Below are 143,627 nucleotides of genomic sequence, written 5' to 3'. Positions count from 1 at the left end.
AATTTCTCTGATTAGCTGGATTAAATGGGACCTCTTCCCGCAGAAATTTTCTTGGTCGTGAGAAAAACAGAAAGCTTACGCTTTTCTTCGCAAAATCAATGATAAATAAGCTAAAAACGTTTTGGAATCACGTCTTACTTAGAGATAAAAATTAACTCAACATTTTTAGTTAAATTGTTGTATAACTGTAAGTAGAAGAAAAAAATTAGGAACTTAATCTTAAGAACTTAGTTGGATCAGTTAATCAGGGCGGTGGAGGTGTTTTAGTGTGAGGGTGCATATCAGCATCAGGGCTTGGTAGTTTGTAATTTTTTGATGAAATAATGAATCATGCTGTTCCGTTAAATATTTAAAAAAACAATTTTGAACTCTTAGCCAAAAATTTGGTTATTGGAAATAACTTTGTTTTTTATCAAGATAACGATAAGAAGCACACGGTTTTCAACGCTTGCGTCTAGTGCCTCGAAAATTGTCCTAAAGTTTAGAAAATACCCCCTCAATCTCCAGATTTTAACTTAATGCAACGTATTTAGAGATATCTGGAGGCTAGATTACGAAAATAGGGCTTTAAAACGAAAATAGAGCTAGAAACAGTAAGACTCGAAGTGTGGTAGAACACTTACTCAGAAATTACGCTAAAAAAAGAAAGAAAAAGAATGAAATCTATTCCTAGACGTTTAAAAGGTGTTATGAATAATGTATGATATTCTACTAATTAATAACTTAATCAAAAGTTAGATTATTCAATAATATATAGACATTTTATAAAGTGTACGAAGACTTTTGTGAGATAAAATTTCCGGCACTTTTCGGTTTTTGATTTTTAAAAAAATAAGTTTTAATATTTTTTGAAATCTTTTCATGCAGTTTTGTTAAAAATTGATCATAGATATTATAATTAAATACATATTCCGAAATATTAATTCTAAATAATGGATTGGGGCCTATTTCGTTGAAAGTCGTAGGTGTACGAAGACTTTTGGGAGCCACTGTATGCCTAGGAACGTACAGACACCCGAAATATCCATTTTGACTATCTCCGAGTTAATTACAACGAGACGTCTGTATGTACGTATGTATGTGCGTATGTGTGTATGTATGTCGCATAACTCAAGAACGGAATTTCCTAAAAAGTTGAAATTTGGTACTTAGATTCCTGGTGAGGTCTAGTTGTGCACTTTCCTTTTTGGTTGCATTCGAATGCTCCAAAGGGGGTCTTTTGCCCCTTTTGGGGGGAAATCATTGTTAGTTTCGATGTAAGCTCAAGTGGTGTTATAATTTGGCGGACACTTGGCAATATATCGCCAGGCTTTTGGTCGCCAAGTTTTGTCGCCAACCTTGGCGACAAATTTGGCAATTTAAAAAAAAAAAATTTTTTTTTTAAATCTGGTTTCAATTTGGCCACTGTTGGTGATATTTAGAGAGTAAACTATTGAATCATATTAAAACTGCCAATAATGAGAAAATGACATTAAATTGGAGTAAAAGGAAGTCATGTGATGCACACATCAGCTCGTTTGTAAAAAGAAATAAAAAGGGAACATGTACCCGCTTTTAAAAAGCGCTAAAAAAATGTTCGAAAAGAGTTCCAAGACTTACAGAGTACATTCCAGACAGTTGCTCCTTGTTACTTTTCACTACACAGTATCCTCACAGCAGAACGGCGATGATATTTCATCGCCATTTGAGTGTAATAGTCGAAACATGAGGTGACGAAACGCAAATGGAGCTGTTACGTCATCCCCGAAAGTACATCCATTTAAACGTTCACGGAACGAGCATTTAGTTCTAGTTGGAATAAAATATTCATCGCCCGGCATTCCGTGTCAGGAATTCCGGGTAATCAACTCAAAATGATGTGCATTCCGACCGCGTAGCAATAATGGCGGCCAGTAAATCTGTTTAAATGCTGTTTCTGGCTGGATAATTGGAAGTCTGCGAGCCCTGACGTTTAGAGCGAGGATTCTTAAGGATTGGGACATTGCTTAGAAAAGATGGCTTACTCTGCGAAGAGTTTAATTACGTTTTCGATGAAGCTGTTGCAGCTGAAATGAGGATAAAAGAAGTTTTATCATTATTGAAGAGTCTTCTGGATTTAAAACTGGGAAGTGGTTTAAAATTCTTCTAATGTTGGCTGCTTAAAGTTATTTTGTAACATTAACCATAAAACCTTAATGAACGAGCTGACGTGTGCATCACATGACTTCCTTTTACTCCAATTTAATGTCATTTTCTCATTAATGGCAGTTTTAATGTGATTCAATAGTTTACTCTCTAAATATCATTAACAGTGGCCAAATTGAAACCAGATTTTAAAAAAAAAGCCAAATTTGTCGCCAAGTTGGCGACATAACTTGGCGACCAAAAGACTGGCGATATATCGCCAAGTGTCCGACAAATTATAACACCAATTGAGAGCTTACATCGAAATTAACAATGATTTCCCCCCAAAAAGGGGCAAAAGACCCCCTTTGGAGCATCCGAATGCAACCAAAAAAGGAGGTGCACAACTAGACCCCACTAGGAGTCTCAGTACTAAATTTCAACTTTCTAAGACATTCCGTTCTGGAGATATGCGACATACATTCACACATACACACATAAGCACATACGTACATAGAGACGTCACGAGAAAACTCGTCGTAATTAACTCGAGGATCGTCAAAATGGATATTTCGGGTGTCTGTGCGTTCCTAGGCATATATCCACGTGTGGTCGGATTGAAAAATAAACTCAACTTTCATTCGGGGGTGAGCAAAATGGAAATTAAGGCCGATTTTTGAGTGAAAATTTTGTCGCAAATACAATACTTCCTTCTTTGTAAAAGGAAGTAAAAATAGTTCAGAGTTTATTATTAGTTTCAGTGTATAAAATAAGGGCCGAGAAGTAGCTTGAAGTGGGGTCGAGATACTTTTGAAAAAATTTCATCGAGGTAGAGGAAAAAAATAAATCACATGCCTTACAATTTTTACTCCCTTTTACAAAAAAGGAAGTATTGTATTCACGAAAATAATTTCACCCAAAAATCGACCTTAATTTCCATTTTGCTCATCCCTGAATGAATGTTGAGTTTTTTTTTTCGACTCAATTTCCGTCATTTCAGCTAAGTTATAACTTTTATAGGGTGTAGAAATTTAAAGAGAAAGAAAAAAGAATTTATCAACTAATTAAAAACAAAGTTTCAAAATCTGGATGCAATCCTTGAAGAAAAAACTTAATTAGTCAGAAATAAATTTGATTTTTTAAAAACATACTACTTTAAGTGAAAAAAAAGTCATGTTTTAATGTGTTTCTAGTTTAGTTTAAAGCATAGTCATTTGACGTTTAAAGATTTTGTTAGTTATAAGTTTGGGCAAGTTAACTATTCTTGAATTTTCTATTTAATGAGAAGGACATACAGTAAAACCTGTAAAGTTGACCACCCTTGTAAGTTGACCACCTGTCTATGTTGACCGCTTTTGTCAGGAACGGAATTCGTCCTATCTCATATAATGAAGGAAAACCTCTGTAACTTGACCACCTCTCTATCTTGACCACCTGTCTATCTTGACCACTAATGTAACGCAAATTTGGTTTGGAGTATTGTAAAAAAACCCTTTGTAAGTTGACCACTTGGTTTATTTTTTAAAACTTTCTTCAGAAAATTACTTTATTTTATTATTTATTTACTTATTTATTTATTATTATTATTTGATAGCTTCCTAAGAATGTTTTTAATGTTTTGATGACAGACTAGCATTTTACTAACTAAACAGCAGCATAAAGCTTATGCTGCTCTTTATTCTCCAAACTTGTTTTTCATTTGTTGTTCTATTTGAGATAGCTTTTTGTATTCTGTTCAATGAAAATAGTTATCAGTAGAAAAGTTCAAAATCTTTTCTTTCAGTTGCAATATGTTGTGGCAACACAGGAATTGTGCAAAAAGAGCTGACCCGGATCTATATATTTTGCCCTCCCCCCCCTGCAACAAAATATGTAGGGCCCCTCCCTAGTGGCCAGCAGTGTCTATTTGTAAAGCGCACAAGTCTTAGTGCTAGTTTTTTCCTATTTTTTCTTCAATTTCTAAGGCCGTTAGCCCCTTTAAGGACGCGGGCCCCTCGCACTGCGGGTACACAGATCTGGGCCTGCTAATGAGTAAAGTTACTTGTTTCTGGTGCAAGGGATTAAGAGATAGGACATTTTAATTTTGCCTTTGTGAACTGGCAGAGTCGAGCTTGTTACTCTTTGTGCTATACATAAAAAGGCTTCAAAAAGAAAATTAGTTGAACTTGAGATTAATAAAAAGTATGAAATATTAAAATTAATTGAAAATGGAGAAATCCAGAGAAAATTAGCTGGCATATATGGAATTTCTAAACCTACAGTGTCTAATATAGTTAAAAACAAGGAAAAAATAACAAAATTATTTGAATAGTATTTTTAATTATTGTTTCACTTTCAATAATGTTAAACACTGAAAGTCAGTTGAACAGAAAGAATAAGGGTGAATTCCTCAAAAAATGAATACATGGTGCAAGAAATGACAAAAAAAAAATTACCGCCCTTTATAAGTTGACCACCTGTCTAAGTTGACCGCCAAAGTGCTGCACCGCGAGTGGTCAACTTACACAAGTTTCACTGTACTTATAAATCAAATCAAAACACACAAATGTTTATTAACTGTGAAAAAATGAATGAACAAAAAATAAATTAATTTTAGTCATTAAAAATAAATTAATGATTTCAATACTGCCGTGGGCAGGTAAATGGCAGTATCTGCGGGAATAAGTTTTCGAGTTATTTGAAGATTTGTAGAAACGCGTTTTGGATCCAATACTAACAGTGGGGAAGCATTGGAATTAGACGAGCTTTTGGCGCATTTTTTCAGCGGAAACCAAATAAGCGAGCTTGTACACTAAAGATAACGTACAGTAGAGGACAAAAATGTAAAAAAAAAAATGCAGTTACTACCCACGGCCGAATAATAAAATGCAAAAACATTCATTCCAAAGAATATTTATTGAGGGACAACAAATGTTTTGAACGGCGTGGTTTCCTTCAGTCAAAAGTACTACTTTTAGTCATTAAAAAGGATAGAATGAGCAAAAAAAAAAAAAAAATAATAATAATAAAAATAACATGGACCCAGAAAACACTTTTATTATCCCAACAGTTTTTTTTAATGAATTTTTTAAAATGTCCGATTTTTCAAACAAGGCGACGTCTTGATGACGTCATAAATGATGCACTTTGCCGCATCTTTCTATTACGTTTCCACGTTATGATAATCAAGCAGCGAACTTAATATTGCGCTCTGCGCTTGCTATCAACCCTATCGTTGCCAATACACGTGAGTAAAGATGGGAATTAAGTATTATTCTGTGAATGGCAACACTAAATGGCATTTCATCATTTGTGATGTCATCGGCAGATGCCGTAAACAATGAAAGCGCTCCGATTTAAGTAATTTTTTAAAAATATTAAACGTATACAAATTTATCAAAAAATGGTCAGATCTTATGTTTTCAAGCATGCTCTTTCAGAATTTTTTTTTTTAATTTTGGAAACGACCCCATTATAAATAACATCAATTAAATGCATCAACTTCATGCTGCATAAGCAATTTCTTGGTAGATTCCAGTACGAGGTTACACAGTTGGTGCATAGTAGAAATAAATTGAATATTAAAGTTTTCACTCATATAAGGTTAAATAATATATGAGTGAAAACTTCAAAATGTTTTACAACTTATTATTATTATTATTATTATTTTGGAAAAAACCATGTTTAACATCTCATAAGCATTAACATCTTATACAGCAATGATAAACACTCGAATTGGCAATGAAATGTATGTCTAAAGACAAATAAATTGGCTATATTTATGCCTAAGTAGGATCACAACACATACATTAATTGCTTTTTCTGTTTACTTCCCTCTGTGTTTATCTAAAAACATGTCGGAAATAGCAAATCCTAATTTTTCGAAAGCTTCTCTACACCGCATGCCGTTTATGCGAAGAGACGGGTATCAGTAGTTTCTCTGCAATCGTAGTATCAATGTAAGGAAACGGTTTCTACGTGTAAGCTGCTTGGCTGACTATTTTCTCCTGATCATGTGAATAGTAATTCTTAAAATTTATTCACGTTTCGTAACTGCTACCATTTTAACTAATCAATTATTGTTCTAAAAAAATGATACTGTAAAAAAATATAATAAATGCTAAACATGATCTCTCGAAATCAATTTCTTGCGAATAGTTTCTTTAAAAATGGAGTTAAAATAGTCTCCAGGAACAATAAATAAATGGATAAATAGTAATAAATAAATAAGAATAAATGAAGAAATAAATAAAGTTTTTCTTTTTTTAATGTTTTGACTTAACGCAACTAAGACTTGATTTTTCGTTTAATAGTGAACTGTATGCAGAAGATAATTCCACATCGGGCCATGTGAACGCAATTCTTTTTTAAAAAATCCTGTTCAACTTTTTACCAAGGTTAAAAGAGCGCGCGTCCCATCCTTCGCATGCGCCAGAAAAAGTTTTTCCTCTCTCCTGTAAAGTTACGATTATGTGACTTGCGTCCGTCTGGCTCTGAGGTACATAATTATGAAAGCAATACTTATCGTCTCCAAAAATTAACACAAAATTTCTTGAAATATGTTTAAACAACTAATTTGAAACAAAATTTTGAAGTTTTAATTTTATACCGATGAGTGAAACTTCTTTTAACTTCCTTTTACAAAAAAGGAAGTATTGTATTCGCAAAAAGATTTTCACTCAAAAATCGATCTTAATTTCCATTTTGCTCACCCCCGAATGAATGTTGAGTTTTTTTTTTTTTTTTTCAACTCGACCACATGTGTGTAAGTGCCTAAGAACGTATAGTCACGTGAAAGATCCATTTTGACGATTCCAGAGTTAATTACAACGAGTTTTCTCGTGACGTCTGTATGTACGTATGTGCGGATGCATGTAGCATAACTCAAGAACGGTATGTCCTAGAAAGTTGAAATTTGGTACGTAGACTTGTAGTGAGATCTAATTGTGCACCTCCTCTTTTGGTTGCATTCGGGTGTTTCTAAAGGGGTCTTTTGCCCCTTTTTGGAGGAAATCATTGTTAATGTCGATGTAAACTCAAGTAGTGTTATAATTTGGAGGACACTTGGCGATATATCGCCAATCCTTTGGTCGCCAAGTTTTGTCGCCAACTTAGCGACAAATGTGGCGATTTTTTTTGGTTCCAATTTGTCCACTGTTGGTGATATTTAGAGAGTAAACTATTAAATCACATTAAAATTGCCAATAATGGGGAAATGGCATTAAACTGGAGTAAAAGAAAGTCGTGTGATGTACACATCAGCTCGTTTTTTATTGCCAGATACACTTAACATTAGACTTTATAGATTTAAGTTGAATTCTCGCATCAGAATTAGCAATGTCCCGCTTTTCGCATACACGTTGTTGTCTTTGGTAAAAATGTCAACAGCGTCTTTCGTTATACAGTAGAACTTCAATTTTTCAAATCAGTTGGGACCAGACCCCATTCGGATAGTCGAAAATTCGGATAATTGAGGGTTTCCGGAAAAGGGTCCATTTTAATGTATGTTAAAAATGCGAGAAATAAATTAGTTTCAAAGAAAACGAGCTTTTAATTAATTAAATGAAATGCAATCCTTGTGAATGTGAAGCGTACTTTCACGTAGTGATGTTCCGGATATCCGTATCCGTATCCGCGGATATCCAAGGGAAAATAAAGATCTGTATCCGTATCCGTATTCGCTACTTTTTTGACGGATCTTAAACGGATCTTTTCTATTCAAAAAATTCTGAAATATTTGAATAAAAGACTTAAATTCCGTTTAAATTAGGTACTTTCGCTATTTAAATTATAAGGTATCATTTCAGAAGCCAATTTGTACCCCCCCCCCTCCACCTCCAAAAATAAACGGGTAATAAGTTTTAAAAATGTATCTGTGCGTTTATTTTTGGCATCGTAGCTCCTAAACAGATGAACTGATTTTGATAGTTCTTTTTTTTGTTCAAAAGGTGACTTGATCGAAAGTGTTCTTAGCTTGGTCTCGTTTTTGCAGAACTTGAATGACCGGAAATATTAATAAAAACCGACTTAACGTATTTCAGAATTATAGTAGTAAAAACTTAACGTACGTAAAAAATATTGGCCCCAAATTCAAAGAACTAAGTTTTCTGCGTTTGATATTTGTTTGGAACTTCCAAGTTATGTACAGTAAAAGCAATATCGTATTGAGGTGATTTTAAAGGCAATTCAAAGCCTTTATACTCGAGATCGGTAGCTATTTCATAGTCGGATAAGGAGAAAAGCTCAATGATTTAAAATTTCTATTCGCTGTCAGTTCATATTTGTTAACAATGTGTGTTCTGACCCGCAAAATTCATCTCAATATCAGGTCGACATGTTTTTTTCTTTAATTTTAGTTTAATATTAGTTTTTGTTATTGATTTGGGGTTTCTGTTATTCTTCATTTTGGTTTTTCTCGGCATTTTTCAAAAAAAGTGAGACTAAATTCTCTATTTACTGTTTGTAAAGGTGTTCCTGGCTCTGTTATTCTGTCGGTCTGAGTAAGTTGGGTGGAATAGGTCAGCGCTGCATTTATGCTGAAATAAAATGCGAAAAATATTTCTAGCCTGTCCAGTAGCAGCATTGCACTCTTGCTCCTGTGTCCTACATGTACCGAGCAAGCTAAAAATAATTTATCACATTCTATTTAAGCATTAATGCAGCGTTGACTCGTTCCTTCCAACTCTCCCTCAATTTTAACGGAGATTTCTTTAAAGAATAAATCATAGTCTTGATTATATTTTCGCCGCAGATGACATTTTTTGAAGAAGCAGTGTTATTATTCTGACGGAAATACCTTCCGTAACAAATTAAATACTTGAATAGTTGAAATGGGTAAAAAAAAAAGAGATCCGTATCCGTATCCGCGGATCTACTTTTTTGACGATCCGGCCCATCGCTACTTTCAAGTGCTGTAAATTAGTGACCAATAATAGAATTGCCCTGAGATACAGTGACTCATCTTAGTAATTCGCTGCGCCTGCTCCAGTCAGACGGGAAAACCAACAAGGTGCATAAGCGTAATCATTATTTTGCGAATATACGATTCCATCCGTTTATTATGAAATTCTGAAAATGAATCGGATAACCAGCGATTTAGATAGTTGGCGCTTGGATAATTGGAGTTCTACCGCAGTAGAATATATAGCCATCTTTTTAAAAACAGCACCAGAATTTCAACAAAGACACCAATTTATATTTCTGTTGCAAAGATGAATCAAATGTTTTAATAAAAGTTTCACATTGTTGTACTGACATATTGCTCGTACGATGTCAATGGATTAAATTTTGGCACCGAAAGCAGGACGAGGGGTCACTGTTTTAAGCTATTCAAATCTCTGGCCCTAACCTGGAAATAAGGAAAAACTACAGTTGGCTCTCTGTTTAACGACGCTCTATTTAACGACTTTCTCTATTTTACGACGGCTTTTCACGGTCCCAGATGGTCCACTATAGTGTTAAAAGCATTCTATTTAAGGACGATTTCTACTTAAGGACGCTTTTTTGTGGTCCCTTGAAAGTCGTTAAACAGAGAGCCAACTGTACTTCAGTAGGGTTGTGGGCACTTGGAACAGCTTACCGGAAGAGGTGGTAACGAGCAAGGGGGTGGATAGCTTTAAGAGGGCCATTGATTTTCATTGAGGACTAATAAATTGACTAGGACCAGCCTAGCTGGGCCAAGAGCCTGTTGCTGGTCGCCACATGTGTATTTGTACGCTTGCAGTAAAGGGGCTTTAAATCCACAACGCATTTTGATCCTTTATCTCTGATATTCTTTAGGAAAACACTTATTAAAAGCTTTCGTTAAACCTCGTTTTATTCGTTTTTATAGGAGCCAAATTGATTTAAAAAAAAAAAATTAATTTTGACATTTTGAATTCAAACTATGTTTTTCGCAATCACGAGCGTTTATATGTAGACGTGCGTGTTTGTGTGAGTATGTGTGTGGGTGTGTATGTGTGTATAGGCGTGTGTGTTTGTGTCTGTGTTCAGGCATGAGTGTGTGTGTGTGTATGCGTGTATATGTAGGCGTGTGTGTTTGTGTCTGTGTTCAGGCATGAGTGTGTGTGTATGCGTGTATATGTAGGCGTGTGTGTTTGTGCGGGTATGTGTGTATGTTTGTGTGTGTGTAGGTGTGTGTGTGTGTGTGTGTGTGTGTGTGTGTGTGTGTTTGCATGCGTGTGTGTGTAGGATATGGACGCAACCTGGAGACGGTTTTCGCTAGAGGAGCAGCATCGGGAGGAGCCGGTCCACGCTGCAGAGGGAGGCGGGGGGGGGGGGGAATAAAATCAGCGTAATGCCAAGGAGAGTCATGTGAGAACAATAAGCAGTGTAATCGCTTAAAAAAATGCAAGCTTAGCGGAACCCTTGAAGAATCTTCACGGCATCTAAAGATTTCGCGGAACACAATCAAAGCAACGTTGAGCCAGACAATCCAACCTATCACTATCCCACTTCCAATTCCTCTCAAAGATATGACATTCCTTCAAACATCACCACGTCTTCAAGGACACTAATCCTGGAAGCCAGCCAAAGATTTTTCACTCACCCGAAGACTCATTCAAGACCTGACAAATAATGATGCGAATGTTTCAAAAGCACCGATTTATTCCCTTATATCTGCAGCATAATAGACATCTACAGCTATGTAATATATTCGTTATGCCGAGCACTTTGCGCAATCGATAGATCCCTCTTTTCTTTGAAATATGTGGCTCTCTCTACTCTCCGGAATTCGTGGAAACCTGTCTGTCTGGGGAGAAGCTTCGACGCCGGGCACAATTTCGGATTCAGAGCATTCTGTTCTTCTTCTTTGGCATTGCGTTGCGAGATTCTTGAGTGTGGATATGATTTTCACTTGACGTTCTTCGGGGTTGTTGAATCGCTTCGGGGTAATGTTGTGACATGACGCCTTGCAATTAGGCGATGAGAAATGGTACGTTTGTATCAAAATTCTCTCAATTTCGGAGCTGTGTCTGGATGGCTGATTTTTGTGCAACTGGGCTGCATTATTTCGGGGATCAAAATGTGCATTGCAAATTGCTGATGCACATGCATACATACAGCGGGGGGGGGGGGGCACCTGTTGGCCCAGGTCTGAGTCCGAAGGGGGCCCAATATTTTTAAAACTTGGCGTGAAATATAGGAATAAACAATATGGAGGGGGGCCCGGAAAAGCCAAGTTTTGTCACCAACTTGGCGACATTTTTTTTTTTTTTTTTGAGCAATCACGATTGCTTATTGCTTTCATTTGACTGTTTTTGATGTCCTATCATTTTATTTTCCCACCGCCACCCTCCGCACCATCACCGTCGACCGGCTGGCTCCTTACGATGCTGCTCCTATAGCGAAAGCCGTCTCCAGGTTGCACCCATGTCCTACACACACACGCATACATACACAACTACACACACACACGCACGCACACACACAAACACATACACACGTACACCTATACACACATACAACCTACACACACATACACCTACACACACAAACACATACACACACAAACACATACACACACGCATACATACACACACATACACACAACTACCCACACATTCATGCTTGCACACAGACACAAACACATATGCCTACATACACATACGCATGCCCCCCCCCCCCCACATAAACACATACCCCCCATACACACATTCATACACACAACTACCCACACACTTATGCCAGCACACAGACACAAACACACATACACATAACCAGTACACACAACCCCCATACACACACAAACACACATGCCTACATACACACACTCGTGATTGCGAAAAATATAATTTGAATTCAAGATGTCAAAATTCAAATTAATTTTTTTTTTTTAATTTGGTTTCAATTTGGCAACTGTTGGTATATTGAGAGAGTAAACAATTGAATCACATTAAAATTGCCAATAATGTGGAAATGACCATTAAATTGGAGTAAAAGGAAGTCATGTGATGCACACATCAGCTCGTTATTATTGTATTTATTTTCAATTTTTTTTAAAACTCGGATTGAGTTTACAGCTATAAAATCTCTTTTTTTTTTACCCTTTGGAATGTTTAAGAGACCTTTATGTGCCCACATTTTTACTGTCAGGACTTTTGTTCGGTTTTTATGGTTGCGCAGCTACGCCAGCGGGGGAGTCTTTCTACAGAAGGATATTTTGAGTTGCATCGCAACTTTGATACGTGCACGTGCAAAAATAACATTGCTAATAGATAAAAGAGGAAGGGTTTTTTTTTCACCAAAGATAAAACACAGTAGAGATGTTCAAAAATTGTACACATCATGGAGAAGTTTTACTGCCAGCACTGTAAATGTGGGAGGTCAACTGCAGTTGCTAATTTCGAAAGTAAGAGCAAAAGATGAAAACTGAAAGCAACCCTGATGCAAAGAATGTTTTTTGACACTATAAAAAAAAAATTGAAGCCATTAAAAAAAAAAAAAAAAGAAAAGAAAAGAAAAGAGCCCTGAAGGAAAACCCATTGATCGTTGAAAAGGCAAGTAAAGAATTCTTTTTCAGATGCTGGTAATTTTTTATCTTTCAACAGAACATTAGGACGGTTGAGCATCAGGCGTGGGAAATACACCCGGAATAACTTATTATAGGGGAACATGGGGCAAAGTGAACTAGAGGGGCAAAGTGAAATGTTGAAATATTTATTCTGCTTTTAACTCCACCTACCTGGTATTGTTTTAACTATATAGTACCATATGTAGTCTATTTGAGTCAGGAAAAAAGTACCGCCGAAGATTAAAGCATTTGGTAATACATGCAATTTTAAAAAATTGGTGCTCATATTGTAATATTCTGTTGTAAGTCAAAAATTATTTTTTTTACTATAGATGATAAGAGTTCTTGTTATTAACATTTTACATATTGATTGAGGCCTCCTAATATTCAATGCACTATTACTGTCTGACCACGAATTGTATGGAAAGACAAACATCCGTTTTACAGCCGGAAATGGACGAATCTATTATTTTTTACCGATGTCAGCTTTTGCAGAAGCAGAGTCTCGTTGAAATGAGCGGAATACGAGCATCAAATTTTTACTTTTCCCCATTATTCACATAGATTCGTCTTATCTGAATGTTTGAAAATTCCATGCAATCCGTGGTTGGACAGTAATTTAGTTTATACTGTTAACTTTATTTGTATTTTAAATAAATTGTACAGTTACTCAAGTACATGCGGGGCAAAGTGGATGGGCAAAGTGAAATAGTTTGCTTCATTTATTCACTCAATCATTTAATATAAATCACTTTCGTTTTCGTTTATTAAATAATTCATTTACATTCCTTCATTTAGGAATTCACTTATTTATTCATTCATTCACTTATTTTCTTATTCATTCATTCGTTTACTCACTCATTTATTATTCTTCGTATATTAGTTGATGTATTCATTTATTTATTTGTTTATTTTTTCATTATCATTTCATTTATTCATTCAACCTTGTATTTATTGATTCTTTTGAGTAAAAATATTTTTATAATCGAATAAAAAATATTTCATTAGAAAAATATTGTATTTTTCACTTTGCCCCATGAAAAAAAAGTGAAAATTTTCTACTTTTTTTTTTTTTTTTTTGAAGACTTAAATTAACTGCCAAAAAATACAAATACTGTTTGAATGCAAGTTTTATTACACAACACAATGTTCTTTCTTTAATCACTTATTCTCTTATGCATTCATTCTTTTACTCACTTATTTATTACTAGTGGTACCTGCACGGCTTTGCCCGTAATAGAAAAATTAAAAGGTCTTTTGGTTCGCCTATATATTTACAAATAATGTATGGTGAATTTTCTCGCCAATTGGCTTGTACCCACGCTACGGTTCCACATTATGATAATTTCGTATCTCGCCAATTGGTTTGTGCCCATGTTACGGTTCCACGTTATGATAATTTCGTAATTTACTCGTCCATTTTATGATAATTTCGTTCTTAAAATTGGAATAGAAAAAGAACCGCATCGAATTTTCGAAAAATCGCTTCGAGGTGCACACCCCCATGCTACAAACAAACTTTGTGCCAAATTTCATGAAAATCGGCCGAACGGTCTAGGCGCTATGCTCGTCACAGAGATCCTGACAGACAGAGATCCCGACAGAGAGACTTTCTGCTTTATTATTAGTAAAGATAAAGATTCTTCGTATATTAGTTGATTTATTCATTTAATTATTCGTTTATTGTTTCATTATCTTTTCATTTATTGATTCAACCTTGTATTTACTGATTCTTTTGATCAAAAATATGTTTTAGAATTGAATGGAAAATATTTAATTATATAGAAAAATGTTTCATTTTCTACTTTGCCCCATGAAAAAAAAAAAAAAGTGAAAAAGTTCTATTTTTTTTTTTGAAGACTCAATTTTACTGCCAAAAGTAAAAAATAATGCTTCAACGCAAATTTTATTACAAAACACAATGTTCTTTCTTTATGCACTGCATTTTTCAAAACAAATTTCAGATTTGTTCATTTTGAAAAAAAAAAAAAAAAAAACTCAGTCATCTTAGCCATTTCACTTTGCCCCACAATCTCCTACAGTTTATTATGCGTTTATCACAAACTCATATATGACGTTTCAATTAGCCGAAGGTTTGTTACAGGAAGCTGAAAAATATTCTTCCAAGGGGTTCACAAACTAAGGAAACAATACAGAATCAAAGGATTGGTCTTCCAAGAAGAGGGGGAGGGGGTCGGGCATTATAAATAGTCGACCCCCTAGTTAAATGTCTGTTTCACAAATATTCTAGCTAACACAGTACAGAAAATTCTAGACGCTCTCAAGCACTTGGTCACGGTGATTTTAGAAGTAATAGTAGTTCTTTGTAATAAACAAGAGACAACAGAAGGAGTTGAATGTCAAAAGGAACATAAATCGCCCCCCTATTTTACATTCATTGGCTTTGAAAAGGCTTTTTGTATTACCAAAGGAGAAGGACACTTTCCAGGAATTTTGAGAGTTCACCCACCTGCAGATGGTCTGATCAATGGTCACTTGAGACAATTGTTTAAATAAGCAGAAGGCAACACATAAACGTAATGCATGGGCACGGAATGCAGGGAAAAAATGCAATTAATTTCATCCATCAAATGTAGAAATTATGAATGATTTTTCAAGAGTTACGGAAAGCAATTTTTTTTTTTACCGACTTGAAAAAGGAGGCGGTTATCAGTTAATTTTTTTTTTTTTTTTTTTTTGAGCAATCACGATTGCTTATTGTTCTCATTTGACTGTTTTGAATTCCTATCATTTTATTTTCCCGCCAGCACCCTCTGCCATCACCACCGTCGCGTCGACTGGCCTCACGATGCTGCTCCTCTTGCGAAAACCGTCACCAGGTTGCGTCCATAGCCTACACACACACACGCCTACACACTCATTCCTGCGCACAGACACAAACACACACTCCTACACACACACACACACATACACACACACACACACACACTCATGCCTGCACACAGACACAAACACATATGCCTACACACACACGAACGCCTACACACACTCGCGCGTACACGCACAGCACTGCATACACAACACATACACACATACACAAGCACCCACACACATGCGCCTACACAAACACACACGCACATTCATACACACACACGTTCGTGATTGCGAAAAACATAATTTGAATTCAAGATGTCAAAAATTCAAATTAATATATATATGTATTTTTTTTTTTTTTTAACGGATAGGGGATGGCTCCACTTAGGTCCCATTATCTTGTTTGACGATATTTATTTGTTAAAGAAAAGTTATGGTTAAAAAACTGTAAATTTCCTGTAATTTCCGCATTAAATGATTAACCTTTGTTACAAAAATGCGTTGCCTTACAACAGTAATTTTAATAGTAATCACAATGAAAATTTTGAATAAAGGCTTCTTTGAAGCAAGCATAAAATGTATCATTTCTGAAATGCATTTACACTAAAAAGAGTGAAATAAAATAATTTTGGAAAAAAAAAAAAAGAGAAGAACCAACTTCAAAATTGCTCTAAAAAGTGAAAAATAATTTTATTCTTCGAACACCATCGATAATATTTTTAAACGTAATTCTTGAAGTTGGCGCAAAAACGATAGATAGAATTATAAGTAACCATAATTCAACTACAACTATAAATTTAATCGGGCCCACTTCAATACACTTCGCATACATTATGCATTGATGACATCGAGTAACGGTATAAATACTTCGTTCCCACCTTAGGATGATTTTCTTAAAAACCATGAACGAAATATGGTCACACATGATTTTACTTTTTGTTTTTGCGCACACTTCAAAAATTCCGTTTAAAAGTATTATCGATGGTGTTCAAAGAATAAAATTATTTTTCACTTTTTAGAGCAATTTTGAAGTTGGTTCTTTTTTTTTTTTTAATTATTTTTTGCTTTTAATCTTAAGATAGTAAATATTTACTTAAATTTTAGAAACAAAATAAAGATGTACTAAAATTATTCATTCCTTCAGTAGGTCGATAAAATGAGCATCAAGCGTGCTTGTGAACTAAATCCTGGGGGTTTCGCATTCGACTGACCATCTAACCGGAATTTCTGCCTAGCACCCCTGAGCCTTCGGTCAGGCAAACTGAGATGGACACAGTAGGCCTTGGCCCCCGTGTGCTATTGCGCCACTGGGTTTGATTTTTGGTTTGATATTTGCACAATGGGGTTGTTTCCATCAGTCAAAAGTACTACTTTTAGTTACTGAAGTTGATAGAATGAGCAAAAAAAAAAAATAATAATAATAATAACCTACCCAGAAAATACTTTCATTTTCTCAACAGTTATTTTTTAATTAATTTTTTTAAATGACCAATTTTTCAAGCAAATGATGAACTTTGGCACGTATCCATTGGCGCGCTGAATGCTTACGCTTGCTGTCTACCGCGTTTCCATGTTATGATAATTCAGAAGCGAATTAAATATTGCGCTCTACGCTTGCTATCAACCGTATCGTTGCCAGTACACGAGAATAAAGAAGTGAATTAAATATTGCGCTCTGCGCTAATGGTAACAGTGAATGAAAATTCATCATTTGTGATTGTTAAGCGCAGAAGCGTAAAAAATAAAATTGAGTCTGCGCACCGATTTAAAATTTTTTTTTAAAATAGTAAACTTTGTCAAATTACAAAAATGGTCAAATCCCATGTTTTTAAGCATGCTCTTTCGGAAAAAAATTACTTTTAAAATTTCAGAAACGACTTTATTGCAGGCTAATTAACTTTAAAATTATCAATAAATCAAACGTATTGCAAAAATCCTGTCCCCGACTGGTAAGAATCGTCTTAAAATTGAACTGCATTACATTTAAATCCATTTTTTTTTTCATTCTTTTTTTTGTTTTGTTATTTTGAAAATTTACTAGAAAAACAAACTTTTTGAAAGGAACAGGGGGCTGGTCTAAAGAAAAGCTGTAAGCATAAGTTTGTTAGGGGCCCCGTTGGGTGTAATTTTAAATTGGAGTATAAATCTTACTAACTTGTGCACAAAATTTGCTTTTGAATGGGCAATTCTGTCAGGGGTGCTCACCTCCCCCTAAGAGCAAAGACGCACCCCCCCCCTACAAAAGTGAAAAATATAAAATTATTTTTAATAAATGTGGAACATTAGATGAATGCAAAGAATATATCAAATTGTATAATTCAAAAATACGTATAAAAAAAAGTCTGAAAAAGAATGAAATGGAAATAGATAATTATCTTGATAAGCTTATTTCTGAAAATTTTTGGAATATTATTCAACTTCAAACGCTCAGGTACAAAGAATATGAGTTCTAGAGACCATATGAAACTTAAAAACAATTTTAATCCGAAACGATATTCGAATAAATTTGTTTAGAACATTTTCTTATTTTCACTTTGTCTGCATTCAAATCAGGGCCGGATTTAGGGGAGGGCAGGCGGGGCTACTGCCCCGGGGCCTCCACAACAAAGGGGCCCCCACAATAAAATTTTTGCAAAATGTTGAACTTTCACGGGTCGAAAATATCGGATATATACATATATATCAAAATATTTGGATATACACTATATCAAAGTATCGGATATTTTCGAAAGCATGATGATCTTTTCGAACCCTGATTAGGGGCCTACACTCCTTCATTGCCCCGGGGCCTCCACACTTGCAAATCCGGCCCTGATTTAAATAAATAGGTTTTTCTTTCTTTCTAATTTCCCAACGAGAAAATTAATTTGCCACTTCCTTGCGGGAACCCATGAGGAACGTTTCCCGGTCGCAATTAAACTGCGGATTAGCGAAGGTATCTATATCTCTTTATTTACAAACGTGTTTTCAATTCAAAAGAAAAATTCATTGAAATTGAGTCAAGAAAACACTCAGGAAATAAAATTATTTCGTGCACAATGAAAGAGTGAAATTTTTTTTAAATAACTGAGAAAATAACGAAGAGACGCAAAAGAAAGCAATGCTTTCGGTTCTCTCGGAAATGACCAATCGATGCGAATCCTTGAAAAGAAAAAAAAAGAAAAAAGAAAGCAAGGATTCAAGCAAAGCGCGCTGGGGAGCAATGGGCAGCTTCTAACCTGTGGAGAAGACGAGTGTATCAGTAGAGTAGTAAGATTCGACGCGGAAGGTTGTTGCTCCAACTAGTCGGCATTATTGTATTTTTTTTTTTTACCAGCAGTAGTTCCTCTGTCAGAAACACTTAGTCCTAGAAGACCGAAATTCATCCCCGTTTTATTATTTGTGGATTTTGATGGCTCTATTATGTGACATGGAACGCGCGGGATTTCTTGTTGTCGATGTTTGGCGCAGTTCGTACCCGCTCGGCGCTAACATGGATGCTTCGTTGATAGCAAGCAGCTGAGAGGATTCGATTCATAACGGAAGTTTCGAGGTAGGATGTATTCCGAGTTCATTTTTTCTGCTGTCGTTTAGATATCTGAAGTGTGTTTTCCGAGGATGGGACTTCGAGTGGTAGTCGATGTTGTTCGAAAATTCTGTGTTTTGGAAAGATGCAACTGCAGTATTTATCGATTACGGCTAACAGAACATCCCCTGGTTGATGAACCGGTTGATGCTGTTCTCCGAAATCTGTGATGCTAATCGCTTACTTCGACGGTGTTTTTGTTATTTTATAATCTCTTTATTTATTTTACCTGGCTTGAAATCATTTAGCCTTCAACTTTAGCATATCAGTAAGGAATCAAACAAAAGCTCATTTGAATTAATCCATTTGATTCAATTTGTTCTTAGATTTTGTTCATCCAAAATAAAATTTACGTATACTAATCTTTTTATATTGAATAGATTAAAATAATTTTCATCAGAAATTATAAACAAACCAAGTGTTGCCACTTAAGAAATTACAAATAAAATAAAATATAAATGTTAAAAATGCTGCAGGCGATAAATATTAGTTGTTTTCTATAAACATTAAAAATGGCTTTCTTCTTTGGTTAATCTCTGTGTATATATTGTCGTTTTACTATTTATAGAAAACACATAATAAACTTTAACGATAGTCTGTCTGTCTTTAAAATGTTTTTTTTAAGAATTTCATGGGATGAATGAAAATTGTTTTGTTCGGCTATTAGCTTTTAGTTAATTTCTAAGATAGTTATTTGTAATGTCATTATTATTTGTAATTTATTTGTAAGTACAGTAGACCCTCGTTTTACACTGATTTATTTTACGCAATTTAAGATTTGGCACTTTTATTTTACACGGATGAGTTTCGGTTTTACGGGGATGTGACAATGCAAAAAGATAAAAAATTCCCCTCTTTCAAAATCCCAACTCTTAAAGATTGCAGATTACGCATAATCAACTGCATTTCAGCATGCTAAAAATCGAGCTCGGGCCACTGGAGACATTTTATGCGATTGGTTCCAGAGCTCTTTCCAGAAGTAAAGTTATTAAACTCCCACAGTTCAGAACTCACTGGAAGAAGAGCTTTTAGGAGTGACAAAGGAAGCCAAAACCAACAAGGATACCGATGTTGGTGACGCATAACCAAAAACGTTCACATCAAAAATTTTGAGCCATTCTAAGACCCTGCAGTTATCTTTCAGATTTGTTAGTGAATGAAGATTCTATCATGGAAGTGATGCAAGTGGTCATGGATGTGTTAATGCTCTGCAAAGAATTAGGGAAAAATTCTTAATGACTGCCAAAAGACTATCACAGCCAGCTCCTCTTTATAAACAGAACACGAAATTAATTTGTTTTCTTTATGCATGTTGTGCATAAAAGTCGATATAAGTTCACATTAAACTCATTACACAATTAGTCATCACTAGAATGATGTATTTTGTTATCTACGGAACCAAACCCCTATTTTCACACTAGTATTAAGTCTCAATTTATTCGGCATTTCCATGGAACAAACCCCCTGCGTAAAACGAGGGTCTACTATAGTAAAAAACAAGCTTTCCTACCGAAATGATTCTCATCCACTATAATATTAAAATCTGTTCGCGTCCGTCTGTCTGTCTGTCTGAAGATCGATCTTCTCGAGAACCACTGCGAATCGGAAGTCAAACGAGATACCGATCAATTCGAAATTTTCCAAAGAAAGCAATAGGATTAATCTCATAATTGTACGACTTTGATTAGCGGAGATATTAATTAAAACGTTAATTAACATAGCGCTATTCAGGAATTTTTATTTCTTTCCTGTTGCCATTTTGCATATGGGTGAGCAAATAAAATTCTAATAATTGTGTCAAAAGAGATTTTTTTGGCTGCTGTCCAAATCTTAAAACAACGTTTCCATCTAGAATTTCATTTTTAATTAGTTTAAAATTGGTTGCTCTATTCGGACATTTATCGTCTGTCCTTTCTTATTTTTTCACATTCAACGTTCTTAACTCTTTTCAGCATAGGAAAAATGTTTCTTTAGTAATGTTTATTGATTGAAGTGTAAGTTTATCATTCACCGGCCTCATATTTGGGTACATTTAGGATGTGCGACTAATTATGTTTATTTTGTTGGACTTTTTTCCGTCACATGGGTGAGTTTTCGAATTGTAATAAATCTCTTTTTCCTTCCTGTTTCGATTTTTGCAATACAGTTTGTATCGTTAAAAGAACACGTTAAATTAAGATTGTTTGGATTTCTTTAAGTGAAACAGAGTTGAACAAAAAAGATTGTTTTTAAGGATTTTAACTAAAGCTTAATTGGAATCTGATGGCTTGATATTAAATTAATGCTTATTGGTATTTAATAAGTCTTGGTGCTTTAGTTTCACGTAATCAACAAAAAAGTGTGTGTCATTTTATGTAAAAAGCTGATTGTAATTGTACATAAATATTTCAGATATATTCTATCAGATTTAATTCAGTATAAAGTGAGCACATATTATAGTTGAAATTGCATATATTTTTATCTTTTGTGCTAATTGAAAATACTCATAACTTGTATTATTGATAAATATGATTAACGTTAAAGAGGTTTTTGCCAAAAATACGCGCTACTGGTGTTTTGCAAACCTTGCATTACGCGTATTTATTTACTCCTTAGCGCTTTAGAAACTGATATCAGAATAATACAAAAACCTCAATTGAACAGCTCTTTCATTTTTTAAGTAGCCCGTGCAACGCCGGGCACGCAGGCTAGTTATATAGTAAAATCTGAATCACTGGGCAATATTATAAAATTCTCTTATTTTATTGGCTTTTGGATAAAATTTAGACTAAAAAAGATCTCTTGAAATGCAAGTTTGTGGATCCATATTTGAGGAATTATTTTTTGAAGAAAACAAATTATTTAATTTTGGTTCATTTTGTAATGGACAAATTTGATTTTTTCCTGTATTTATTCTCAGTTAGAAGCAGGGGCGGGTACAGAAATAATTTTTGGAGGGGCCCCAGAAATTGAAAAGCTCACCCCCCCCCTCTCATTTCAATTTTTCATACCAAAGTTTTCATGACTTTATTTTCAATGTTTTTATTTTTAGAATTCCTTAAGGCCAATTAATATACTTTTAAATGCATAAACTATGAATGTGGAAGTAAAATATCTTTAACATTTCAAGCCAAATAAACACTAAATGTTATATAATTTTACCAAGATGCTGTAAAATGAGTGGCTTTATTTAGGAACATTTTCATAATGATTATTGCACAAGGACAAGGTTATTAACTAAACCAATACCTCATTTGGATTTTTTAAACTATTTTATGTTTTAACTATAAAATATTATGTAAATAAGAAAATTGTAGCTTTATAATATATAGGTTTTATTGAAGAAACCAGAAGCTACTTTGTAAATTTCAAAGCAGTTGCTGATTTGTTTTTAAAAATTTAAACACTACTTGCCGTTTCAATTAATGTTATGGTTTATTCAAGAAACTATCATGTGATTTTCTTCATTTTGCATTTTTTATAAGCTGAGAAAAATGCCTATTTCGCAGATAGCTTCCTGGATTGAAATGATTTTTCTAAGCACATCTTCGCACACATAAGAAAAAAAAAAGGATTTTTTTCGTTGAAATTTTGAAAGCAAATGCAATCTTGGAATATTATTTAGGAACATCTAAGCAGTCTTGCATAATATAGAAGAACGCGCGAACGACGTTTGCAGAAAATTTTTGGCTCTGCAGAAATTTTTTTTTAATCTGCTAATATTAGTAGTCAAAAAAAAAAAAATAATAATAATAATTTTTTTATATTTTTTTTATTTTTTTTTTTTAAAGAAAATTTTTAAAAAATCCCAGTTTATTTCTACCATAGCCTTTTAAAGCACATGTGTGAAAAAAATAATCGGATTAGAAGTTTTTTTCAGTGAAAAATAAGCAAACTATATAATTATTGTAAAAAAAATGATTTAAAGCACTTTTCGTTTTTCTCTTCATATTTAAATATACATTTAATTCTTTATTCAAGGGTGAATTGAGCAAAATAACTATTTGCAAAAAATTTTCCAGTTAGGATTTGTGTTTGCAGAGAGCTTTTCATTTTATTTACGTTTGGTGATTGATATTGGGAAGAAAAGAATGGTTAAGGCAGTTTTCTTCAATTGGTGAAAAGCAAGTGTTAACTATATGTTATTGCAAAAAAAATTTAAATTATTTTAAAGTTTTTTCCCTTGCCTTTTTCAGATTTTAATATAAATTAAGAATGAATTAGACAAAATAATTATTTGCAGAAAATTTTCCAGTTAGGATTTGTGTTTGCAGAAAGCTTTTCATTTTATCTAAGTCTGCATCTAAGGTACCTAACTGAGGATCGCTGAAACGAATGTTTCGAACATTTTTTAACCAAGGTTCAGCCTAATAAAGAATGAATTGATGAATAAACAGAACTTCATAGGGACCACTGACATAATTACATTTTTATCTTTTTTTTTCTTTTGCCTTTTTTTTAAGGAGCATTTCACGGCATTTGTGACATAGGGGTGTCCGTAACAAAACTTGTTAAAAGGTTAAAATTTTTATACATATTGCAAATGCACATTCCAAAGAACATGAATGTCATATTTTTTTCTTTAGTTAGGTACTTCATATTATCCATGTAATCGCAATCAAAACATCAAAAATATAACTTTTACCGTTACAGACCCTACATTGAATTTTTCTTCAATAGTGACTTGAACTGAATTTCAAACCAAAACTGGTGCTTGTGACAAATAAAGTAAAGGATTATCTCTAATACATATAATAATTTAAATCAATAAGTGCATTCGTTAAAACATTATAAGTTGTGAAAATGGTGATTGTAGAGTCCGTAACAATAATTAGAAGAAAGGTTTTGTTAAAATTTTTATTTATGCATTTTGTATCACTAAATTCAATATTTTCTAGTTTCACCTATGGTGTTACAATATTATAAAATAAGTTTCATGATTATTTATATTCGGTATTTTTTATTAATTTTCTAAATTTGGTTACAGATTCTACATTTGGCAACTGTTACAACATAACTCTTTCTTTACCAAAATGCTTGAACGGCGTGCTTATAAAAAAAAGAAAAAAAGTAGCCGTTAAAGGGAATTACAACTTATACTTTAAAAAAAACTTTGACTTTCAGAAGAATTTTGACTACACAAGTGTATAACAGGGGGGGGGGGTTAGGGCACATAGGTCTGGCTCTCTACTTTTCTTCTTCTTTTTGTTATCTTTACTAATAATAAAGCTGAAAGTCTGTCCGGAGGATGTCTGGATCTCTGTGACGCGCATAACGCCTAGACCGTTTGGCCGATTTTCATGAAATTTGGCACAAAGTTAGTTTGTAGCATGGAGTTGTGCACCTCGAAGCAATTTTTCGAAAATTCGATGTGGTTCTTTATCTATTCCAATTTTAAGAACAAAAATATCATAAGATGGACGAGTAAATTACAAAATTATAACGTGGAACCATAACATGGGCACAAACCAATTGGCGAGATACGAAATTATCATAACGTGGAACCGTAACATGGTTATAAGCCAATTGGCGAGAAAATTCACCACACATTACTTGTAAATATACAGGCGAACCAAAAGACCTTTTAATTTTTCTATTACGGGCAAAGCCATGTGGGTACCACTAGTCTCATCATAAAATTCAATTAGTAGATTTATTTTCTACCACGAGTTGCATTTAATATTTCTCATCATCCAAGACAAATTTCAATTCATTAACTTTTTTCACATTAATATTTTAACAGAACTTCGTGAAGTGAACCAACCTGCCACAGTCCCAGGGTCCCCATATTACAAAAATAACTTCTGTTACAATTTCAATGATAAATATTATTCAACATTTGTACCTAACAAACGTTGTTTTGTGATTAGAATCAAAAACCAAAGTTTAAAGGTCAATATAATTAAAATTGACCAACATCTACTGTTACATTTTTTCAAGAATCAGCACAATTTGTGTTTTTAGCAACTTTACTATTGCTAATACTAGAGTATTGCTTTTTTAATTGATCTAAAAGTTTTTGAGGGTTTTCTAAAAGTGAGCCAACATACTTGAGGTTCTTATTCTAAAAAAAGTTGTCCTAATTTTTTTCTTTACAACAAAAAACAAACTGTTAATACTTAAGAACTAAAAGAACTTATTTTAGGAGAGGAATTCAATTTATTGCTTCATTCTTCATGAAAACCATTTAAAAAAAATAAAGGTGCTTAGTTATGAAAGTTAATCAATCAAAAATAGCTCTATCAAAATAACAGTTTCTGAAATTTGTTCAAAATAACTACCTTATGATTTTATTATAGGAAATGTAGAATTATAGGCGGCGCTACGTTTTGTTGGTCGTAAATTTAAAAAAAAGGTATTAAAATTATCAAGGCCATTCTAACTAGCCCCATTTTCCCTTATTATCGTTTTGGATGCTGACTGATCTGGTGGTCCCGATTTTCAGTGTGACATTTGAAAAATTTCCAGTGTTATATCGTACAAAAAAAAAAAAAAAATCACTTTCACGATAAAATAAAGGAACAAAGTAAGGCATGTCAGGTGTCATTTGGTGCATTAATATTAGGGCCATTAAACGAAAAAACAAATCTTTTGTGCCATACATGACCGATACATTTAATTAATTAAATGCAATTATTTAAGCCGGAAATGAACAAAATTTTGTTACTTAAAAATATTTTTGATTCCTGAAACAAAAAATTTTGCTTTTTTTTAAATGAATTAACAGAAAATTTCACTTACCTTTAAAAGTGCAATTAAAAAAATTTTGGCTTAAAAACATCTCCCTTACATGTCCCGTCCCTTTAAGATTTATCCAGAAATTTTGATTTACCGAAAATGGTCTGGTATTGATCACTTCAGATAACCAAGGTTCTACTATAAAAGTTAAATTGCTAGCAAAATTTGATTTAAAACCTATTTTTTCTAATAACAAATTCAAGACTGAAGAAATCAACATATCACTTGATCTGTTCCATCACGTGGCCACCTTCAATCTGGTTCCCCCACCCCCAAGAGCTTGGGTGCATCTCCCCGAAATATCCTACAGACCCCCTCCCCAAATGAGAAAAATGCCCCTCAAAACACCCTCTTAAAAAACTTCAACAGTCTGCGGCATGCCCCCCCCCCCCTCCCACCATGTGGGCACCTCTCACATATATGATGAAGAAATTGCCGTAGCAGTTGATTATATCATTGAAACTATTGAACAATGTGGTAGTATTGTTGTTGTTTAGACTCTATAAACAATAATTCAAACATTACTCAACGTGACAAATATGTCGAGTCCGTAACATGTTCGTAAACGTGCAGTTCTTTAGTAAATAATTCAGTAAAAAATATTTTCTACCTTTTTTAAAATTATTTTGGTGCTTAAATAGATAAACTGAGACATAGTAGAAAACCATCATTAGGTAAGAATAGTTATTACTTTTACAGAAAATTTGAAGAGTCCGTAACATGCTATATATCTTCCTATATCTTTAGAAATTCAACACAAATCTAAACTTTTTTCAATGCTGTGACATAAATACACATGGGACTAATCATTTACAATAAGTTTAACTACTATTTGCACTATTCATGAGTATGAGGCTAAAACATCCTTATGAAGTGTAGAGTCTGTAACAGCCAAATACTGTGAAATGCCCCTTAAATTAAAAGAGTGGAAATCGCAGTTAGTGGATGCCATTAAAATCTCAAAAAATGTCTTTAAAAATGCTCTAAAAGATAAAAATGCAAAAAAGGGGGGGGGGAGAGTGTAAATGTCTCCAAAGTCCAGGCCTTATTTGAAAATATAATATTTTATGTGTTTCTAGTGAGAAACTAAAAGGCAATTGCTAAACTTACATTTCTTCATGCTGTACTGCTGTGGTGAAGATGAATGGATAATAGCACAAGAGGAGTTATAGGGAGAATGCTGAGCTGGTGGTGAATGTATTACTAATAGTTTAGTCCTCACTTTTTACTTACTCCTCAAATGGTGAGTGTGGACCTGCAGGCCAGGATCAAAGGGGAGTCATGACGGCCCATTTTAAGTAACCAAAGATAGCCTAGAGCTGTGTTTTGGGGACTTTAATTTAAAAAATTTTGACTCAAACCCTGGATTTATGCTCAAAAACGACACTCAGGTCATCTTAATCTTTAATTTCAAAGCCCGGAAACCTTACTCTTAGCATCACCAATTTTCATGATATCTAGATGATATACAGTGGCGGCAGAAATAAATTCTCAAAAGTTTTAAGAAATTTCCATGTTTTCAATTGAAGCTCTTATTAAATGCAACAGCCACAAAAGTAATCAAAATAGTGCGTGCAGCGGAGACTGCATACAGCCAGCCTTAGCAAATGCGGGGCCAAATTTTGTCGGGGCCTGAATTTAAAATATTCAGTAGCTACAGCTTATTGATCAGCTAACTCTATTCCCCCACCCCCGTCCTATTTCTTTTCTTTTTCTCTTGTTTCCTAATTTCGTCTAAAAATAAGAACATATTCAAAATGCTGCTCTTCCGAAAACACACCCCTCCATACACACGCACACCGAAAGCATTATGGAGCATCTGAAATTTCGTTTCCAGATCTTAATTTTTGCGATATTTCCAGTTTAAAGCCCCCAAATACTAAAAACATCACAGGGGTCTGGCCAGAGCATATTTGGGTCCGTTAACGGACCCTTCACAAAAATCCGATCAACCAAAACGGACCTTTCACAAAAATCCGATCAACCAAAACGGACCTTTCACAAAATCCTGATCAACCAAAACGGACCCTTCACAAAATTCTGATAAGCAAAAACGGATCTTTCACAAATTGTTTATTGAAAGAGCAAATCTCAATTAAAGTAATACAGCATATTTCCTGTATAAAAACGATAATGTTTGGAAACTTTTTTAAAGCTAAATTAGAGGAATCATCTAGTCAAAATCAGCTAATTTTTCAAGAGGAAAAAAAAATCGGCACCCTTGTGATGCTCTTGCAAGCCATAAATAATTACTACGGCCAAATAAATATAATGCCTGTTGTTGGTTTCTTTGAAAGAAATTAACAGCTGAAAGTTAGAAAGGCTTGTTTGTTTTATGCAACGTTGTTGTTGTAAACTTCTTTGAAAAAGCGTCAACACTCTCTGAATAGGCGAAGTAAGCACTTTTCTCCCGACTCATGATTTAATAATCAATAATATACATCGAAATGAACTTAGAACTGCAAAGGATAGCAGGGGGGGGGGGATGTGATCGCTTCAAATAGGGTTGCCAAGTTCAAACGGTGCCGATGCGATGGATGTTTAATTGTTTATCGCCACTTAGTGTCTGGCGGTGCGATGTTAAACTGCTCTTTTGGGAGAAAGTTATATGGGTTTGGTTTTTCGATGCTAAAAAGGGAATAAACTCTTTCATTTACCGTTTTTTTTCTTTTTCTATAGATGCCTACATTTTGAAAAATGCAATTTTTTTACATCCAATATGAAAATCATATTTTTTTTTTTTCGAGCTAACTTCGCTTGATTAGGATGCAAATAAATGAAAAGTCTCTTTATTTTTGTAACAAATCTTATTTCAAGTTTTTAAAGCGGAATTCCGTTTTCTTTTATAAGTCAATAATTAAAATGCTGAATCGATGGTTTATTTTTTATTTTATTTTATTTATTTATTTTTGTTTATTTATTTCTTTATTTATTTATTATTATTATTTTTTTGCTTCAACTGTGTCCAGATATTAATGATATGTTTATTATAGGACTCGAAAATGCAATTCTAAAATAATTTTATCAAAAATATTTATTTTTACAAACCCTTTTTATACTTTTGATGCCTTCACTTTGAGGATTGCAATCTCTTTGCATCCGCTATGGGAATCTGATTTTTCAAACTTTCGATGTTTAGTACGCTTAGTTAAGAGGTAAACAAATAAAATATTTTTTTATTTTTGTAAAAATCATGGAGTTTATAAGTTTTAAACGAAACTGTGCTCTTAAACAGTGTCTTGGGTTAATAAAAAGTTAAATGTTGAACCCCTGCCTGAATTTCTTTTTCTTGCAGTTATTTTAAATACCATGCAAATGATATTTCTAGTATAATTTGTAACTGTAAAATGGTAGATAAATATTGGATACTTGAGGGGTGCCCATCTCCCAATGAGCGATGCCTCCCCCCCCCCCGCTCCTCAAATACTAGAAAAACTCTCAAGTGTAATATTCTCAACAGAAAAGAGGGAAAAACACTCAACTTTAAGTGTCAATGATGCAGTTTCCACCATCTCAAGAGTCTAAACTTGCGTTTTTACAAATTTTTTTTTTTTAAATTATTTGATTTTTCACAAAATTAATTGATTTTTCACAAAATTATTTGATTTTTCACAAAAAACGGACCCTGTGAAAAATCCTGGACAGACCCCTGCATCAAAAATCGCTTAAAATTGTTTTTGTAGCTTGAAATTCAAAAATTACCGAGCCTAATATTACAAAATATGACCTTACAATCACATTTTTAAGGCTTGAGTTTCAGAAAATATTCGCGCAAGGGTCCCCATACCGCCTTTCTTTTCTATCATTAGCACAATTAGGTTTTTGAAACTACATTAACAAAAAGTTTAAGTGAACTGGCTCCTAAATATAAAATATTGCCAAAATTTTTAGGACCATAATTTTTAAAATTTTTCGAGGGAAGAGCTCCTTTTCTTCCCGTAAAATCTTCAAAGTTTGTCTAAAATTTTGTTTTTGAAACTTCAATTTCGAGAATTTGTCGGGGATTGATTTTGACCTATTTTTTTAAACAAAAGAATCGATCTGGGACAGTCTCTGACCCTAAAGTCAATAAATATGGCCTATAATTGTGTTTTTAAGGCTTCAATTTCTAGAAATTTCCACCGAGACCTCTAAATTTTTCCCCCTAACATCTGCAAAGAAAGCCTAAAATGGCGTTTTTAAACTACAATTTTTAAAAATTTTCCGGGGGAGGACCTCCGGACCCCCTTTCTATCAGGTCATTTTCTCCCCTTCAATGTGCCGCCCTCTTCTCAAACCACCAAAAAACTTTTTTAATGCGCTACTAGTCACGAAATGTTTTTGTCCTAGCAATTAAGTGAATCGGGAACTCTAAGTGCCAATAGTTAATACAAAAAATAATTCCATGAATTCAATGATTTGTCTGAAAATATTTTATGATTAAACGGGCCTCGCAAAACTGCATCTCCGACGTCAACTTTTGCTCTTGCGCCGCCACTGATGATATAAATTATTATTTCTAACATTGCCTCTAGTCTAACAGCTAGGCCACTGTTAATTTCATTACTCATTTAAGTTTTTGGATGTTTTTAGCAGTAAACATGTTGAAGTAGATAAAGTGATCCTGATAGGGATTCAGATAATATTATTGACTTACGGTTTAGAAATCACTAAAACTTATCTCTCATGCACCTTTTTTTTTTCAGGAAACTGATTCCAATGTGGTCTTCTGGAACTTCCATTATGCAGAGGCATGTAATCACTCACTTCCTGGAGTTTAAAGTGCTATCTGTGCCAGTCACGTAATATGGGAGCATGAAGTACCACCATAGATGTGCACACCCCCGAAACTAACCTAAACCAATGTGCAGCTTGTCTTTTCTGTGTGTCAGCGTGACTGTCGCGGGCCGGCGCGTCGGCCTCCCTTTCCCGTCTTCCGGCCGGGGAAGGCAATGAGGATGACCAGTTCGGACAAAATGGAAAAGGCGAGCTCTGGAGTTTTCACACTGACGCCGGCAACGCAACAAAGCGCCTCCACCCCCAACCCTTCCGTTCAGCCTCAGCCGACCATGACCCCCCAGCCCCAGTTCGCCGAAGTGGTGCAGCAGTTTGGTGCTCAGCACCAGATCATGGGCCCGCTGCAGCAGCAGAACCGTGCTCACTCCAGGTCCATGTCGTCTCTCCCCCCGGAGTCGTTCATGATTATCCGGAGCAGAGCACTGAACAGGCGTGTCGTCATCAACGTGGGGGGCGTTAAACATGAAGTGCTCTGGCACACATTAGAACGCCTCCCGCACACCAGGCTCGGCAAGCTCCGGGAGTGCAACACCCACGAAGCCATCATGGAACTGTGCGACGACTACAGCCTGGTCGACAACGAATATTTTTTTGACCGACATCCTCGTTCTTTTAGCGCGGTGGTCAATTTTTATCGCACCGGTAAACTTCATCTCGTGGAGGAAATGTGCGTATTGGCGTTCAGTGATGATTTGGACTATTGGGGCATAGACGAGCTCTATCTGGAGTCTTGCTGTCAACACAAATATCATCAGAAGAAGGAACACGTGTACGAAGAGATGAGAAAAGAAGCAGAATCTCTGAGACAAAGAGAAGAAGAAGACTTTGGATTCGGACGGTGTGCACCCTACAGAAAATGTCTGTGGGACCTATTAGAAAAGCCAACATCGTCATTGGCCGCCAGAGTGAGTATTTGGGGCACCTTATGTGCATATTCAGTGAATTACCGCCCATTAGCCAGGGCTAAAGCAAAAATACGTGAAATACACCGCCAGCTCAGTCATTTCCAGCCGAGGACTGCAGTTTCGTGCTTATTAGCACTCATCAGCCCGGCATAGGAAAGTGACTGAGCTGGAGATGGAAAACTAAATAATAGCTACCAGTTTGTTTTGCACTCTTGGCTTCCTTAAGAGGTTTTCCATCTCCAGCTCAGTCACTTTCCTATGCCGGGCTGATGAGTGCTAATAAGCACGAAACTGTAGTCCTCGGCTGGAAATGACTGAGCTGGCAGTGTATTTCACGTACCTTATGTGCAGTTGAGTCAAATTTGATTTTCAATTATCTTACATGCAATAAAATTATTTATTAAGTTTTCTTTGCTTTGTGACATTTTTTTTTATGAACTATTTATCAGAATTTGGAAAAGAAAACTCAAGTTATTATTTTTAAAAAATATCAGTTGTGTTTATTAGTAATTATAATGATTGTACTAGTAGTTTTAAGCATAATAATATGCTGAATTTTGTCTTTTTTTTTAAATTTTAGATTATCTTTAGTAATAATAAAATTATGGATAAATTTTTTATAATTGATTAAAGTTTTCTTTTGTGAAGAAGTGCATTGTGAATATTTAAGAGTTGTAATTAAGTTTCCAAGCTGGTTTCTATCTTATTCCTATATAAGTTCAACTACACAATTTAACATACTATATTAGTTTCTATTCACTGTGTTATTTCTGATTAACGAGACTTTTTGCTCCTTAAGGGGGGAACCAGTTTCGGATGCCAAAGTTTTAGTGTTTTTCGTGAATTTTTTAACAGGAAAGAAATGATCAGAATTTCTTTAAACTTGAATAATATTTTATTCATCTTTTGAAGTACACCTTGTAATTTTTTGAAGTCATTTCCATCAGAATTAGTGGAGTTAGAAGTTGTTGTCCATGGGCCACCAGAGCTTGCCGCTGGTGAGCATTACCGAAGCCACAATTTCGTCTGTAATCATTGCAATTTTTCTCTCTCGTAAACAACATATTTCCTAAGAATATAAACCTAATTGTGATCAAAAGTTGAAAACTGCACGTTTTTGAGGAGTTTTATTACAATGTTATGTTTTTCTACCATATGTTTCACATCTCTTGCATTAAAAAAAAATATTTTTATTAATAATATCATCAAAGAGTTAGATTCATATAGAGTGTAATTGAATAAAGATAATTCTCAGAAATTTTCAGAACGATGGGTCAATAACTCTTTGAGCTAGAGTGCCTATCAGTGGAAAAAAAATTATATCGAGAGAAACGTGCTTGAAAAAAAAATGCTGTGAGCATTTTCGAATCTCCACAGTCACTTTAAGTGCTCGTAGCTTCGGAACTAATCTGAATCTTTCACTAAAATTTTGGCAACTAATTCTTGAATAGTCTTACTAATATTTTATGACATAAAAAAAAGCGGATTTTTTGACCGTCTAAACTGGTTTCCCTCCTTAATCTCTTTAATTCTTACTGTTCTAGCAGTGTATATATGAAGCAGTGAGAAGCAAAGGGACGCAAGTGCCAAAATAAAAAATTTGGAAATAACCGGTACAAATAATAAGGGAACCTCTCCTCTGCTGTGGGGCAAGCAATGGTACTAGTAGCTCTGGTGGATGCTGCTATACAGGCTGATTTAAAAAAAAAAAAATCAATGAAAGCCCACCTAGGATCTTTATCATTTTATAAAAAACTTGAATAGGCCTAATTGCATGCATTTGCTTCTCACTGCCTCCTATGAAGTTTTCAGAAATATTTTGCACAATGTTATGTTAAAAAGCTTTGCATTTACAATAGAATGATACCTTTATAACGCCGACCTATATAACACAGTTATCTATAAACCGCACAACTCTTTAGAAGTAAACAATAGGCATTGAAGTTTAAAAAATCCCTCTGTTTTTCTTTGTAAACATAAAAATTGTTAGGCAAATCAAACTTTGAAACAGTTTTTCATCTTTCCATCTTAATTCAAAGATTTTAAATGAAAATTAGTACTCACAGTAAACAGAAAATATCAGGTCACTCTTGAAAATGCAGCTGTTATACAAACCATGAAGCTAGCAGAAGCGTCGGATAATTCACTTTCTTTTGATTGGGAAACATACAGTGAAGTACTGTTTATACGTTTTTGAAGGGACTGTATGAAAAAAGTGTACAAATGAAAAAACTTATAATAGGTGCAGGTTAATGTGTATTAACGTACAATTGATAAAAATCATAAAAGAGAAACGTGTAAACAGTGCTTCACTGCATGTATTTGTGAATGAATAACTGCAGTATTAGTGCTTTAATACTCATTGCAAATAAAACTCATTCTGAAGTGCTAATATATAGATATATTCTGAATATTAGTTTCAAAATTTGTGAAATGATCTAAATGCAAAAACTTGAGCAACCCAAAAGGTCTGGTCCCAAGGTGTGCATTATAATGGTCTTCTACTGTATTCATATTTATTTATTTCACAAATGCCAGGTACATTGGCCATTAGGCCATAAAACCGCGGGCTCTCCAATATTTCTCGACAACACAATTAAAATTAGTTAGTGCAGAGCAGTCGTCCAGGTGAGCAGCTTCCATGACTTGTCCAGAGTTGCATAAAGTGCAGGTCGGGGAATCCTTCAGTTGCATACCTGCCAACCCTTCCGGATTTCCCGGAAGTTTTACGGATTTTTATGTCCTTTTCCGTTTTTCTGGTTATGAGCAAAATCTTCCTGATTTTTCACGTTTTGTAGGAAAAATAATTATCTCGCCAATTTTGGTGCTAACGATACTTTTGTGGAACGCGGCACCGCGTTTTAGGCCAAGTAGCCAAGGAAAGGTTGCCGTAAGAGAATGGCACGAGACGAAGCGAGGCAAGATTATGACGTCACTGAGTGATACAGCGCATGACTTCATCGTTATCCAATCAAAGCAAGCGTCGCGGCGGGCAACTAGGGGCACAATTTCGGCGCCAATTATCTTCTCATTCTCTCAATTCGAGCTGTTTTTGCTTCGTTCTTTTTTTAAAATGAGTAACAAATGTTATTTCCAAACTTTTGAAGAAAGCAATAAAAGTAATATTTACTAAACGAAAGTAATTTCAATTGATATGAAATTCATAACTAATATATTCTTAAATGCAAAGAGGGTGGGTGTCCTGTTTGATTTTATTTTGCGCTAAAATCTTGTGGATAAAAATAAAAAAATCTTCAGGATTTTTTTTCTCGGAGGTTGGCAGGTATGCAGTTGAAAGCGGAACAAATAGGCATTGAGACAATCGTGTCCTGTTAAAAGTCTAAAAGCAGCCACAGCAGCAGCTCGAGGAGAATTCGGGATACAGTGGGACTGATTGCACAGTCTCTCCCAGGGTTTACCTTCAGCAGCCCGGGAAGCAACACAACGAAACGCATCCCTATGCACCCTCTTGATCTCCAATCCAGCAGAGTGTAGCGGCAAGGGTCCACGAGAGCTTTGGAGAATATTACATCCCTTCTTGGCCAAGAAGTCGGCTTTCTCATTTCCGGGCAGACCACTGTGGGATGGTACCCACTGAAAAGCCACAGTTATCTCAATACCCCTCAGGAGTTTTTTACAGCTCTGAATACGAGACCCCTTACTTTCATGGTTATTACTAGACAAAGCCTGTAAAGCAGAGGTCGAGTCTGAAAGTATTACTGCTTTTTGGAAGGGATGCAGATGTGAAGCAAGCTGTATTCATATTATCCCTCTGGTTTACTACAAAAATGTGCCGAATGATCCTAATATTTTTTGCATATTTCTGTAACTCAGCTAAACCAGAAGAATATAGCTCCTTTGTTATAATTGCAGTTTTAAATAGGTTTCTTCCAAATCCATTCAAAGTTTTGATTCTCTTTGGGGTCATTCCATGTCAAATCAACCAAAAAAAAATTATTTTCAAATTTACCATCTCAGATTTTCATGAAAATTTCAGGGATTATACTGTTTGACATTCTAAATTCAGATCTACTTTTTAAAAAAATCTATCTTTTTTGGTTAATGAGTTATTAATTTTTTAAATGTGTAAAAACTCACGTTTTTTTTACTCATCTGTTGTGCTTAAAAATGCTACAATTTTAGTTCTATGGGGTCAATACAGTTGGTTGATAGCTCATTTTAAAGAGAATTGCATGAGTTTTAATTTGACATGCAACTTGCATAGCATTTCTGAAAACAAGGTTTGAAGAAGCCATAACAGTGAAAGGAACTCAACCGTTCCACAATTACAGACCAAAAAACAAAAGCACAGTTTTCGTTAAATATTACTCCTTTTCACACTCCTAGAACTTTATTCGTTATCTCACAATATTGCTGAGCACTAAGTTTTAACCTTACAGAACAATATTTTTAGTTGCTAAATTCTCTTAATAGAGGATTTGCATTATTGAAGTAACTTTTAAATCCTGGTGAAAGCATATATAGTCGCAAACTTGACCATTTCAATAAAGAAATCATTTAACGAAAACACGTTTGAAGTAATCCTTTTTATTCAACTTGTTCTGGCAATCGTTTGGTATCAGTAGCTAAATTTAGATACCTTAACCTTTTATAATTATAGCATAACGTCTAGTTTCAAGCAGCAAACGATTTTTTTTTAAACCGAGTGTTGGCGCTAACGAAATTCACCGAAATTACAACTGGAACAAAATATTACCTAAGACAATGCTGAAGACGAGGCATATTAGTTGATTTGCTCCACATAATCCTGTTTATTGTTCCACTTAAAATCATTACTCCAGGCAATGTCTTTTTAAAAGGGGGAGGGGGTCACTCAATGTAAATTATTCTAAAAAGAAGCAAAAAACACACATCACTTACCGGGGCGCCCCAAACTTAGATTTTTGGGAGGGCAAAAATGTTCAATTTGCCGAATGGAACTCCAAATTTTGCCGAATGAGAAAATTTAGGAATGTATATCTTTGAAAGGGGACATTTGGACATTTAAAAGCTGCAAAATAACACGTACGTCCCCAAATTTGCCTAATCATTGGGCAAAATGTAAATTCAAGCAGAGATTTGACTGGGATTTTTCTATGAATGTAATGTTTCTTTTACGTCATACTACATCAGACAGTTGAAATTTCATACGAGTGGGTGGCAGAGTTCAAGAAAATCACCTTTATATTCTACATTGATAAAATAAATTGACATGCTGTGTTTTATTGTTGATTAAAAATAATGTTTTGTTATTTTTTGAGCAGTTTCAAATAAAGGGGGTAAAACGAGAGCTCTGCGTCTAGCTTCAGAAAAAAGATATACATTTACCCTCTTCAAATTATACCTGTGAAGTCAAACAATATGTTGCTACAGTAGAAGACCGTTATAACGCACACCTTGGGACCAGAGCTTTTGCGTTATACAGGTTTTTGCGTTATATAGATCGTTTCACAAATTTTGAAATTCAGAATATATCTATATATTAGCACTTCAGAATGAGTTTTATCTGCAATGAGTATTAAAGCACCAATATTACAATTAGTTATTCACAAATAAACATGTTTCACAATCAAAATCCTGCACTTCTGCTAGCTTCATGGTTTGCATAACATCTGCATTTTCAAAAGCCATCTGGTATTTTCTGTTTACTATGAGTACTCATTTTCAATTTAAAAGCTTTGAAATAAGATGGAAAGATGAAAAACTTTCAAAATTTAATTTGCCTAACAATTTTTATGTTTGCAAAGCAAAACAGAGGGATTTTTTAACCTTCAAAACCTATTGTTTACTTCTGAAAAGTAGTGCGGTTTATAGAGAATTGCGTTATACAGGTCGGCGTTATAATAGTCTTCTACTGTACTACTCTAAGTTAGATGTTAGTTTTGCAATTTGCATCCATATGTCGTCACCTCAGAGCAACAGCAAGATATCTAATCCCAGAAAAAACAGTAAGATATCTTACTGTTGCTCTGAGGTGACGATATGAGGCAGCAAGAAGCAAAGGGATGTAAGTGGACATTTTCAAGTTTTGAGTAAAACGCATTTAAATATAACATCCTAGGTAGGCTTTCATTGAAATTTTTTTCTAAATCATGCTGCTACCAGGGCTTTTAGTTCCATCTCTTGCCCCAAGACAGAGGAGAGGTTCACCTACCATGTGTACTGGTAATCTTCAAATTTTTAATGTTGCCACTTAGTGTGCCACTTTTATTTTGCCACTTACTTTGCTTCTTACTGTCTCATATGACTTACTTATTTTTAAAATATAATGTAGTGATCTATCATTGGTTAACATTTGAATAACAAAAGTTCATTAGATTTTCATCTTATGGTTAACTTTGTAAGCATTGTATCCTCATTTTTTTTTTAAATTTCATATAATAGAAGTAACAAAAATTAAGATTTTTCAAAATGTGCACCAAAAACGATCATAATTGCTTGATGTTCATTAAAAATTTAATTAATGTGTTGCCATTTTTTCCATCTATGCTCTGATATTTACCATGTAATTGTGTAATTACTTTTATGACATGCCAGCAATATAAGAATTAAATTTGAAAATTCTTGTTATGTTTAGTTAAATTATGTTATCATATTTTCCTCTATATTATCTGCCGATTATAAAACTATAAAATTATGAGGTGCAGGTTATCTTTATCTTTTTTTGCTCAATGCCAAAGTATTAAACCTCAACTTACAGCTACGATTCACAACCAGATTATTCTGACATAGAAATGACCTGGAGTGCTCTGCAATATGAGTGTTTTTCATTTTGATTGCCATGCGTTTTTCGACTACAATCATGGAGACTGCTTCTCTGCCTGTAGGGTTGTTCATTTTACGTAGCTTCAATGTTTCGTTAATGCGATTCAGGCTACTTAAAATAAACAACCTTACAAGCAAAGAAGTAGTCTCCATTTGCACGGAACCATTTGTGCTCTGAATTTAGAAGAAAAAAAATCTTTTATTTTTTAGTTTAATTTTGAATAAATAGTCAAATTAATCTAAAAAATGTAGATATCTTTGAAAAATTATTACTTCTTCACGTTTTAATTGAACTGCTAAAATCGTATGCTGAATATAAACTTTGTTTTTTGCCATTGTATTATTCGTGTATTATTCTGAGATTTTTTCAGACGAATTTTAGGACCCGCGGATAATGTCCTGGAAAATACGGTACTTTAAACTTCATTTTCAAAGTTTGAATGAATTGAAGCACTTTTCTGTATGACGTTTAATTCAATTGTGTGTGCAAATTAAGATCCTTTTTTTTTCTTCGAAAATCCTCACAAACTGCTTAAATATTTTTCTTACTTTTATAGGTTTTATACAAAGGCTAGGACCACTGAAATAAATACACTGATTGCTTTTTGGCACTCTGTTGCCTGAAGATTGCCTATATGTGATTAATGAATCAATGTGATTAATAACTAACCTAAATCCAATATGGTGTGTCCGCGCTTGTTCTGTTGTGGAAAGTCGGAGCTGGCCACCTGCCGTGCTTTTCTTTTGTACAGTGTATTTTGTTGATTTTTTCACTTGTTTTTCAGTAACTTCACTTCCTTCCTTGTCGTCATTTGGTGTTGATTGGAATGGGCAGAGAAACGACCGTATTGTCGCAGAAGCTTCAGATGTTGCTGCTTTTGCATGACTTCCCTACTCCTGCACGATCCTTAAATGGATGGCATCTTCGCTTTTGGAACTTGCATGCAATTATTGTTACCGATGGCTGTGTTATAAGATGTTTGCCTGCATCTGTGAGTTGTTGCACATATTACTTGATTTTGATGTGAAGAATAATTGCATTTTGTATTGGTGTTGTGCAGGGTGTCCAGCAAAGGACTCCCTGGTTTCTAAATTAAAAATCTCGAAAACAAATGACGATATTGGAATAAAACAAACGGTATGCTTATTATGAAACCCATAAAAATCATGTACGGGAACTTGAAAATTAGTTTTTATAAATGCCAACAGGTGGCGCTGCACACTGTTACTGCAATAGAAGTCTCCATAAAAATTTGCTGTGAAGAGGTTGGACGGTAGTTTCTAGCGTATATGTAAGCATATCTAAGGGGCTAAACTACTGCTGAACCAACTAACCTCTTCGCAGCACTATTTATATAGACTTCGACTGCAATTACAGCAGCAGCGCCACCTGTTGGCATTTTTTTAAACTAATTTCCTAGGTCCTGCATATGATTTTTATGGGTTTCACAATAAACACACCATCTATTTTATTTCAGTATCGTCCTTTGTTTCCGAAATATTTAATTTTCAAACCAAGGAGTTCTTTGCTGGACACTCTGTATGTCTAGTCACGGGCACCCATAAGATAGATCGAAGGGGGGCTCAAGCCCAGTTCTAAACAGTGGTGCTGTAAAATTTTTAAACAAGTTTTTAGGTTAAGTTGAAAACAAATTCTTTTAAATTATTTTAAGATTAATCAAGCGATAAGACTATTGACCATAGATGCCTGACCTGGCATCTTCAGACTCATATTTCTCAAAACTGAATTTCTTGGTGAAAAACCAGTTCAAAATGATAGTATGAGAAACTGTTTGAAAGGTCATTACTAGTTAAATTGTCAGGTGCCAGTTTTTTTTTTTTTTTTTGATGGTCGCAAAGTTAATGGTGGTTATGTTGAGGAGTAATAAGCTGTTCATATTTTAGTTTGGTGCGATTTACATTCATTAATAGTTTCCCTTCATTACACAGCCACGCTTAGTTTAATAAATAACCCTTTAAATACAGGTAAAGATAATTTAAAAGCACAGTATTCCAGCTACTGTAGCTTAGAATCTGGTGAAAGCAGGCGTGTTTGTGATCCAAAATTTTCGAAAATTTTGGGTTGCTGTTTTCAAAAATTTTGGGCTAACAACACATCCTAAAGCTGAAAAATTATTTAAAAAAAAAACTGTTTAAAAAGGTTTTTTTCAATGATTTGAATGATTTTGTATGCATATTTGAAGAGCTTTTATGGACATGGGGGGGGGGGGGGGGGGGGGAGCTTCCTCAGTGTTTCCTAAAATTTTACCGTCTTCAGAAAATTTTACTTGAGTCCACTTGCACCCCTGTGTGAAACTAAATTCAAATGTTTAAAAAATTCATGATGAACTGAAATCAGGAATGTAATGCAATTATTCTTGCATTTGCTATTGCCCTTTTTATTGTTTTAAATGCTGCATTTAAATTTTTTTCCCCCCTGCCATAATGTTAAGCAGTTTCTGTTTATTTGTTTATTTCCTTTATGTAAGCCACAGTGGTCCATGAAGCCATAATTTTTTAACTGTAGTAATAATTAGTAGAATATTTAATTTTTTCTGTTTTGCATTTATTTTCAGATTCCCTCCCCTGCTCAATTTGACTTGTTAATGATATGTTTTCCAGGTTGTAGCAGTTCTCTCCATTCTATTCATTGTATTATCGACAATCGGACTTACTTTAAACACCTTACCGGCACTTCAAGAAAAAGACAAAGACGGACATGTGGACGACAACCACAAGCTTGCCGTCGTCGAGGCTGTTTGTATCACATGGTTCACTCTCGAATATTTATTGCGATTCATGTCGGCCCCGAATAAGTGGAAATTCTTCAAAGGAGGTCTCAACATCATCGACCTCCTTGCCATTTTGCCATATTTCGTGGCGTTCCTCATCGAATCAAACAAGCAGACGGATCAGTTTCAGGACGTGAGGAGGGTGGTGCAGATATTTAGGATCATGCGGATTCTCCGCATTCTGAAGTTAGCAAGGCATTCCACCGGCCTTCAGAGTTTAGGCTTTACACTGCGGAACAGCTATAAAGAGCTGGGCTTGCTGATGCTGTTTCTAGCCATTGGAGTCATGATTTTTTCGAGTCTCGCATATTTTGCCGAGAAAGACGAGAAGGAGACCAAGTTTACAAGCATTCCTGAAACATTTTGGTGGGCAAGTATCACGATGACAACAGTCGGCTACGGTGATATTTACCCTACCACTCCTCTAGGAAAACTCGTTGGTAGCATCTGCTGCGTCTGCGGTGTGTTGGTCATTGCTCTGCCTATTCCAATCATCGTCAACAATTTTGCTGAATTTTATCAGAATCAGATGAGACGTGATAAAGCGATCAAGCGGAAAGAAGCCCTCGAACGTGCCAGGCGAGAAGGCAGCATTGTGTCCTTCCAGAGAGTCAATCTCCGTGACGCTTTTGCAAAAAGCATGGATTTGATAGACGTTCTCGTCGACAGTGGACACAACGAGAGTCAGGTATTTATTGCAAGTGCTGTCGAATATCTCGAGTCTTCCATGCAAAAATATCATACTGTTGTTGTAAATTTACCCGCTGATTAAGATTTATTGTTCTGTTGCCCATTAAAGGGAGTAAAAATGAGCCAGAAACGCTGGGGGGGGGGGGGTGTTGAACCGTCTTAACTCTCTTCCGGTTCCGGTTTTGAACGTAAGAGTTCCTGAATTCAGTTTTTATTCTTTGAGAATGTGATAATCATGTGATATCGAGTTCTGTAGAACTAGGGTGGCAGATTTTAGCGTAATTGCTTTCCCTATACCATCAAAGTGTTGGTGACTGTTGAATATTTATTTGAGCTTGTGATGAGATGTCTTGTCAAAGGGCTAAGAATTGAAAAGGTTTGAATTTTTTATGATTTAGCCAGTTTTAGGGCTTACGTTTTCTTGCAACTCATTATTTTTCACATACTGGATGTGTACAGTATGATTATTTAAGCTGGTGAATAATTACTTACTTAGGGGAATATATGATGGTGGAAAAGATAAGAAATTCATAAAATTTTGGTAAAATATTCATAAATTGGCAATCAAATGACATGACCTCGAGGGTCGCAAATCTGTACAAAGCTCTGGATTTAGGCAGATTTGCACTAACTATGAACTAAGGTAAAGCAGTTTTGGTGCATAAACCATAGTTTGGTTGCAACTAGAGCAAAAAATTTGCGTGTTTGGCCCAAGAAGGGCAACATTAAAATAGCACAAATAGCAATAAGAATTGCAGACACACGTCTGAGTTGCTGAGATCACCTTTTTCTGTGCAAAAATTGAGCTCATAGATGACTGTAGAATGCTTTTTCAGCCTTTTTTTTTTTTTGGCATGGAAAGGGTTTCTTGTTACTTTGAAACATGTGCCTGGAATTCTTGTTGCTATTAGCGTGGTTGTTACACTGTTTTCAAATTTCAGATCTTGTTTATTGTGTTTGTTATATATGTCTGCTACATGTCAGAAAATATGAATTCAAGTACAGTAGGTGCTGCTTAATATGATCACTTTGGGACAAATACAATTTGATAACAATAACCGAAAAGAATCCAGGAGACACAAAAGAATGATTTTTTTCCAATTAAGGTGCATTCATTTTGGCAACCTCAAATTAAAAATCACAATAACTCAACTGAATGCAGTTTTAAATTATAAGTTATTGAATTAACAGAATGGAAATATCTGAATTATAAAAAGTTAAAGCTAAATTATGCAATTTTTAAGAGCCATTGTCTGTAAGGATCAGGCAGGTTGTGATTGTTGGGATTTTTAATTTTCTTTATTTTCACATAGGTTGTTTCTTATCATGAATGCAATGTAAATCCGAAATTTGAGCTTTGTCTGACTCACCGTTTTTGAGAAAACAATTTTTTTTTGTTTAGGGGGGGCGTGGCACATTTTTGTTGGTTTTTCAAATTTGCAGATTTTAATGTGCTTGTTGCTTGAAGCACCCTTATAATGACATGGATTTTTAAATTCCATATTACTATATGGTCTTGTTAGATACTGTTACAGCTGTCAAATCGGTGACACTACGAGGGCGACGCCCACAAACTCCGTTTAAAAATGACCGAAAATGAATTTTTTTTCTATATTCAAGGCCAATTTTCTCAAAGCGCCTTCATGATGACACCAACATTTTTAGATAATTTTCTAGCCACACTTACATACATCAAAAATATGTATCAAAATTGGTGTCACTATAAGGGCGCCAGAAGATATTGGAACTTTTATTCGATAAATTTCACAAAAACACAAATATTTAAAATCTAACTACAACTGTCGCCCTCATAGCAGAGATCTGATACTAAATTAGGTTGATAACCAACATGTTTGTCTAAAATTTGCACAAAAAAAAATCGGTGTCACTCCTATTATTTTTAGAAATATAATCGTTCGAAGTAAGTACGTTATGGCGTTTTTTTTTATATTTATTCATTTAATCTTTTCACCCCCAGATGTTTTTTTTTGAACATATTTATTTTTAATTTAATACAAAAAAAGTGTATCTTTTAACATAAAAAGCTTTGGGCAGTAAGAGCGTCTTTTTCTTGAATAGAAAATGCCTGTTTTGATATAGGTACAGGCGGATGTATTGTGCACAATATGTCCAGATTATCGTACCAATACTCATCTTGTTTTTTCGGCCAAACAAATCTATTTATTCCAATTGTTCTTGACATACATTTGACCTCAATTTGCAAATTGATTTTATACGAAAGATGTATAGAGAGAAGCTCTTACAAACATCGTATATAAATGCTTCAAATTTTCAACTAATAAATACCCCTGCATTGCCACAAGTTCAATTTAATGAAATTGGATGGGCGCTATCTTTACGAGCTCAGTTCAAGTTCCCTTCAAAGCAGAAGCAGTATTTATAAAAACAATTTACGTTTGGTGGAAATACTGGGAAAAAACAACATCCCTGACAAGTTGCACACTTGATGAGAAATGCAGTTCGTAACGGGGAAAAAACTGTTCCTTGCTTCAGAGTATATTGTACTATGAACCAAATCCTATCCCTTTTTTTTCGATGGAAGAAACAAAAAAACGAATGCATTCTCAATACATCAAATGAGAATATTGAAGAAAGCGAACATTCAGAATCTAATACTGAGTTTGAGGATAACGTAGACCAAAACGGAGAAAACATTAAAAATCAAATCAACCAATTTCAGAAAGACGGTCATCTCTTATTGAAAACTGCTAATTTTGTAGCACTAAAGCATGGGAAAACATGGTATCCCAGAAAAATAGTAGAAGTTGACCATTTGCAAGTTTAGGTCAAATGCATGTCAAGAACAATTGGAATAAATAAATTTGTTTGACCGGAAAAACAAGATGAGTATTGGTACGATAATCTGGACATATTATGCACAATACATCCGCCTGTACCTATATCAAAACAGGCATTTTCTATTCAAGAAAAAGACGCTCTTACTGCCCAAAGCTTTTTATGTTAAAAGATACACTTTTTTGTATTAAATTAAAAATAAATATGTTCAAAAAAACCATCTGGGGGTGAAAAGATTAAATGAATAAATATAAAAAAAACGCCATAACGTACTTACTTCGAACGATTATATTTCTAAAAATAATAGGAGTGACACCGATTTTTTTTGTGCAAATGTTAGACAAACATGTTGGTTATCAACCTAATTTAGTATCAGATCTCTGCTATGAGGGCGACAGTTGTAGTTAGATTTTAAATATTTGTGTTTTTGTGAAATTTATCGAATAAAAGTTCCAATATCTTCTGGCGCCCTTATAGTGACACCAATTTTGATGGATATTTTTGATGTATGTAAGTGTGGCTAGAAAATTATCTAAAAATGTTGGTGTCATCATGAAGGCGCTTTGAGAAAATTGGCCTTGAATATAGAAAAAAAATTCATTTTCGGTCATTTTTAAACGGAGTTTGTGGGCGTCGCCCTCGTAGTGTCACCGATTTGACAGCTGTAACAGTATCTAACAAGACCATATAGTAATATGGAATCAAAAAATCTATGTCATTATAAGGGTGCTTCAAGCAACAAGCACATTAAAATCTGCAAGTTTGAAAAAACAGGCAAAAATGTGCCACGCCCCCTAAACTAAAAAAAATTGTTTTCTCAAAAACGGTGAGTCAGACAAAGCTCAAATTTCGGATTTACATTACATTCATGATAAGGAACAACATATGTGAAAATAAAAAAAATTAAAAATGTCAACAATCACAAATGCTTTAAACTGCCTGATTCTTACAGACAATGGCTCTTAATCATATAGTAATAGATGAAGTAAAATATGACCGTTTTCCCTAACATTCGTAAACCAGTTTCAAAGCACATTCAGCTTTTCTATCTTTTCCAGCATGGTTTCGCTTGTTGTTTAAGTTTTAATTTAACTTCTCTTTGTTTTCAATCTCGACACAGTTCTTTAATAGTTAACAAAATAATGGCAACAATGGAGGTCCTATATCAATGCCTGCAACACGTCCAGCGACTGAATTTTTTTAGGTGCAAAAGAAAGTATTCTTAGGGGGAGTCTGTGGTCACTGGGGGGGGGGGGGTAGAGATGTAAAATTTCCGGAAATTTTGAAGTGGTGGAAAAAAAAACGTTTTTTTTTCGGGGAAAAAATGGAAAAATTGACTTTTTAATGAATAAAAATAGGGTTTCTTAATAGCTCTGAGTTTCTTGGAACATATAAAGGGCAAAGCATTAAAAAATAGATGCAATCCACACATCTTCTTTTTCTGTTTGACAGAAATACACATAAAGGAAAATTTAATTAGAAAAAAAATAACCTTTTGTTTTATAACTGAGAGCTTTCTTGGTCAAACACCAGAAATAAGCCAAGTCGTCGTGCAACCAATAATATTGGGTAAGGTTGTGTCTAATCATACCAATTACATTTTCTATTTTAGATTGCCTTTGAAAGTTGAAATAATATTTGTAATTTTTTTCAAACATGATTGATATTGTTTGAAAGAAAAATGAGTAAGATTAACCTTCCTTACAAGGTAACTTTACTGTCTGAAAATGAAAGCTATTAAGTTTTAATTTTTTTCCAATCAGTCTAAGTACAAATCAAAACTAAATTGGTTTTTCTTTTTTCCAACAGAAACCCCAAACCAAAACTGCACAATGGTTTCTAAAGCTGAACCAAAACTTAAAATGGAGTTTCAGTTTATTCATACGGCCTTGCTAAGCACAGTAGTAAAAGTAGTCATACCTGCACTTTTGAACAAAACCGAGTTATTATAACCAAGTTCTTCTCTATTTCGTATTTTACTTAAATAAAATGTTTTAGGTTCATTTGATCAGAAACTTTTTTTTTAAACATTCTGAAGAAAAAGGCATCTGAAAGAAATATATGGAAGAGCCAAGCTTTAAAATACAATGTCTCAGCTTGAGCTCAGCTGCAGGTTCCACTTTTGTGCTGAGCACGGCAGTATACAGAGCGCGGCAAAAAAAAAAAAAAATTCCAACAAAGATTGCATCATTAAACGGAAGTAAAGTAATTTCATTTTAATGAGTTTTTTATTTATTTTTGTTTCTCACTTCATTAGGAAATATGTTACAATATATCTCCTAGTTCATATATTATTTTTCCGTTTTCTTACAATTTTAAGCAAAAGACCTGCTATTTTAAAGTTGTTTAACCAAGTAGAACGACAGTTTGTTTGCTTGTTGTGCCTCGGCAAATAGTATTTGATGCGTTATGCGGCTTCAAGTGACTTGGAAATGGTACTCGATGTCTGGCAAGTGTACAAAAACGAACAATGAACATTTCAGTTAATTGTCAGGTCATCCCAAATTGAGTTCAATGAAATCCTTGGGTTTCTGCTAGAGAAGTCTTAATAAGATGTGGAATTTGACCAACAAGTGCGACTAAGGACAAAAACAGTTCAAACAGAAGTTTTACGCGTTCCAAAAAGTTCATCCATTCGTATGATGACTCGAAAGATGCCAGAAACTTTTGAGACAGGCCGCAAGTCCACTCTGAAAGAGGGGGGGGGGGGGTATTTTTCACTGATTTACCGTTCAACCAGCTCATTACCCCCAGAACAACAGGATTTGATCTGTAGACACTCCAAGCACCTCAAAAAATGTTAAACATCGCCAAAATCCGAAGTCGTGTTTTGTCTGTGATGGAATCAGCACAAGCAACAAAAAATCTCTGGGGGTTTTTTTTTTTTTCTGGATGAGGGCCCATGGGTGCAAGACCTTCCGTCTCAGGATGGATTTCCATCTTGACGAAAATTCCGAGACGGAGGACAGGACGGAAAGAAATTCTGTGACTTCCCCGCAGTTTTTACTTCAAAAATAAGAAAAATGTGGTGTTAGAAAATATGCTTTAATCATTATACCGTTCTATAACCACGAATTTACATCGACATTCTCTCGATTTTACGCCACGGGCTTGTTTTGTTTGCCATGTGCTTTTCGAGGTGTATCTTTTAGACTTGTGGCGTTGAACTTTTTTTAGGTAACTCCTGTTACTACCAACTCACTGCATTGCAGACTAGAGCAAGCCCGTGCTGGCTCACCAGTACGCCGGGATGCCCATTCCCACTGGCGCCCCTGATTTTTCCAGGGAGGGGCAATTGCCCCCCCCTTTTGAATCCGCACCTGCACACACACACACACAAAAAAAAAAGCTTGATAACTGCACTAAAACTAGGTTCATATTGAAACCTTAAGCTTAAAATTCAAAGTTCATATTCCAAAACTGGCATAGTAAAATTCAGCAACATTTATAATGTAGATTTTTTGTTAAGCGCGCACGCGGGGGGGGGGGGGGGGGGGGGGGGAGAGATCAAAATATTTTCCGTCTTGAACACAACACCAAACTTGCACCCATGTGAGGGCCATTAAATGATCAAAAAGTGTACCAGAAGGACATTTTAGAAGCTGTTGTACTTCTATGAACCTAAGAGCACTTCAGCATGGCAATGTAGAGTAGACATTTCAATTTGACTCCACACCAGTTCATATGGCCAAAAAGACAAGAATGGTGCAAGGCACATTGTTTTTGACATGATATCATCTTTAGAGTGGCCGCTCTACTCACTGGACCTCAATCCCATTTATTACACTGTATGACCTATTTCAGAGTCAAAGGTCTACCCTAAATTACACATAAGTTTGGAGTCTCTAAACCAATTGCTTTATAGGGAATAGGATTGATTGCAGGACTTGCGGCTCTTGAATTAAAATTGCAATAAGCAGTTGCACCTCTGTATTACTTCAAAAGGCGGCCAGTTTGAAACCAATTAATTTATTGATTGCTAAAGGTCTTCTCATATTATTATTTTTTGTGTTTTGTTAATTTATTCATTATTAATGAAGTTACATGGAAAATTGCTTGCCCAGTAAGGTTATTGTTTTTTTTTTTTCTTTGCAGAAAGTAGTTTCTTGATCTATATGCAAATTATATTATCATACAACAACTTGCTTTATCAAAGTTAGGCTGAATTTTAACATACAAGGAGGGGATGGCATCAGAATTTAAATGTGAGAAATCTCTAATAACTTTTTGCAAAAAATTTCAATTAAAACTTCCTGAAAAGTTGAACAATTCATTTTTTTTTAAATTTTTCCAGAGTGAAAATTTAACCCTTTGGAAAAAAACGTTTTTTTTTCCATTTTTTTCGGAAATTTTCCGTTTTTTTCCCCCGACTGTTTTCATCTCTACTGGGGGGCGAACTTTCTGTAGCTTCATTCCTAGAAAAATTTTGAACTGCTATTAAAAACCACAAAATGCTACACAGAAAGTTAGTCTCTTCAGGGTTTGCCTATGGTATTTCTGTTAATTGAGGAACAAAAACTTGGAAAAATTTGAAAGTTTATGAAAAAGTGATAACAATAAACGAAGACGCTGATTACAATATCCGACTTTTTTAACGTGTGTTAATATACAAGTGTTCCGGGACTTCTTGATTCTGATAACATTAAGCAGATGATAACATTAACCGTGATCACCTTAAGCGCCGCCTACTTATTTTTAGTTTGCAAAGTACCGTAAACGCAGGTTACTTTGGCCCAGAGATTTTGGAATTTTTCTCATTCTTTTCTCACAATAATTTTATGACTATTCATTTTTCCAAGTTGTGGAAACTTGTTTTACACATCTAGAGGTCTCTTTATTTAATTTTTGAATAGTGATCAGTTTAGTAAGACAAAACAACGTTAGAAGAAGCACAAATTTGCAAATAACAGCAGACATGTGTTTCGGCGTTACAGGGAACGCCTTTTTCAATGCAAAAATAATGAGCTTATGGATGAAAAGACCTGCATGCTTATCTGCTCTTGGCTTTTGTCGGATGTCTTTTCATCCATAAGCTCATTATTTTTTGCATTGAAAAAGGCGTTCCCTGTAACGCCGAAACAAGTGTCTGCTGTTATTTGCAAATTTGTGCTTCTTCTAACATTGTTTTGTCTTACTTTACTGTTCAGCACAAAGGTATTTATTTATCTTAGTGATCAGTTTATTTCCAAGTATTTGTACCCTTTATTATTGTTTTTTACTTGGGCCAATGTTACTTTGTGCCCAAAGTGGTTTTCCCTATTTAAAATCATTGTAGAACCTACTAGAGCCGAAGAAAGACGTTTGCCCATTGGGGAAAATATTTATTTGAAAGAAAAATACATTTTACAAGAAGTTTGAGTAACACATATTTCTTTTAAGAAAAAATTATTATTATTATTTTTTTTTTAATGTGTGTGCATACCTAGTTATTGTTTCGGAAATTACCGACGGAGAACAGTCACTTTTCCTCCGTTTTGGAGGTTGAATAATTTTATTAAGATAACACAATTCGTAAAACAAAGGATCCCAAATTTTCGGTCACTTCCAAAACTTTTTGTTGCGTTCCATTATCATACCTGCCAAGCCTTCCGGATTTCCCGGAAGTTTTACGGATTTTTATGTCCTTTTCCGTTTTTACGGTTATGAGCAAAATCTTCTGGATTTTTCACGTTTTGTAGGAAAAAAAATTGTATCTCGCCAATTTTGGCGCTAACGATTCTTTTGTGCAACGCGGCACCGCATTTTAGGCCAAGTAGCCAAGGAAAGGTTGCCGTAGGAGAATGGCACGAGAAGAAGTGAGGCAAGATTATGACGTCACGGAGTGATGCAGCGCATGACTTTATCGGGATCCAATCAAAGCCAGCGTCGCGCCTGGCAACTAGGGGCACAATTTCGGCGCCGATTATCTTCTCGTTCTCTCAGTTCGAGCTGTTTTTGCTTTGTTCTTTTTTTAAAATGAAAACCAAATTTTATTTCCAAACTTTTAAAGAATGCAATAAAAGTAATATTTACTAAACAAAAGTAAGTTCAATTGATATGAAAGTCATAACTAATATATTGTTAAATGTAAAGAGGAGAGGGGTCCTGTTTGATTTTATTTTGCATTAAAATCTTGTGGATAAAAATAAAAAAATCTTCCGGATTTTTTTTCTCGGAGGTTGGCAGGTATGCATTATTTTGCTCTCAACATCCGCCCCTTCTTCTCTTCCATGAGCAGCTGTCTTTGGAAACCTGAGCTCATTCCATGCTACAATACAGAAACACCGTAAATTTTCCAACAAATTTAACAATATTTGTAAGAAGTAGATGCAACTGGGTAAACCTTTTTCTAAACCTCGTGCAACTTTTAATTCCTCTTCATCTTCCATAATGAAAGCCATGTAACTGAGCACTGATGAATTGAGCCTGCAATCTCTCTCTCTATCCATTGCCAATAATTCCAGGTTTTTTTTATTGTGTTTTTCCTGTTTTAGAGTCTTAGTTTTAGCTATTCTTTACTTTTCCAAATCTCTTTGACGGATTTTTTCAGGTTTTTATGCTGAGCCAAAGTAGGTTGCAATTAAAGGTCTAAGGACTTTTAACCTTCAAAATTTTCGACTTTCTGGAAAAAATATGTGCTATGCATATTTTAACTCCGAACAATTTGATACCTTAACAACTAAATAATGAATAAATACCTTTGTGCTGAAATTAAAATAATTAGTAATCCAACGTTATGAAGCACAAAAATTGCAAAATTGTTGCAGACACGTGTTTCAGTGTTACAAGGAACACCTTTTTCAATGGTAAGAAGTGTGAGCTTCTGGATGAAAAGTCATCCGAGAAAAGCAACACGGTGGAACAGGAGATAATATAAATATCAAAAAATAGAAATTAAACAAAACAAAAAAGATAAAATGACACCTGGAGGCATAATTTATTATATAATTTCATCAGGAAAAAACCGTTAAGTAATAAGTTTCCCAAGAAAACCCATAAACAATGCAAAAAGTCCAAAAATGAAACCACTCTGAATAAATGAGCAATAAATTTACCAGTGGGAAAAACTATGTATGGAAGCAATGTATCAAATGGAGAAGTGCAGGAAAAAACAGAGTGAAGGATAAACATATTGGAATTAGTTAAACACGAAACGAAATAAGAAAGCAAAAAATGAAAAAAAATAAAAGTAAGAAATGTACGACGTATACATAAAAATAATAGAAAAACTAAACCAATTTTAACAAAGGAGTCCACACAGAAGAAAAATGGGGAATTGCAGTAAGATCGTTAACTAAATTAGAACGGTTCCTCAGGATGTGGAAAGATTCCCAAAAATCAAGATCCAACGAATTGGGGCATTTTTGGATAATTTGATAGGAGTTTAAGTCAAAAGAGTGATTCGATTCCCAACAGTGTTGAGCAGTACTGGATTTATTCAGCTGTTGTTTTCTGGCATAGCTTTGATGTTCTTTTAACCGAAATTTCAAAGAACGGCGGGTCTGTCCGATGTATCCGAGTCCGCAATTGCAAACAATTTTATAGATCCCACAGCAATTAAGAGGATGAATAGAATCTTTAAGAGAAGAGAAAGAAAGTTTATTAATAGGAGAAAATACCACTTGGAATTGGAATCGCTTCAGAATCTTAGCAACCTGAAAAACTAATAGCAGGGAAGAAAGGCAGAACAACTAAATTCTTAGTGTTAAAAGTTCTATTAGGAACAATATTTTGAGATTTTTTGCACAATTTTTTATAAATGGAATCTACTAAGGTGGGTGGATAGTCTCTGTCAACAGCCACAGCTCTTAAATAGTTAAGTTCCGCATTAAGAAGCTCAGGTGAAGAACAAATATTCATTGCACGATAAACAAATGTGTTGAAAGCTGAATATTTTTGATTAGGAGGGTGAGACGATAATCTATGTGGGGGTAATGAAACAGCAAAAGGTTTGCGATAAACTGTAGTTTCAAAACCGGACTCAGTTCAAGAAACGAGAACATCCAGAAATGGAAGGGTATTATTCTGTTCTTTTTCACAAGAGAATTGAATATGAGGATCAATGGAATTTAAAATAGATGAAGCATCATCAATGCTTAGTTGATCGTGATTCATAAGAATAAAACAGTCATCAACATAGCGAACATAGAATTGAAACTGTAGTTTCTGAAACAACTTGACCTCAAAGTAATGCATGCAAATATCACTAAGGATGGGGCTAAGTGGGTTTCCCATTGCCAAACCATCCGACATTGTATAAAATTTACCATTAAAAACAAAGGAACATTGCTTCAGACAAGTATGAGTAAGGAAAACTAAATCCTCAATTTCCTTGGAGGTAAAATGAAATTAAGACAGCCTACTCTGAAGGCATAACAATGAACCCTCGACCGGAACGTTCGTAAATAATGAGTTCACATCAAAAGAAGCCATAAAAGAATTATTTGGAACGCAATTCTGAATTTTTTTGACAAAATCGATAGAGTTTTTTTTACAGTTATTATGACTCATAAGAGGAGAAAACACAGAGACTAAATATTTTGCAAGTTTATAAGAAGCCGTACCAATATTGGAAACAATCGGCCCGAAAGGAATGCCAGCTTTATGTACCTTTGGTAAAGCATAAAATCTAGCACAATTAGCAATAGAAGGAATAACAGAGCGTTTAACATTTAATGGAATAGACTGAACAGACTTGACAGCAGAAGAAATAGCCTTTAACTCATTTTCACTAGGATCTTTAGAAATCTCTAAGTATGGACCAGAAGAAATCAAATCATTAGTTTTGTCAACATAAGATGATTTGTCAAGAACAACAATTTGACCACCCTTGTCAGCTTTGGTAACAGCAATATCTGAATTAGAAGTTAAATTCTTTACAGTACGACTAACAGTATTAGTAAAGACGGGATTGGAAATTCTAGAATTAAAGTCCACATTAGAAGCAATAAGATGCCTAACGCAATCTTTTTGATTGGATGATAAGGCATTAAATTTAAAGGCTTTCTCAATAGGAGCAATAAGCTTAGAAAAAGAAGGTTTGCTGGCCAGAGCAAAGTTATCATTGCATTTTAGAGCATTAATTTGAGAACTGTTTAAAGGAAGGCAATAATTCTGCAATTTTTGTGCTTCATAACGTTGGATTACTAATTATTTTAATTTGATACCTTGTTTATTACCATACACAAAAAACTTTTCAAGTTATCGTAAAAATGCGTAACCTCTCCCCATAGAGATTTATGTTAACAGCAGCTCTTTAAGCCTCTTTTTCTCAGGTGCCGGTTTCTTCGGTTTTCTGGTTTTGCGCGCATGATATCTCAGAAAGTTTCTTATATATTTCCGTAAAACTTTTAATGTATGTTTATCTGGTTTATATTTATGACCTGAACCTAAATTTAGTTATTTTTTTTAAAATTACTTATTTATTTTTTTGAAATTTTATAAATTAATATCGAAAATTTACAAAATTTTGGGCAAAAATATTTTTTTTTTAAATATTATCTTTCATTTTTAGTTAGAATTTAGGTTCAGATTATAAAAATATATCAGACAAACATGCATGAAAAGTTTTACGGAAATATATAAGAAACTTTCTGAGATATCATGCGCGTAAAACGAGAAAACCGAAGAAACCGGCACCTGAGAAAAAGAGGCTTAAACAGCTGCTGTTAACATAAATCTCTGTGGGGAAAGTCTACGCATTTTTACGATAACTTGAAAAGTTTTCGGCGTATGGTAATAAATAAGGCATCAAATTGTTCAGAATTAATGTATGCATAACATATATTTTTTCCAGAAAATCAAAAATTTTGAAGGTTAAAGGTCCTTAGATCCCTTAAGAGATATGTTGTCATTGTCAATTAAAATAAAAAATTAAACAGAACCGAAAAGTACAACTATACTGCTATATAAAATATTAACTAGTGCTCATAAATAGATACTTAAAAAACTCTCAACTGATGTAGAACTGGAGAAGTTTGAGAGGTTACGAAGACACATGTGAGCACAAGGAACGCAGAACCACTAGTTTCGCTTCTTGAACAGAACAAAGGAACTACTTGGTACATATTACTGAGTGCTTGGGGATGCTCTTTAGTGGTTTTAGTCAAAATATGTTTAAAAGTTGTATCCTGAAAGTTGACAGAGAATGTTGTATCTTTTTCTCCATTTGAGCCAAAGAAGGACCTTAGGACCAGAGTAGCCCACTTTTATGGTACAATGTCTTTACGTGTAGCAAAATCTTTTTAATCTTCTTTTTGACACGCCACACCCTATTCAATGAAAATATGGGCTAAATATAAAAAATCCACTATCAATCTTCCAAATAAATTCTGAAAGAGCACAAAAATTGTGATTAGTTCAGCTTGCATTTGTAGGAGCCTTAGCATAATGTGCTAACCATCATGTGTGATCACAGTCTAAAATTTCCCTGCTAGCTTATAGTAGTTCCAAGATTTGAGGAGTTGATAACAAGTTTTAGAAAAAATGCACTTGTTATTTGATTCACAAGCTATAATTTCTCGAGATTCTTTTTTCTCTGGACGTGAAATATTAATTCACATTATTAAAGTTCTATTGTTTGATGTTAGAAAGAATTCAGTTAAAGAATAATGCTTGTCTTTTTCTTGATTAAAGTAGAAAGCACTTTCAAATAGGGCTCATCAGTTCTGTATAAAGCTAAAAATTAAGAACAAAATAGTATTGGCTGTATTATGTGGGAACTTGCAAACACAGTTTATTTGGAAACGAAAAATTTCTATTAATATAAGGTCCTTGGAATTGCCTTTAAAAAAAAAAAACAGTTTAAATAACCAAGTTGTTCTTTCATCCAGAAGTGCAAATTTTTAACTTGTTATTTTATAGTGGGATTGCGGTGCTAATAAGTTTTACTTTCAAATGAAATACAACTAAACTTAATTATTTAAAATATGTATTGAACTTAATCTCTTGTGGCTGTAGTTCATTTCAAAGTTTAACATGCACTGCAATATCGCCATAAATATTGCCGACTGGTTCTGACTTGAATGGCCAGTCGGTGGATTTTTTAGATGCAGAAAATCTTCAGCGCCCATGTCGTATGATTATGCAACATGTAAAAGATCCCTTGGGTATTCGCTTGGCTTAGAATATCCCTCTACTAAATTAAATTCCTAGTGCAACATCGCATCAAATGAGAGCCCAGGTGCATCCATGTGGTGGAAACTGGGCGTCAAAAACACTTCTGGGTCATGCATCAGCGCCTTAATGGTGACACACGAAAGACTGATGCACTGTTGGGGAAGTCTGTTTATGACCTAGACGCCTCTTGAGGTGGATCTTTTTTACAGCCCCATTGGAAAAAAAAATTGTCATAAAATCAAAAACTAAAAATTTACACTTATGTCGATATTGAACTGGATGTGTGATGTGTGGTTTAATGATATCCACCTGCTTTGCAATTTTAGTTTGTTGGTAAAAAAATTTTAGAGAAAAACCTTTTTTCTCGTAGATTGATACCACCAGCATTGGAGATGATTCGGCACGTATCCACACAGGTGCAGGATGTTACAAAAACTTTGACCACTCCTTAGATGGAAGTATAGAGAATGCTCAAAGAAAGAACTCTCAAGCGCAGTCTTTGCCTTCCGGAGTCATGATATCCAATCCAAATAACCTTCTCGATCTACAAGGCCGGGCCGATGAGAGTCGTTTGTCCAACGTCAATTTGAATCATTTGAACAGCTCAAACATACCGCCAAGTTATCAACAAGGATATATATCATCGGTTCGAGACTTTAGTTATTGTTTAGTAACTTTACTGTTTTGGTTAAACGATTTCGATTTGAATTCAGTTACACTGTTTTTACGTAAAATGTTTCAATATACTAAAAGTTTATTTTTTCAGAATTTTCTCATATTGTATTTAAAGCAGAATTGACTCTTAACCCCCCCCCTTTTTTTTTTGTAATCAGCGTAGAGATTGAAACTAGACCAACAGAGAAAATGTAATTGCCAAAAATTGAAATTTTAATGCTTAGAAGAAATTTAAATTACAAATTAAAGATTTATGCATGATTCTTTTTCTATTTTGATCATTATCTCATCACATCCCCCCCCACCCCCCATTGGTACAATATTAGCGTAAGGCATGTTGGTCGCACTAACATCAAAAACTGAAAATACCATCTAGAAGAAAGAACCCAAAAAGTTTTTTGTTTTAACACGTTTTTGCCAATTATAATATGATAGTTTATATCCATACACAGACTTATGACCAAAGCCCTCACCAAGTAAATTCTAGCTGCCCTAATGTTGACACAAAGTTGAAAATTGTCTAAACTTCCTCTAAGCTATGAAAGGTACACATGTAAAAGTATATTAGAGTTTAAGAAAAACCTTTTTGAGATAAGGTTCAAAATATTTTTTAAAAAAGGATCGTGTTTAAATCTGAAGTACTTTTTTTAAATTTTTTTTTTAAATCGGTGCAAGATTTTATAAACACCCTGTATTATTGTATTAAGTTTTAGTTGTTTATGCTTGCACTTTTGAGAACCTGAAGAAACTTTCTTCAGAAGGGGTCTTTTGATTAAATTACCATATAGAGAGATAGCTGCTTGGAAATCCCAGTGTCGGCCTTCTTGTTTGCCTGTACACTCTAGATCCGTGAAAATAGAGATCTTTCAGGTTTCAATGTGGACATCACCCCCAAGGGCCCCTTGTTCCTATCACTTGGTGACTAACCAGATGGGGGTCTCTTGGGAAATTTCAACATGGACATGCTACTTATATATGGATGGGGGACATGTATCTATGTAACATACACACACATACTGATACATTAAAAGTATGTCGTGCAACAAAATACATTACTTATGTGCATAAAATGCATATTTTCACCACTGACACTTCAATAGCATGAAACTCTTTGTAGAGTGTATACAGGTTTTTAAGAACAGGCGCCTTGTGAAGTGTAATCAATTCTTTGAATTAATAAGTGTTTTTTTTAACAACAGGGTTCGTATGCTCCTTCAAAACTCCTCCAATACTCCTTCAAAGGGCCCTTCAAACTCCTTCATTTTGGTTTCAACTCCTTCAAAACTTCTTCTTTTTAATTCAAGACTTCATAATATTCCTCTATGACAGTAACTTAAAATAAACTGATCGACATGATTGTTACAAGGGGGATTTTAATGTAGTAATTTCGTGCATTTATTTTTTTCATAGAGGTGTGATTTACAAATTGATCATTGTTAAGTCATAAAAGTTGAACGTGAAAGTTTTATTAAAAGACTAAAACATTTCTTAAGTAAAGTAAAACATGCTTAAATGGTGCTTGGCTATTTTTTCAAGTTTTATGATTATTGTTTTTTCTTTCACCACATTCTCAGCAACAAAAGTCAGGTTGTATAATTGTGATTTAAATATTTAAAACTACATAAATAGATGTACTACATTAAGTGATTATGTTAAAAAAACAATTGTTTACTGAATCCAAGTTACGATATAGTAAAAATGGTCATCCACAAGTGATGTCATGCCTTGAGGAGGAGACGGGCTCATGAAATTGTGACAGGGGGAAGAGAAAGTTTGACAAAAAGTGACACCACACAGTTATTGTAATAATATGTTTATAAAAAACATGACATGGGACAAGAGGAGGAGTTAGGTTAAGTGTGACAAGGGGGTAGGGAGTCAAATATGTTGAAAAAAGTGCGACATTTAATGACAGCCCATTAGTACTCCTTCAAAACCTCACTTTACTCCTTCAAAACTCCTTCATTTTATTTTTGAAAGTGAGTACCAACCCTGTAACATTCTTGAGTAGTTTTCAAACTTCTTTGTTCGTATGAAATTTTGTTTCTTTCCCACTATTGATTGCCCACGTAATTTTTTTCCACTTCACTCTTCTTCCCTTGTGTTTTGCATGTTAAAACATGTTTCATTTTACAGGAAATAAAAGATTTTATCGACCAAGAACCAACGGCGCATTGTGATCTGATGAGCAACATTGAGCTTAAAACCATCAACAAGTGGGACGTGAACAGCATGGAAAGCTACGACACTTACGCAACGTGCAACTCTCAGCCCTGTGCCTCCCTCGCCGATCTGTCTGCAGACGACCCTTTCTCCACGAAGCCCCCCCCAACGCCGCCAAAGAGCGCATTCAACTCGAGCAACCTGTACATAAACCCCCTCGAAGAGTCTCCGCAGAGCACTCATGTCGTTACGAAGGACGGATATACCGTGCAGCATCACTACTTCCCCCAACATTCTCCCATCGGCAAGACGTACAGCTCTTCGTCGACGGACAGTGGTAGTTGCTATGAAGAGCCGGCAGGAAGGACTCCCGAAGGCTACTCCTCTCTTCCCACTTCACCGGACCCTCGCCAGGAGGGCCACTCTTCCCTGACTCCTGCTCTCACCACGAAGAAGCCTTGGTTTTTTCAAGTCAGGAAGCCCAAGACTCGGTTCGATACTCCTGACGTGTCCCAACACAGCTTGCAATCGTCCTTAGACTCGGTCACCAGCAATTCTAGCTCTAGACAAGGCAGTGGTACTTCCGTGGTGAAATCAAGATTCGGCATCAAGCCGTCATTTTCTGTTCGTGGTGAGTAGAGCACTTTTCTGTGTACATGATATCGATTTCACATGTTACTCGGTGTGAATAATAAGGGGCACAGTTTCTATTCAGGGCTTTTATGCTTTAACAAATGGAAAATTATTTTTCAGCCGATTCATGGGCTACGTTTGGCCTATTGTTAACAAATTGGCAAAGTGGCCAACTACCAATTACTGCCAATTAATCAGTACATTCATAGTTTTAACCTTATAGGACAAAACTTAATCCTAAAATTTCAATTTTTGTCCTAAAATTTCGAGTTCTGTCCTAAAATTCCTAAAATTTTCATTATTTTTTTCCTTACTTGCTCAGAAAAAGAAAATTCAACCTAAAAATGAAACTTTTTCATGATGATATGCCTATATTTTAGTATAGAATAAACTTGGTAGATCCTAAGAAATTTTCTCTGAAAAGGAAAGAGAGAAAAACCTATGCTGCTGCTGTTGAAATTTTTTCTGGTGAAAGAGGAGGGGCCAGTACTAGGGGGAGCAGTTAACCAAAACATGCACTCATTATAAAGCTGTTTGTTTTATCTATGCTTTGTAACTCTTGCAGTCATTCCTCTTCTTCAAAAAAGATTAAAACTAAAATAGTAAAGAAAATAAAAATAGCTGTGCAGCAAATGATTCAGAAAAAGAGTTTTAGGGAAAAGAATAGAATATGATATTTATATTTTTCCCCTTGAAAAGAAATGAAAAATGTCAACCAGGGGAGGGGGGGAGTACTCCTTCCTTCTCTCAAATTGCAGTTCTGTGGTCAAGGGGAGGGAGTGAAAGGTATCATAGCTTATTGAAATAAAATAAATACAATGTGTTGAGTTAGAACCCAAATATAAACACTTGGTTCAAAAAAATATATTTAGAGCAAAATTTAAATGGGTTGTCCCCAGGTGGAAGTAAATTTATTTTTATTGTCTTGTTTTTTGGACTGAACATTACCTTTAGAGTTTCTAATCCCACGCCGAATTCAGTTCTGCAGGATTTCGGGTTTGTAAGGAGGCAATCCCGCAGGATCCCGTGGGATTAACTTGATTAAATAAATGTTAATGTCAAATAGAAAAAAATGTGCTTTTTATGAAGAACTGATTTTGTTACTTGAATTTGTCGTTTTCTCGAATCTCGTACATCAATTGTTTTACACTACTAGTCAATTCTCAATTAGCAATTACTAGTCGACCCGTGCCGAACTCCGCACTGTGCTTCGAATCGTTTCATAAGGCATTTCGCTCTTTAAAAATTTCAAAGAAAGAACATTATGAAGAAGAGCCAGTAACAGATAAAAGTAGTAAACAGATAAAAGTAAGCTCACAAGAGAAGGCATGTAATTTGAAGACATCAGTAACAAAACCTCATTGAATACAACGTTGTGATAATTTGATCATCGCTCACCTTTTTGTCGTACGTATTTTCATTGCAAACATAAACTTCATAAAAAGTGTAGCTGAGTGGCTGGTGAAAAAACACTTATTGTGCGTGTGAAAAAACAGGTTGTGGCAAATACAGTCCTGCCCATGTAAGCATCTAAAGGAAAAAAAAGAAACATTAAAGAGATATTTATTGGCACAGATTCGAACTGGCGCCATTCTGATTAACAGCACGAAACTCCAACAAACCTAGCGATTGAGCCTTCCTTTTCGAATGCTATTCATTGAAGGAATGCTTAATAAAAAAACAGCAAAGAGGCTTTTTGCCGGAAAAAAAAAGATCATGCGTCTATGTTTTGTAATTAGCCATCATGATACGATTTAAAATTATTCATAAAACATGGAATTTGAAGGAAGATCTCACATAGCAATTGAAACAAACATTCTAGAGAAGTAATAAATTAGATTGAAAATAAGTGTTTTTATTTTTGAATATTGAACAATTTCCCATAGCAGGCTGCTTTAACCATTACGGCTTAAATGCCTGCATATGTTTTTCTTTTAATCGAACACCTAAAATTCAAAACCAAAACCAGTTGAACTGAGTTCGTTTTTTAAGTGTAATTTTTCGAACGTATAGACAAAATGTCTTTTTCAGCCAAAACCAGAGGAGTAGAAAATGATTTAATACTATTGAAGTTGATAATTTTAATGTTTTATATCATATTTTAATAAATGATTAAAGGTTTACTGGGTGAATCTCGTTATTTCAATTTGGCGTTGTATTTTTTCATTTGTACAAAAGGTCAAACACTGCTATTAGAAAAATCTACATTTCAGCATACAATGAAAAAGTTTTTCTACACAAAAAGGATTCCCTTGAGGTAAATCTAATATTTTTTCTATGCTTCAATCATGCTTAGTGGTCTGGATGGAGTCAAAGCTTTACAAAAAGGAAGAACACCCTTTGATTAACAGTCGACTTATCTGAATGATAACTGTAGCCTGCACAAAAGAGTCAAAACACCAAGTAGCACTCCCATTGCATTTATTTTATTACTTGTGTTATCTGTTATAATGCGTAATATTAATCTAAATTTACCATTATGTCGCACAACCTGGGCTTGTACGAAGTTCAGATAGTTTATAGCCGAACGCTCTACCGAAAAAAACTTATCAATTTAACCGAACAACTAAGTCCAGTGCTTTTAAGCTTTATTTTTTAAAAAAAAATTCACAGGTTAATTTATTTATTTTTTTTTTTGCCGAAAGCCACGCAAAAAATTGGAAAATTGTATTAGAACTTTGCTTTAAAAAAATTTGCATAAGAACTACAGGCTGCATCAAGGTTTGGCAACAGCAAGGGGCATTTCCGAAAACTTGATTTTTAGACTGTAAGTCTATTTTTCGTCATTAGCCGGTTTGATAAGATTTAAAATGAGGGGGGGGGGATTTCTTTAAGAGATAAGAAAGATCTCGCATACTGACAGAAAAATAATCCGCAGAAATAATATATAAGAAAAGATATTGAAGAGAAGTGTTTTTATTTTTCAAAATTTTTGCAATTAGTTATTGCAGGCTGCTTGAACCATTATGGTTTAGATGGCAGCACGTGTTCATCATTTAATTGCATGGTTAAAATACAAAATAATTTGAACTAAGTACTTTTTTAAGTGTAGCTTTTCGAATGTAGTAAAAATGTGATAGGCTTTTTTTTTCTTTTTTTTCTTTTTTTTTTTTGTGAAAAGAAGAAAAATATATATTTTACCCTTCAAATTGAGGTAGTAATTTTTTTATTTGTACAAAGAGTCGAAAACTCCTTAGAAGAATCTATATTTCAGTATAGAATTTATTATTTTTTTCTAAGCATAAAACAATTCCATTGTAGTCTGAAATCCTAAACCTGATACTTATATTTTCTCTTACTTAATGCTTTAATTTTCTTACCGGAGCCAAAGCTTTAAAAAAAAAAAAAACTCAGCAAGGAGTGTTCCCATTTCATCTATTCTATTCCCTCATATTTGTTATTCATTGTTATTAAGTGTTCATGTAATGCGCAATATTTCTTTAATTTTTTGATGCAGATTGACCGGACATGGGCCTGAACACTCATTCTCCTGGATACCAATCAAACGCTCTGCCGGTCACAGTGCAAGTTAAAGTTATAAATTCAACTGAAAACCTCATTTTGGTTCTTTAAATCAGATTTTTTTGACAGAAAATTTTTTTAGGCCGTGGGTCTATTTTTCTTCAGTAGCCTGCACATTAAGCTTTAAAATAAGGTGTAAATAAAAAAAATCGATCAAGAATTGAAGAAGATCTCATGTAGAAACAAAAAACAGGCTACAAATATAATATATAAGGATCATTTAGTATGCAATACTATACAATAAGAATTTCTAATACTGTTAATAAAGTTCGTATAAAATGGAAAAGAATTATTGCTCAAAAACTGTTGGACTTGATGAAAACAGGTGCTGTTGCTCACACAGCTGTTAGTTTTACTGAAATTAAATTATTATGGACATTTAGCAGAAGATCCCCATTTACTTCATCACCTTTTGAAATAGATTTTCGATTTCTTATGCTGAATTTTTGCGCACGAACTGCAAATGGACAAAAACAATGCCTATAGGATATGTGTATTGCTTTATCCAATTTAACTTGCATTGAGAATATCTTATTCCTTCATCAATGTTGGTCATCAGTGCATTTAAATCATTACAGCAAGTGGTGAATGCTGGTTGGTTACACAATCTCAATCTCATTAGAAGTTTTTGGATAACTTCGCTTATTTTACCTCTCACTTTCAAGAGACGTTTAAAAAGTTGAACTGTTTAACTTACTGCACTATCATGCAAGTCATCTCATCCTGTGTTTCATCCAAGTTTGTGTTGCCTCTTTTTGGAGTCACACTGAATGTATACTTACAGAAGTGCTACAACATTGCATTACATCTACTCCAGCGGATTTTGCAATCTGTAATGCACTTTTTCTATTTTTTAAAGCGTTAATTTTTGGTATTTTAAATTTTGGTTATGGTTTTTGAAAATGTTCATACATTTTACACTTTTTCTCAATTGCTGAACTTATGAAACTGAGACCTTGAATGAGAATACCAATTTAATATTTAAAAAAATAAAAAACTCGATTTTTTTTTTTTTTGTGTGTGTGCTTAAATGGTAAATCCACTGTTCATCATATGAGACACAAAGATGTCCGAGGAAGGTGATTCAAATTTCAGATGATGCTTGTTAAAATATTCATTTTATGAGTGGCGAAAGTCGAAAAATGTTTACGTGGAAAGAAATTGTGGGATTGGAAATCCCACAAAAATTTGTTCTCAATCCCGTGAGTCTAATCCCGGGAGAAATCATGGAGGATCCCGTGGGATTCGGGATTGGAATGCTCATATAATTTTTTTAATTATTCACTAACTTTTTGCCTTAAAAATATAAATAGTAATTTGTTTTATTAAAATGCCACGGAAAACGAAATTCTCATCTTTGTGGTTGGAAGAAAATTGTGTCCTAAAATTTTTGAAATCACCACTCCGACCCCTGCATTTAAGACTTTGGCAACTCTTCTGTACTCATTTTTCCTAAATTAAATCTAAACGTAAAGTGACACTAAAGTTTGTGTGATTCTTCTGCTTTTAATGGTCTTTAAATCACATAATATGCTTATGTAAAGTCATTGACATGATTACTATTTTTTACCGTACAAAGCAGTGAATCAGTTGATCAAGAATGAACCAAACTTTTAACTTAGTTTTTGTTTCTTTCAGGTAAACGAAACGGCAATAAAAGTCCTTTATTGGGTGGCTCTTTAGAAAGAGGTTCTTCCATGAAAAAATTTAGTAGCCCGGACACTGCAAAAAAGCGCTCCATTCTCAAAAAAGATAGTCTATACAAAGAAGAAACCGAAAAATTAATCTCCGACAGCTACCACAAAAGCACGACTGAAAGTTCGGACACCAACGCGGGAAGTGCTTTTGTCCCGATCGGCAGCAGAACCCACGCCCCCCTGACTGCCTCCGTTTCTTGCTCCACCCCCTCTTCGAAGCCGCTCAGAGCGATCGGTCCGAAATCGAGCTCCAAGTCTCACGCACAGCCGATAAAGTTTGTGGGCCTGGACGACGACACCGAATCCCTCGCTTCGGGCAGGGGATCTCCCTCCCTGAGCATATCCTACGCTCCCGACGCCTACTACCTGAGCAGCGGCGCTCAGAGACACCCCCCTCTGAGCCCATCCACGTCGAAGCGGTCCTCGGAAACTCCCCCCCTGGCGCCGGACGGACTCCAAGACGGAGATCTCTTCGGGATGCAGGACGTGGCTCCGGTGGACGGCTCCACCACTTCGGGCTCCCCCGCACATGGTGGACACAGGATACACCGAGTGCCTTCCTACTGCGCCAACACTTCCACCTACGGACCCCCCCGATCGTCCACGCCCACGACCAGTACCGTCGCTTCGACCGGTGCTGCCCCGCCTTCCAAGAGCGAGCTTGCCAATTCGGTCGTGGGATTGCCTCTGCTGCTGGCCGCGGTGCCGATCGTCAGCCCCATCGGTTCCAATCCTTCCTCGGGAGTCCAGACCGACTTCGACGACAGGCGGCCGGGGGTGGAGTCCGAATCCCGGCGCCCTCCGCTCCTATCGCAAGCCTCACAGCAGTCTACTACGGATGAGGACTCTGTCTTTGGGCATGATCGTCAACAAAGCGTCATGAGTCGGCAATCATCGAAAGATAGTGCCACACTTTCTTGAGACACTAATACCAGTGAGTTGTTTTCTTTTACTCTACTAGGGGGCTCTGCCCCCTGCTCGCTAACGCTCACCAACCAGGGTCAGTGGCGTAGCTAGACCCGACTTTCGGGGGGGGGTTACTTCTTTTATATCTCTCTCTCTCTCTCTCTCTCTCTCTATATATATATATATATATATATATATATATATGTATATATATATATATATATATATATATATATATATATATATATATATATATATATATATATATATATACTATATATATATATATATATATATATAACTATATATATATATATATATAACTATATATATATATATATATAACTATATATATATATATATATATATATATGTATATATATATATATAACTATATATATATATATATATATATATATATATATATATATATATATATATAAATATATATATATATATATATGTATATATGTATGTATATATATATATATATATATATATATATATATATATATATATATATATATATATATGTGTGTGTGTGTGTGTGTAATCGCTTGGAATTTTTTCCTTTTCTTCTTTTTTTTTCTTTCTCTTCTCTCTTCTTTTTCTCTTTTTTTTTTTGAGACTAACTTTTCGGGGGGGGGGGGTTGTCCCCAAACCCCCCCCCCTTAGCTACGCCCCTGACCAGGGTTGGCTGGATCGGACCCAATTGGGTTGGACCCAATGGTTTTTTTTGAAAAAACCCATTTAAAAAAACCCATTATTTTACCCACTTTTGGGTTTTTTAAATTTTCTGAGAAGTTTTTTAAAGAAATTGATTAATTTAAATACTTTCACAATTTAAACTTATTTTTTAGTTGTTCTTTACCACAGGCAATGTACATAAAAAATGAATTTTGAACTTTAATAGTATTTCTTATAACTCTTGACGGCATTAAAAAAAATACTTCAAAGATTTTAAATAAATATATTAAACTTTTTCCTTTAACTGGTCAATAAATAACTCAAATTATCTTGACTTAGTCCTGTCCTGTCTGATTTTCTCAATATTTGTAGATTGTACAGAGGAAACTACTCTAGCTAAAAGGCTTTCATGTGAATTATTTTCTGCAAACCAACACGTCACAAATCTCAAATAAACAAGGTATATTTTTTAGAAATCAACAGGTTTCTCAAATGGTCAGACACAAAACAGAATAGGATGTACAGTATTTTCATTATCTTACGAAAAAGTTTAATATTTCTTACTCTGTACACAGGAATAGCAAAATAGGCAACATAAAGTTCAAAGAAATGTCTTGATTAAGCTGGAATTCACTAAAAAGGGATTTTTAAACTACTTGAGGTTCTACAATAGTTTTGCATAGCAAAATGAAATAGAATAAAGTAAAATGCAAGAAAAAAAATCATAGTAATTAAAAACGAACAACAGATTTTATCACGCGAGAAGTAACTTTGACTTAACTGTTGGTAATCATGGAAACTAAAAAATCTGAAACTTCACCATTTTTGGATTTTGTAGTCTTTTTACTTTTCTTCAAAAAACTCTGAATTTTAACTAGTTTTCCAGCTTTTTTACCCCAAGACAATTTTTGCACTTTACCCATATACTTATGCTACAATATGTTACAAGTACTCCACATTTTCCCCAAAAAAAGACAAAAAAACCCTCATTTCTTTTAAAAAACCCAGCTTTAGTTGGGTTTTTTTGGGTTTTATTTAAAAAAACCCAAAAAACCCTGGGTCCATGGGCTTTTTTAAAAAAAACCCGGGTTTTGGCCAACCCTGTCACCAACCCACGAAGAATGCTTCCCAATCTTATTTGATTCGCAAAGATTTAAATCGTTAATTAGAAAAAAACAGTTGAAAACGCATTATGAGCTCCCTTTTGGATCAAAAAGCACCCCTTCCCCAGGTTTCAAAATAGCTTGTACCAACTTGCAGAGCGATAAGGGCTAAGAGGCTCCTGAGCATTGCAAAACTGCAGTGTTGTGCTTTTGAAAAGTCGTTTTCATATTCGTGGTCTCTAGTGATATATTTCGTTCTTTAGCTCGGGCAGGGTGGCGACAGATCAGGGAGATCAGGGAAAAGTCAGGGAACTTTATCACTCAGGGAAAAATCAGGGAAATATCAGGGAATATTGAAAAAATAACAAAAATTCAGGGAAAATTGATCAAATGAAGAAAAAATTCTTTTTTTTCTTTGCAAAATGAAGTACTTTAGTTCCTTACAAATGTTTCACCAATTATTTGTTGTATTAAAATTGAATTTTGACTGAAAATCAAAATTGTTTTTTTGCCATGGTATTATTCGCTGTCACTTCAAATTACACGCAGGTTTTTTTTTTTTTTTTTTTTTCAGACTTGAAAACTCTTTTATTTTAAAACCATATACATATATATTTTGAAACTATTACTAATTGTAAGAAAAATAAATACCTTTGTGCTGAATAGTAAAGTCAGAACAAACAACGAATTCTACTTTCGTTGTTTGTTCTGACTTTATTACTAATTGTTTTTTTTTTTCATTTAAATGTTGTTTGTTACTAAAGAAATCTATGATTTTTTTTCGACAATTAATGAAATCATTTGAAATTGAGTTGTGTAAATAAGTAAATATATTTTTATTGTTTTTTAATAGTTAAAATTCTGTATCCATTCATTAAAACCTAAGTTCTTGGTTAGGGAATAGCTCAATATGACTGGTTGTTGGAAGATTTCAATTTGTTTTACATAAATATGTCTATTCTGCCCTGTGCAGGTTAAGGGTAGTAACAGCAGTTTTTTTACATTTTTGTCATTCTATGGTACGTTTTCTTTACTGTACATACTCACTTATTGGTTTACGCTGAGAAAGAGGCGCAAAAAAAAGTCTGAATTCTAACATTTTCCTATTGTTAGTACTGAATCCACCACACATTTCTTCAAATATCTCGAAAACTAATCTCTGCAGATACTACTGTTTACCTGCAGACGACAGTATTATTTACGTAAGTCTCACTACATTACTTCTATACTTTAACTATCACTTGTTGTTCTTGCAGCAACACTTATACTACTTGAAAATTCAGTTCAAGATTATTTCCATTTAAATTTTTTAGTTTTATCATGATTAGATATGTCTTCAAGAGTGGTCTTAATAATTTCTTAGAATTCTTATGTTAACTGGTTCCTGGAAGTAAAGTATTTGTTTTAGATTTCCTACAATATTTCTCTGCCGATAATTTTTAATACACTATTTTTACCAAAAAAAAGGGAAGCATCTTATCAAAATATATTTTTAATTAACAGCATAAATCGTTCTAAACACTGCATTTTATTTAATATGCAATGCTTTTCAGGTAGGGCAAAGAAAGGAAACCATTATTATAAGTAACGTAAATCAGGGAAATTTGGTGAACTTAATCAGGGAAATCAGGGAAAAGTCAGGGAACTTTTTTTTCCTGTTCCTGTCGCCACCCTGTCGGGGCTTGAATTGAGCCGAGCCTATAAGATTTTCCGTTAAAATCGAAACCCTTAAAGTTTCTGAATAAGAAAGAAGAAACAGGCAAATTGAAAAGACGTAACTATGGCAATGCCAAATAAAACATCAATAAATTTTAATGGAGATGATGTTATTCGAACTTTGTTTTTAACGGTTTGTAACTTTTTTCCTTTGGAGATGGAAACTTAGTTTTTCGACCATAGGTCGAGTGGATCTGGAGTAAAAAAAGCCGCTCTTTCCAGTGGTGTCAAAAAGAAAAGTGTGGGACAATTCCTTCGATTTTTACTGATAGATTTAATGAAGAAAGTAATGCCTAAATTTTAGCTAAGCCTAAAAAAGTAGAGATAAAAACGCAAATAACTCCCGCCGTATTTAAGTTAGAGCATTGAAACAAATTGCGTAGAACGTGGAAAATTTTACCCTTTCAAACAAAATATAATATTAATATGTGCAAGTAATTTTTCACCCCTTTAATAGGCAATGATGGGCAATTTGCGCGAAATTTGAGCTTAAAAAGTTGAGTACAAAAAAACTAATTCGAATTTTAAAAAATAAAACCCCAGGTGCACACCCCCGGGGCTCGAAGTAATTTTGTACAAAATTTCAAGGCTGTAGGTGCTATGGGGTCTCAGACTTCCTTCCAGAATTTCTTTGAAACCTTACTTTTATTTACTACTAGCTGTACCCGACGCGCGTTGTTGCTACGCCAACAAAAAAATACATCATTATACTGATTTTCATGACAATCGGTTGAACGGGGCAGAAGTTGCTACTCTGCAGTGCCACCTGGTGGCGAGTGGCTTCAATGAGCATACTATGCACCTTCTCCGTGGAAAAATACATATATATATATAGCAATTTTCATAATAATCGGTCCATGTATCAAGTGAAGTCGTGACTATACTCAAATTTTGTACTCACGCAGTTTGCAAGATCAATCCATCGCTAAAAATATCAAATAGAAAATCCCCCCATTGCATGAAAAGCCATAAAACAATAAAGAAAGAATTTATTTGTTCAAACTCAAGAAAAATGGCAACAGCTAACTTCTCAACAATGATATCTTTCACGCGAATTAATTTCTGCAGCCGATCATTTTATTCGTATTTATCCAATGGATTGTGACTTAAATTGGAATAAAAAAGGAACTATCGATCGGATTTTTTTCCAACTGGTCTATAAACATTCCCAGTACCAAAAATAACAAACGGTGAAAGTTTCAGCCAAATCTGCCGGGTAGTTTTTGAGTTCATGGATGACATACAGACAAACATTCATTTATATATATATATAGATATAGAGAAAAAGATTTCCTTAACACTTAACATATGATAACCGACCTTGGCCAGTTATGCACCTTCGCATTGAAAATGTGCATGTTATCCCTTTTGCATCTTTGACTTCATGATTTTTTCTGTTAATTACTTACAGTTAATATTTAGATTTTTTTTTTTTTGTTTGTTTATTTTGAGTTATACTTGTCATGTTCCGTTGTGTACCACCACAACCAATTATTTGACAGGCTATGGTAAAAATAGGTATGTATCTTTAATGTTAATAGAATATTGTCATATTTTTATTGTGGGAAATCTCTTGTACTAGCAGTTCTAGGGGAAATCCATGATATATTTGCGAATAGGAAGGACGTTATTAGGGAAGGTGTCTATCGAAATTGTTTTATCTGACTACGGGCCCACACTAAAATCCCATTCTCTGATACTGACCCTACCAGACTATGTTTCTATGGCAGGAATCCCTAGGACACCAAATGGGATTCCTACATTGTTAGAAATGAAGTGATTTAAATTTTAACGCAATGGGAGGTTGTTCTTGAAATTTTCATTTTTCTCCTTCAAAACTTCTTCCTTTTTATTTCAAAAAAAAAAAAGATGTATAAACCCTGATTATCCGTTGATAATTCGACGTGTAAATGGTTAAATCAGCTTGGTCTTTTCATAAGCTACCTTATTTATATGTGGGTGGCTTTATAACAAGGTTTGATTGTAATATGCATAAAATTTTACTATGTTCCAAAACTAGAGTTTCATTCATGGGCAGTTCTCAAAAGGTGGGAACAAAAAAGTTAACTTTGAGCAATTTCAAAAATTTTCAAATTTGACATCAATTTTGCTTTTATTTTATAGCATGCATACCTAGAACACAATATATGAACATGAAAAGACAGCAGGTATTTGTAAAAATTGTTAATTAGCAAATCAAATCAGCAGTCTGTAGGTAACAGATTTTGGACATTGTAGTGATGTAGGTAACGGATTTTGGACATCATCATAATGTAAGTTTCACCATTTTTGACAATTGTTAATCTGATTTTTAACTTTTCCAATGAAAATTTTATTTACTACTTTTTTTGAATTTTGAAATTTAATAATAAAGAGGATATTAATGAAGTACTTGAATGGCTATACATACTGCTCTTTACATATAATAAAGTTTTGGAATGATTTTGAAGAAGTTGATGAAAGGTAAAAAAAAAGCTTCATGGAAATAACTATACAAACTCGTAGCTTCTTTTATTAAATAACATTTGTATTTCTCTGGATTATTAACTTTCATTTCTGCAGATATTTTCCAAACTTAGAATGTACTTCTAATATAAATACAGCACAAATTCCATAAAAGAACTTAATTAAATTGTTTAAAGCACTTTTTCAAAACATGTTGTTAATTCAAAAGGCTTACTATCTCTCAAATCTTAAGATAGAATGAAAATTACCAACTGATATTTGTTAACAAATCGACTGCAGACGATTTTTTAAACTCTAAAAAAATAAAAATTAAAAAATTGCTAGCGCAGGTGATAAAGTTGCCAAAACTGGTGCAGCTGACGATAAACTACATTTGTCAAACTGGAATTCCCCTCTGGTAACCTTTAGCTTATCGTATACTGTGTTGTCGCCAATGGAGGTTTGCTTGGCGATTTTAGCGCAAAATGGCTTTCGTTACGAACATAACCAGCCATGTTTCTACTGTAATTTATGTATTGTTCAATGTGTAACGTATTAATTATGCAAAATACCAATGGATTAAAGAAGAAAACATTATAATAACCTTTTTTATTGAAGTTAGAAGACAGTGGATCATCAAAAATTATGAATAAGCGGACAGAATTATCGGCGTCAAGATCGTAACGCCATTTGGACATCTCACATGTATGTTTAAGAAAAATCATTTTTCTTCTAAGATACTGCATAAAAGCTTATGAAAACACTTTTAAACAATTAAAAATTGATTCTGAGGATCGATAAATACCTTTAAAACGAAAACATCATATACTTAGCTCTCAAATAATAGCATTGTAAAGATCGTAACTTTTGGACATACATCAAATTTCAAACTTACGTTTTTTTAAAATCGTTTACAAAGTAAATAATCTATCTTTACTTTTATTATTTGTGTAAAATATTAACAAAAAGTTATTCAGTGTAAGATTCATACCTTTAATTTTTTTTTGAAACGTATGGAAATAATTAAAAAAAAATTTTTTTTAATGGTACATTTGCTTAGTTAACGTTTTGGTATGTCCAAAATTGTGCCTTTTAGCAAAGAAAATATTTTTTAAGGGCATTTGAAGAGCATTTTTTCCATAATTTATGTCAATTCTTGTCTCTATACAGTATTATAGTTTAACTCAAAATTTTTTGAGTTAATTAAAATGAAAGTTATTTGGTGTTGAAGCTTCAAAGTTGAGGTCTGTGTTTGCTCCCACCTTTTGAGAACTGCCCTCATATATAATTTGCTGAGAATTTACCTCGTTGTCTTTTCAGTAGAGTCGGTAGTTGTCTGCAGTAATGAAGAACTGCCAATGATCCGAAATAATGCTAAAGAAATGGTACAAAATGTAGTTCTTTTTCAAATAATTAAAATTTAAAAAAATAATGTTCCATAACATAAAAAAATTACTAGACCTATACATGAAATACACTGCCAGCTCAGTCATTTCCAGCCGAGGACTGCAGTTTCGTGCTTATTAGCACTCATCAGCCCGGCATAGGAGTGACTGAGCCGGAGATGGAAAACCTCTTAAGGAAGCCAAGAGTGCCAACAAAACTGGTAGCTAGAATAAAATTAATTTTATTTAAAGCTTGGAGTTATCGTCATGTGAATATGAATGCTTGATAGACATAACTTCAAACTGCACGTTGAAATCTACTTTCCATTATACTTACGTCAAGAGTCCGATAAGTCCGACTAAAATAGAAATACCTCAGCGATTAGTTCTTTCAGAACAATATTGTTTTTGAAACAGTTATACTGAATTTTCTCATAAACTCTAAAAAGATAATTTTGCTGGAGCCTGCAAATTTTTTCTGGCTCCTAAGATTTTACAAATTTTGTCAGTCTGTGCGTAGCCCCCTTTTCGCTTCAGCTCTAAAACAAAACATACCAACCGTTGAAAAAGCAAAGCTTGTTCTTCCAATTGTCACTACTTATAGCAATGCAAATCCTAATTTTCAACCTACCAAAACTAAATTCCAAAGCTGTGTAGATGCTGATCCTAATATTCAACTCCAGCTATGAACAATTAAACTCAATGTGTTGAAATTGCTTCAGTTTCAACAACCTTACTTTGCCCCTTAATTTGATGTTCAATTTGGAATTTTAATCGCTTTGGTGCCTATTGATTTCTGTCTGTTCAACTTGGTTTTTATACTCCTGAATTTGTGAATAAAGTTAAGCATTGTAAACTACCAACCTGTTTTAAAATGGTGATAGTGATAATCCAAACTAATTATACTCGCTTGCAACTTAAGTTGACTATGACGTCATGACGCGCGAAAGAAAAAACGAGTTAACAGATAAAACGTAACACTTACTAGCAAATAAGAATACATCGCCACCTTTCTATGAGCTACTATTGACTGGCAGGTTTGATTCAAATGGATAAATGCTCCGCACTGCTTCGTCGGTAAAATTTAAAATATTTAATGATTGACAGAAATTATGACAAAAAAGGTTATGTATGCTTGGGTTTAACCCCCAAAGCAGAATACTACTAAATTTGCGACGTACGTCGCAGAACAGAAGCCTGAGCTGCAGAACAATTCTGTTCAAATGTGAGAGGAAAACTCAGACAAATTTTCTGCAGAAATTCTACAGATTTCAGTGAAATTTCTGCAGAAACTGCAGATTTTCTGCAGATATCTTTCAACTCAACATAAAATTCTGCAGAGCTCTTAAAATTAGAAGAAAATCAAAAATTCTCGAAAATACGATAATTCAGCGGAGAGCTCGCGAAAAGTGTTGAATTCAAAAAGTCATCTGCCGGAACTTTAGATTTACTTTGAACTCAAAGAAATATGCAGAATTTCTGCAAAGTTCTATCTTGAGTTGGACGATATTTGTGGAAAATTGGCAGTTTCTGGAGATTTTCGGTAGAAATTTCACATTCTAAATCTGAAATGATTCTGATTTTTCTAGCCTTTTTGTGTTTCCCCTTCTCCTTATTTTTCCCACTCGACCTTCATCCATTGCAATTTCCTCCATAAGTGTATGTTTTGGATACATGTCAACATTGAAACACGTCCATCGCCGAAAATTGCGTGTCTTATTTGAGATTTCAATCCTTTTGCATTCTGAAAATATTGGAATTGTTTAGAAAGTTTTGAAGCGTTTTACTATTTGCTACCTTAACTCGACTCATTTTATTTATTATTTTTGTAATTTACTTATTTATTAACATTATTTTAATTTCTCCTTCATGCCATGTAAAATTAACCAAAAAGAAACGTGATTTGACGCCTAGGTTCGGATTTTTATAAAATTTTGTATCTTTGCTCTTTCTATGCATTTAAAAAATAATATAAAATATTTTTGTAGACTCAATTGGTTTAGGTTCCACATAAATGTATAGCTATAGTAAAGTTTTAAAAACTGAAAAAAAAAAACCCCTCCTGTATGAAACGATTTTGATTTAGGGCTCCCGATTTGTGGAAAATGTCACCTTGGTTGCTTGTGTATACAATGCTTGAAGTACTTGCGGAACAATTTTGGTTAAATGATTTTACGTTGCAGAACATCGTCAAGTATTCTGCTTTAGAATGTTTAACTAACTAATCTGATATCTAAAGTGAAGAGCGTAATTTCCCCCGAATATCAAACAAGGCGCTAGAAACTATTTCCTTCGTTCTCAGCTCATTTCTCCATAGCCAAGTAAGCTTGCTGTCAAGTATAGTGATAAACACTAAGTTTATCCTAAGTACAATGTTATTATTTAATTATATGTATCTCATCATTTACAAACTAAAGCTATTTAATTGTAAACTTACTATGCATGTTAGCGTTGTTCGCGTTGTAATATCCTTTTCGCTTTGACAAGCGATTCTTCCCGCGTACTTCAACTTCAGATGAAAACGTAAACAATGAGTGAATCTGTTTTCGCTTCCCGGCGAATTGAATGTCAGATGACGTTACTTGTTCTCAGGCATTCTAGAAACTTTTTGCACACGTCTTTTCCGCACGTGTCGAACTTGAGATGACACGTTTTGCTAATTGGGAAAGCAGTATTTATACGCTCGTGCGATATGACTCTTTCTCTTCTTTTTCACTTCTCGCATCTACGATAGATGTTTTAGTTTGCCAACTTGCAGGTTGCAGTTGGGGGTTTTCGGCTCTTGGCTTTTCAGCCATCAAGATAGCCATTCACAGTTTTTGGAATGGATTAATAGGAAGTTAGTTTTCTGATCGGTAGTTAGATGTGATCTAATAGATTCTACTAGAACTCGCCGAACTTAGTGTTCGTGATGCATTATTGAAATGTTAGTATTAGAGATCTATGAATAGAGATCATGAAAACCTCTTCAATGGAATATTCGGTAATACTTAATAGAATTAGTAAATAGATATAATAGATCTACAAAGTTCATGATTATACTTTAATTTTGTGTATGGCTTTGAGTTATTGATTCTTCAAGTTACTTTATTATTTTCTCATTTTATCTTTTACAATTGTTAATTGTTTAATAAATCGTTGATATCTTAAAGAATGACTTTTCGTCACTTATATAAGATTCTTCATGCAGCAGAAGATAAATTTCTATTTAATAGTTCGACTACTCCAATCGCGTATTACACTTTGCTAATTTAATAGCTTTGAATTATCATTATTCTTTGCAAAACTTGGGCTATTCTCTTTCTTGCTTTATGCTGGAGAATTATAGCCCATCATATAGTAAAGACTATATTAATTAAGTTCAATTATCTACTTAAGTTCAGTTATCTATACAGTCTAATGAGACAGTGGTCCCGCACTGAACTTTCGTCCATGAAAGCAGTCGAGTTTGGGAAGCCCTGTCCCAGAGCATACTCTAGCTTTTTTTTTTTTGAATGTACTGTTATTTCTTGTCCATGTTTCTGTTTTTTAATAAATATGTCATCCCTTTTTTTTTTCAGGTAAACTTCTAATACAAAAAGAATCTCATTTCTGGATGGAAGTTTATTTTGAAGTCATTTGTTTGGTTCCTTTCAACAAGAGATCTGAAACTTTTGTATTCAATATTTATAAAGATGAGTATATAAAGAGTAATATTTTTTTCCGAAATAAATCCAAAGTTCTTCACAACGGTTCCGTACAAGCATCATATGTGTTGATATCTAGTTGTTCCTAGTATGGGACAATAAGTGTACATCAATTTGTATTTCTAATCAAAAGAATTTTTTTAACTCTATACGTTTTTGTAACTCATAAATTGAAAACACTTGCACTTTTGTATTTTTTACTAAAATGTCTATTACATGTTAATAACGTAAAATTAAGAGAATTACTTTGTACTCAAACTGTTTAAACAATACATTTTTCGATTATTTCAGAAACTCTTTATGTGTAACTCGTATTTAAAAATATTTCTTTTTGCTGTTACTTATAAATGTTTGAACATATTTTTATATTTTTTCTTCTTGTAATTGTTATGTACTTTTAAAGTTAATATATGTGATATCTATGTCAGTTTGTATTTTATTTATGTTGATATTGTATTTCCAACCCCTTAATTTCTCCATTTTTGTAAGTGTGATATTTTAAAATGGTGATATTTTATGTTCTTTTATTATGTTAACATATTTGTAATAAGGTTGCTCTCACACATATTCGTTTCTTTGTAAATGCAAATCTTGTTAACAAAATTGTTAAATTATTAAAATTATACTGTGTTTTCTAAAACACGACACTCAAATTCTGTTTTTATTGTTGGGAAAGGATATTAAAGGCCATTGTGTATTTGTTATATCTTGTAAAGAAAACATGTATTTTTCTATAATTAATCATACTGTTGTTGTATAAGTTACCTAATTTTGAATTAATGAAAAAAGAAAATTAATGAGAAAAAATCATGCGTTTTTTATTTGTAATTTTTATGATATTCTGCAACGAACACAGGCGCAGCGAGAAGAGAGTTAAGGGTTTAGACCCTCCATCTTGGTTTTAAGCCATGTTGCCAATCCTAGTGTGTTAATATGTATACAAGGACTTTTGTAAAGCAAACTCCCCTCCGGGAGTGAAAAATGGCTGCGCTAGTGGTCTGTAGCATTCTTTGATTATACGGGATGCCATTTGTATATTATGTAACTTTGAAATTTGTGATAAATATATTGTACTCGTACTATACAATTTGACGGGATGTTGTTCTGCTAACAACTCCCGTTACAAGCATCAATCTAACATATGGTGCTTACACATTTCCAATACCATTTACTTTCTATTATAAATGCAGTCAAAAGGCAAAAATAAAATCATTTCCATTATTGCACAAGAATTACATTTTTAGCAATATAAACGGCAAAATTATTTTTTCCTTTATTTTCATGATTTTTCAGTGGGATTGTTGAAATAAATCCACCATAAAACGGTTGGATTCCCATGTTTTGTTAACTCGATTTTGTGTTTCATATTTAGCTGGGATATTGATATGCATTTTCCGAAACTGGAAATATTTATATTCTTACACAGTGAATTGACCAATAGAAAGGGAATATAAATTTGTTCAACAAAATGTCTCAAAGATGCCAGATGTCCTCCCAAAAACTGTTGTTTGAACTGATACGCGACTGAGCACTTAACGCATTGAACTGCGCTAACTGTTGACTTTTAACTCTCACGTCATTCTGAAATCCTTTGCTTTTTGACTGCATTTAACTTTTCTGGTCTTTCAGGCACGTTGCTATCCATAATACAAGTTTGCCACGCAAACGGTGTCATAACAAACACGCTTTTGTTGATAAATTTCTGCAATATCAGTGTAAATATACAGGGGCGTAGCTAAGGGGGGGGTTTTGGGGACAAAACCCCCCCTGAAAAGTTAGTCTCAAAAAAAAGAGAAAAAGAAGAGAGAAGAGAAAGGAAAAAATTCCAAGCGATTACACGCACACACACACACACACACATATATATATATATATATATATATATGTATATTATATATATATATATATAATATATATATATATATATGTATATTATATATATATATTATATATATATAAAAGAAGTAACCCCCCCCCCCCCCCCGAAAGTCGGGTCTAGCTACGCCACTGTAAATATATTGCATTTTTATTGGAATGTGTTTAGTTACCTCCATTGTGAAAATGAGGGAATTAAATGCATGAATAATTGTAGATTGCTCACAACTTTGTCTTATGGTGCTCTGCTTGAAAAAAAAAAAAAAAAAAAAAACTCGCTGGAGCAAGGATGCGGACGAGAATCTCTTGCAAAAACGCTGAGTGCGCAATCATCCATCATCAGCAGGTGCATTATCGCGTAATTGCAAATATGATTTCTAAACTTCTACTTTTTGGGGGACTTCTGGCAAACTCTCAAAACATTTGGTCATGCGTATTATCGTTCTCGTCTTCGTCCTTGTCTCAATATAAAAGGTGCTTATAGTAAGAAACCCCCGCATTGTTCGGTAAAAATAGAAACCTGAGAAACTGTTGCATTGATAAATTTGCGAAGTGCGAAAGCTGGCTTCTGGTTTTAACAACTGTCACGACGGTTATATGTGTTGCATGGTTTGTGCCACGTTAGAATTAAAGGAACATCTTGTAATTTAGAACATTTCATGGACAATAATACCCTTGTTGTTGTACATAGTTGATCGTATAAGCATGGAGACACTCAGTAGAATAGAAATTATATTTAGAATCCCACTTTCTTGATGCAAAGTAATATTTACGTTGCTTTCCATGATTTTCAATAGACTTGCATCGTTTCTAGCTTTTTTTAAAGAGCTCTTGTTTGTAGCATTTTTAATGAACTTTTATTTGATGTTTTTTATCAGAGAAGATTTGATCAGTAAAAACTGGACATTATCACTAAAGACGAATCGTGAAGTTTTATAACTGACAATTTTATACACACAAAAAGATGATATGCTGGAGCTCAATACCTAAAGTATTGCAATCAAAATGTCCAGTTATTGTAGTTATCAGTGTGAATTTTGCAGTATGAGGCACGATGATTCGACTTATTTTTACGAGCAAATAATTTTGTATTTTATTGATGCAACAGTATAAAATTTTTCCATTTGTATCAATTATTAAGGGCATTACCATGGAAGTTTCTTTCCTTTTTTGCAGTAGAATAACCGAGGCTTCATTCCTCCACCAAAAAAAAGTGAATTAACAGAATTTATTTTTTCCTTGTTAAATTTTCCTGTGCAAAGACCAAGTTATGTATGTATTTTTATTTATTTGTTCACTTATTTATTTTGAGCTTATTTAAAGATTTGTTATTACTCTCATTTTTAGACATAATTTATTTTGTACGAAAGACATATCCTTTATTTATTTTTTTTTTTATACATAGAAGTCTATGTACAGAGAAGCTTGTAAAAAAATTCAGAATTCATTAAGAAATTGCAGATGTTTTGGTTATCCTTCGCTATTGAGAAAATTGAAAGTTTTCTGCAATTCTTTCATCAATGCTTTAAGAATTTCCTGTTTCCATTTGCTTTGGCAAATTTCATACTTTAAGAAATTATTTTTAATAGTGCGGTCAGAATAATATTTCTTAAATAAATTTAATGCTGCAGTGAGTGGCATGTGTTTGATAGAGTAAGTAGAAGTGTTGCTTCTTTTATATCTCTTAAAATGAGATATACTTGTTATATTTTTTTTTCAACCAATTAGGAATTGAAAGATTTTTCCACATTTTGTTATTAATGTTAATGCTTCTTAATTATTTAAAAAAAAATTTCATTAAAGTTCTGTTATCATTTATTTTATTATTTATTTATTTATTTATTATTTATTTATTATTTATTTATTTATTTATTTATTATTTATTTATTATTTATTTATTTATTTTGAAATAATGTGAGGGGCAATAATTAGCTGACAAAAGTTGCTACTTTTTTTTTCGTGTTTATTGCATGTTTTTAACTAAGTATTTGTACTGGTTATGTTATTCCGTTGAATCCATACCAAAACTAGTATTACTTGTACCCTTTTATGTTAAAACAAGCTGAAGATTTCTTTTATTCATAAGACATTTGTAGTAACATTGAACATATTTTTCCTTTTGTGGATGTTTACAAGTTTCTTATTTTGACTTGCTTGTTTTGTGTAATAGATTTCTTGCAATTTTATGATATGGTTTCTAAAAATTAAATTTTGCACATTATTTGATAATTTTTGCCTATGAATATTTTTCCTGCGTGCAATAAATTCATGTTAAATTAAAATTAGAATCAATAAAGTTATTGAATTGCAGGTGAGATTTAAAGATTAACGCAGTTAATCCTTCTTAAACTATCACTTTGCATAGAGCCCCCCCCCCCCCCCCCCGAAAAAAAAATCCCAATTAACACAGTTAATCCTTCTTAAACTATCACTTTGCATGGAGCCAAAAAAAAAAAAAAAAAACCTTTAATTCCATACTAGTGGTTAGCTATCATTTCACACATTTTTAATAAAATTACAGAATACATTAGCAGATCTAATATTTTTGACGCAAACTTTCGTACATGTTACGCAATTTCCGCCGCAAGCTTTTGCTTAACAACATGCCATTGATGAATATATAGAGCTGGTTCAAAGGTGATTTTTTAAGATCCCAATTTATTTTTATAACTAACTTAAATGAGATCATTTCTGCCCTCTTCATGGAAACGTATTCTGTACAAATTGAGTGACAGCATAGACTAATAATAAGAGTAGACCGAGCTTTCCCATTCTTGCTGATAAAGAAAATTGGTTCATAGATGTATCATGTGACTAGTGGAAGGGCTTGGCGAAGACTTTGGCAGCATGGTTGCTAGATGGCAGCATTATCTACAGTTTGGCACTCGACATGTATTTTAAGACAATGTGTTTTCATTAAAAAAAAACTTCCAGGTGCAGAGATTGAACTGTTTTTCTTTTAGTTATGCATTATTTTGACATTAGTAATAGTTTTTGATCAGTTTTCGGTAACTTTTATTTCATTTGGAGCTGTCAGCGTTGGCGTGAACGAAATGGCGTAAACGTTTTGCGTTAACGCAAAAATGTACTAATCGGTATCTTAAATTGAAACTGTAGGTAAAAATCTTACCGTTTGCTGATTCTTCTTGGTCGCTTGCATCTTTTATTGCTTAGAGAGTTATTGAAATTGACTAAAGAAAATGCAGAATGCTATCTAAACGAAAAACTCACTATATTAACAAACACAACTTAGAATAACATATATTTACAACTTAGAATAACAAATTTACAAATCGGACTCCATAAAAGATCATTCTTCCGTGTTCCATCAATTGTATTTATTTTATTTCGCGCTGGCGTTGATCGTCTGCTACGATTAACGCCCGCTGTTGCTAGGATATCCTCCAGTCACATGGTTTGGTTTATGAGCAGCAAAAGGGTTGCCATAGCTCGGTCTACTCTTATTATTAGTCTATGAGTGACAGTCCTTATTTAAGTAACTTGCATAAAGAAAGAAAAAAATGAGTTAATATTGTGGTCTCGTATCTAGTTTTTAACTATTATTTGACCAACTACTTTTTTCTATGTCTTTTTGCGTTGAGAAAAAGGTTTCTTTTAACCTCAAAACATGCTTTACATTTTTTCAGCGTCCTTGTTTATGTTTTGTCTTCTCAGCACTAAGATATTTATTTATGTTTTATTTGTGTTTGCTCTTCTAAATTCAGCTGTGCTGGAAATTGTTTTATCAAATTGATAAAAGAACAATTAAGGTAGTACAAAGAATAAAGTATTTCATAGAAGTGTGTCAGAGTTACACGAAACACCTTTTTCTATGCAGAAATTATAAACTCATGGATGAAAGAAGATCTGACACTCATTGATATGAAATGATAAATAAACAATCTTTTAATAAGCAATTTCATGCTTTGTTATGTAATAATCTTTATACAGTGAAACCTGTGTATAACAATACTGTTTATAACAATAAACTTGTGTTTAACGATATTTCCCTTGGTCCTTGCAAAATTTTAGCATAAATAATCAAACTGTCTATAACAATAACCTGTCTATAACAGTATGTTTTTAGGTCCCAACAGTATTGTTGTAGACAGGTTTTACTGTATTTTAATTTTTTTTTTATGTGAAGTGTTTATATCAGACATTCAATAGATTTCACTTGCGTATTCATATTTGCTATATTTGATGTTTTATTAAAATTAATTCTGATTTATTTATTTTTTTTTATTTATTTTTATTTATTTATTTTTTGAGATGAACTAATATTTTTTGTATTGAAATTCTTAGTACACTTTCTACCCCCCCCCCCCCCCCACCACAGCTTAAGTTTCATTCTTTGGAATATTGAATTACTAGTGTTAGTTTTAACTGCTTTTTGAAATAATAACATAAGTATTGGACAATGCTAAGAATTTCTTAACTTCAAGTGAAAAAAGTTTTGTTAACTTGAGTTTAGACATATCTACTAGCAATTTGCTCTTGGAATTTATGATATGTCATTGTCTGAGCCATGACTTCTTTTCCAGGACAATTAATTTTAAAGGCAATTTCCTTTTTTTTTTTTTAAAGATCAAATGGTATTGACATAACGAAATTGTTATTAATTCACATTCCACATCATTTGTGATTTCTTTATATTTGCATACCCTTTTAATGACAATACAGTGCAACCTCAATCCTACATTGTCCGTTTCATAAGTTATCCCGCTTCCTAAGTACAGATTTAAATCATATTCCCTCTACAAGACTCGCATAATTTTTTTTTCGGGATCTTTTTTTCAAGATAAACTTATTTTTAGACGTTTGGAGTTGTTCTTTTGGATCAGTATGGCCTATTAAGCAGTGGCGTAGCTAGACCCGACTTTCGGGGGGGGGGGGTTACTTCTTTTATATATATATATATATATATATATATATATATATATATAATATATATATATATATATATATATATATGGATGTATAATCGCTTGGAATTTTTTCCTTTTCTTCCTTTTTTTTTCTTTCTCTTCTCTTTTTTTTCTCTCTTTTTTTTTTTGAGACTAACTTTTCGGGGGGGGGGGGTTGTCCCCAAACCCCCCCCCTTAGCTACGCCCCTGCTATTAAGGCTCTTGTGCTAAAAAACCCAAAAGAACCAACCAACATTCTTTCTGTTCAGGCATATTTATTGTTTGTATTATAAAAAGTATTAAGACTTTAAAATACAATATATTTGCAAATGCAAACCAAGAAACAAAGTAGCAAAATGCTATTAATAGAGAATGTGCTAAAAATTAAATAGTACCTGAAAACAAACTTAGTAAAAATTAAAGATTTCTTCCACAAATCCATTGTAAAAGTCAATTTTGAGCTATATGCTCAGATTTTGCCCCCCCCCCTTCCGTCCTTGATTGTACATTTTCCCACTTGGTGTGTTTTTAATCACTAGTCCAACAGGATACGTAAAATCGTTGTTCCACTTTATGTTCTTTGAAAAGGTTGTGTTATGAAAAGTAAATGAGAAAATCGGTGTTGTTAAAGTGACAAAATTTCAAAATTATTACATGCATTCCTTGTAAACTCAAAACATGTAAGCTATTTTGTTGTTTAACAATGTTGATTTTACCACTTCTTTATGAATATATTTGAACGTTGTTTTATTTTGTAACGCTCAACAGTTGTGCTAAAATATTCTCATTTAGTTGCTTGCAATTGCTGCCAGGCTGCTGTATTACAGTTGTTTAGCCGGACATTCTTGCATGATGAAATATCAATTAATATGTTGTTGAATATGTAACTTAAAATGCTTGATAAACTCTATTATGTTGTTCAAAATAGCATCACAGGCCATCTCTGAACAGAAATTTTCCAGTAATCCTGCCTGGTGTAACCTTTCTTTAAAAACATTCCGATTTTGTGATTTATTCTCTTATTACTAATAAAAATTTTTACAAATCTGAATCTTGCTAATTTAAACTGTTTTGAATAACATAAAGCAAACATATGGATCGGTAACAAAATTCTTTTAAAATTCTTTTCTACTTAAAAAAGTTTTTAAAAATTTCCCTTGAAAGAAAGGTTCATGAAAAATTCTTGACATCATTTATTATTTAGGATCTCCATAAGTAGAGATCAAGTAACTCACATTGTGAATATAAAAATGTTCAAAAGTAGGAGACAACAATATTTACAAAGTATTCAATTTTGTAGTTAAAATTTATATTCATATTACTAGTAACCAAGAAGTAGTAGCTATAATTGATTTATGTATTGCTTAAGTTGTTTTTTTTTTTTCATATGATCTTACTATTCCTTTTCATATTTCCTGTTTTAATGTCGATTATGTATATTGAAATTGTAAATTATATAAGGATATGTCATTATTATTGCTTTACTTAGATTAATGATAAGTGCAAAAAATTTTAGTTGTCATGGTTTCTACAATATTTTATTTATTTATTTGTAAATATCAACTAAGACATGTGATATTTCTCCGTAAAAATATTTAATTTTTTTTTCTTAAAAACCTTCATTTCCTGCTACAATTGTTGTTTATATGCTGAACTTCTGATTTAGTATGTAAAAGATTGGTTAAAGTTTTATGCATTTTTGCTTCTCACATCACCCCCCCCCCCCCCCAGTTTATGAAATTTGAGTAAAAAAGAATAGGACTTTGAAGGTAATCCTTTCATCAGTTAATATCTTAATAATGTGTTGCCAATGAACTGTTTTATTTAATCATTTCACTAAGGACCCAGTATTTTGCTACATTGATTTATATAGACCTCTTCTTACAGAGGTATTACCCTAATAGATCCATTTACGTCGATGATGTCCAAATAAAATTGGCAAACGTAACATTTTTTTCTTATTCAGATTGTGTACTATGATGCAGGGTTACCAGGAGAAAATTCAGGAAAATAGCCTTTCTTAAAGTTAGCCAAAATAAGTCAATTTACTTTCTTTTCTATAAATCCTCAAAAATCTTCAATTGTAACAGTTTTAAAATACTTAGAAGACATGTCCTGTGTTTTTATGTGCAAGATTTATTGATTCTATTTTTAAATTCTTTAATATTTTCTAAATCTATTGCTTAAATAATTGCTTTAACATATTTTTTTAATCTTCTGTGCTGTAAATGTTAAATTTCTTAGTATTAATAATACTAGGAATGAAATATATTAAGCAAATTGTAGACCGGTTTGGCTAATGCTGTTGATTTTTTTCTACCCAAATACGGTCAATAGCCAAAATGATTAATATTAGCGAAACCTGGTAACCCTGCTTATACCATGTGCATTAGTGGTGTCAAACTGAAGTTGCCAAACGCATAATCAAAAAGGAAAGTGGTGTTTATAAACAGTTAGAGAGAAAAATTCTTTAAAATTTAATCTTTTGAATGTGGTTTGCTTGAAAATTATTTCAGTAATGTGCAAAAGTATTTACCTTTTTTCTCTATTCCTTATTTTTCATTGCTCTATATTATATTTCAATCTCTGATTTAAAATGTAAGGCTACCTTTCAAGTAAATTTTCAACAAACTATTGAAAGAGATTTATAGACCATGCAAAATTGCTGCAGAGCTCCATATACGACATGAGTTTGACTCCACTAGTATGTATGTATAATTTTTTAAAAACTTTCAAATTTATTTTAAATTGATTTGCTGCTATTTTTCGATAGGTGATTTTTGATAACAAGAATTTTCAGAATATTTTTCCTTTCGCTGGGATTGATGCTTAAAATTTTTTTTATAAATCGGTATGGTATGAATGGCTTTATGTGCTCTAGTGGTGAGGACTGTAGTCTTTCACACAGATGAACTGGGCTTGATCCAACTGATAACTTTTATGATCTAGTAGCGATTTTAAAACTAATTTGTTAAGTTACTTTTTTAGGTTACAAAAAAAAAGCAATTAATAAAATTGCTTTTATTTGCCACTGACTACCAGATATATTTCCCAATCTTGATCTTTACTGCAGCACCCTCACCACACACCTGAATGCTTTCAATAGTTATCATGTGTTCTGGAAATATTTTGGTTTTAGCAAAAGTTTTTGTATAGTCTTTCATAATTTGATAACTAGAGCCCAGATTATATGCGCAGTGAAATCCTCAAAATATGAGCTAAAAAATTCCTAAAATAGTCGGTTAAAATTCGGTATCAGTAAAAATATGAACTAAAACTTTTTTATTCATGCAAATACAAGTTTTCATCTCTGAATAACAACATGGATGGCTGATATATATCAGTCAATATATATCACGATATATATCTTATATTTATTTTGAAAATATCATGGTAGTTTGATATTTTCGATATATTTTTTTTTCAACTACAGTATCTTCAATATAAAAATTACATTATCCATAGTAACATTGTTCATTTATTATTAAAAATAACCAAAAAGTTATGTACTACATTTTTATGAGTATTAATACATTATTAATGCAGCGAAGTATTCTTTTATATTTTATGTTCATTCAATTATCAATAATGTTACAATTTTGGCCAGGAAAAAAGAAATGTCTTATGACTGTGCAGCAACAGATGCATATTTTTTATTTCTGAATCATATAACTGTAAAAGTAGCTACCAGAAGAAAACTGAGTAAAACTGCTAACGCTAAATCAACTCCGTTAAAATTGATAAAAATGTAAAATGAAGTATTAGATATAAATAATGAAAGAAACCTTAATTTTAAATCTACATATTGTAATTATAATATAACAAAATAAAGAGTCATTTGGAGGATGCACTTACTATTTTGAAGACTAAAGTTCATGTTGATTGAAAATATCCGATAGTTTTGAAAATATCATGATATTTTCGAACCCTGGCAATAAATTTAAATTTTTGGCGAAAATATACATGAACAATATGGCAAACTGAGAAAAACCCACAAATTGCCCAATTTTTTTGTCCTGTATGAAGAACTAAATAGTTATTTGAAATGTTTCTTTGATGAGAAGAAATCTATAAGTGAATGAAAATTGTAGTAATATGCATTTGTTTTAAAAACTTGAGGGTTTTTTGCAGCTATATGTATTAACGTAAAAAGAAGCAAAAATATGCAATTGCATATAATCTGGATTCTATTGATAATGAATATTGAAAGTGGCCATTATTTAGGATATTAATGGGGGTAGCAGCGGTATTCTAAGACTCCTTTTGATTACACACCTAATCTGTCCGAGTTTTATGTTCATATAACACTTTTCAAGGTTTTAAAGTCTAAGTCTGTTTTCACCACTAAAGGGACTAATTATATTTAATTATCCTGCCATCTCAAGCTTGCTTGCTTATAATCTTCGTCCATCCTGTTGCCTCAATGTGTATTCTGTCCACTTTTTATGTTGCAGTGATATATTTTGCTGTAATGCTTACTTTTTGAAAATCATTTCTCTTGAATCATATGTAAAGAAGCTGAGAATTTTTTATAATGCACAATTTTATAACAGTATAAAACGTTATGTATACATGTCACTAAGGACGCCTCAATGAGAGGTCACGGAAGGTTACCTATACGTAGGCTTGCCAGATTTCTGAAATGTTCAACCAGGACACCTGTATGTCACCCCCCCCCCCTTCCGCATTACTAATTTTCAAAAGGTCACACACCTGTGGCTGGTTTTTGGAGTGTGCTATAGGGCAGTTTATTCTCAATGCGATGAATAAATGGTTACTAATTATGAACCTAAAGAAGGGATGGTAAAAAATGACATAAGCAAATAAAATTTGAACATTTCAATTCTTAGATGTAAATATACTCGACTTCTTCAATTTATATGTATGTTCAATTTAATAATAATTTAGACATAATTTTCATTTTATAGGACTTCCTTTTTTCTTTCGACAGACTTTTTGTGTTTTAAAAATTCTCATAAACTATTCTGATATTATTATTTCCAAGTCAATGTTACAAATGATAAAGCAATTATCTTGTATAATTCTTCGCAGTTAATTGTTTTCTGACCTTTTTGGTCATTCGTAATCAAATTTGTCTTTTCCGGGACATGAAGTAAACCGTCCGGGACACCGGGATTTTGTCTGAAAACCGGGACTGTCCCGGTCAAACCAGGATGTCTGGCAAGCCTACCTATACAGTGAAACCCCTCCTAACGGACACACCTCAAGTGCGGACTCTAAATCCCTGATTCCAAGGCAAATAACATTATTAAACCCCTGTTCTGTGGACACCCCACTATTGTGAACAAAAAAAAATTTGTCCCGTTAGTGTTTGCATTAGAGGGGTTTTACTGTACTTGGATATAATTTTGAGATTACTGGTGAATTAGGCTTTTAAAAATAATTACTTGTTCAATCAATAGTGTTCTGGACCAAAATTTAGTGTTATATTGTTATTTCATTATGGTAAAACCAGTGCTGTAGTTGGGAAAGAACATTGGCAAATGCCACTCCCTGAAATATTTCTCTTATCGCAAAAATAATGCATATTTGTTTTGTAAATTGGTTTCAAACACCTATTTTTAAGAAAGGAAATTGACTGCTTTTAAACATAAAACTGTTTTATGGAATCTGTCTTAACTATTTTTGTCCTAACAAAGACAAAAATCCTTCAACCAGGACATCTACCATCTATCCTGAAAAATGGTAGGTTCCCCCAAATATTTTTTTTCCGGCTACAGTACTGGATATAATATAATTAAATATGGGTTCATTGGGATAGTGGTACGTTTAATTTATAAAATGCTCTTTGATCACTATTTGAAATTCTATTTAGTTTATTTATTTTTTAAAAAAAAGTGATGATTGATGTGAAATTTCTTTATTCATATACAATGGGGCTTTTTATTGTAAAAAAAAAGGTAGCTTACCATTGCAACATTGTGTATTTCATATGTTGCCTGTTGTGATTTCAGTGCTATCAAGGGTGTGTGTCAACTACCTCCGGTAGGCTTGCAAGTTTGTCCCACCATGTATTTCCGCCAGGACTTCCGTAATTTTTAAAGAATTAAAATGAAATCCTTATTTTCTAAAAAAATACCACGATTTGTGCAAAAATAGTTTTTTAACTTGTTACTTACACTTTAATAACATTTTATGTTTTTTCTAAAGTATAGCGATTCCTATATGTGTCAGTTCCAACAATAGCATAGAAACTAAACAATCATTTTCTAACGATAAAAATGCATTAAGCTATGATTGACAAAACGTGAAGGAAAATAACGAGGTAGTATATATTTTATACCAAAATTCTGCACATTTAACTAAAAATTTTACTACTGCGTAAAATACAAGAAAATAAAACTTTCCAGTTGTTAAATGTTTAGCTTTTACTCCATGATGTTCACTGCAGATATACTATATTTTATTGCATTTGTGTTACCGCGAATTCGTGAGTCTCTTTTGAATTTCAGTCTCTTTTTTTCTCAACAAACCTGCAACTCTAAACATTGGTACTTATATTACAAAAAAGAAACAAAAAAACTTTTAATATCAATAAAAAAAACTTGCATGTGACACATACAAAATTATCGTATATGGTGTAATGAATTTGACATTTGGGGAGGGGGGGGATTTTCCTTATTGTTATATGAAATGTGATAAATTGGTGATTGTATGTAATCATCGGTGATGATACACAATTACCAATATGCTTGGTAAAGGTGATCAATTATTCAACATATTAAATTTACCACTTTATTCAAACAATGCCTGACTCATGATGGGAAATGTAATAAATTTGAATAATTCTGTGGAGTAAGGAGGGTTTAATGGCAAAAAAATAATATTTTCAACATTAAAAATTAATTTTACCTTTAAAACAAGATTTGATATCTATCAAAACTTACAAAAGTATTTCAATCAAAAAAATTAATAAAATTGATGTTGCTTTACTTTCAGTTAAGTATCTTGGAACTAACAAATTAAATGCTAACAAATTAGATTTAATATCAATAAAAAAAACTTATTGTGAACTTGCATGCCACATATGTAAAATTATTGTGCATGAGGTAATGGATTTGACATTCAGGGAGGGGTCCTGATTTGTCTAAGGGGAAAACAGGAGCTTCATTTTTTTTTTGGAACTTTTCTTCTATTAGTACACATTTTGTCTAGCATTTGAGTTGTGCTAGTTAACAATGTAATATCCTAATTTAAAGCATTAAATTGCAGTTTTACTTTTGTCGAGACTTATTTTCCCATGTGAATACATATTAATTAAAATAATACAAAGTTTTACTTGTGTATGTTTGAGGTACCCAGCACAAATTGGGAAAATGCTTAAAAGGAAGTGACACACAATCACATTTTTAATGTACGTAAATTCCCATTTGAATTGCTGAAGATACTGTGCATTAAAACCCTCTTCAAAATTTTGTGTGTTAAATTTTTTAAATGAAAAATCCACAGCGCTTAAGTTTGAAAAAGTAAAAGCTGCTTCATTTTCTTGAACGTTGTAATAATGAAGAATCTCCTGATGTTTCATGATACGGAGAACTAACTAGGATATGTTATATAAATTTTGTTTCTTGTAAAATTGATCAATAGTATTTGGATAAGTAGTATTGTTCATGTAATTTATACATTTTTAGTTTCTATAGGTCATTTCAATTTTATTTTTGTGAAACATTTTTCATATTTGCTACAGTATTCTCAAGGTTTTGTTTAATTATTTATTTATTGTTCTCGTCTATTTATAATTTTACTGTCTACGTAAAATATTTGGACCTTGTTTTGAAACACTAAATACGATTTAAATTTAATTCTTCTGCATTTTAAGACCTGAAAATTCCTTTTATGGTTGTAAAGCAAAGGAAGTTATTAAAAATACTTTTCTGTTATTAGCGTTTTAAACAGTAATGTTGTTGGTCAGTTGCGTTTGCTTTTTTTTTTTCAATGCATGAAAAACGCTTTTGAAAGTACTTATTGAAATACTTGCTCGATTTTGAAAAAATGTTACCAGTTGATAATTTATTTCAGCAGCACTTGCATTGTCCTATTTATGTATTTTTAATTGCTAAGAAGTGGACTCTTGTTGACTAGTCATGCATTTTTACTTAACATTTTTAACATGTTTTTTCCTACAGCGTATAATGTTCTAAAACAGAGATTTTCAAACTTCAGCCTACCATGATAGAAACCCACCTAAAAACATACTAACTTTGCAGACCCCCCTTCCCTCAAAAAAAAGTGAAGAAAAACTTAAAATGAGACACTTTCAAAGCTTATTTTTAATTAAGTAGTTACATATTGTTCTGTACTTTTTTTTCTTCTATATATTCTGTTGAACTACTCTCTAGATTTCTTTATTTAACATCCCTATAACAAAATAATTTTCATCAGTCTAAGATGCAGATTAAGAAAAAAAAAAGAACCAAAATTAGATTTAATTGTAAAATCTAAATTAGCACCAAGAAATTCTTGAAAAAAAAATATTAATACAAGTCAAGTACGTGTTTTTTATGAATTATATCCCCTGAAAATATGGTGTGAATACGAATCTTCAGTAGTTAAAATTTACGATGTTTTCCTTTTAAAATTTTAGGTTTTATCCCCCAACTAAAATATAGTCTGCAGACTTTCTCAAGGACCTGCTACACACATTGCAGCATTGCGCTGTTTCTGCTACCAGGCTTAACATTACTTTGAGCTGTGATAGTAAAAATTAATTCAGAAATCAAATCTAGGAATAAATGTTATCAAGTTTTGTCTATTACAAGTTTGCTAAGTAATAGTGGAATTATTGGGGTTTGTGAACAAAACAATGTTGGCCTTGTTTAAACGAGATCATTCTTCATTATGAGTTGCATAACCATGATGCAATAGGGTTTTAAGTAACAATACGGTAATGAATAACTGTGTTTAATTACACCAAAAGCAAAATACTTTTGCAAGTAAAATAACAAACATCTATATAATATTTTTGAAAGATATTCAGCAGGTCTCCTTTCACAAATTGTGTTTAGTGATGTACTCATATCTTCAACTCTTCACAGATAAATCAATGGGTTGGGATTAACTTGATCATTGAAGTTATTTTTACTTATTTTGCACTTTTTAGCAGACTAGCGCCTCAAACCTCCAGGTATGACTTCCTGGGGTCAGCGGACCCCACTCTGTGAAACTTGTAACACATGAATTTTGCCCTCAAAATGATTACTTATTTCAACTATGCTAATTTTTTTAAGATATCATTTGTATGACCATTCCAAGGTTTTAAATAGTTGGTCTTCTTTTCTTTCATATAAAAAAGTTATACAACAAAAGATAAAAATTCCTAAAGTTATAGCACGCTAGAAATTTTGCTATAAGATGTTGTAAGTACAAATCCAGTTAAAAATTAAAACAAAAAGACTCCAAATCAATAGTTAAGTTTCATTTTCATCTTGAAGAGAATAATATTACTGATTCCACTTTCACTTAACAGTTTTTAGACTGATACTTGTAGCTCTATCAGAATTCCTGTTTGCATGAAAAAGTATGCAGGGATACATTAATTTATTGTTTTTTTTTTTTTTTTACTTACTTACTTTTTGAAAAATAAGCTTTCTTTCACAATATATTTTTTTTTAGTATATGGTTTGATTTAAATAGCCAAATCAAAAGTTTAGAGTTACATATGAACTTTAAAAAAAAATGTGATCTAGAGCTTATGCTTTGTAAACTACATTCAGTTATAATTTTCTATCAAAATGGAGCTTAAATGTCACAAAAAAAAAAAACTTTATATTCGAAAATGTTTTATCAATATGTGTTATATTTTTTGTTTCCAATATAAGCATACATTTTACGTTAATTCTCTAAGTTTTTTCATATTAATCAATAACACATACAATGTTACTCTTTTTTTAGAATTATTTTTTTAAAAATATTTTCCTTGTATTTTCTTTGTTTACTTTCCATCCAATGATGAAGATCCTTCATTGACACCCCCCTCAAAAAAAAAAAACCCCTTATAAACATCCCCTGAAAATTCTAATGGTGCAAACCTGCACCACAATCCTTGGTAGGGAACCCCTAATGTGAGTGCGTAAATATACACACACACATTATTCATTCATACATTTCAAAAAAAAAAATCATATTTATTAGTAAGATCATCTCTCCCTCTATATCCGTTTTGCACACGATAAAAAACTTATTTTCTTAAATTCAACTTATTTCAAGTACAATTAAAGACATTTTCATATAACGTTAATAACCGCTGTGCAATATGTATTTTGAAAAATTTTGCCTCTTGCATTATTGTTTCTTATTCAAGACAGAGAGAGGTGTCTTACAATACAATCTCCATCGATTGAACAGTTATTGTGTTGAATAGTACGATATGGCAGCTAATTTCATCTCTAATATATATGTACAATGCAAATGTTGCTTATAATAGCACATTTTGGCTGTATATCTGGCAATAATATTTTGTCTGTATTGTAGTAGTTATTAGAGTTGTGCTATCGATGATTTTTTAATCACGCATGCACTCTGCATTTTAAATTAAATCTCTCACATTCGTAAAAGATGCTCAGGCACCTTATCTTCTACTTTACATTTTTCTTATTCCGTTATTGCTACGAAAAAAAATAAACCAGGTTGTAAAATGTTTTTTATACTTGGGGAAAAATACATGAAGCATTTTCTTGCAATTATGAATATTTAGAAGATTTCTAAATCACTGTTAGTTAGTAAAAATAACTGATTCATCCATATTTTGTACAGAAGTATCAATTTTCAATCTTTTGATAGATTTCCGTCTTTCAAAAAAAAAAAAGTCAAATCGGAGTAAGAATTTTTACAACTTTCACCCCCCCCCCCCCGTTTATGTAAATCAGTCAAACTGGCATAACACTTTTCAAAGTATGTACATATTGATAAAATTGCCTGTATAATACACAATATTTTTTTAACTATTCATATTATGAATGATTTTGTAGTTATGTATTTAAATTCTTCAACATATTGATATTTCAAGCGTCCATCATATCTTACTTGTCTCTTTCATGCATTATATTATTTTGTTATTATTTTATGTATATACATAAATGATTGAAATCAGAAATATTTCTGGATGTTTTTTCAAGGCGGGTAAACAACCCTTGATTTATTTTATTTTATTTATTTATTTATTTATTTATTTCTAATTATTATTATACAAAAGTGAAAATACGAAAACAGTTGAGACCATGTATAGTGATTCATTCCATTAAAAAAAAAAAAAACTTATTTTCTAAGGATGAAATGGAACGTGGCAGGGAAAGAAGAAGCTTCGTACTATTTTGAGTTATAATTTTGGAATGTTTAATATTCATTTAAAAACTAACGAAACATTCAAATGAAATAATTTTAAAGATCCAATTACTTCTGTTTTTGCCTTTGTTCATGATGCTCATTTTTTTCCCTTCTTTTTTTTTAAACGCAAAGTCAGAAAATCAGTTTGACAAAAATTTTGTAGTGTATTTCGATTTTCAATTCGTTAAACACACTTAGAGCCATATATTAGAAACAAGCGGTCGTTAGCCACATGGTGGAACAAAAGAATTTTGTTTCGATGCCTAGATTTCTAACCCTAGTGGCCAAATTTGATACCTAATGTTTTGGATCTTTCCATTCCTGACTTATTGTGATTAAGACTCGTGATTGTCCCGAAGGATAAATTAGTGAAAATAATTTTCAAATGCAATCAAGCGTGTCTAAAAAATCCTTTTTTTTTTGTATTGTTTTCAAATATGCTATGGGCATTGGGCAGTGTGTAGCATATTGGCAAGGTGTGTAAAAAATATTTGTATTTGGATACATCTGTTTGGTTCATTAAAAGTGGCATCTAGGTTCTTCGTTTTGATACCTAAAAATTAAACTAAGTGCGATAATAACACCTAATTTAAATTCTTATTTCTAACACTGACTCATAGAGGCGCTAAAAATATATAATGTCCATTGTTTTACCATTCTAATGGCCCTGTTTAAATTACTTTTGTTATTTTCTCGAAAATAACAGTAATGAAATGCGTCGAAAATGAAACATCGATTTCCGAACTTTCTAAATATTTTTAACCAACGCAGGTGTCTGAGCATTTTTTCTTCTATACTTCAAATTTATTTGAACATTTCCATGTTTTGATTTGCCTACTGCTCTTTTGTATGTGTCTAAAAATATGTTTCATGTTTTTCATTCAAAGACTATTTGCACATTTTCATACTACTATTTAAAAAAGCAATATAAATATATTTTCTGTCAAAGTTTATCATTATTGAACCGGTTTTTATTCATTATTTTTCACTACTTTAAAAAGGACTATTTTACTTTTAAAATATTTGCTCAGCCCTTTGATGTGTAATTATAATCAATGTACAGTAATATAAATAAATTTAATTGTGTGATATTAGTTTTCTCTTTGCTTCTGAGACGTTTTTTCCAGTTTTTTGACATTTTCACTGGTGTGTTAAAACGTAAGTGCCAGAAGAAATGCTAAGTAGGAGGGTCAAATTGCTGGGAAAACACTGCAAAAAAAAACATAACTATGAAAGCCATTACAAAATTAGGTCATTTAGTCGTTTTAGTCAGTCACTTCACTCTGTACTTTATCAGGAGGAACTGTGCGTTAAAATGTGTATAAAAACATATGAAATTCAAATTTGCAATATTTTCTCATTAAAGCACCAGTGCCTTTTCCCATCTTCTACTTATAAATAAACAATGGTGGATTATCTCCTCCCACTGATGTGATGAGAGCTGCTTAGCAGACTACTATTCTTGAGAATTGCCAAGAGAAACTTTGGGTTTAGAATTCATAAATTTAAACATTATATCAAACTCAATTTTCTTCATTAAAAAGAGACTTAGGCGGGGTGGAGGGGCAGCAAAACAGACAAACCTTAAAAATACTGTAAAAACATTTTTGAAAATGCACAAAAACTGGTAAAACAATAAAGAAAGAAAAACATTATCACGTAACTGTCAACTCTATCTATTTATTCGGGAAACTCCCGGACGTTGATGCAGTTCTCCAGAGCTCCACAATCTCCCGAGTTTTCATCAAAACTGAAATTACCTAAAAGAGGGATTTTTTAGTGATTAGAATACGGGGGAAATCCCTACAGTAGAACGATCATGATTGCGAAAACAGAATTGGACGGATTGGAAATGGCTCCAATTTGTTTCAAGTTTCGACAGTTTCATGCCCATTATTTTTATTTGCACAAAAGGGAGATTCTACCATTAACATTCTTCGGAGGAGCTGGAGAGGTGCGAAGTTCAAAAGCAAGAAAATATTTGGAATAAGTTGGGAGACTCCTAAGGTCCCCCGCCCCCAAATATTTTTAAATCATCAATGAGGATCTTTTTCTTCTAGAGAAGTTTCTTTCATATTTTGTACTTCCTTTTACAATAAAGGAAGTATTGTATTCGCGAAAAAATTTTCACTCAAAAATCGACATTAATTTCCATATTGCTCACCTACGAATGAACGTTGAGTTTTCTCCCCCCCCCCCCCCCGACTGAACCACATGTGGATAAGTGCCTAAGAACGTACAGACACGCGAAATATCCATTTTGACGATTCCCGAGTTAATTACAACGAGTTTTCTCGTGACATATGTATGTATGTCGCATTACTCAAGAACGGGATGTCCTAGAAAGTTGAAATTTGGTATGTAGACTCCTAGTGGGGTCTAGTTGCGCACCTTCTTTTTTGGTTGCATTCGGATGTTCCACACGAAAAATGGGTGAAAAAAATGTAAACCAAATCCTTTAAAAAAAAGAAAATATAGATCGGTTTTGATGTTTTTAAAAATGCTTTAAAGTTAACACCCCCACAAGTCCTTAACTTTCTCCAAATGTTCATGCTTTTGAACTTTGCTTCTCTCTAGCTTCTCCGAGGAATGTTAACTATAATGCTCTCTTCTCCTCCAAATAAAACTAATGGCTGTGAAATTATTGAAAGCTGAAAAAATTTGGAGGGGGGGCGTGAACGATGACGAAATTTGGATTCAGAGGATCGTTTAACATAATGATCGACAACAATGGTATCAAAAGTATTTTGATTTTTTTTCCTTTGCTGCGCAGTGTAATTTTTGAAATTGTGTTTCAGTAAAATAAGAAATAACAACATCAAATAACACAGATTGCAGATTATTTACTTTTTACTCACAAAAGTATTTTTTCAGTTTATGTTAATTTTTCCTTTTTTTCATTTTTAAAAAATTTCGCAAAAAAAATGCGGTAGATAAAATGTTTCCCATTTTTCTCTGAACTTCCTTAATTTTTATCTGCAGCAAAGAATGTTTGTTAATCACTTATAAGAGAAAAAAAAAAGTCTCTTTTGAAACTTATTTTTTTAAAAACAGGAAATCTCAATTTCCGAATGTCGGGTTCTATACAGGATAAATTTAAGAAATTCCTACTTATATTTTAAAAATCTCTTTTACACTCGAATTTTTTTCGTTAAATTCATTCCCCAATGCAGTGTCCCAAATTTTCAGCTTTCAACGTTGGCAGTAGCTATGTATATGAATTTACGGGGTTTGTTCATCATCTCCTTGCCACTGATGTCATCCAATGTGTCGCCAAGATTTTTTCTATAAAACTCTGTAAAACGTGTTTCACTGCGAGCACACTGTCAGTGCGGAAAAGACAACTAGCTCGCTCGTCAGGTTGTTTTCCCTGCATTGATACTTCACTGGCGGTGAAACGTGTTGTACAGAGTTTTAACTGGGAAAATTTACTATATGTTGAACTCTGACACCGGGTATAAAGATTAGTGTGAATTTATTATTTATTTCGAAGTAGACGATCATCACAGATAAAATATTTATTTAACCTGACATTAAATTGCACTTCATATTAATATTTGCAGAAGAACATGAACTAGTAGAAGAGAAAGGATTGAGGTAAGGTTTTTTGGATTTCCGTTTGACATGCAACTTGGGAAGCCAAAAAGCGCTTAAAAATGTTTTTAAACCTCTCTCGCTTGTTTGTTTACACAGGCATGTTGTTATGGAGTTTTTTCGATTTTTTTGGGCTCAGTGTCCAAAGTTCGCGGGTTTACGCTGCTAATTCCTTTTCAGGGGGTTACTACAGACCATTTATGACTAATTAATATTAATTTCTAAGACGACATTTTTTTATAGAGTGTTTTGAAAAAAAATGACCTTGAATTCCCTAGTTTTCGGTATTGATCAAAACTAATTTTTGGTTTGAGAATTCGATCACTTTTTTTTTTTTTTTTCCGTCCTATTACCAACGTTGGACACGAGAGAAATTAAATATACCCGCCTTTAATAAGAAAAAAAAATATCGACTGCTTAAAAGTCATTTTTGTAAATTCCCGCACTCATGGTTCTTCAACTTTCTAAATGTCCCTTCAGCTTATGTACACCCTTGTGCAAATTAATGAAACAGTTTTTTTTTTCATTAATTTTGAAATTATTCTACATATCCTTCACCAATCAAACTTAAAGTTGTTACAAAATGGATGGGCTGAATATATCCTTTACCTAACATCAATATCCACCAATCAGAAGTGTTCTGAGAGCACATGTGCAGTAGGTGCTTCCTTAGATAAAAGCTGCAGCTATGATCACATCAGTTGAGATTTCACCGTCACAAGCATTGGATGTGACACTTCGAAAGCGTACAAAGATTTTCAGTAAGTTACCGCCCTATAGCCAGGGCTAAGGCAGAAATACATGAAATACACTGCCAGCCCGAGGACTGCAGTTTCGTAACGGTAAAGAGCCATGAATGCGGGAATTTACAAAAATTACTTTTAAACAGTCTATAATTTATTTTTTCTTATTATAGACTCGTATATTTAACTTCTCTCGTGTCCAACGATAGCAATAGGACGAAAAAATGAATAATCGAATATTCAATCCGAAAATCGTTTTTGATAGGCACCGAAAACTAAAGAATTCAAGATTATTTTTTTCAAAACACATTACAAAAAAATGTCCTCTTAGAAATTAATGTTAATCAGTCATAAATGGTCTGTAGAAAGACCCTGAAAAGGAATTAGCTGCGTAAACCTGCAAACTTTGGACCCTGAGCCCAAACATGCCCTTAAATTTAAAAAAAAAAAAAAAATCTCTTCGCTTTTTGCCGTTTTCGCCCCACTGTTCGATGGTACAAGAGTGTTGTAAACGACTGCTGTCCTCTCATAAATTTTCAAAATTAAGATTCTGAAAATGCAATTTTAGTGATATTTCGGAGGATAGCAGGGATATCGGGGACTCGGACCCGAAATTTAAATGCCTAAAAATGCATTTTTAGACTCTCTGTAGTTTTGTTAAAGGGACCCCTGCCTTGGATCAGCAGGGTATGTGCAGGGGCGGACTGGGTCCTCCAAGAGGGCGTCAACCTTGACTCCCAAAGGGTGCAAAAAAAAAAAAAAACTGCACAAGTTTGAGGGTGAAAAAAAAAAAACAAGGCACACATAAGTTTAAGGGCGCAAAAAAAGAAAACGAAAGCGCACACATCCAAGGACGCAAATAAAGAAATAAAGATTAAAAAATAAAATAAAAACAAACAAAACCGCAAAAAAAAAAAAAAAAAAAAAAAAAAAAACACAGGAGAGTGGAAAAAAAAAAAAAAAAAAAAAACACAAGGCACATAAGTTTAAGGGCGCAAAAAAGAAAACGAAAGCGTACACGTTCAAGGACGCAAATACAGAAATAAAAACAAATAAAAGCGCTTGGGCTCGAAAGCGCAAAAAATAAATTTAAAAAAAAAAACGAAGATGCTCAGGTTCCAGGGCGCAAAAAGGAAAAAAAATGCGCTGAGGTTCGAGGGTGGAAAAAAAAAACACAAGGCACATAAGTTTAAGGGCGCAAAAAAGAAAACGAAAGCGCACACGTTCAAGGACGCAAATACAGAAATAAAAACAAATAAAAGCGCTTGGGCTCGAAAGCGCAAAAAATAAATTTAAAAAAAAAACGAAGATGCTCAGGTTCCAGGGCGCAAAAAGGAAAAAAAATGCGCTGAGGTTCGAGGGTGGAAAAAAAAAACACAAGGCACATAAGTTTAAGGGCGCAAAAAAGAAAACGAAAGCGCACACGTTCAAGGACGCAAATACAGAAATAAAAACAAATAAAAGCGCTTGGGCTCGAAAGCGCAAAAAATAAATTTAAAAAAAAAACGAAGATGCTCAGGTTCCAGGGCGCAAAAAGGAAAAAAAATGCGCTGAGGTTCGAGGGTGGAAAAAAAAAAAGAAAAAACACAAGGCACAAAAGTTTAAGGGCGCAAAAAAGAAAACGAAAGCGCACACGTTCAAGGACGCAAATACAGAAATAAAAACAAATAAAAGCGCACGGGATCGAGAGCGCAAAAAAAAAAAAAAATAATAATACTAATAAAGAAAGAAACGAAAATGCTCAGGTTCTGGGGCGAAAAAGAAAAAAAATGCGCTCAGGTTCGAGGGTGCAAAAAATAAAAAAGAAACCCGAAGGTGCATAGAGGGCAACTGAGGGCGCATCGGCCGATGATCCCGAGGGCCATTCCGCCCCTCCCTGGTTGTGTGTATTTATCACAACACTTATTAAACTTGCTGCCCTTGGCCAGGAAGTTGCTGTCCGCGGCTTGGTCCGACTCTCAGGGCCATTACGAGGTCAAAAAAAATAGGAGCGAGGTGTATGAAATTTACGGCCTCTTTTTTTTTTTTTATATATGTGTGTTTTGTATGTCTCTTAAATACAGAGGTTTCCTCCCGGGAAATTTTAAGGATTTATGACGATGGAGGAAGAGACGGGATGCGGAACATTCCACCGGAAATTGTTCGGAATTGAAGTCTTAAAAACGCGAATGTTGGCCATCTTTAGTAGCGTTCAGGGTTATGAATGAGGTTCAGGAGCCGCTGTGTGACATTGGAGTCTCAAAAACGCACTGTTAGAGGATCTTCAATGATGTTAGACTACGGAGAAATGTTCGGGAGCTCTCCACCGGAAATATTTCTGAATTGAAGTCCTAAAAAAGCAACTGTAGCCCCCCCCCCCTTTAAATACATTAGGTGAAGGCATATGGGATATTCAAAACTCCCTCGAAAATATATTGACATTAAAAATCTAAAAACTCAATTTTAGATTTTTTTTTTTTGTGATTTATAGAGGAAGAGTTTAGGTTTCGTAATCTTCCCACGAAGTTTTTTGGAACTGGAGTCTTAAAAACGTAATTGTAGGATGATTTTGGTAACATTAAGTAAAGGGATGGATTCAAGGAATCTCCTCCGGCAAGTTTTTCGAAATCGAAAGTTTAAAATTCAAAAGTTTTGACGACCTTCTAAGGGTTTTGGGACTCTCTCCAGGGAAATTTTTTGGATTAAAGTCATAAAGACACAGTTGTAGGCAATTTGTTGGGGAGGGGGCAAACGCCCCTCCCATGGATCCTGATTTTTTACCTATGCTGTCACTAAAACTAAATACCGTAGCTGTCTAGATGCTGTTCGATTCCACCTGTCAACAATTAAATCCAATATATATTAAAATTGCTTCAGGTTGAAATAACCTCACTTATTTACATGAAATACACCGCCAGCTCAGTCAATTCCAGCCATGGACTGCAGTTTCGTGCTTATTTACCCTTAATTTGATATTAAATTTAAAATTTAACCGTTTTGGTACCTATTGATTTTTGTCTGCTCAACTTCATTTCTGTACTCCAGAATAATTTGTAAATAATGTTAAGAGCATTGCCTACTACTATAACTACCTACCGTTTTAAAAATGGTAATATCTCTCTCTAATTAGTAATGGTTAGTTTAATGTTCAGTTATCTACTGCAAAAGTACCTATATATACATCTAATGACAGGGGTCCGCACTGAATCATTGGTTTCTGAAAGGGATCCTTTGGTTATGAAGTTTGGGGAGCCCTGCCCAAATATTTTCATTGGTAGTTTTTTTTTTTTTTTTTGAGAAATCACGAATTGCTTATTGTTTTCACTTGACCGATGAATGAAGTCTTTTGATTTTTGGGACATCTACGAGCACCTACGTCGACCAGCCGCTGCAGGTGCTGCTTCTCTCTGGTGCTGGTTCTGGAATCTGCCCCCCCCCCCCTTTTTTTTTAAAGCCATTATTCGAGTGTATTTAAGGTAGGCGAACAAACTAAATATTATTTCCTTCAATATTCATTGCACCTTTCTAAAAAATTTTACGATTATTATATATGGCATAAATATAACACATTTTGACTACTTATTGGTCGAAAAAAAAATTGTATAGGTTTTTTCAATAAAAAAGACATTTTCGAAAAAAAAAAAAAACAACACCCCTTTCCTTAACACATACACACACACACACTTTCAGTGCACTCATTTTTTCATAATTAAAAAAAACTTTTTCCGTCGATCTCTTCGTTAGAAACCAGAGACTGCGAAAAACATAGTTAGAATTCAAGATCTCAAAATTCAAACTATTTTCTTTTCTTTTTCTTCTTCTCTTTTGTATTTTGGTTAAGTGTTCCTTTTTTTAAGAACTGGGGACAAAAGGATTATTGTCATTCACGAGTGTTAGAAAGTATTTTTGCGGATTTCGGTTACTTAAATAACCAATAATGTATCTGTAACTTACTAAAAGAGAAAAGAAACGAACAAAAACCAAACAAATTAATATACTTTTCAGCTTTAGTTTGTTCTAGAGTCCCTATAGTTTGTTCTAAAGTCCCTACATGAAAACGTAAGGAAGATAAAATTTTATATTTATTTGTGCATCATGGAGGAAAAACTGCCGTACTACGAAGATTGGAGATTTGTAAACATGACCGAACTTAAAATTTTCGAAAAAATCATGCTTCTGTTCAATGAAAAGAAGAAAAAAGTGTCCTTAGTTGGTGCATGAGAAAACATTGTTGCACTTAAAAACTCTTTTTAAATTTATTACTCTTTGCAGTAGTTTTTGCATTCTGCAAGAAGATCACCCAGAAAATTTGTCCATGTAGGGTCACGTGACATTGTTGTCTTATTAGTGTCATGGCGGACGTAATGGCTGACTTGGTAATTTTGACAAAGTGCTTACGTTTGCTACGTTTTTAATATTTTTCTTTTGTAACGGCGAATGCCCTTTCATATGCTTCACTAATGGTGATTTGTGTATCGGGGAAAATGCAATTCGAACTTTCGAAAGAAAGACAAGCGAGAAAAAAGAAAGCTCGAACATGGACTGAAGCGGCTAAGCTTGTAAGTGAATTATCTCAGAACGATAGTTGGTGGTGTTGATGTTTACGTTTTTCATGATTGTTGACGGAAATGCCCTATTTCACCTAGAAGCTAATGTTCAAAACCTAGACTACGCTGTATAATGTTACGGCAAAGCTTTTAAATCGTTAAAATCCTTTTGAAATGCAAGATATTGAATTTGAAGAAATCAATTCCACAGTTCTCCGATGTTGATTTTTAATTGTTGGTTTGCTTGTTGTCTATAATGTATATTTCCTTAAAGGTGTTTTCAAGAAAAAATGAAAAGTATTTTTCCTCACTATTTGTCCAAATACAAGTTAAAAGAATTTTGAAGAATTAAATATTTATGTAAATTATTTTTAAACTTTTAAGGTTTCTTTTGGTTTAAATTTTTATGTTATTATCTTTCCATCATAAACGTTTTAGCTCTTTATTCATGATATTTTTTTGAATTTCTGCATTTCTTTTGACATAAATTTGAAAACAAAAACAGGGCTTGTTGATTTAAATAAGAATCATTAAAATGAATAGTTCCAATAGGAAATTAAAATATTGTTTAAAATTGTTGAAATTAAATAAAAGTAATTAATTGACCGTGCTGATCGAGCATGTCTAAAAATTAAAACTTGGTTGCATATTTTTATAACCTTGCAGATCAATTATTAGCAAAGCTACAAAGGTATCAACTCTGTTAGTCTATTTAAAAGAGTTTTCCAACTTTTAGTTTGGTTTACTCTAAGCATTATATTCCTTTGGAACTGATATAATGTTGGGAAACATTTTTTTTATCTAACATTTTACATATAAACCACATTCATATTGTAATTCAATACAGGCATTGTTAACTTTGTGGGGTTTAAATAAAAATACTTAAGTTCCATCAAATAAGTACCATGCAATGTATTGTCCAGAGTTTTGTATATAGTCCAGAATAGAGATGGGAAGTGTTTGGGGAAAGAAAGGAAATTCGGGGAGGAGGGATTGTATTTTTTTCTTTCTCTCTCTCTCTTTTTTTTTTTAAAGGGGTTTGTTTCTATTCAGGAGAAATGCAAAATTTTAATATTTCTGGCTAAAAATTATGTAATCAGAAATTTACAATGTCTGCAGTGATGCAAGATTGTTTTCTTGCTTCAAATAAAGCTTGTTCCAATTTTCTAAATTAATTAACAATAGATATAAAAGTTTTTGTGACATACATTACATTAGAATTTGGGTTTTAAGTTGGTTTTTTAATCTCTTATTAATAGTTTTGTTTTACTACGTATTTTCATCAAGTTCCTTTTTCTTTGTCTGGGCGTGGAATCCTTTTATTGTTTTAATTAAAATGAGCTTATTGCTTAAATTTTATTTTTTGCAGCAAGGGGTCAGCGGGATTTTGATTTTTTTCGAATTGTAACATATGTTTTAATCTGATCCCCCTAAAAGACAATTAAATCTTAGCGAACCAAATAGGATTGCGCAGTACTCTTCAGGGGTTGGTCAACGAACAGGGGGAAGAGCTCCCTAGTTTAGTTTTTGCAACTTGAGTGAAGATTTTTTTGAGACTTAGCCGACTCCAATGTTCCAAACGTAAAGCCAGGTGTATATCTTTTTCTGGTTCCACAGAGCACTACCGAAGCATTCTGAGATCAGTTTCATGTGGTAGGTACATGTAAATATGTGCACGCTAGTTTTTTGAAATTTCCAAGTACTGCATATTGGTTTAAAAAATGCTTTTTATTTTCAAAATGGAAATTCAAAATAATAAAACGTAATGATTAAAATTTGTCTTGATGTGACACAATCAATGCTATGCTATCAAATTTGCACAAGATTTAAGTTTTTGTTTACCCCATATGTCGCTACATATATTTCACAATTTATTTAAAAATATTGGGGCTCCCTTCAGGCTCAGGCCAATAGGTGTCCCCCCCCCCCCCCCCCCCCCGTGCACACTGCACACCCTTGTTCATTACAGTTTCAATTTTGAATTACATGTCTCTCATTATTGTTTTCGTTTTATGCTTTGCTCTGATGTAGCTATGATTGTTATAACTTTTATGCTTACTCTTTGATGAACTTTATATTAAAATCATTTTAAGGATTTTATTCACAATGAAAAGATAAAATGAAAAGCTTTCTGGCAAACACAAATCCTAACTGGAAATTTTTCTGCAACTAATTATTTTGCCTATCTCACCCTTGAATAAAGAATTAAATTTATGTTCAGATATGAAAGAAAAAAAAAGTGCTTTAAATCACTTTTTTTTTTGCAATAACATATATAGTTTGCTTATTTTTCACCAACTGAAGAAAACTCCCAAAACCATTATTTTTTTCACACATGTGTTTTAAAAGGCTTTTGGAGAAATAAACAGAAATAAACTGGGAGATAGAAATATACTGGGGAACTTCAGAAATAAGCTGGGATTTTTTTTAAAGTTACCTTTATATTTAAAACAAAAAAAATTAAAGCTAGCAGTTTGAAAAAAAATTCTGCAGAGGCAAAAATATTCTGCAAACGCCGTTCGCCGCGTTTGTCTATATTATTTAAGACTGCTGATCATATATGTATCATGTGTCTTGAACTATAAAGTGACTTCAAAACATAAAACACAAGTCATTAGCTGAATTCTCAAACAAACAAAAACTGCTTAAAAGTTGCAAAATTGATCATGGACTTCCAAATTTGATACAGCAGAATTTTTTTTTCGTATGACATGTCAGGGGCAAATCCAGGATTTTTTTCTCACTACCTATTTTTGTGAAAGTATTGTATCAATATTCTATTTTTGTAAAAGTTTTTTTTTTATCAGCACATTCTAATTTTTGTCTCAGAAAATTAGAGCAATTTAAACGTTAGTTTGAAAAGCGCAAATGTCATTAACTAATATTTTGAACGTTTTTTTTTGGCGAAAAGGTTGGGAAAATATCATTGTATCTCAGCTCAATAAGCTTTGTACTGTACACAATTCAGGAAATCACCATCCCCTAAAACTGATGCTAAAAGATTGCTTAAAAGCAATTTGGCGAAAAACAGCGAAACTTGAGTTTAATACTACAGTAGAAGACCGTTATAACGCGACCTGTATAACGCAATTCTCTATAAACCGCACTACTTTTCAGAAGTAAACAATAGGTTTTGAAGTTTAAAAAATCCCTCTGTTTTGCTTTGCAAAAATAAAAATTGTTAGGCAAATTAAATTTTGAAAGTTTTTCATCTTTCCATCTTATTTCAAAGCTTTTAAATTGAAAATGAGTGCTCATAGTAAACAGAAAATACCAGATGGCTCTTGAAAATGCAGCTGTTATGCAAACCATGAAGCTAGCAGAAGTGCAGGATTTTGATTGTGAAACATATTTATTTGTGAATAATAAATTTTAATATTGGTGCTTTAATACTCATTGCAGATAAAACTCATTCTGAAGTGCTAATATATAGATATATTCTGAATATTAGTTTCAAAATTTGTGAAATGATCTATATAACGCAAAAACCTGTGTAACGCAAAAGCTCTGGTCCCAAGGTGTGCGTTATAATGGTCTTCTACTGTATGAAAAAGTTGCGATTGTTCATATAAATAATCTTAGCATTTTATTTTATGAGTAAACTATGTTTTAAACAGAAAAACATGTTTTCCATTTTAAAACACAGGTTTTTGTGAAACTTTCGTTTTTTTAATATTGTTTCTAGAATGTGTTGATTTTCAAAGTTAGTTTTGTGAAGCTGCTGATTTTATAACTTGATTTTTGTGAAAGTACCGATTTTAAAATAAGATTTTTGTGAAAGTACCGAAAAGCGGTAGTAAAATCAATCTGTATTGGGCCCTGCATGTATAAGATTTTTGTTAAATTGCTATATAATTTGAACTGAAATTCTTAAAATATACTTTAATGTGAGTATAAATTACATATTTTCTTCTGTAAAATATCTGCATTTTATTCTTTAAGGCTTTAGAACTTTATCCCAAAACTCCCATGGGTCACAAAGACATTTTTAATGTCATTCGTGCCAAGGGCCTGAAAGATGTCAGGTAATTAACAAAATTTCTTTGCTTTTTAAAAATTCTTACTGCAAAATTTTGAAAGTACATTCTTTGCCTGTTGTAAATAGTATTAAAAAAGAAGGCATTAAAAAAAGCTTTGATGCAAAACTTTTTTTTAATATAAATTATTTTGTATGTAATAAACAGGGATCAAAGTCGTCCTATATTTCCTATAAATCCTATATTTTTCAAAAATGGTCAAAAACCAACCTATATTTCCTATAAATCCTATATTTCCAAAAAAAATCCTATATTTTTGGTACCCCAGAGGAATTCTACACCTTATGCATAACAAGTTATGTGACTTTTCATTGAAAGTTATGCCCTGCTTCATCAAAAAAGAATCTCTGAAAGGGAAAACTGGTGAAAGTTTACTTTAGTTAGCTCCAATAAAATATTTGAAATTTCATGTTGCCCCGATAGCTCCAAATGTACCACAAAAAAAAAAGTATCCTGCACTTGGTCTAAAATTTATAACTTTATTCAAAAAGCTAATATTTTTCTATGTATTTTTAAAAAACGTAAGGTAAATTTTCAGAAATAAAGCTGAAAAATATAAACAATAAAGTAGATAATTAGTATTATGTAGGAGATTTTGCTCTTATGCAATATTCAAGTCTCCTACATAGTACTCAAAAATATGGGGTTTTTCATGTTAAATTTTTCTTTTTAAATACATTATTTTTTTATTATTCATTTGCAAATATTGATTTAAATATGTGTTGTCTAATAATTTTTGAAAGTGATTTTTAATATAAATTTGTCTTAATTTTAAAAAAATAGAAAAAATCAATTTTTTGAAAAAAGGCCTCCTGTTGTGTACCTTAATATTTTTTAAAATTTTGACAAATATTTTTGTGGTACATATGGGCTACAAGAGCAATGTTTTATCAACATGAAATTTTGTTAAAATTATATGAAAGTTTTTACAACTGTTTTCACATAAAAGGAAAAATATAAGAGGGTATGTATGCAATTTGAAAAAACAATTTTCGTTTTTTTTTTTTTTTGGATACACCCTAATGTACATCAATGACGAAAATATTCCTATGTTGCAGATAACCCCGTCAATAAGTATTGGAATTTCATCTTTAACCTGAAGGATGAAAACCTGCACTAGTCTAATTTGACCAAACTTCTTAAGGCTGTTCTGAATTTCTCTCATGGCCAAACTTTCGAGGAAAGAGGTTTAACAAAAGATGTGGCTGGTGACAAACTGAACATGAGTTTAAACACAACTGTTGCTCTCAAAGTGATAAAAGACTCGTAAAACACTGGAAAATGTTCATGTCAATAAAAAAATTTTTATCCAGTTGTGCAAAGCAACACACTTGAAATATAAGGAACAGGAAGAAAAAAAATCTGGAATAAATAAGAAGAAAGAAAAATACAAAACCTAAATCAGGAATGATGTAACAAAACATTCTTGAGATAAAGGATTTAAGGAAAGCATTAATTCAGCTCAGGCAATGATAGATAAGGGGAATACGAAATTAAAAATTAGGCCTCAAATTGTAAATGAATACTACGTGACTGACATTGAGGCGGGGCAAGCCATAACAGATGCTGTTAATAAAAATTTTAAAAGCTACTCAGAAAGAGTCTAGCAGTTCAATGTAATTTGTTGCTAAACCATTTTGATTTTTAATTGAAAGAAATCATTATTTCCCATAATATTATCACTGTTTTTATATTTATTTATTTTTCGCATGTGAGAAATTTAAATTTTAATGTTTAGACAGTAAAGAATCAATTAGGTATATCTAAAAATATTTGTGTACATATTTTTTCATCAGTGGCACTGAAAGGTAACTTTTTTATGATATATATATGCAAACTTTAATCTTTTTTTTTTGGTGTCCTATAAATCCTATATTTTTTTCAAAATGTGTCCTATATTTTTTCAAAAAATGTCCTATATTTTGTCAGCTTTTCACTTTGATCCCTGAATAAATGAGCTTTTATGATGGTTAAATTTTCCCTTCCCTTTAAAATCTGCCGCCTTTCTTTCTGTATCACAAAAAAAAAAAAAAAATAATAATAATAATTTGAATTTTGACATCTGGAATTCAAATTATGTTTTTCGCAATGACGAGATAAATAAATAAAGAAAGAAAAAAGAAACACTACTGGATAAAGCTGTGTTTAAAACAATTTCGTCTGTATTATTTTGTTTGTAAATTGAAAATACACATGTATAAAATAATAATTTCAGCACCAATATATATGACAGGGTTGCCATGCACCTGGAAAACCGGGAATCGTCAGGGAAAATGAAAATCACCTAAAATGGTCAAGAAAATGTCAGGGAAAATTACGAATTATTGTAATTTCTTGAAATGTCAGGGAATTCCTTCTCAATTTTTCAATCTGATAGGTGAAACTTCTGCGCCATTATGGCAAAAATGCTGAAGTATGGTAAATGTCTCGTTCAAGATATGTAAATTTCCCTGATAAGCGAGAGAAAGAAAATTCAAGCTCATTTTTGAAGACTGAATGCTATATAAGGTTACAAAAAAAAAAAAAAAGAAATATCTATACGAAAGTCATAAAGTTCTGTTTTATATCTTTACATTTTATTTTGCTTCTTTTTTTTTGGAGGGGGGGGGAGGGAATATCCAAGTCATGCTTAGTTAGAAATTATGAGTATTTTCTGCAATGATCTGTGGCCTTGTTAATATTTTAACTGCCTTCATTCTGCATTTTTAGCCTACTTTCCCAGTAAAAATCAGAGAAAGAAGAAAAAAGCATGAAAGAAGGCTTAATACATCTTAAAAATATCCCGAAAAACAAAAAAAAGTCAAAAATAAATAAAATAGTTAGATAAATATTGAAAAATTAAAAATTGGAAAGTAGGGTATTGAGATGGGGAAAAATGTCTGTCGGTCTGTCTGTCGGTCTGTCTGTCTGTCCCCCCCTAATAACTTTTGAATGAATAGTCCGATTCGAAACAAATTTTTTTTTGTTAGAAAGATCTCGGCAAGGACATCTCATTCCCATAATTCATTTTTTGATTTGAACAATTTTTCGTTCAATTTTGAACAGTTCAAAAAACTTAACATTAGCGCCTACGGGGAAATTCAAATCAAAAATAAATCTTGAACTTAGAAGCGAAGTGGCTTCAAACAAACTTTGTAGGAAAAAACTTTTGATAAAAAACATGTATCGAAAATATCTTTTTGATTTGAACAAGTTTTCGTTCAATTTTGAACAGTTCAAATCTCTTAACATTAGCGCCTAAGGGGAAACTGAAAGTCAATATAGATTCCGAACTTAAAGGTGGATTTACTTCAAACAAACTTTGTTGGAAATAGCTCTTGACGACCTACTCCCGACTCCGACTCCGAGAATTTAGGGGCACCTGACACCGACTCTGACTCCTGTTCCCTTTCAATTAATCGGACTCCGACTCCCCGACTTCGACTCTGACTTCGTAGCTTTGGCAAACATTTATACACAGAGGACAAATGACTGACTCCGATTCTTGGATATTTGACTCCGACTCTTTTATCCCAAAATGAGATTGACTCCGACTCCGCTGCTGTGGTTTTAACTGTGAAATAATTATTGTTGATATGATTTGTTTTTATTTTCACGCTAAAGTTTTAATTTAGGTATTTAGTTTTCGGTGAATAAACTCGAAAAATATGCGCAGACGATTTTTTTTTTTGACAATGCAAATTATTTCTTTAAGTTGACATTTTATTGGTTTTTTTTTATTTTGGTAAGTGCATTAATTCGTTTAAAAAATTATTTTTGGCAACAGGGAAAAAAGAAACGATTTTTTTATATGATGTATTTATTTTAATAAACTTATTATTATTATTTTTTCGTTTTGAGAGCTGTTAAAAATTTTTTTTAATGGAAAGAAGTGTATTAGCTGCTTTGTTTAAAAGGTGCTGCTATTTTATTTGTTCGTTTTTTTTGAAGAAAAGTAAGGAATATTTTATTCCTAGAAATCAGCTTAAAATATTTAAAAAAATATGTTTGAAAAAATTTGCGATTTTAGCTATTTTTGAGAATATTGATCAGGTACTAGAAAGTAGTATGGGTATACGGGAAAGTAGGCTCGTCTAGTTCTAGACGGAACTTCTTGTTTTCTTATGAAATAAATAATGTTCATAAATACTTAAAAGTCTCAAAATTTTTGCTTTTATAGTTTAAAACTTTTTTGGGTAGCATGCCAACATTGAAACTCTGGCTTTACCGAAAATTTGCTTAGTATGTTTGAGATTTCAGTCCTTTTGTAATCAATGTAATTAAATTTTTAGTTTGTCTTAATTTAACCGAAATGTAGATTACAATTATTGTTAATTTTTTAAGCATTATTTGGTTCATAAAGTAGGTTTACTTGCATTAAAAATGCGTTATATTGGCATTATTTAATAACGCAAGTCGGCATTCATTAACCTAGATTTTTTTTTAAAGCAAAACCTGGAAATGTCGGGGAATTTCATTCTTAAACTTTTGTGGCAACCCTGATATGAGAGCTTTAGATAAATTATTTCAAGAAAAGAAAAAAAAAAACCTTTGTTTAGCATCTTAAAAATCCTTCTAGATGCTAGATGTATTGCAGTGTAAAATACCAATATTTCTAAAAATAGATAAATGCACTTAAAAACCCAACTTATGTTTCATGATGTTTCTTTTTACCTGCATTTGTTGATTGTTGCTTATCTTCTTAGTGGCCCTGCATCTTTAGCTTGTCTAAATGCAATGCTCCATGTGCATTCAAGAGGTCCTGAAGCTATGTTCTACAGAGTTGATGGATGTACTAGTGTCTTTGGACTAGCTGTTAGTATATGTTTTATTTTATGTTTTTTATTGCGTAATTACTAATGAAGTGTATGTTGAAAGTGAACATGCAGATTACTGTTTACTTGAAATTTAATGATGCAGTATAGTTCTCAAAATGTTTTCTATCCGCAAAATGCATATCTCGATGTCAGGCAGCAAAGTTTTCCACGTTTCAGCGAAAATTCACTTTTTTTGCTCGGGAATTCTTTTGAATTCCTATCTCTAAACCATGTGACGAACTTGAAAAAAAAAAAAAAACTAGTTCCTAAAATTCATTATTTATTGCCAACTTAAATAAAATGTTAAAATCCATAACTAATCAGAAAAGAAATACAAGATAGAATTGCCAAAAACATCAAACTTGAAAACATTCATCACACTACATCCTTGTAACTAGAGACGTACCGAGTAGTACTTTAGCTGAGTACCGAGCACTCGGCCTTTCACTACTCGGCCGAGTACCGAGTTATCAAGTAACGAGTACCTATTATGTTTTAAGAAAAACCACCGACACACACATAATAAATTTTGAACTCATTGGGACACTAGTATAGGCCTCCACGTCGATATAATAGTTTCTAAAACAAAATTGCAGCTGAAATTCAATTATTAAAGAAAGTTATTTTAAAAATTAAAAAATAAGTAAAAGGTATGATTGGAATTAAAACAAATTATATCAATCTATTATAGTTCTGATCTGCCAAACATAAATAATTTTTAAAAGCCTGCTTACAAGGAACATCTTTTCAGTGCATAAAATGTGAGTTAATGAATGTAAAGACATCAGACATAAAATCTAACTTTTGTCTGACATCTTTAAATCAATAAGCTCCCATTTTGTGCATTGAAAAAGGCATTCATTGTAATGTCAAAACACATGTCTGCAGTGTTCCTGCACCTTTGGTTTTAACATTGTTTTATTTGCTTTTATTTTTTACACAAAGATATTTTTATATTTCTTACATTTTTTTTTGTACCAAAAATCCATTTAATAATGTAAAAATTTCATATTTTTTATACTTACCTTTTTTGCCTCATTTTCAATAAATAAGTTTTATTAACTTTTGGGACATTAAAATGAAGATTTACTCCACTGAAGCATAACAAACTTTATTATTCTCAAAATTTAAATTTGATTTGTAAATGATTGCAGTATATTATATGCTTGCACTTTTTTATTAATTGTACAATCTGTATTGAACAATATTCAATATTTACAGCTATTCGGTATTGGCCGAGTATCTGATCAAAATTTGACTGAGTACTGAGTACTCGGCAAATTGGCCTAGTACCAAGTAGTTACCGAGTACTCGGCACATCTCTACTTGTAACGGCAACTAATTACACTTAAACCTGTTTTTGTGCTGTGGATAGGGACCACATTAAAAAAATCATTCGTTATAAACATAGCTTCATCGTTGTATAAATAATTAGAGGCATCCATCCGCAGTAAAGTGGAGTGAAAAAATCGAAATTGAGAAATATGTTTAGCCTATATGTGGAAAAGTTGCCTTTTACCAAGCCTATTTATCATACAAAATTTCAGATAAATCAAATACTATCTTTAGCTGCCCATTTGACATTCAATTTTAAGTATTTATCCTCATTTTTAACTTGCGAAAATGTGTTGATAAAGTATAATTATCTCCCATTTGAATCTACGAATGGTTGAAATTAAACTCTGGAGAATTAAATACTTAATGTATAGTTAGTTGAAGGTAATTGTGAAATGGTCTTCAAATAAGCATCAAAAGCGCACATCGCATATGATCTGCCAGCTCTGTTTTGTCCTTACTTTGCGTTCACCGCTATCATCTGGGTTCTTTGTTCTAGTTTGTTGTCTTTATTTTTAAAGTGTTCTATTTACACAATTACAAGTCCAAATTTTTCTTCACCAAAGTAAATGAGACAAGGGTCAATTTTTATAAGTGCCACTGATTGTTGATTCTATTGATTCTATTGTTGGCCAGCATTGACCAATATAATGTTTTCTTGACATGACTATACGTTATTCTATTACACCATAAAAGTATTCACTTCCAACAATACATGATGATTTATGTTTAATATAACATAGTATACTCTAATAACATTTTTGTTGACGAGGCAGTATGTCTGAGGCAGGTAAACTGCATTATCTACAGAAATAAATTTTTGAGAGTTTCAAAGAAGCAATTTTTTGATTCTCATACAAACAAAAGTAAAATTTTTAATTTTACAGTCATTTCATGCAATGTTAGAAATTACTGCTGGTCCACTGGTCCCAGACCAGTGAAACCTGCCTCAGATCACCATAAAAAAATAATTGTTGGTCCCTGGGACCACCAACCGCTGTCTATTTTTGATCACACTGTGCTAGAAAAAATTCAAATGCATTTGCCTAACCAATGTTTAGCTATTTATTAGTCAAACCATTGGTTCACATCTTTAATTTTTTTTTCTTACTCAAAAGTTTTATATAATTTTAAATCACATTTACATTTTACTCAATATTTATCACACTTGGAGGGGAGGGGGAATAACGTCCTGAAACTAAGTAAAAATTATCAAATTAAATTCACAAATTTTTGGTTGCCTTTTTTTAAGGGTTGTTTCATGAAATTTGTTTTCAAATTGTATACTTGGCAGATTTAAAGGTTGCCAAACAAAAATTCTAAATTTTGAAACATTCAAGTATATTAAAAAAATCTCATCAGTAGAAAAATGTGCCTACTGTTTTGCATTGTCATTAAATATTAAGTTTTTGCTCTGTTATTTAACATTATGCTTACCATTTTTAACAGTTAAGTGTTTTATTTAATGTTTAATCAAAGAGCTAAAAATGAAACAGTTATATTAAAAATAATTTAATAAATGTAATCCTCATAAAGTGTATTTTTGGTACAAACATATTTAGTGTTTAATTTAAGGGGAACCAACGATGTTGTTTGAGGACCAGTACATATTCATGTTGACTGGTCCGAGGGACCAGTAGGATTTTTTACTGATTTCTAACGCTGTCATGCTTTATTTTCAGCGGAAAGTCAAAAACAAATGTTTGCAGTGAAGCTTAAGTAAAATAGATGACTAAAAGGCAAAAAAAAAAAAAAAAAGTTAAAAATTTGCAGATGTTGCTGTTAACCCTCCCGGAACAGTGTTGTCAACTTCCTTAGGAATTAGATAGGAAGTTTATGAAATAATTGCCAGAGTGAAACATTCCCTACATTTTCTCTCTTCGTCTGCAAGTTTCAATTTAAAACTCTTGGGGATTTTTTTTTTGGTTATTGTAGTACTGTAAACTCCTGATTCTGCAAGTCAATAAAGAGTAAAAAACATATTTTCACCGCAAGAAACAAAACTAATGATTGGTTTCTCAAAAATTAAAAAAGTTGATTGTTTTTGTTTAATTTTTTGCACTTTCTTCATCGTTCATACACTTTTTCTTTTCTGATAAGTTGTAGTGTGCATAAAATTCAAAATATTTTTACCATACTATAATATATTCTCTGCTTGTAGGAAGGTCTATGTACCGGTGCACACAAGCTTTGAGCAAGAACAATTTTTATCTTATCTGTAACTTATTTTTAGTCTTTTTGCAGGTTATGAGTGATTTTCATTATCTGTGCCTATGCCACTCAATTTTGCAGATAATCTTGAGTTTACTGTACAGTATAATCTCAATATCTCTAAAACCTTGATATGGCAAAAAATTATTTTTCCCCTCGATTTTGCGTATTTATCTAATGTTATTTTTTATTCTTATGTCGAAGAGTTTTTAATTAAAACCTTGTTATGTCGAATATTTTTCGAAGTCAAATATCATTTTTCCGTAAAAACCGCAGTTTATTTTCTCGAAGCAACTCAAGGAATGTTTTCAAAAATTTCTCACACCCTTCATTATTTCTCTCAGGGGTAAGGAATGATTCGCAGAGGTTGTCATTTTCATTCCAGAGCCCAGGGGATGTCAGAAAATATAAGTCCAAAAAACCTGCCTAAAACTTTTTGCCCCCTTCTCATGTTATTTCGTTGGACCTTTTGACTCTATTTCCATCTCCGTAAAAAGGGGAGTTTAGAGACACGGGGAATGGTACAATCCTTTGTCCAGCTTCTTTTTTCCGGGGAGCTTGAAACTCATTTAAAACTGTTCGGCAACTTTGGTAATCCATATCTTTGATAAGTTCAGTCGTGGTAAATCACTACATTTTGTTACTTCCCTAGAACATTCTTTTTTATTCTTGTTTCTCTATTATTTTTGGCATTTCACTAAAAATTTAAAATTTTTATCATTGTATTAAGACTTTTTGCAACTTTCATTACATGTTTCCACGTACGTAGCTTTTCGTAACTAATTTTTAGAATATTATTTTATTATGAACTTATCTCAAAAACTCGATATATCGATTTTTTTTACCGTCCCTTCGACTTTGTGATATCGAGAGTATACTGTACTATATTTAATTGATTTTGAGAACTGAATTAGTCTTACTCTTTTAGAGTAATATTCCTGATGGTGGAGTAAAAATGGAGATTGACGAGGATGACAGTGGTCAAGAATATGACCCTGGAGATTCAGATCAAGATTCTGGAACATCTGTTTCACCTTGCGGAAGGAAAAAAGATAGAGGTAAAATTTCGAATGCTTTTGAATTCACTGTTTCATGTAACGAAACTGTTAAGTTGCAAGCCTTAATTAGCATTCAGCTTATTCGAAAATCTTTTTATTATCTCCAGTTTTTTCGCTCCAACCTGAAGAAAGTACAACGCGATTTTTTTCATTCGTAAAGAATTTTGGTCCAAATCTGAATTTCTCGCCAGCAAAACAAAAATTTCGGAAGGGAGTCGCGGTGCGTAAGTATCGACTTTGTAATTGGCAGCTAAAAATATTTTTTTCTCAAATGGACCTTTACCCCTTTAGCATCACTTATAGCGGATGTTTCCACAGCATACTAGTCTGAACATCGCTTTGTTAGTGCATACAAATAACTACTGCGCAATTTCCCTTTATTTTTTTCCTTCGAAATGTGAAAGTGGATGAAATATAATGGCACCTAAGAGCGCTTTTTCATCTGAAGTAAGGTAGCAAGACAATTAGGTATGAGTGAATCTTCCATACACACATTTGAAAGTCAAGAAAAGGTAATCCGTAAAAGTTCGCCGAGTAGTGTCTAAAAAAAATGCAAAAGTGATGAAAATGGAAGCTGCTCTTGTATTGTGAATTAAAGAAACTAGGAAGAGGGGTGTTGCCATAGAGATGAAAACGTTATAAAAAAGGAGCGAAATAACTGTATTTAAAAATATATTAGAATAACGGTTTGGTCACATAGCACAAATCATGACCATCATCTTCATTATCTTTATAAGTTACAAATATCATTACTGGATCTACTGTCCAGTACAGTCATAGTGCATTATTTTATTAGTATACTGTAGGTACTGCACTAGTTCATTTTATGTCCCTCTTTCCCATTGATCATTGATTTTGCATCGTAACAGTATTTTACGTGGAATAAAAAAGCTTTTTTTAAAAATACAAATAAAAATCCGTTCTTGATGCAAGAAATGGTAATGTATAGTTAAAGATCAGTTGAACTTAGTTGGTTTAAAGCAGTTTGAAGTGGTGTTTATAAGTGTCTAAAATAATTGGGTATGTTTATAAAAGTTTTTATGCATACCCTTTTCCACAACGCGAGATTTCGACTTACGCGAGGGGTCTTGGAACGCATCTCGCGTAAGTCAAGATTCGATTGTACTCCTGAACCAATAGCCTAAATGTTCTAAGAGCTTAGCAAATACTTACTCAAATAGAGCAATCGACCGAAACATTGAGTAATACGAAAAGTTTGTTTTGAAAAAATGTTTGCTGTGATGTCATCACTTAGTATATCTCAATTTTTACATCTACATTTTTCTTTTCAAACATCAGTTTGCTTTTCCTTTTTTTTACAACTAGAAGTACATGCTTCAGGGTTCGAAAATATCCGAGATTTTAATATATATCCGATATTTTCAATTAGCACAAACTAAAGTCTTCAAAATGGTAAATGCATCCTCAAATCACTCTTTATTTTGTTATATTATAATTACAATATGTAGACTTAAAATTAAGGTTTCTTTCATTATTTATATCTAATTTTTCATTTTAAGTTTCTATCAATTTTAATGGAGTTCATTTAGCATTAGCTGTTTTACTCATTTTTCTTCTGTCAGCTACTTTTACAGTTATATGACTCGGAAATAAATGATAGACATTAGTCAGTGCACAGTCATAAGACGTTTTTATTTTTTCTAAACAATGTTTAATATTTCAATATGTACTTTTAATATTAATTAAAATTGTTACATTACTAATAATTTTATGAATATAAAATACAAATAAAAAAGGAATATTATATTACTTTGTTATATTAATGATGTATCAATGCATCATAAAAATATAGTACATAACCTTTTTTGTTATGGTTAATAATAAATGAGCAATATTACTACCATGATTAATGTGCTTATTATATTAAAAATACCATAGTTGAAAAAATAAATATCGAAAATAAAAATATATGATAATTTCAAAATAAAAATCGGATGTATAGATATATATTGGCAAACCCTGACATGTGCTTTAAATTATAATAAGATTATAGTGTTCTATCTTATTTCTAGCTCATATATGTGTGTGTGCAGTTGACTCAAATGTTTGTTTCCACGTTTTTTTTGCAGTTCTATACGTTCGACTACCTCCAGGATACAAGAATACTCCCCTTTCCCTGAACAATAGCAGTAATGTATGTAACTATCAGACTGAAGATTCGTTGCTCCACAAGAATGAACAATTAACTGTCAAACCTCTGGCATATAAAAATGAGTATTACACACGAGTTCGGAGGATGAACGGAGAAAATCTTCCGGATGAGTCTAAGAAAGAGAAATGTAACCTGGCATCTGCTGCAAACCTACCTGTATCTTCACCATCTAAAGTAAGATTTTGCTCCAAATTTAAACCCTTGTACAGTATAATTTCGATTTAACGATACCCAATCAATTCGATTTACCCAATTCAACGATTTCTTCAATTTAGTGATACATTTCACTGGTCTGGAGTTGACTGTATTAAATGTCTATGCTCTTCGATGGAATGATATCCTTAATTTAATGATAACTTTTTTATGGTCACTTGACCAGACTTAGATAAAATTTAAAACTAGCTGCGAATTCAAATAAGTTGTCAAAAATTTTCTGCCAAAAAAAACATGGTACTCCTTCTGAATCTTTTATCGTGATCCAAAGGAAATATGTTAAGTTGAGAGTGAGTAGGGTACTTCTAAGCAACTAGAATGTTTTTTCAATTATATTTACTCATTTTTTATTATTATTAATTGGGGGCAACTCAAAATTGGTTATCAACATTTTTCTCATTAAAAAAAATAATAATATTACAGAAATTTGTTTAAAAAATATCAAAATTTTCGGCAAACTTTGAAAATTTTCTGCGAACAATGTTCGTGTGTTCATCTATATTATTTGGGTCTGCCCTTGTCAATCGTTAAATTGAAGTTGTACTGTATATATATATTTATGTGTGTGTGTGTGTGTAAAGAAAACATGAATTCTGTGAATTTCAATCTTCAGATGTGCGAAATTCTATTTTTTAAATATTACTTTAGTATTACTTTATTTTAAGTTTTAAGATTTTTTATTTTCTATTTTTTCAGTTTTTCTATTTTTTCAAAAGTTTGCTCTTTTTCCCTGAAATATTTACTAATTATGTTATCAATTTTTCCCCTCCTCCCAATATTTTTTGCAGTATGTGTGGGTGTGAGAAATTACGTATCCTGTCTTGTAGCAGCCTAATGTTGAAAAAAGATTTTAAGTATATAACCTTTTTGAGATAGAACTCAAGAAAGAAACATGTGACGCAGAGATTTCCTTGGAGTTGATCACTTTTTGCCTTTTATTTTGTTGCCTTTTATTTTGTATTCTTTTTTCTACACTAATTTTAGATCATCAGTTTTTGATTTTTGAGGGTTTCTGTCTTTTTGTTTTATTTGAGGCATCTATTTCTAAATGCACTATCTTTTTGTGTCCTTAACAGGAATTGAAATTTTTGTATTCAGAGCATTAGTCCATTTGTGTGGAAGTCTTTTCCTTTATGGAAAAATAATTTTAAAACTATTTTTCTTTATGGAACTGGGATCAATGCAGCTTCAACACCACTCAACTAAATACAAGATTTAGATGAAGTTATGTCTAGTGTTTTTTTTTTTTTTTTTTGTTTTTTTTTTTTTCAATTTATAGCACTTTAATAGTTTTGATTTTTAAAAAATATGCAGAAGGTGAAAACACTACCTTGCATGCAAGTGGAATTTTTTGCTTCGTCTTGATATGAAAGTAAAACAATCCTATAGTTCTGCCTAACTGCACGAAAAATGATGCTTTCAACTATGAAGTCCCCCCCCCCTAAAAAATCTCCAGTTTTTCATGTTCTGGATATCCCAAAAGAATATAGGTTAATAAATTATGAAGAATTATGAACTAAAGTAGGAGTGTACACAGCATTACAGAAAACTTCTAATTTCTTACTAACTATAGAAAACTTATTTTCTTCAAACAAGCTTCGATTCCAAACAGTTGGAAGTCTATTGCCAATTTAGTCTGCTGTAAAAATATCAAGCTGATATAAAAAGGGAAGTCTTTGGTCTTTTTTATGCAAATTATGTTAAATATGTCCTGTTCTTCTTTTTTTCTTTTCTCCCTTTCAGCAATGTTATGGCTGTCTTGAAAAACATGTCAACTGTTCAATGTGTGGGAAGCTTTTGTTATCAGCATGGAAAAGTGGGAGGGGGGGGGGAGACCTGGAAAAATATTGAAAACAGATGTGAAATAGACACACTGCTCCATATAAAATAAAATGCTGTATTATTTTCTTTAACTTGGAAATAATTCTAGGACTTAAATATTTTGGTCCGCTAAATATTCATCGTAATAATATAAACTACCTGCTTATGGACTATTTTTACCTTATCAATTCATTTAGGTGTCGCAAAGTCATAGCCAAAGAGCTATTAAGCATGCCCTAAGACAGCAGCAGAAAAGGAGGCGACGGAATACTGCTATTGCTGCCAGTGGAAGTGCTCCTCCACCCATACCTCGAATAATCATGAAGTCTTTGCCTCCAGCCCCAGCAGGAGCAGGTATTTATAATCTTATATAATTAAAATATGAGCGTATGTATTTATGCATGTAACCTATGCATCTATGTAATCATCTATGTCCAAGTTTCTTCTCCCGAACGACAGTGAATTGACAATTGAACCAGGTATTGATGGATTCAGAATCTTCTGGTTTTTATGTTTGGATGTTTAACATAATTCTCCGATACCAATTAACGGATCAATTAAAAACTATTAATTATAAACTTAGATTTTGACATAAAATCCCTATTTTTCGAAAGCTTTCCTCAATTCAAATTATTATTCAGCGCGTCATCTCAACTTTCCGCAACAATGCTTTTATTGAAATTTATAGCGTGATGAAATCATTGAGACGAAAGATCTGTTGCCATTTTTTGTCTCGAATATGAGCAAATAAAATTCTGGGTTTTGTTTTAAAGGCTTCTCCTGTAATCGGGGGATTTAAAATGTTTACTTTTTGGTTATTTTTCCAAAATCTGCCACAAAATTTTACTGATTTTTTTTTTGTTCAAGCCTGATTGTTGAACATGCGTCACTTGATGTAATTTTTATTTTCAAGGTAGACCGTGCAAAACCGGGCAACGTAGCTAGTCTAATATAAACAATGATTTAATTTGAAAATGCACAATTATATGTGCAATATTTTTAGGTTTAAGAACATAATTAAAACATTTTATCACTTTAGAATATTTCTTATTTTCCTGTAAGGAACATCAAATTTAATTCTTGTTTTCTGAATAAAGTAACTTCTTTTCTGAAGTTCTGATTCATGAATTTGAAGTAATGCTAGCTGCTTAACAAATCAAGTAATATCTTTATTTATTTAACACATTTTATTAATGAAATGGTTCATTGATAGGCAAAGTTTCAAGCAATAAGAACTTAATCAAACTTATGACCTAAAAAATGAGTAACGAAATATTATAACTGCCACTACTATTAGTAATTTTAAAGATTTTCCTGTACTTTTACTTTTCCCTTTGCCATAGAATTGCATTATACAATGTTAAATTGCAGGATGCGTACCCGAAGAAAGATGGAGATGTTCGTTTGAAAAAACATCCTTAAGGGAGAGCACGAGGCACAAGCCTCAAACCATGAGAGAATTGCTAGCATCTATACCTGGGCTCAGTTTTAAGGTAAAAATCAGAACGTTATCTTTTTGTTTGCAGATGAAAAGTAATATCTCACCTTGCAGTATAATGTACATGCATGTAATAATTGTTCATTGCCATATGTTTTATAATTGTTGTAACTAGACATGAAAATAATCGGGGGGAGGGGGGATGCAGGGGTGAGGTTCTTCCTGAAAGAGTTTATTTCCACTCAGGAAAAATTGAAAGTTTTAGAATTTCAAGCATAAAATAATTTACTCATAAATTTATAATATTTATATTCTTATGCTTATTTTCTAAAAATATATTTATCTTCAGTATCCCTTATGAAAGCACTTACTTTGACAATGCAAACTGTTTGATATTTTAATTTCCCTATTCACCCAACTATCATTTGCTACTTTATTTATTTATACTAAATATATGCACTGAACAGTAGTATATCTTATATCTTTAAACGAACAATTCTTGTGGGTATGTATATATTTCTTATCTCAAAAACGGCTCCAACGATTTCGGTGAAATTTTGGATTTAATTGTAGTTTAGCATTCTAAGTTCATCTTCATCAGTGTTTTTTCTGTACAAACGCGATTTTTTTTACAAAAAACAGTTTTTTAATATAAAGTCGAATTAAGTTAAGCCTTGAAGTAAACTGTGAATTGACGCATCAGGCAGACGATTTGCAACCATAACAATGAAAATATGTCTCTTCTCGCTTTAAAATTTAACTTGCTTAGGGTTGCCAGGCTTCATTTCAATCACACTTGACTAAAAACAAATTCAAAAGCACCACTATCTAAGTCGATGTAAGGCTTTTTCTTTTTTTAAGCAAAACTATTGCTTGACCGTCTTATTTCATTTACTTATATCCTTTTTTACACATCAAATAGTTTTATATGTTTTTTTTTAAACCACGCATCTAAATTTTATTTCGAAAAAACATATGTCTAGAGACTTTATGTTTTGTTAAGACAGTTGTTAGCATTTGTTGGAATGGTTTGTGGATCATCAGTTTTGATGGATATCATGCTGTATGTAGTGTATGTAGCATTTTCTGGCTTAAAAACTAAAAGTACTTATTCAAAAAGAAAATTTCGATTGGGATAAAATTGTGAAACGCATCATAGTATGAAAGGAAGTATTCGGTTAAAAATCGATTTCACCATAGCAAAACTAAGGTCAAAATATTTTAATTACTGACAAGAAAATTGTATAGTGGAAACAAATGTAACAGATAGTTTAAAGCAAAATGTTGATTTAATTACATTCAGAATCTTCTTTGTTTGGTATTTTAGTGTTATAAGAAGGTTGAGTGCTTAATATTTCGTTAACGTGAAGCTTTTCAAGTATATTTGGAAAAGTATTGAACCTTAAAAAAAACACGATTTGACAAAAAATAATTCTTTTAAAGCCGAGCGAGGCTTGGTCGTCCAGGTACTTTATACTAAATATATGCACTGAACAGTAGTATATCAATAATATAAAATACTGGAAATATTATAGTTTAATGCATATCCATTTAATATGTGTAGTATGTACAATGTACATATGCATAAATGCATGTAAAAAAAACTTTAAGGAGCTTTCTGTTGAAATTTTTGAATTATTATTTTAAAAAATTCAAATAACAGTCAAAAAAATGGTTTAACAATTCACGAAGATTAAATTTTATCCAAAATTAATGGTTGAATAATGATTTAACTAATTTAGATAATTTTTGGTGTTTTGAACGAAGAAAGCAACTGGAAGTTGTGAAAGAGAAAGGGTAGTTTTAATAGTAAATATATTGTGTATATATCTACTAAGAATGGAAAAAAAAATGCATTCGTTTTTAAATGTTAAACACTATGTGTGTTTTAAAAAATATAACTTACAAAACTGCTTATTTATAAAAAATCAAATTGTTCTTTTTTTTCAAGAATCCCCCTCCCTCTGCTATCTCAAAATTTCTGCAAATTTTGCAACTCTAGTTTTAACATTAATTTCATTTGATATTGTGATGAAAATTTTTATTGGGAATAAATTGAAACCAAAAGTTTAACTAACGTGAGCAAAAAAAGATTTTAAGTTAGTTGTTTTTAATACGTAAATATGTTTTGATTAATACCTGTTTATCTTCTGTTGAGTGAAGTCCTTGTTATATTTTATGTGGTTTTAATACTTGTTTGCAACTTTTTCATTCTTTGTTCTATTTCTTAATTTACTTTTGTACGAAGTATAGCTTATGTTTAGTTTGGTTCAGCTTATAGGTGGCATGTTTTTAAATCCCCATCTGAACACAAATGCTGCATAACAAGCTCTTCTTCTTCTTCTTCTTTTTTACTAGAAAAAATATCTACATGAAAATCATAACAAGCTTGTGAAATAACAAAGCTTGTGAATAAATTGTCAAACTGAAGGTTTCCTGTTTGATAGTTACCTAAATGAAAACTGATTTTCTGCAACACAATAATTAAATAAACATGTATATATATATATATATATATATATGAATTGTTTCATGTAAAAGCCTATCCATTTTTTAGATTTCTTTTTCCTTTTTCAAAAGAGGTTATGACTTATCATTCCTTTTGAATTCTGACTGTTAAAATCTTGCTGTTTACACGTAGGTCTTTTTTCTGATTTGTTAAAAAGTTAGATTCTTTGAAACATTTTCAAGTTTCCTATTGTTGGAACTCTTCTTATTTTTATGCTTAAAGCCATGCTTTATTCACAAAATAAAGCTTAAGTTCAAGTTTAGTCATCTTGAAATTTATTTGTATGGAATGAGATTTTGTAAAATTTTAGATTCTGTGTGTTTAATGTTTTGTTTCATAAATTTGTCACATGAAATGTGCATTTGTTTTGAGAACTATATAGTTAAATTTTTTTTAAATTGTTTTTTAGCCTAGAAAACGATCAAATAGGAAATTAAGCACAGGTAACTGTTTTTTAAAATTACATTTCAAATCTGATCAAATGTGTATTTTACTGATAAAATGTGTATTGAATTACTCTCCACTGTTTTTTTTCTCTAGCTGCTCAAATTGCTCAAACCAAGAAAGGTTGCATCAACATAGAAACTCCAGATTCCATTCTTGTCAATACTAACTTAAGGGTAAGTACATTCTCAACTTCAGAAGAATCCTATTTTTGCTGTTTGAGTTACCTTCAAAATATTTAATAATCAGAACTTTTCTTTTTTGTAGGCTTTGCTTAATAAGCATACTTTTGCATCATTACCTCCCGTATACCAGTATCGTTTAGTTCAACTGCTACCTCAAGCTGATAGAATAATTGGTCCCGATTACTCGGTTAGGCTATCTGCAACTGCTTTGAATAATGAATTTTTTGCGAGGGCTTGTCAGGAGTGGAAAAAGAGATTACAGGACGGGGAGTTCACCCCTGAAAACCAAATGAAGCTCAAAGGGGAAGCCGAAAGGGATCACGGAAAACTCGATCCTTGGAAGGTAAGGAACATCGACATTTATAACATTCTCATTCTTCATATTCTTCTTTTGCAGTTTTTACTTCCTTTTACAAGGAAGTAAATAGACAATAATTTCCATTTTGCTCACCCTTGAATGAATGTTGAGGTTTTTCTTTGACCCGACCACACGTGCATATATACCTAAGAACACATAGATGACCGAAATATCCATTTTGACAATTCCCGAATTAATTACAATGAGTTTTCTCGTGACGTCTGTATGTACATATGTATGTGCGTATGTGTCTCGCATAACTCAAGAACGGTTTGTCATAGAAAGTTGAAATTTAGTACGTAGGCTCCTAGTGGGTTCTAGTTGTGCACCTCTGCTTTTGGTTGCATTCTCGTGCTTCTAAAGGGGTCTTTTGCACCTTTTTGGGGGGAAATCATTGCTAATTTCGATGAAAACTCAAATGGTGTTATAATTTAGCGGACACTTGATGATATATCGTCAATTTGTCGCCAAGTTTGTCTCCAACTTGGCGACAAATTTGGCAATTTGTTTTCTTCTAAGTCAGTTTCAATTTGGCCACTGTTGGTGATATTTAGAAAGTTAACAATTGAATCACATTACTATTGCCAATAATGGGGAAATAACACTAAATTGGTGTAAAAGGAAGTCATGTGATGCACACATCAGCTCGTTGATTAATACTATAAACATCGGGTAGTGCTTTATAGCTGTAAGGTTTCTAAAAATTAAAGTTCACTGTTGTAGAATTAAATCCTATTATAAGGGAAAATTAAAGACAAACGAATGCTTTTGATGCCACTAAAGTATTTTGAAATAAATTGCATTTTCGGAGTTATTCAAGTATTGACTAGCTTCATGGGTTTGTTAAAGTTTCAAGTGAGTACAATTATCTGGAAAAGAACTATCATATTTTGCGGAAAGAGGTCAAAGGGGAAAAGGGGTGCCATGTGAGACTATTAAACCTTCATAGTAACTTTGATGCTTTTGAACAAAATTTGAACATTGGTTTATGATTTAGAAAAGCTAATGAAAATTTTCCGATTCATTTTCACCATTACTGCATGGCAACTAGGGCAAATGGTGGCCCTTCCATCTTAAATAATTAAAAACTGAGCGTATGTAACTATGTATGTATGTATATCCAAGTTACTTCTCCCGAACGACAGTGAACTGGCCATCGAACCGGGTATTGATGGATTTGTGATCCTCCCGTCTCTTGTTTGGCTATTTAACGTAATTCTTCGTTATTAATTAGCAGAGATATCAATTAAAAACTATTAATTATGACACATTTGGACAAAACATTCCTATTTTTCGAAGGCTTTCCTCCATTCAAATTATTATTCCGTGCTTCATCTCAACTTTCCGTAACAATGCTTATATTAAAAAAATTTGTGACGTGAAGAAAATCATTGAGACAAAAGATCTGTTGCTATTTTTTTTCTCAAATATGAACAAGTTAAATTCAAGTAAACTTTTGTTTTAAAGGCTTTTCCTGGAATCGGGGGATTTAAAAAAATGTTTACTTTTTGGTTATTTTTCTGCCATCTGCAACAAAATTTTACTGATTTTTTTTTTTTTTTTTAAATTTAAGCCTTAGTGTTGAACATTTGTCACTTGACATAACTTTTATTTTCGAGGTGGACCGTGCAAAGCTGGGCGACTCCGAGTATGCTAGATTCTTGTTTCATTAGAAGAACCTTACAAAGAACAGACTCTAATTTTATACAATGCAATTAATTTTGAAGGTTCCCAGAAATATTTAAGTAATTTTTTTTGGCTCAATAAGAGGCTTATCTTATGAGACACGTCCACTACCAATACAAAATAATTAATTTAAATATTTTTAATAAAATCTTCAAAATTTTATCACTCTAACTCCTTAACCTCAAAATCAGTCCGACTCAGACACCGCAGAGGCCTGACAGAGTTGTTGACTTTAAGGGAAAATGACTGACTGTTGACACTTAAAATTTTACTCACGGGTCAGACTCCTTCACACCAAATCCATACCGACTCCTCAGCTCTGGTTATTGTTTACTAGAAATCTTCATAAAAGTGATTTTTTTTCTAAGTTTTGTAAGCTAAATGCCATGATATTCAACATTTATAATTGTATTTTTTCTATAAATTCATTACTCAATCTTTCTCAATTTCCAATCTTTCTTATCTTATTATCTTTTTTTGTATGTCTCAATTGTAGTCCCTTCTCCTGCTTAACTGCTGAAACTGATTTTAATGATAAATGATTTAATTTTAAAATGATATGATAATTAATTTTTGTGCTTGTAACAGAAATATTTAAGGACTTTCCTCTTTCTTTTTTTTTTTTTTTTTTTTTTTGTTTGCATGTTATTTCTTTTAAATTAGAAATATCTTCTGCTCTTTCTTTTTATACAAATCTAGCTTTTATAATGTATGGTTAAATATGTCATTTCAAATGATGTTGAAGTTTTAGAAACCTTTGGTGTAAATTTTTAATTTTATTTTTCAGATTGATAATTTTGAACCTGTCTGGGGTCATACGTAAGTAATTTTTTTTTTTTAATTTTTCAAATCTTTTATCTGCACAGCTTACTCTGAGCATTATATAATAATTTTTCATTTTAGAATAGATCATTCATATTTTCTTTTTCTTCCACTACTAGTTTTCATTTATTGATCATTATTGAAACAAATGTACATTAAATTGTTATAGCCTGATATTCTGTCTCCTTGGACAATCTTTATTGATTGGAACTGTTTTTTAATTTATTAATTATAAATATTATATCAATTAATAAAAAAATTAATAAAATCATACATAATCGATACCATATCAATAACAAAGGCATGATAAATATCATACATAATCAACATCATATCAATAATAAATAAATGATTTTTTATTATTATTTATTTGTATTTGCAAAAATTAATTTTTTTTTCAGCAATAATAATTCATTTTTTAAGATTTTTGAATTGAATTTGTGTGCAATGATTAATGCATTAAGTTTTTAGTGTGTATATGTATGCATTGTATATTTTTCAGTTCTCTCTCTGACATAGCAGACCAATCGAAATCCACGCCCTTTTCTTTAAATTCTCAACTGAAACCTTCTCTCAACAACCAAAATAAGCATGTGCCAACTATAAAAATCAAGCCAGTGGTTAGGAAGAGTAGACTAAGTTCAACAATTTCGAAACACCGTAATTCACCTCACCATGATGTAAGTTGTTTCGTTTGCTTGATTTATATACCAAAGCAACAATATCATGAAAATTATTAAGTAATTGAAATATTTTATGTTACAGTGCCTATTTTAAAGTGAATTGCATTATTTTATTTCATTTTTGTTTAAATTTGCAAATGATTTTATCATTTCAGTTCTCAAAAATAGTCGAATTTTTAGATGCAAAATTTAATATAACTTTGTGGTTTATATACTGAGTACTCAAACTAGGTTACTGCAAATTTAGAAAAACATGTATTGTTTCACTTTTTCTGAAAATATTTGTCTGAAAAAAAGATATTAATACTTCCAATCAAATAAAATTTTAAAATGGTAGTGCAATAACATTTAAATCAAATCATCACATTCCCTAAAAATCATGAAAAAACGTTAATGTTTTGAATTTTCCTTGAAGCAGTGGGAAAGAAACTAAATCTCCTAGTTACCTCCTTGTAGTGTTCATCTGAGGAAATGCAATTGCATAATTTTGCTTCTTTTGTGGGATTCTAATGCCTGTAAATGTGCAAAAATAGCAAATTTCTAAATAAATGCATATTGCTGCACCTTTTGCTTGGGGGGGGGGTTAAATTTTTAATTGAGAAAGTTCAATAAAAATTCTGAGTTTCACAACGAAGAAATAGAAATTGAGTGACTCAAGGAGAGCCATTTCGAGGCAACAAATGCTGTAAGCAAAAGGATTTCTCAACTCCAGGCAAAGTCGGTGAGCGACTTTGAATTTGAGTAAATGTTTAGGATGTGTTTACTCCTTCTGAAAGAAAGTTTTTGGGTTGCAAAACTATAATGCCCATCATTTTGAATAGTTGTTAAAATTTTCTTGTATAAATATGTTGAAAGCAGTAAAAGTATATCTGTGAAGAGTTCAATTTCCAGTCATGGGGAAAAAAAAAATGATTGCAGTTGTAATTCAACCGTAAAAAAAGAGAAAAATGGCAGTAGGCATTCGGCCTTGGGGCCGGATATTTGTTGCATCACTCCATCAGACATGGTGTGACCAATACGTGTTTATTTAAACTGCTACATAATTTTCGTGAACTCAGAATGGCATCTCTAAACACAATCCTAGAATGCTTGTATGTCCTATAATAATCTCCAGTTACATTTTATAGTCCCTAGATTTACCTTTTGGGAAAGACCTTTTAAGAAATAAACCTCAAACAGAATCTTCATAAAAATAGTTTTTTTTTTCAATAGAATTTTCAGTTTGTTAGAGTTTGCTTACTATTTTATTTTTGTCTTTATTTCAGAATACACATTTTAATTCTGCGTCTTCCTTAGTTTCCTTGTTTATTTCTTAATTTTTTTGGTAAATGGGATTTTTTAAAACTTTTTCATCATTATTAATAGAATGAGGCAATCATGGTTTGGAAATGCAAATGTGTTTAAATGTACTGTGGATTCTGTATTACAGTCAGTTGTTTACTTTTCTTCACCTCACCCTACCTTTTAGAAATTCTTTTCATTATAATCTTTATACATAAATGGCTACTTCTGTATGTATGTATGTCCGGGGTAAACTACTGGACCAATTTCAACTATTTTTTCACCATAGATAGCTACATTATCAGGGAGCAACTTAGGCTACAATTTTATTCCTAAAAAAACTTTTAAAAACGTTATGATGGAAAGCAGTACATGTCATGTAATTTCCCCATTAAAAAATTAAATATAAAACCCATTGTTTTCGAAAATTCGTTGCCTTACAACAGCCATATTACTGTCTAACCACGGATTGTATGGAGAGGCAAACATCCGGTTTACACGCGGAAATGGAAGCATCCATTAGTTTTCAGGGATGTCAGATTTTGCAGATGTTAGCCTCTAAATTAAGCAGCGTCTCATTCAAATGAGCGAAATACGCACATAAAATTTTTATCTTTCCCTCATTGAGGTGGAGTCGCCTTAACTGGATGTTTGCCAATTCCATACAATCCATGGTCAAACAGTAAAAGTAATCATAATGAAATTTTTGAATCAAGGCTTCTCTGGAGCAAACATGAGTTTAAAGTAGAGACGTACCGAGTAGCACTTTGGCCGAGTAGCCGAGTGCCGAGTACTCGGCCTTTTACTACTCGGCCGAGTACCGAGTTACCGAGTAACTCGGCCTTTCACTACTCGGCCGAGTTTCCCAGTACCAATTATGTTGACAGAAGGACCACCGACACACACCGATGAATTTTGAACTTATTGCAATAGCAGTATAGACCTCCTTGTCCATATAATAGTTTTTAAACTAAATTCCTGCTGAAACTTAACTACAAAATTTTGCAAAAATATTTTTCAAATTAAAAATGAATAAATAAAAGGTATGACTTATCAAGTTGGAATTAAAACAAATTATACAAATTTATTCATTATAGGTCTAGTTCGCTAAACATAAATAATTTTTAAAAGCAAAAAAGCAAATGTGCAGGAACACTGCAGACACGTTTTTCTGTGTTACAAGGATCGTCTTTTCAGTGCATAACATGTGAACTGAAGAATGTAAAGGCATACGACAAAAAATTCGACTTTTGCCGGATACCTTTAAATCAACGAGCTCACATTTTGTGCATTGAAAAAGAAATTCCTCGTAACGCCCAAAACACGTGTTTGCTGTGATCCTGCACTGTGCTTCTAACGTTGTTTTATTTCCTTTTATTTTTAAAGCTAAGGTATTTTTATATATCTTATAACTAATTTTAGTTTGTAGCAAAAATTCCATATTTGCACAATTTTTAACAAAAACGTTTTATTAACTTTCGAGACATTCGAACCAAGATTTATTCCATTGAGGTATTTCAAACTTCATTATTCTCAAAATTTAAATTTGAATTGTAAATGGTTGCAGAAAATTATATATGCTTGAGCTTTTTTGTAAATTTTAATATGTTTAATTTTTTGCAACTACTCGGTATTGGCCGAGTATCTGATCAAAATTTGGCCGAGTACCGAGTACTCGGCATATTGGCCGAGTAGGCCGAGTACCGAGTAGTTACCGAGTACTCGGTACATCTCTAGTTTGAAGTCATTTAAACATTTGGAAACCCTACTTTTGCACACTTAGGGGAACATAGTAGAGAGCTTTTTTTTTTCTTTTTGTATGTTTGTACTATTTAATTAAATAAAGCGCACTTTTTTTTAGTGATCTTTGTTTTTGGTTTTTCATATTTTGGAAATTAGAAAACGAAAGAAAGCAGCGATTGTTTCTCACAATTATTACTGAACCAGGCAGTGCCGGTATTTTTGCTAGTATGTTCATATTTATTTATTTTAATTGCTAAACTTTGATTATTGAACTCCAGTCACCTTCCCATTCGGATGAAAATCATTTGTCTGTGGATTCACCTTTGTACAACGAAACTTCAGACATGGATACCTCGATGCCCGGAGACATCCACGATGATCTTTTCGGTCCACCCAATAAGAAACTGAAAGGCCCAGAGGTAGTTTCATCAAACTCTTCAGAGTCTCAAGGTAGGGTTGCTTGTTTCTGTTTTTAGAAACAGTTTGCTTCTAAATTCATGCATTTAGTGATAATGCGGTTATCAGATAAAAAATTTTCGATTGCGTTTGTTATAATGGAGCATTGTTTGAACTTTTTGAAGTAAATAAACAACTAATATAGATGAATGTGGGATAAAGAGAAATAGTTAAGATAACATACCTTTTTCAAAATGAAAAAATTTGAAACTTGTTTTGAAAATTCTAGTACTTAAAGAAAAACTATATATTTTCCATGAAAGTTGCATTGAACTATTATTTTTAATTTTTGGCAGTAAATTTGTACCGCCAAAAAATTTTCATTTTTTTTTTTTTTTTGCAAAGTGAAGATTAAAATATTTTTTTGATAAAATATTTTGTATTAGATTTTGAAAAATATTTTTCTTAAAATGATTGGAAAATTAAACAAAGAAATGAATAAATAGTAAAGCAAAAAATGAATACATAAGTAAATAAATTGATAAATGAAAAAAATAAAAGAGAATAAAATAGCGACTTTATCTTTGTATAATAGCAAAAAATATTTTTGCTGAACTGCAGAATATTACAATATGTGTATCAAATTTTGAGAATGACTCATATTGTTTTTTCCTTTGATCTTTAGACATTTTTTTTTTTTTTTTTTTTGTCAGGAATGAACTCTGTCTTCATGAACATAGTTAAAATATTGCTAGATAGGTGGCACTACAAACTAAAAATATTTTACCATTTCACTTCGCCCTACATCTTTTGACTATGCTTTTAATAGAAGGGGGTTGCAAGATGTGTTATTGATCAATTATATGTAGTATTAGAAAGGTAACTTTCATCTGCTGTAAAATTTTATTTGTATTGCTACTTTTTAGGAATTTTAAGTTTTATCAGACAACCTTGTTTGCTAGGTCCTAAACTTGTTTTTCAAACTCCTTAAAATATCCTTAACAACTTTGGGGAAAGAGTATCGGGCTACTTGTGCAAGAAGTTAAAATCTATACTTATGCTAAGCTTACTTTTTGTACAATTTAGCTTTTAAGTATGTATCATGGCGCTAATGTAAGTTATTTGATTTTCTTGATTTAATTTACGACAATTATGTAAAACATTTAAAAATGTGTTCTTTTCTTTTATTTTTTTAAAGAGTCCTCTGAAGAATCTCTTCAAACAATCACACAGCATTCTCCTTGTTTGTCCCGATCTTCGTCACCTGTTATGTCTTCTCCTTCACCGACAAATTCTACCGATGAAATGGATCCCGTGAAAAAGGTACTCATTTCTTTATAAGAATTTTTCCACATTGAAAAAAATAACTTTGTATAATAAAGGTTATTTGATGAATTCCTTTTAAAAGTGTATGGAATTTTCTTCCAGAAAAAAATTATTATTATTATTATTTTACATTTTTTAAAAGTACTTAAATTTTCTTATTTTTGTTGTACTTAAAACCTTAGATACGTAAATACCTAATTAAGTGACATGCATTCCAGCTCAACTCAAAAAGTGAGTTAAAATTTAATTGCAATATAGAATTCTTAGAAAGTTTCATTGCAGAATGTATTATTATTTCAAAAATCTCTTGCATAGCTGACTATTTTATTTATTTATTTATTTATTTATTTTTTTTTTTTTTGCATTTGGTTTATAAATACAAGTTTTTCTGTCAAAAATGCTTTACACTTGAATATATTGCACTATTTGTAAGAAAATCCTTTCCTAGTGTAACTCTTTTTCTAGTTTTTCTAATTAGCATGTCTTAAGGACTGTTGAATCCAGAGTTCAGGGTTCGTACGGGTCATAGAAATCCTGGAAAGTCATGGAAAATAATAAGCGAATTTCAGACCTGGAAAAGTCATGGAAAATTGAAATTTTCATTCAAAGTCATGGAAATTAATTTAAAGTCATGAAAATATGTCTTGTCCAAAGAGAAAGTATCAGTTATTAAAAGAGCATTAGAAATATTGAGTGACTCATCAGTATTGCACAAAAAAAACTATTAAAACTGAAAATTTAAATGATCCCAAAAATAAATTTAAATTTTGAAATCTCATTGCATCTACTTATGTAGCAGCCGCACCTCTTCTTTTGCAATGTGATTTTACTGCTTGAACATCACTCATTTTGAATTTATCATTATTTTCCACACTTCATGTATTTTATATTCTGTAGTAGCAATCTTGCACGTACTAAAATACTGTCAAGTTATGTGGATGATTGAACGCACTAGAAAAGCCACTTTTGAAATACATTTATTGAAACTTAGTAATGACTCATTCAACCTTTGTCCCATTCATCATTGTTCTGCCTGTTTACAAAAATTATTATACATTAAAGCATAATTATATTTCATTCACTGTATTTTTAATTTACTTAAATTTATGTGATGAAGATTTTTTTTCAATCACAAGAAAGTGCTTCCATGAGGTAGTGGCATTCACGTAGAAGTTTTGCTAATGCTCATTTTTAAAAATTGGCAAAATTGATATTAAATAGTACTGTTTTCTTCCTGTAACAAGTTCATGAAAACTTTTATGAAGTCATGAAAAAGTCTTGGAAAAGTCATGGAATTTTTACATCCAAAAAGAGTATGAACCCTGAGGGTTGATTGAAAAACTTTCTGGGAACACGAAATCTCAATGCATGATTTCACGTCCCTACCTGAACTGGTAGGACTCAAATAAATCTTAATTGACACCCATCAACAGACATTCTCACCTCTTTTCCAACTGAAAGTCTTTTTGAGAAACCTGGATTGAGTGCTGTGGATTCATCAGTTTTCTTTGAGCAACATGAAAGAGAAGGAATAATAAATATCACCAATAGTGGCTTCTTGGCAGAGTTCTGACCTGGAGATGGGGAAAGAAATTACTAGGGAGGTCTGGTTTCATTCAGAAATATTTTTACAATGATTTGAGGCAGTGAGAAGCAAAGGGATGCAAGTAGCAAAATTAAAAATTTGGAGATAACCAGCACAAATTGGTAGGTGAACCCCTCCTCTGTCATGGGGCAAGAGATGGTACTAGTAGCCCTGATAGGTGCTGCTGTACAGCATGATTTAGGGAAAAAAATGAAAGCCTACCTAGGCAGTTACCTTTAAACGTGTTTTACTCTAAACTTGAAAATGTCCACTTACATCCCTTTGCTTCTCACTGCCTCATTTGTGATAGCCATATAAATTTATGAAATTTGTTAGGAGGGAATATTTCCCAAATGGGGTCATTAAAAAATTTTTGTGAAACTATCTCTTGAAAAAACTCTTTGGCTTTTCGAAATTCCACTGTAGTTAACATTTATACAGTGCATACGTCTAATACTAGGAAAGTATTGAGTATTAAAGGGATTTTTTTTTAAAAGAAAAAGATCTTTAGAACTTTCAAAACATTCAGTGTAATATAATTTAATATTCTTATTTATTTATTGTTTATTTTTAGCCCTGTGCATCAGTGTCCTCTGTAGTTCCAATTTCACTTTCCATTACAGTGGTTCAAACAACAGTAAGTAACCAATTTTTAATCTATACTTTTGAAACATTTTTTTTTTCTTTGCATGAGTCAAGCAGAATGTCCAAAAATTCTCTATTTTAATTTTAATACCTATGCAGGGGCAAACTAATAGGGTGGTCATGAGACCTCCCTAAAAGTTTCCTTTTTCAACCAAATTTGTCTGACAATTCAACAAATTTTTAAATTTGGAGACAGTATTGAAATATTACAACTTATTATTATTATTGCCGCCTAAAGTCTCTTTTTGTTTGATGTAGGTGTATGAGTATGCTTGTATTTTATTATTTGTTAAAATTTGAAATTTTTTTGGTAAATTGAGCATTTTCTACCTACCAAAAATTTAAATTTGAGGTGCCTCTACACCTATGGTGTTCTTATACTCAATTTGTTGGAGTATGCTTCCAATAAGCCCATTGTTAGTTTTTGCTCAATAAAATAGATACAATTTGATAATTAGTTCAATGAACAGCTTTTTTTATGCTTCACCATTTACTTGTTCAAATTTGGTAAATTAATAAAAATTAGATTTTTGCCCACTCCCAAGATTTGGAAAAGTTATCCTATATTCTTATTCATTTATGTTTCAAGGTAACCTGTGTTGCCAACAGCTTAGTAAAACTAATTTATTTTGGTGGTTTTCTTAACTTCAAATCATGTCTCCCTTTCAGGCTCCCAGTCAAAGTATCGTACCTCCAATAACGATACGCTCCGTTTCTGTAATTCGCTCCAACAGTGGTAAAAAGAACTCTGGCAGGAATGATGGAGTGAATTTAGAACGTTCATATCAGATATGCAAAGCAGCTCTAGAGTCCACCGAGAAAGAGGATGTAACTTGCGAAAAAGTGTCGCCAGAACCCACAGTACTGCAAGCAGACGATCATCCGTCACCCATGGTAACCTCACCCGTTGCTTCTTTAGAAAGTTCTGTTTCAGATGCTCAGATGGAGGAAGAATCCTGTGAAAACCAGGTACCAGAACTTTCCAGTCCAGTTACCGAAGCAGATACGCCCGAATCTCCTTCGAGCCAGTTTCTTTTAACCACCTGTGTGCCGTCTGCTTCCCCTACCTCTACACTTGCTCCAGACTCTCCCCCCATTAACACACTAGAAACCCCTAACCCATGCTTGCAAAATGACGTCGAAGTACCCGAAGTTCTGTCTGATGACACCGTAAAAGATGGCAGCCCTGCCCCCGAGGCAGATTTAGACTCCGGCAATGCCGATCAATTGCCCGAATCCATGGACGTAAAAGAAGCGGAAACTCTTTCGAATATGTCATCCACTGATCAGCTCGTATCCGTTTCACCCACTCCGTCGCCTTTGTTGTCTGCAGAAACGGAAGATCCTGTGTCATGCCGGGAATCGACCAAAAGTCCGGAATCGAATTCTTTGACCATGGCTGAAACCGTGTCTGAAACTGACTGTTTACCGGTTAAGGAGGATACCACTCCAGAAGAGAACTGCGTCGAAACTGCTGATTTGGCTGATAATCCGGTGATGGCTGAGCCGGCGGAATCGTGCGATTCTAAAAAGGATGCAGCGGAAAATAACGCCAGTGCAGACAACTTTGTTTTACAAAATGATTTGAGTTTGGCTTCTGAATGTCTTGATTCCGATTCGTCGAGCATGCAGCAGCAACCATTTAATGCTTTTGAATCATCTAGCAATGAGCAGCAATTTAATGTAAGTTTAATATTTACTTATGGCATTGGTTTTTCTTTTTTTTTTTCTTAAATTTCTCTCTCATAACCTGCTTTTATAATGCTTTTTAATTTTGCTTGCTGGCGTATACTAATTTTCTTTAGGGGATAAGTGTTGAAAGTTTTAAGAAATTGAATAAATAAGAATTGTATTGCAATGCATAATGGAAATATTAGGATGAATTGATTCTTGAAATATCTTTGATAGTTAGAGTTTTGTTTCATCAACTTTTAATTCCGACAAGCATTTAAAAATTATAAAAAATAAAAATAATAAAAGACGCCAGTCCTGAGAGGTGTACAGATTAAGGTTCTAAAAAATGTCATGTCATTTTTACTAGAGCTTTATAGTGAGCTGCACACAGATCAGTTCTTTTGTTTATCTAATCTTGAATACCTTTATTTTAAAAATTAATTACACACTGTAAAGAATTTTTATTTACATTTTAGAAAAATCTGTTTCTTAGCAAATATTTCTAGGATTACAATGTAAAAATCTGAAAAATTATTTTCACCTCAATACTGTTTAGCACTATAAAATACTGCTACAAGGAATAATGAAAACAATATGCAAACCGTACATGTAAACATAAAACAAAAAATAGAATTGTATAGTGACCAGTATTAGTGTGTTACTTCTATTTTATTTTGAAAAACTTATGGAATACTTCAATTATATCTATCTGCCAACGCCAATTTTAGGTAATAAGTAAGTATATGCATATACTCAGGTTTCAGGTTCATATAATGCATAAAATGTTGGTGATGGTGGTGTCGAGTCCACGGGAAGAACTATATAAATCCATGTGTCTGCAAAACACAGTCGGCCAGCTCCTTGATGTTGCCAAAGCTATTCTGCCGTGTGCAGGTAAGCGGCAGTATCTGCAGAAATGAGTTTCCGAGATATTTGAAGAAGCACATTTTGGATTCAATACTAACAATAGGAAAATGTTGGAACTTGACGTCTTTTTTGCGGCTTTTTTCAGCAGAACCCAAATAAGGGAGTTTGTACAATAAAGATAACGTATAATAGACGACAAAAATGCAGAGAAAGAAAAAACGAAATATTTGCAGTTACGGCCCTTTACCTGCACACGGCAGTACAGACTGATGTCTTTTGGAGAGAATTCCCCAAGCAGGCCAGAGATCTTAAAATGGCAGGACACTCAAAAATGAGTGAGACAGAGTGAATGGGACATCATCACAGTTACTGCAGGGGCGGTAGGTTCTATTTCCATCTCTCTGGATCTGCATGCCTCTAAAGTGACCGGTTCTAAGGCGGGTGATACTTTTGGTAATGTCTCTATTTGCATTTATTTCACATATCAGCCAGTCTTTTGTTTTGATGGCGTTTTCTCTTAAATGGAACTTGGCGATCGCATTAACATCATTATGAGAGACCTTGACGGAAATTTCATTATTGAGATTTCTCCCTTCCTTGGCAAGTTGGTCTATCTCTTCATTTCCAGGGATGCCTACATGCGCGGGTATCCACTAGAGATGAGTTCGGGCTCATTTTTGAGAGCCCGAGCCTGAAAATTTGTAACCGAGCCCGCCTGAGCCCAGGTAATATTGTCTCGGACCAAAATCTGAGCCCGAAGAAAACTTTCTTATGTCAAAAACCGAGCCTTCTACAGTCTGACATGATCTCTCTCTCTGTTAATGAAATATGTTAGGTCAAATGTTCTTCATTAACAGAAGTTCCTAAATTTGCTCAAAATGCTGCACTTCAAATGCATTAATTATTGTATTACACATTGCAATAGCAATCGCAAAAAAACATAATTAAGCGTTATTTTCTGTTTTTTTGGGGGGGGAGGGGGATTAAATTTTCACATTGATTAAACTGATTTAAATGTTCCTTTCATTTTCTCACAGTAGGAAAATGTTTATTTGCTTTGAATTTGTTTGGAGATTGACCATTGAACATCTTAGATTGAGTCCGAGCCAGTTTCGGGCCCGAGCTGAAACCGTCTCATCTCTAGTATCCACTGCAGTATACATATCTTGTTTAGTTAGTTAATTTCTTCCAATTGATGTTGGATGTCATGGGTTAGCCTCAATTGACATTTATGTAATGCTTCTAAGGCAGCTTTGGAGTCGCAAAAGATGACTGGACCACTGGCTCTGTCGTTGTCATTGAGCGAGATGTAATTATGCAATGCGTTGTATATTGCTTTAAGCTCACCGGTAAAATTTGAGACGATGGAACCTGTGCTAAATGAATGGTTCATAATAATGCCCTTGGGTAGTACAAAATGGACGCCCGCACTTTCTTTTCAAAGAGTTTCGTCAGCTGCGCCAACGGGGCAATTCCACTTCAAATCAATAAAAAACATAAGTTTTTGACCTCGCCAATTTCCGATTTTAACGACGATTGGTGTGAGAGACACATATGACAAGATAAGTAATCCTGCCAATTTTTAGAATTCTACCTTAAAAATTTTACAAAATACAGCGCTGTTAAAAATCTGAAAAAGTACGAAATAAAAACGAAAAGTTGTGATATGCAAATGACTGTAACTTCTCTCCTAATTGTAGTACAATAAAAATTCAAAAGCCATTGTAAAGCTATGCAACAGAGTTTTGTATTGATATAAAACATGTCTCTGTCACGACAGATCTAAGTTTCAAGGTCATTCACTGTGAATTTTGACCTTGAATATCTCAAAACATGCCCCTTTAGATTTTTACCAAAAAATATATTTTTTAGCTCTAACACTATTCTTCCACTGCACCAAAACTTAGACTGGGATCGCAATGGCAGGGTACTGAAAACAAATCAGGAATGTTCACATGTTTTACATTGTAGAATTCCATATGTCAGGTTAGTCACCTTGACCTCCGCACCATTTCCGATTTTAATGAAATTTCGTTTGAAAGACACATATGACAAGATAAGTGATTCTGCCAATTTTCAGAACTCTACTTGAAAAAATTTACAAAATACAGGCCTATTGAAAACTTAAAAAGTGCAAAATAAATGGAAAGTTGTGACATGCAAATGACTGCAACTTCTATCCTAATTACAGTAGAATAGAAATTCAAAAACCATTGCAAAGATAAAAAAATAGAGATTTCAATTGATATAAACATGACTTTCTCACCACAGGTTTAAGTTTCAAGGTTATTTATTCACTGAGATTTTTGACCTTGAATATCTCAAAACACACCCAAGATTTTATTTCAAGATTTGTTGCTATTCTAGCTCAAATTTAAGAAACCTGTCGATTTGTCAAAATATGCATACTTTATAAAGATTATGCTCCCCCCCCCGAAAAGAAACAATATTAGGACAGAAATAATGTAATACACCTAACAAAAATGTGTAAACATACCTTCTTTTTTTGCAGTCCCTTGCCATTGCGGTTCCAGCCTACGTTTTGGTGTAGTGGAAGAACAGTGTTGGAGCTATAAAATATATTTTTTTGAAGAAATTCTAAGGGGGATTTTGAGATATTCAAGGTCAAAAATCACTGAATGACCTTGAAACTTAGACCTGTCATGAGATAGCCATGTTTTATATCAATAGAAAGCTCTGTTCTTTACCTTTTCAATGGTTTTTGAATTTATATTCTACTATAATTAGGATAAAAGTTACAATCATTTGCATGTCTCGTAGCCCTCATTTGACCCCTTTAAAGTGAGGTCTTGAAAATTAATAAGTACAGCAAAACCTCATTAATATTATATTAAATTTGCAGAACAATGCCAATTCTGAATTTCAGAATTTTCCAGATTTTAGAGATGTTATTAAAAAAGCAGTCTTTATGGCAGTTTAATTCCCATATGGGGAAAGAAAAACACCACTCAAATTGACAAATTAAATAATCAAATAGGAATAATGCAAAAAAATGCATGCGGGCTGAAATTGACAGATCAAAACATAGCATTATTAAAATTTTGGCTTCATTTCAAGAATTTTAACTGCATTTCGTGAGAAATGTGGACATTGAATGCAGAAAAGTCTTCAAAACATAATTAGATTAAATTTGGAAAAATGTCCAGATTTTAGAGGTTTTCGAATTTTGGCTGTCCAGATTTTCGAGGCTCAATCCCTAGTCTTTCTCTCTTTTAACTAATTTAAAAACTTCTTAAACATTTTCCAACCCAGCTGTAATTAGTTAAACACTTTTCTGTTTGTAGAATTGCTTTTTAACTTTTAATGGTTATGATATTTTTATGTTTTTTAACTTCTTGATGCTTATTTCCTACTGACTCAAAATGTTTTTCCCTTTTCCATACAGGCTATTAGAGTCTGGAAAATGCTCTATTCTCCTGACATTGAATGGATTGCGCCATTTAATGTTCTGTGGTGTATAGAAGCACAGGATAAAATAAGCCAACAAAATGATTAAACTATCAGACTTTTATGTTAGCTTATTTTCATATTTTCATCTCATTAACTGTCTAAATATGCTGTAAAAAAAAAATTCCTATCTAAATGACACCGTTTTTGTGATGAATTTCTTTCATTTATGGATGATGTACTTAACCTAATTTTTCACTCTCAGAACTCTCAAGTTGTTGATGAAGATAGCACAATCATTTTGAGTTTGCCTCCCAGTGAAGAAGAAGCTGCGAACCCCGATACATCAGTCGTATTAGCAGAAGAAAGCCTGCCCGAAAAAGAGTTAAAAATTGATGACACAGACGACGATAACAAGCTTTCCGTTGCAGAAGATTCAAATATTTCCGGTGACAGCTCCGAGTTTTCCGCAGCAGAGGCCAAAGAAATGGTTTGTGAAGACGTAGGCAACTCAAAAGAGAGCCTAGAAGAGGATAACCAATCCAAGAATGACCTATCGCAACCTATCTCCGACACACAGTCTTTGTCTCCGAAGTGTTCTAACGATGAAACTTTTTCTGAGACGGATGCAACTGACAAACCGGCTGAGCTCCCTCGACCCTTGAGCGCTCCTTCGAACCTTCCTCCTGTACATACAAATCCGATAGCCGAAGTAAGTTCCCTGAAGAGGCCGGCAAGTGTTCAGTCTTACTACAGAAGAGCAAAAGTCACCCCCATCGTTTACATTGATTCTCCGGAAAGTGACGATACCAGGTCGGAAAGTGATAAGATAGAGTGTATTCCCACCCCTTCACCTCAAAGCTCGGACAACGCGTCCGTTTCCTGCTCGTCCGAAAGCTTACCGATGACCTCCCGATCCCCCAACGACAAAGACAGCTCATCCGATAAGAGTTCACGTTCGGGAAATCGCTCCGTAGCGAGCTCCGGCGACCGGACATTGGATTGCAATAAAAACGTGTCGTCGCCGCTGCAAGTCTCCGCTTCTCCGAACATCATCGCGGTGAGTAGGTCTGCATCGACTCCGTCTGCCTCATCCCTGACGTGCATACCTCTTGTGGCTCATCGTCCGTCATCCAATCCCGATTTCGAATCCGGAGCGACTCCGCAGACGAGACTTCCGGAACATCCGCAAGCCACCAATCCCGTCTCTCTACCGGAAGGCTGCACGGGCGGAACTGGCGGCAGTCTACCTAGTCAGGCGGTTTCGGTGGTACCGGCGACGACTCAACTCCCCATCGCTTCGGGCGGGATCATGTTCCCGTCTGCGAACGGACTCTCGAACATTGTCGGCACCCCCGCGGGGGACACTCCCCCCCGGTCGCTGTTGCAGTCGAGCCCCGTGATCAACGGCGCGTCTTCGGGAATCGAGGGAGCGATCACCCACTCATTAGGTGATAGTGGCGGTGGAAACGGCTCTTCAGGTAATAATGGAAATAACTGTGCTTGTAATCTCAAAGCCATGGTTATGTGTCTTAAATGCGGGGCGTTCTGCCACGACGACTGCATCGGGCCGTCTCGACTCTGTGTCACGTGTCTGATACGGTGACCCCACTCATGTACATAATTTTTTTTTTCAATGACATTTTCTAACGTTTTCTGTTGTATTTATCATATGGCCTTTGTTTATAGAAATGTAGATTATTGGCTTTGTAAAAAAAAAAAAATATTGTGTGCAGGGTTGGCAAGTTTCTGCCGAGGCGGTTAAAACCACTG

At 33.1% G+C, this 143,627-nt stretch overlaps 2 protein-coding genes across 2 annotated transcripts; both read left to right on the top strand.

Annotated features, from left to right (window-relative positions):
* The first annotated feature begins 30,643 nt into the window (after positions 1-30,643).
* Positions 30,644-65,165, top strand: LOC129227144 (potassium voltage-gated channel subfamily B member 2-like). The gene is made up of 5 exons (XM_054861717.1): positions 30,644-31,393; positions 40,781-41,638; positions 55,925-56,200; positions 58,366-59,023; positions 64,186-65,165. Exons 1-5 carry the CDS (start codon positions 30,644-30,646, stop codon positions 65,163-65,165), a joined length of 3,522 nt encoding a protein of 1,173 aa, XP_054717692.1.
* Positions 65,166-103,042: 37,877 nt separating this feature from the next.
* LOC129220358 (polycomb protein Asx-like) lies at positions 103,043-143,460 on the top strand. Its single transcript, XM_054854769.1, has 16 exons — positions 103,043-103,172; positions 107,103-107,185; positions 111,883-111,991; positions 116,468-116,597; positions 118,688-118,944; positions 121,002-121,158; positions 122,176-122,297; positions 125,161-125,194; positions 125,292-125,371; positions 125,463-125,723; positions 128,212-128,243; positions 128,749-128,926; positions 132,232-132,372; positions 135,835-135,897; positions 136,575-137,588; positions 142,120-143,460. Exons 1-16 carry the CDS (start codon positions 103,074-103,076, stop codon positions 143,458-143,460), a joined length of 4,101 nt encoding a protein of 1,366 aa, XP_054710744.1. The 5' UTR covers positions 103,043-103,073.
* The last annotated feature ends 167 nt before the right edge of the window (positions 143,461-143,627 follow it).

Source organism: Uloborus diversus, chromosome 1, assembly GCF_026930045.1.
Source record: "Uloborus diversus isolate 005 chromosome 1, Udiv.v.3.1, whole genome shotgun sequence".
NCBI classification, from domain to species: domain Eukaryota; kingdom Metazoa; phylum Arthropoda; class Arachnida; order Araneae; family Uloboridae; genus Uloborus; species Uloborus diversus.
Note: the sequence above shows the minus strand (reverse complement) of the source record. Positions and strands in the feature narration are given on the sequence as shown.

Coding starts and splice junctions, on each gene's coding strand:
- LOC129227144 (XM_054861717.1), top strand. CDS start 30,644: ATGAGGATGACCAGTTCGGACAAAATGGAAAAGGCGAGCTCTGGAGTT. Junction 31,394..40,780: donor CATCGTCATTGGCCGCCAGA/GTGAGTATTTGG, acceptor TATGTTTTCCAG/GTTGTAGCAGTTCTCTCCAT. Junction 41,639..55,924: donor GTGGACACAACGAGAGTCAG/GTATTTATTGCA, acceptor TTTTTCTCGTAG/ATTGATACCACCAGCATTGG.
- LOC129220358 (XM_054854769.1), top strand. CDS start 103,074: ATGGTGATTTGTGTATCGGGGAAAATGCAATTCGAACTTTCGAAAGAA. Junction 118,945..121,001: donor CTGTATCTTCACCATCTAAA/GTAAGATTTTGC, acceptor CAATTCATTTAG/GTGTCGCAAAGTCATAGCCA. Junction 125,724..128,211: donor GAAAACTCGATCCTTGGAAG/GTAAGGAACATC, acceptor TTTATTTTTCAG/ATTGATAATTTTGAACCTGT.